Below are 144,179 nucleotides of genomic sequence, written 5' to 3' on the forward strand. Positions count from 1 at the left end.
CCGCACTTGTGCTCTTTCGCCGGAGTTTGCGGGAGTTGGAGAGCGCGGCGAGGCGCGAGAGGAGAACCCGGCGCTCGATCGGCTTCATTGCAGCAGCAGCGGCAGAGGCAGTAGCAGCGGGAGCAGCAGCAGCGGGAGCAGCAACAAGGGCTGCAAGGCACCCCGTCCTGCGTGGATCCGGCCACGGGTACACAGCCATTTCCTTGGGCCAGAAGATGGAGAGGGTGGGGTGGGGGTGCATGCACACTTGGCAGAGAAGGATCCAGAGAGCAGTAGGATCTGGGGTGGGGATGGTGGTGGTCGTGATGGTAGGAAAAGGGGGTGAGGCTGTTTGCGCGGGTCTGCGTGAATCCCCGGGCAAGAGATCAGTGGCAGAGAGGCTTTGCTGGGAGGTAAGGGACTGCTGCGGCTCTGCAGTGCCCTCTTTCTCTGGCCAAGCGAGGGAGGTGAAGCGGGAGAGACATCCGCTGGTCCAGATCTGGACCAGTTCGAAGGAGGAGGCAAGGAACCCTCTTTTCCACCGGGAGGATTAAAATAAAAAAAATAAAAAAAAATCATTTGCACTTAGGGCCAGGTCGTATCTCCACTCCTTGTGTCTTTCGCTGGTCACCTGAATTCTGCTTAGGGCTCGGTGGTCGCCACAAAGCACTTTGAAAAACGGAGGAGAACCTCCTTTCGCTGCTTCCATTGCATGGCTCGATGGAGTGCAGGGTTATTTTAGTCTCAGGTGCGGGGGGTGGGGGTGGGGGTGGGGGAGGAAAGGAGCCCAGAGTTGAAAGACTGCTTTGTTTTGTCACCTCTGTATCCTCATTAGACAAATCAGGAAGAGGGAGAGATGCTGCCCTCGCATACAGTCATAAGGAGATTTTTTAGTATTTGGGGGGACTGGACGACAGGCAGGTATGCAGGCAGGCAAATAAAGGAATACCAGTCAATCCCGCAAGCAGGTATTTTGTTGCCATGCCAGCCCCCCTCCCCATTTCCCCAACTCCTTAGTGTGTCGTTAAGGGGCTTCAAAGCAAATGAGGCCTTTGCTTGCTATATACCGTTCTTTATGTGTGTACTCTGACTTCCACTGGATGTATTAGCTAGCTTCTTGCGGTTAAGAAAATAGCCAGGTGAGACAAAGGGCATCTGAGGGAAGTGTGTCTGTGTGTAGACATGCACACACACGCTAGCATATCATAATAATTAAAAATAGGAAAGGTTAAGTGCCTATTTTGTAGTTTTTACACATTTGTTTTGCAATGGATGTTCCATTGTGAGCAGGGCAAGTACTTCCTTGCCTGATTTGCGACTCATGGATCAGATCTATCGCTATATCAATACATCTATGGAAAGGCACTTAATTATAAGAACTGGTTGCAACCTCAAAAGATCCCCAATACACTGGGGTACTCATTATCCAAGCAGCTGAGGGTAACCGAATACACTTGGACATCCTTCATGTAGCGAGAGATGCTCGCACAACCTTTATGTAAATTCCACTTCTCAACGAATTTGGGGTCTTTGAGGAATGTTTCGAATATCTCCCCAATGGGTTAGACAAATGATGTGCGGTGTATTGCTTGATATCTGACCTAGTTGCTGTCTTTAAGTTAACACTTATGTGCATTTCTGCCTCTCTTGTCCTCTGCAGTTTCAGAACAAAGGTGGCGAAAGGTACACCCCTGCAAAATCAGCTGCTTCTATTAATAATTTCACTGGGAATGGACAATGGGATGTTCTCTGGTTTTATCATGATCAAAAACTGCTTTCTGCTCAGCATTTCTATGAGTTTAGTCAGTCATTTTGGGTAAGTTACCATATGTGTGTGTGTTCTTTAAAAATAATAAAATTTTACATGATGATGATGATGATGATGATTTAAATGAATGGAAACCATTAGTTCTAAGGAGTTAAGAGAAAGCATCCTAATGCAACTTGATACCAAGCAATGGATGACAGAATGCTGGATTTGGAGTGATCAGGATTGTGGTTTGCCAGCCTCAATTCCCCTGTCTGTAAAATAGCAACAATATGGACCTAATATATAAGGATACCAGACACACAACATGCAGAGTGTTTTACTGTCGCCATAGTCGTTATTTCTCCTTCAATATATGTAGTTGTAAGGGACAGGGATGTGAGCCAGTCAGTTCACTGTGTGCCTTAAAACACGACAAAGCAAGCAAAATCATTGCATGAGTAACTTGCTCATTAGCTTTCCCTGTTACTGCTTGTACCCTCCAGAAAGGGGAATTAAAGCATTAGTGAAATGCACATGCTCCATGTGTATTCAAAACTTGTGCATCACACCGAAAGGCAGCAAGGCAGATGTACAAGTCCCTCCTTCGTGCATTAGCTTGAAGGGGGCATCACTTACACATCTGCTTTCTGTCCCTTCTGGAAATGGGCAAAGCAACCTTCAGTTCCCCATTATATCATGCCCAAGCACATTGTTTAACTCTTTTGAGCATGTTTCATGGCCTGAGTTTACAGTGATCACGTTAGGAAGAGGGATGGGGCAAGTAGGCAATATGGGAGGGGAAGGCTCGAAAATGTCAGCCCTCCCCCTACTCAAATAGATCACCCTTTCTGGACTTGGGTCTAGTCCTCCTACACGCAGGGCCAGACTCAAATGCCCTGGGCCCTCCTCCCTCCTCTGTTCCCTTCCCTCCCTACAAAAGGTGGTGAATCAGAGAGCAAGTCCCCTCGTCACTGGCAAATGACACTCTCAGTGGGTTATGGGGCTTGTCTGAAAGACCCATTGATCCCTGGTTTCCTGACCTCTGCCAGAGGACACCTTCTACACTTCCCCTTGGAGAAAGGCGTTGGTGGCTGATGGAAAGAGTAAGATGCTTGGGAGAAGGAGGTTTGGGAGAACAACCATCAAGGGCAGCCCCAGACTTTTTTTCTTCCTGAGCAGCAGCAAATGGCACTCTTCCAAGTCAAGGTCCACAGTACTCCTGGACATGGCTTTTTTTCAGCCACAACTCACTTCCCGCACCTCTCAGATGGGTGCCATTGCCATTCTAAGAGAACAAGGTTCATGGTGAGCTCTGGCAACTCTTTTTCTAGAAAAATAGCACTGCTCCTGGACATATGCAGAATTAGCTTTAAAGGAATGTTTTATTTCAGATCAGTAAATGCAGCAAACAGCTAGTGCAACTCTGCTGCTTGCCCTTCCCACAGGTACAGAAGTCTGCCTCCTCTGGGGGCAGAGATAAGTAGTTTGTCATAAGCTGCAATATATCCTATGTTTATGAACAATTCCACCCCTCCCCCATAATTTTGTTGTCTTTATCCATAGAGGATTACTAGTGTAGCCTTATCCTCTTCATGCTTTTATTATTTTTGGTGGGGTTGGCGGAGGGGGGGGGGGAGAGAATGAAGATTAATTATTTGTGTAGGTGGGGCTGCTGCTACTGCCCCCACCCACCCAGCCAGCAATTGCTGCCTGCAGTAGACACTTTCCTCTGCCTAATGCTGAGGGCTGGCCCTGTTCAGGGTAAAAAAGAGAGAAACCCAAGCTTCAGGATTGTTTGATTCATATAGCCAAGCAGCCGATCTGATTTATGAGCTGAGCAGCCGGGGTCTTGCCCTCTTCTCCATAAGAAGTGCCAGGCTTGTGTTCTAGCATTCAGCACTCTGGGATCACAAAAGTCAGCATCGCTGTAAATCAACAGAAAGGAAGTGTGCCCATAGGTTGCAAGCTCCTGGTTAGCTGAAGGAAGCGGGACTACCGTTAGGGCAATGGCTTGCTATCTTTGCTATATTTGCTTAACTCTTTCCTGTGTGCTTCTGGAAATATGAATTTGCTAGGGTGGCCTTAGGCAAGCCACTCTCTGCCAGACTCAGGGCCAAACTAGGTGTGCACAGCAATTGGGGGGGGGTGTTGTTGTTTTCTTAGGCAGTGGAGAGACCTGATCTCCATTCATTTCTTGGTAGGAGAGTGAAAGCTGTCTTCATAGCTTGGAATCAGACTCCTCTCCCTCGATGATTAGTTAAAGAAAAGCAAGGTACACAGCTGCCTTCTACAAACTAAATGCACATCTATTTTGACCCTCCCTCTTCTCTGTTTGAAATATTGAAATATACTGGCCCACCCTATAAAATGGTTGCAAAGATCAGAAAGAAAGAAAAACCACTCAAAAGTGCTATATAAATGCTGAATAATTACTACTGAACGAATTTGAAGGTTGCATTTGAGAAATGAGGGGGGGGGAATCAAATCAAGACTTTTGTTGAACCCATTGGGGGAATGCTTTAGTAATGTGCTATACAGGCAAGCATTGGGGTTAAATCCAGAGTTGCTACATTCTTACTTGATTGTTGTAGGGAAAGGAGAAAACTCTCATGTTTTTGCAATTAACAATGCAACCCCAGTAGATTTTAGTGGAACATCAATTTTAACCAGAAATGTACTGAGATGTTTTTTTGGAGGTGGTTTTTTTCTTTTAATGTACCCTTGTCCTTTCCTCAGAGCTTTGTAGAAATCTTATTTTACAAAAACAATGTAATATAGGTTAGTCAAGTTTCATGTTTTAGATAACAACCAAGCCAGATGTTGCAAACACTTGGACCTCAGGGCCTTGGCTAGAATGAGAACAACAAAAAGTTTTCCTTGTATTCAATTCATCCTCCCCAGATTTTTGTTTGATGAAGTCACAAAAGAAATGGAAAAACAAAAGGGGTTGGGATGAGCTATGCTGGATCACTGGTTTCAGTGGGAAGTGACATATTGTTCTGGTTGCCTGGGCAGTTGGGACACTGATCTCTGCTTACTTGGTAGTTTAAGAAGCAGGGTGGTGAATAAATAATAAGGGTTGTTGTCGGAGCAGAAATGTGAAATGAAGATAGGAGCTGTCCAAGGAAGCCCTCTTCAATAGCTTCCAAGATCACAGCATACAAGAGTGAAAGGGAAATTGAGTAAGGGTGAAGCCAACCTCTAGCACTCTTGCTTGGGGTTGTTTGTACTGATACACCATCAATAAAAAGGACAGAAGTTTGTGCATGAAGTTTAAATGCATGTGATTCCTATAGTTTAAAGAGAAATGCACATTGCCATTGTGAGGATGACTGACAAGGTGACCTGGGTGCTGTCCAAGTGCTGATTGTGGGTGGGCAATTTCAAGGTCCTTCTTCTCCCAGCTTATGGTTCTTGAACCCAGACAGGGCTTTAAAAATCACAGGATGCTTTCAAATAGAGGTTTGTCCTCTGACAGCTCTTTAAAAGGAGACTGTCCTCTGTAAAGTATGGTGCATGAACACCCTAAGACTAGGCTAAGTAAGCTTATCTGCCCAGCACACTCATAGAGTTGTAGTTCTGTGTAGAAAGTTAGGGATATCTAGCAGGGGCTTCCATCTTAGCACCTTCATTACAGTCTTGCAAGCAGGACCTAAGAGCAACAACCCCTTCTCCACTTGTGATGCCCAGCAATTGGCGGTCAGAGTCATACTGCCTCCAGTTGTGGAGGCAGAACATAGCAGTGCAATTCCCTGGACTCTTGGTAGGAAGTCAGGCCAGACAAAACAGGCCTAAAACTGATTTGTGTGTGTCACATGAGTTGTAAATCGGCCCTCTGTCTTTTCATTTACTGTATATAAGGTTCCAGAGATGTGAGGACACAGGTTCTGCTGCTTGGCAGTTCATGCACCTGTCAGTATTTGTGTTGTTTAGCTTCATTATTATATTGAACAGAGTAGTGAGCAAATGATTGCTAGGGGCTTATTTAGCCAAGAGGGCTGGGAAAAAAAGAAAGGGAGATTTGCCTGAAGTTTCCAACTCTTAAAAAAGAACAGCAGAAAGTAGAGGGAATAGTTGCTTACCTTGACCATTGGACTTTGGACAAGGCACATTTAGTGTTGAAGTGCTGGACTGCAAATATAATTAGATATTAAGGCATAAATTTGGTAGTGCCCTGCCTGTGGAAGTGCCCTTACAAGTATGACAAGCACTGATGCTGTTAGCATTTCTGTGCCAAGTTAAGATTTATTTGCCCAGGTATTTGAAGTTTTGTAAATTGATGCATATTTCATCTGTTCTCTCTGCGTGTGTGGTAGTTTTTTGTTTCTTTTTAAGATTCTTCTTTTGTTGGATGGTTCATTTTAGTATCTGTTAACTGCTATTTTATGATTTAGTAGGTGGTTTTAATGGTTGTCCTGTATACCACCCTGGCATGTTGATGAAGAGAAGGTTCATGATAAAAAAATTTTTTTAAAAAGAGAAGTAAATAAGAACTCACTAAGCCAAATAGCAGGGAGGGGGATGAGGAAGAAGAAGAAGAAGAAGAAGAAGAAGAAGAAGAAGAAGAAGAAGAAGAAGAAGAAGAAGAAGAAGAAGAAGAAGAAGAAGAAGAAGAAACCATGGAGAGGATGAATAAGAGGGATGAGAAAAAGTCAACATATCTGCTTATTTGTTTCTCCATCCCACTTAGAATAGAAGGTCCACATCTTGCCCATATAAGAGAAATGTAGGCTGCTGTGCCACTGGAGAACATGAGAAAAGATTGCTGCTGCAAGGCAGGGAAAGTGCAGAAAAGGGAAATATGAAATACTCACACACACCCTGCTCTGCATATATCACAGCCATGTGCAAATCAGTGGTCACTGGTGCCCATTTGGACTGGCAGGGCAGAAGGCGGAGAGACCAACAGCAGGTAGAGCCAAGCCAATGACAGGCAAGGCCATGAAGGCATGCATGTGGAGACTAGCTGAGGGAAGACAGAGGCTGGAGGTGCAGTGCTTCATTTTCCCCAATGGACCAAGCTCTGCTGATTCAAATACCCTTTAAAGTTACTTCAGGAATAGAATCAGCTTTCTCGAGACAGGGAGCTTGCATCTCTCCATGTGCTTTTTAAGAATGAGCATCATTAGGCACTCAAGTTCTTAAGATCTGACAAGGAGCTGGGGTGGATTGGTGTGCTGCCCTCAGCAGCAAGTTTCCCAAAGAGAAGGAACACAACAGATCTGGAGCTTTAGAACATGCAGTGGCAAATGATTGGCTTTCTGAGATCACCTGAGACCACGAGCACGCTCAGTAAGGGTGCTAGACTGTCCACCTTGAATTGCCTGTGGTTTCTGATTCTGGCTAGCAGTCAGAACACCACTACCCAGAATCCTCAGGTGATCCCAGAGAGGCTGTCCCATTTGCAAAGCTCTTGGTGGCTCATCTGCAAAGCTCCCAGTTGGAGCCTCCTCCTTCAGAATAGCTCGTCCTATTTTAAAGCTGGAGAATGGACTAAATTATCTATCTGCATCCTTTCAGCTATTATGAGTCTTAAATGCAAGCCAACATTTTCTAGATGAAATTTGGCCTTGTATCTTATTTGATTCTCTGATTCTATTAAAACACACACACACACACACACACACACACACACACACACAATCAGATGCAGACGCCAGAGCCAGGAAAATTAGCCCTCTTGTATAATTCAGGATAAAGCTTTCCCAATGAACGGTAACAAAACCAGGCATTTTAGTACAAGACCAACTCGGCAGGGATAGGCAGCCTTTCTGCATTCTGCCATTTATCCTTGCAGTAAAGCAGTTCTTAAAATTGGTAAAACTTGCCGAACAAATTCCTGTAACCAACTGCAGGGGTAAAGTTCCTAATTCACTGCAATGTTGGCTGTAGACTGTCCTGATGCTCAATTCTCTCAGCAATGCAGGGATGTGTGGGAAACGTGCATAATAAAGCCCAGAAATTCTGTCCTCGTTTAGCTGCGGTTTAGTAACCAGCTTGTGAAATGTTTGGGGATTCCTCAGAAAGGCCCTATAGATCTTCATAAGGCTGGGTCCCATAATTTAAAGCAGCATTTTCAGCAAAGCCATTTGACACCTAGAGTTGTTCTTTGTCACAACCAGGCACTTCTGTAATTACTTTTTGTTTTACGGTGCATTTTTGTAAAAGCAGTAAACTAAAATCCAATGTACTTTAAGAGATTCAATATATGGCCTTCCTAGTCACTGTAGAATTCAGAGAGGCCTCTTTTATTCATAGGCTACTATGCAGCTAAAGTATTTGCCAGCCACTTGGATAGCATTTATTGGCCAAGAAGTACAATATGAATCCTGGGGGGAAATAAACGTTTAGGAAGTAGGGCCAAAACAAAGGTTTTTTTTTGTAAATTTGCAGCATAGTGATATGCTTCAAAAGGCTTTTTTTAATATATAAAAAAATTGCAACATTCCATCCAAAGCTGTAACAATGGAGAAAGTTCCTCCCAAATTAATTTCAGCTTTGGTTTTAATACTGTAGCAAAACATACGCAAATGTATCTTGTTATCAGGACAGAAGCCTCAAAATGCTACTAAATATATAGCTTGAAAATTCTTAATTTTGAAGAAGAGAAATTTACTAGGTGACACACTGGCTATGCTTGAAACCCGCACCTAACTATCCAAATTTAAGCAGGTGTGGTGGTCACTTCCCCTCCCCTTTTCTGTACACCCTGATACATTCAATAAATGTTTTAAGTGGTGAATATCCATACACACATGAAAATGGGGTGGCAACTGCACCTACATTGTTTGAGAATTGGGAAGAGGGGGGGGAACTCCCCTGCCACCATTCATCTCTGCTAGAAAAGTTCAAGGAAACCCAATATCTGTTTTCCAAAGTCAGACAGCCCCAGATACGCTGCAGAAAGATACTTTGCATATTCCCTCACTCACTTCAAGTATAGGAGACAGTTTTGCGAATGTATTATAATGTGTCAACTCAGATCACGGACTTTCCGCCCTGACATGAGCTGGACATTGTAGAGATGGGGAGGCTCTTAAGTGTGTGTTCTGCATTGATACGCAACAAATATTATTCTGGCATTCTAAAGAGATCGATTGCGATGGATAGCTGAAAGCATCTGCCATTCTTTAGCAAAGACAATATGCTGCAACAGGCCAATGCTCTGCCATTTTCCTCCATCAGTGGATGAGGTGAACAGCGTTCCCTAATATGCTGCCTTCCAGCTGTTTTGGACTACAACTCCCATAAGCCCCAGGTAGCATGACCAGTGGTCAAGAGTTATGGGAGCTGTAATTCAAACCAACTGGAAGGCAGTAGCTGAGTGAGTCATTCAAAGTGCTTCACATATAAGTGTCCCTCCCTCCTTACTGCACTCGTGCTTTATTTTGTCACTTTCACAAGCCGAACACACAGAACAGTTGCTGATGTTAATATTACATGTTATTGTGTTCTTCCTTCAAGGGGTTGAAGGAAATATACACAGTTCTCCCCTGCCACTTTGTATTTACAACAACCCTGTGAGGTAGCTTAAGCTGAGAGGCAGTGATTGGCTTCATAGCTCAGGGGAGGATTTTATCGTGAGTCTCCTTGTACCACTACTCCCCGCTGACTTCCCACAGTCATTTTCTTCAGAGTTTTTTAAAAAGTGATGCTGTGCTTGGTGTGTACAGCAGTACCTCGGTTTAAGTACACAATTGGTTCTGGAAGTCGGTACTTAATCTGAAGCGTACTAAACCTGAAGCGAACTTTCCCATTGAAAGTAATGGAAAGTGGATTAATCCGTTCCAGACGGGTCCATGGAGTACTTAAACTGAAAGTACTCAAACCGAAGCATACTTAAACCGAGGTATGACTGTACTGCACATTCCTCTTTGGCTCCTGATTAAGGGTTTTGGAGGGTTTTGTGTTGTTTAAAAACCAGCAAACACTATTTGACCTGAGGCAACGGGGGGCAAATGGAAGAGATGTCTGTACACCATGACAGCTAATGGTTCTCTCTGAAAGCACTTTCCGCTTTCTTTAAAATGGTTCTCTGCCTCATGCCATACCCTTTCTTTATGAAGATATTGTAAAGTATTCTCTCTGCCTCCGTGTTCATTAGATTTGCCTCTTTTCCAAGACCGGGAAACAAATTTACAAAGTGGCTGAATCATAAAAACTCAGTCTCCCTGTTGTGAAGAGACACTCTCAGAGATCTCCATTTCCACGGGTGAGACCCACACATCCCAGAGCCATCAATGATAAGGAGAATTTATATCAGGAGCTACATTTCACTTGATGTCAAAAGCAATCCATCGGTTTTAATTACAGAAATGGAAGGAGCTCATTAAGGGCAACCCTCGTTGACGTAAGATTCTTTCCCACAGAACATCACCAGTGGTTTTTTTTAATATTTCAAATGAAAAGCTCTACACTCTCCCAGAATCTAATAACTCCCAATATTTTGTTTCTGATCAAGCCACATAAATCATGCCTGCCATTAACTTTGGTGATTGCTTTCTATTTCAGTATTTCTGAAGTTGTGGAACATAGAAGTACTAAAGGAAAGAAGGAACTAGGGCACATACTTGACTGGTGCAGTACCTAGAGCGTTTGATTTGGCTGTGGGGAAGCTAGTTTTTAATACCCAATCAGCCCTGGAGGTCTCAACCCAACCTACCTTTTAGGGTCATGGTGCAGCAGAAAAGCCCCTCTGAGCTTCTTGGAGGATACAGATAAAATACATAGGCTGCTAGGCTCATTCGGAAAGATCCCATACGAGCAGAGACTCTGCTCCTGCCCGTTGGGGGAAGTAGGCAGCCCTGAACATCTTTTTTTTTTAGATGCCCTCTGTTCGATAAGGTACGTAGAGATACCATCGCCCCCATTCTGGAGAGCCTGGCCGACCTCCCAGATAAGGCCAAACTAAAGGCCCTACTATTAGGAAAGGAGCAAAAGTTAACTCGGATGGTATCCAGATTCTGCACCCAGATCTGCAGGACCAGTCTCCCCCCCCCCCCCCAGAACAAGACAGCCATTGGAATAGTAAACACGGGATTGGACTGTGGGAAGTAGTTCCTTCGCTCGGGTACGAAACTGAGAACTTTGAGCAGCACCAGGGGAAAGGCCAGCTGGACCCGCCTTCTGGAAACATAGCCCCTTCAAACTTATAGACTCTTATATCCACCCTGAATGACAACCCCCATAGCCCTGTAAAACATTTTTATTTTAATAGCTGGTATACGACCGTAATAAAGCTTGATTGATACATATCATTTTCTGTATTTTCACAAATCCAACATGCCAACATGCGGCCAGCATGAGTCAGACAAAGGCAAACACAAATTCTTGCTTGACTGAATACTGTCTCCCGTATCGGCCAGTCAGATGGGGTGCTCAAAAGCAGGATGCAAGCCCAATAGCCCCCTCCTGCAGTTGTTCCTCACCATGTTCAGAATCATAGTGCCTTTGATCACAGAGGCATTATATAGCCATCAAGACTGGGAGCCATGGTAGGTTCACTCTTCTTGTTTGGAACTACCGTATTAGCAGTGGGACCAAGGATGGAGAAGTACTGGGGAAGTGCTAAGCACTGAATCCTGAAGGTTCTAAGAAAGTCTTTAACCAGATCCTTGAGTTTTCAACTCTGGATGAGCCTTCCCTGTTCAGGGAGAGAGCTCTGGCATACAGTGTTGTCATAGTGCTCCCAAATTATGGAGACATCTGATTGCTTTGACACTATGTTATTGTGTGCAGTTTTGGAATCTGCTTTACCATATGTGCCTAATACTTTTTGGGGGGGAACAGTTGTATGACCGTTTTGCTAGAGATCAAACATTCATCACTAATCCACGCGTAATCTACTCTGGATTGATGTTTTAGTGTGGATATAGGCACCCAATTGGGATGGGGACCAATGTGGTGAAGCCACCGTAGTGTGACCTTTGAACATAGTTGCCAGATTTTGACACACCACAGATACAAACACATGGCATGATCAGAACATGCCGCTCGCTGGCTTCCCATGTGCTTGTGACACCAGAGTAATCTCCTGATTAATAACATGTCAAAGCACATCAGACTGTGATGGCTTCACTACAACAGTCACCATCTCAAGTGGTTTCCCAAATTCATGTTGTTGCTTTTAAATAACGTGCATGCATGCATTTCACTCCTTGTGCAAAAGGGGATGCCATACTTGGGGAAGCATAGCCGGTTGGGAGAGGGCATCTGTGAAAAAGACACCATTTTATGTAATCCTCTGCATGTGAGTTGCATCTTGTGTCTTACACAATAAGGCTTTCTGTAAAAGAATTAGGTAACAGTTAAAGTGGCCCAGAGTGGATTTTTCAAGTGGCGCACAATAAGAAAAATGTACTCTTTCATTTTATTGCCAACCAACATCACAAAGAGATGAGATTTCAGACGACCAATCAACACATTCCAGGGACTCACTCACAAATGGTGCTATGCTTTCCCCAGAGAAAACACATAATAGTAACGGAACATTGGAATCAGATTCTAGACAGAGCCAAGCTCTTTTCTTCTTCTGAGCTTGGAATTTTAATTTACTTATTTTTTTAAAAAATAATGCAAACAGCACATATTTCATGCAGGTAAACATATGCTGAATCAAGCAAATTGCATCTCTTGCCAAAACAATTTAATAGTCCAATCAGTTCAGCTTCACTGAGACCATCAAAAATGGCAGATGAAATGCCCAGCAAAATAAAATCTGATGTCAGGGTGGGAGGGAGGCTCACATCACTCACATGGAAGGCTAAATCATTCACAATTTTTCAGCATCACCATCTCTATTACTACGAGATTACACAAACAGGTGTGAGAGAGACAGGGAGGGAGGGGGAGAATGATAGACTGTGGTTACTTGTTGTCAAGGCTTGCATATCCATTTGGGCACTGGAAACCATTTTAGGCTTCCAGTTCTTCTCCCTATTCTGTTTCTCTCTCAAAGTTGTTTCCTTATAAGCAGCTTTAGACAGAATTAAAATTGCACTAAAGCTTTACAAACCACAAATAGTTTGTGTAATGAAAGAGAATTCACCGGCACACTTCCCAAGAAGTGTCAGCTAGCCAGGTACCAAACAATGCAGACTTTCCTTTCTAAAAAGCTCATTGGATTCCTTCCTTTTAGATAGTTTTTTTTCCAGTGCAGTCCTATATTATATTACATAACATAGGATGTAATTGCTTCCAGGAAATACCAGGAGCAGGAGAGTGTTGGATTAGACAAGAATCATAGGCTTTTGCTAGTCTTAATGTCTCCTTGAAGACAAACACAATTTCAGTTTTTTTAAAAAATCCATTGGGGAAATGCTTTATGGCATCCTTTTACTGCCCTTAGAGAAGAGAAATTGCACAAAGGGTTTCAGCTTTCCCCGTGCTTCAGCCTGGCCAGTAGAACAGTAAGTACATTAGTTGCTTTTGTCACTGGTCTGCATTCACTCTTTCCAAATTTCTAAGCAAATCCCTAGCTTTTACCATGACGGCCCAAAGAAATCTTGCAGACTCTTTTGACAACAGTTAGAATTTAAGAAGGCCATATGATCCATCGTTCTTGGTATTCAATGAGACTGTGAATGTTAATTTCCAGGCATGTATGAAGTTCCTTAACGGAGCAGAGAAAACCCAGTCAAGTGGAGAAAAAATGCTTATACCCAGGTGTAAGATTGCCAGAGCCAGAGAGAACATAAGGAAAGCTCTGTTGGATCAAACCAAACACCCATCTAGTCCAGCATCCTATTCTCACAGTGGCCACGGATATGGCTTTGTGAAGCCCACAAGCAGAACCTGAGTGCAAGCAGGATTTGTGTTGTCTACCTGCAGTGCCAGCGGGTAGCTTTCTTTCTTGCACCTCTACCCAGCTTTGGGAATAATAATAATAATAATAATAATAATAATAATAATAATAATAATAGTATTTATTATTTGTACCCTGCCCATCTGGCTGGGTTTCCCAGCCCCTCTGGGCGACTTCCAACAAAAATTTAAAATACATTAAAATATCACACATTAAAAACATCCCTGAACAGGGCTGCCTTTAGATGTCTTCTAAATGTCAGGTAGTTATTTACCTCTTTGACATCTGATGGGAGGGCGTTCCACAGAGTGGGTGCCACTACTGAGAAGGCCCTCTGCCTGGTTCCCTGTAACTTGGCTTCTTGCAGTGAGGGAACTGCCAGAAGGCCCTCGGCGCTGGACCTCACTGTCCGGGCAGAACAATGGGGGTGGAGACGCTCCTTCAGGTAAACTGGGCCAAGGCCGTTTAGGGCTTTGAAACACCAACACTTTGAATTGTGCTGCAGGATCTCTTAGACCCCCTCACAACTCCATCCCAAAGCCTGGGAAGCTTCTGCTCAGAGGCCAGTTTCTCAAAAACACACACAACCTTTTTCTCCTCCATGTAGGCAAGCAAGAGTAATGATCAGAGTTGAAGGACACATTCCAGCCTGGCAAAAATACTCCAGGAGGGTGTGAAGTGCGAGGGATGTGGCCTGGGGGAGAGAAGGAGGTGTGGCTGGAGAGGGCATGCGACCTTGGGAGAGTCCCAAGGGTCAGATAGGCCTGGAGGGTGGTATTTGGCCCTGGGCCTAAGGTTGCTCACCCCTAAGGTTCCTCTAAGGATTGCTGTAGTATTATATTATGTGTAACACTAGAGTGGGACTGATGAGCTTCATATCCTGTTACAGTCATACCTCGGTTTAAGTATGCTTCAGTTTGAGTACTTTCAGTTTAAGTACTCCACGGACCTGTCTGGAACGGATTAATCCATTACTTTCAATGGGAAAGTTCGCTTCAGGTTAAGTACACTTCAGGTTAAGTACAGACTTCCAGAACCAATTACACTCATACTTTGGGTTAAGTACGCTTCAGGTGGAGTACTCTGCGAACCCGTCTGGAACGGATTAATCCATGACTTTCAATGGGAAAGTTCGCTTCAGGTTAAGTACACTTCAGGTTAAGTACAGACTTCCGGACCAATTGTGTACTTAAATCGAGGTACCACTGTATTCCGAATCATTTGTAATTAAGAACACTAATTATGACAGGGTGGCAGTTCCATGCCTACAGTAGCTATGGGCAGTCATTGTTCTGTTCTCGATCCCAGTCGCATTTATTGTCCATGTTAAGTGAGAATGGCCATGGGACTGGATCCCCGAAGTTCTAGCTTGCATTATGGTTTTGCTCAGCATTACACAGCATTGTGGCCATCACTGCTCACAGTAACAATTTCATAGGATTAAAATGTTGCTAAAAACTCTGTGTAGCAGATGGCAGAATTCGATCCTCTGGCTGCAACTTAATTAAAGCGGCGCATTGACTATGATCAACTTAGGGAAGAACGCCTTTGACCCATTGGCTACTTATCTGCAAATGTTTTCCATTTACTCATCTCAGATTCTGGAGACTGTCCAGCAGTAGCAGAAGAGGAATGCAATGGGTGCAACAGAATGTCTAGGAATTTGGTGGAAAATGTAATGTTAAAGCAGAAAAAAATGACGGTTTTTAAAGTTGTTCTGAGTAGGGGTGAGAAAGAGACTTGTCATCACCTTACAGAGATTATAGAAAGACTGTTCCTGCCCTTTGGCTTAGAATTTGAGGCCTGGTGCTTACAAATATCATTTGTGCAAGATAAACCTGTCAGTGGACTGTACTATTTCAAACTGTGTATGTGGACTCATGTGATTGAAAGTATCTCTAATATTCCATGCACATAGAAAACCCTCTTATCAGGGAGAAGGGTTGGTTTATTCCAGTAGTCCTCAACATTTTCAGACCCAGGGCATACTTCTAATCCTAACCAGCATTTGGGGACCCATTTCTTAATCTTTTACCATACATTTGCATGGTGGTAATGCTCTTGTTGAGACCCACCTCAGATCAAGCTGTGTCCCACTAGTGGGTTCCAACCCATATATATAAACACCTTCAGCTGGCATTTAATGGTCTAAACCAGGCATGGACAAACTTGGCCCTCCAGCTGTTTTGGGACTACAACTCCCATCATCCCTAGCTAACAGAACCAGTGTTCAGAGATGATGGGAATTGTAGTCCCAAAGCATCTGGAGGGCCAAGTTTGGCCATGCCTGGTCTAAACAGAAGGTATCTGCTGAATTGCTGTTGGCATAACAATTCCACAGGACTGGGCTGATGACGCCATAGGCTCCATTTCTTGTTTTTGTCAAACGAGCCTCATCAGGTTGAGGAACAAGTTGTTAACCCAACCTCTGAATGCTGAAGGTCCCAGGTTCAATCCCTAGTATCCTCAGGAAGGGCTGGGCTGGAAAAGGCTCCTTCCCTGATGTCCTGGAATGTCACTGCCAGTCAGTGCAGAGTATTGAGCTAGATAGATGTACTGAGTATTAAGCTAGGTAGGTTAATGGTCTGACACAGCTTCCTACGTTCTCTCTCTCTCTATTTGTGAATGAAACATTCAATCCCATGAGCCGCCCTTCCAAGCCCCTGCAAAGCCCACCAGTAGTAAGAAGTGGTATAGTTCACAAGCCAGTTTCCCACACCATATGCATTTATGCAGTGCTTTTATTCTGGGGGGGACGCAAGGGGACACATACCCCTAAACATTTTGTGAATCTTTGTACTTTTGTCCATTTACTGTATTTATTTTCCCTGATTTGAACTATAAAACGGTGATTTTCTAGAGTCAAAATGAGAGTACCCCTAAACATATTTTAAGGGAAAAAAAGCACTGCATTTATGGAACTATTAGAGAAGCAAAGAAAGGGGACAAAAAGGCAAGGGATAAAGCAAGGGTGAACAAATCTCAGGTTCATGGTGTTTAGTTGTTGTTTTTACTAGAACCCCAAGAGGTACCAACCACGTAGAAAAGAATGGCTGAGTGGGGCAACACACTTTTAGAATTAAGGAGCAGGGTGCCTCTGAGCAAACTGAATTTGTTTCCAATACCAAAACAGAATGCACAGCCCTTTCACACAAAACCCCTCTCCAATTTTTCCCCAAACTTCCACCCCTGACAGTGCTGTCAACTCCCCCCCCCCTTTTTGCGGAAAATTCCCTTATTCAGTGCCCTTACTTTCATATCCAGGAGTTGACAGCCCCATAGGATTCCTTATCTTCAAATCTGGGGTTTGACAGCTATGCCCTGATATCACCAGCTCCATGTTAAACAATTGGGAGTCAGAAGCCTTGCTTATCTGCTGCAAATTACTCCTTGATCTATCCAGCAGAGGCTGGTCCATCTGAGCAAAGGCGACACTGCCCCAGCAATCTCAGTGCATCCTCAGCCAGCCCCCACCTGCCTGCCTTTGAACTTACAACCTGTCAGGGCATGGCTCTGTCTGTAATTGGCTCTGGCTTCACCTACTGTTGGCCTCCCTGCCTTCCACCCTATCGGTTCCAGTGGACACCAGGCACCACTGGACCTACCAGTAGATTCTGGTTCTCCTGGAAAAGAGGAAACAAATTGTACCTAGAAGCCCTGACGATAGGGTGAATCAATGTAGCTGCACATGTGTTATGCATGTTACGGGGCACCTGTGTACATAACACACGATTCTGGAACACAGTGGTAGAAATCCCCAACAAGCAAAGTCCAAGAGCAACCAAGCCATTGCATTTTTCTGCAGTCCTTGTTTAAGCTATCCAATCTCAGTTGCTTATGAGATCGACGACACAACCTTTAACTCTTTAGCTACCTCTCCCAGTTTTTATTGATGTGTCTTCTCCATTTCCCACCCCCACCCCTTTTCGCAGCTTCTCACAGATGCCAACAGCTTCAGGGAAATATGATACCAATGACAACATCACCATCTTCACTAGGATTCTGGACGGCCTGCTGGATGGATATGATAACAGGCTTCGGCCAGGCCTGGGAGGTACAACAGATGTTCCTACAAGCATGCCATTGTAGGGACAAACGCTTAAAACAGCATGCAGTCATGTCCCAGTAAGAAATGACCAAATATCTGTTTAGGGAGCAGTGGAAGATGGTTAAGAGATCTCCAGAAGGTGTGCTGATAGCAGCAGAAGAGTGCCACAAAAATCCCCTGGTGCTTTTGTTTTCTCACTGGTTCCATGTTAAAGATTTCCCCATTTTCAAGTTAGAAAAAGTATCCCCGACCCACAGAGTTTGTAATCTGTTGCATCATTCTCAGAGCAGTCCCAGAGAAGTCAGATCACCTCCTCAGCTTTGCAACCAGACAAGGAAGTTGGGAGGGTGGGAGGAGAACACTGATTTTACATTATAGTATGAAAGCCACTTGCTATACTGTTTATTATTTATATCCCACATTTTCAGAGATGCTTCAATATAGATTTAAAGCAATACGACAAAACAAAATGAGAACTGAACAATTAAACAACACCAGCCACAATGTAGTGGAGACCAAGTAATAGACTGACTTGTCAAAGGCTGCAAAATGACCCAGTAAATGAATGCTTTCAGTCACTTCCAAAAGTTCATTGGGCATTATTGGAACAGGAACAGGAAGTGAGTTCAGCTGTCATGGTCCCACTACTGTCAAGAACATGCCCCTCACAACCACCCACAACCCCTTCAATAGTTTGAGTACTCAGATACTCTGGACAGCTCCATACAGGCTCAGGCTGGAGACTCCATAAAAGCTCAGATGCTTCTTTAGCAGCAACCATAAACAGAATAAATCTTAACTAGGAAGCATTGATATATCCTCAATATTTAGCTCTGCTTTTGGTGAGAGATACCCTTCCATTTGAAGAGGATCCTCATCCACTGAAAAAGTGGAGTTTGACCCCAGGGTCATCACACCTACAAAGTAGGTTCTTCCTTTCAGTATCTGGATGGAAGTCATATAGAATATTCCCTATATCTGTTTTTGGTTAATTGCTAATCAGTTGCCTCTCAAATCTCAGAATGCTCTATCTTGTAAATCAATAACCTAAATATCTGATAGTGTTACTATAGCCCCAGGTTGTGATGTATATCACATTACCAAGAAAACATCACCAAGATTTCTAGGATTCCTAGGATTTGTCATGTAAAATCAATATACCATATCTAAATTACTAAGCTGAATAGTTGGCAAAACTCGCATTTGTCTTAATGACCTAGGCTTTGTTATGACGTTATCATTCCACGAAGCAAGCAAGAATAGAATAGAATCCTTAAGGGGAGAGAGAGAAAAACCCCAAATGAGCTTTAAGCAGTGTTGAAAAAGATCAGAGCATTAGTTTTTAGTACAACCACGTGAATACTAACAAATGCAGCCAGTTGTGAAATTTGACATTGTTAAATGTTATCATTTAATTTTACCAGTCCAGCTGTTTTTGAAGCTGTGCAGACATAATTAATGTCCTCTTTGTACCAGAGCTAAAGACCATTTATTTCATTCACTCTACTGATGGTTGTGGGGACTGGGCTGCTAATGCAGGCATGCAGCAACTTTGCGTGTAAAGGTTAAGGGACCCCTGACCATTAGGTCCAGTTGCAGACGGCTCTGGGGTTGTAGCACTCATCTCCCTTTACTGGCTGAGGGAGCCAGTGTACAGCTTCCAGGTCATGTGGCCAGCATGACTAAACTGCTTTTGGCAAACAGTGCACGGAAATGCTGTTTACCTTCCCGCTGGAGCGGTACCTATTTATCTACTTGCACTTTGTGCTTTAGAACTGCTAGGTTGGCAGGAGCAGGGACCGAGTAACGGGAGGTCACCCCGTCGCGGGGATTCGAACCGCCGACCTTCTGATCGGCAAGCCCTAGGCTCTGTGGTTTAACCCACAGCAACTTGGCGTGTACAGTGACCCATTTTCTTTCAATGCAAGGGCACCTCTGTGTCCGCACCTCTCTTTGCACATCTATTGAAGCAGCCCACACATTCAGGAGCTCCACATCATGTACTTAGGCCTGCTGAATTGCCAGACTTCCTCGCTTGCATTAGTCTTGTAGGCGGAGGTGATCTACTGCTGCTACTTACTTCTGCAATGTATCTTTAGCACCAACAAAGTGCTAAGTGCTGTCCTCAACACAGAAACAATATGGTAATTGCCCAGAAGCTGCATAGCATTATGTGGAAGAGTCAGGATGCCATGGAAGGGCAAAACCCTTCTTTGCTTTGCTATTGCTATAAGATTAGGTGCTCTTCCATGCAAATTGCCAGCTGATGGAGCAGTCTTAATTGTTTACATTTCTTTGTTGTAGAGAGAATAACAGAGGTGAAAACAGACATCTTTGTCACCAGTTTTGGTCCTGTGTCAGACACCGAAATGGTAGGTTGCAATGCTGTGATTCTAAATGTCCCCTGCTTCTATTGCTAGATAGAATAATCTGGAGAATTGGTTCATTCTTATGAGCTATAGCACTTATACAATGGTCTCTGTTTTACGCCAGGAATATACTATCGATGTTTTCTTCCGGCAAAGTTGGAAAGACGAAAGGCTTCAATTTAAAGGTCCCATGCAACGCCTGCCTCTGAACAACCTCCTTGCCAGTAAGATCTGGACTCCAGACACCTTTTTCCACAATGGTAAAAAATCTATCGCCCACAACATGACCACTCCTAACAAGCTTCTGCGCCTTGAGGATGACGGGACCCTCCTCTACACAATGAGGTGAGGATGAAGCTTGTGGGTTTCTTTTGATGCTTGTTCTATGATAGGTCCCCATTTGTGCTGCCCTGTGTTCTTCACAGGAGAGTCAAGGGAAAAAAGTCTCTTGAATATATTGATGAGAACATCAAAAGAAAGCAGAAGGCATAATCGTGCCTTACAACTAGCAATTAACATACAGTTTCTGAACAATGCTGATCTTTTAAAAAAATTATCTGAAAAGTAGATGATGCAGACCTTTCTTTCTTTCTTTCTTTCTTTCTTTCTTTCTTTCTTTCTTTCTTTCTTTCTTTCTTTCCCAAAGACTAGTACTTTCCCATTGTATTTGGAGCTGTGATTTTGATCTAAGCCAGAAAGTTGAATCTGTCACTGGTTTGGTACTTACTGAACAATCAAAGACTAGGTTTTTCTTTTCTTTTCTTCCTCGACTTTTACTAATCCTAATTAACAGACCATGATGTTAAAGCCTTGGCGAGAGCATGCAAGAGGCTTCATTTTAGCAGGTGCCCTTTTTCAGATCAAGCGAGTGCTTTTTAAAAGTCTTTGTGAGTTAGATCAATATCCATGTCTTTCATAGCTCTGGTCGTTTCTGATCTAGTGATATTGGAAAGACATACTTTTGCAATGCAATTTGTAAATGTGGTGGAATGGATTATAAGCCCCTCTATGGCCTGATTTTTTTGTTTTTATTCTCATTGCAAATAAATAGGATGGAATGTAAGCCCCTCTGTTGCCTGACTGTTGTTGTTGTTCTAATTGCAAATAAATGTTCTGTAATAGTTACTTAGGAGCAACAATTGCATCACAAGTGTGGTCACACAGACAAAAATCTAAAGGAAAATTAATGCATTGCATATCACGTACAGCTCCCTGTAAAATATGATTAATGACAAATGATAGTGGCAAACTTTGGAATTGCCTGGACTTGTAATAATGAACTTATTATGAGTTCTTCTCCTGAACTCTATACGTCACCAAGATGGCCACCGCCATGCGGCCACCACCAAGATGGCCGCCGGGCATGCCTAGAAGCGACTTCCGGTGCCACTCTGCCCGATTTCCGGTGCCCACACCTGGGCGGAACGGCCCCGGAAGTTGCTTCTAGGCAACTTCCGGTGCCGCGCCACTGCTGATCCCGCATCTTTCAGTGGGAGACTTGGCAGGTATGGGCATCATGCGCACACGACGTGCCTTTCCCCCACCCCCCATGTCAGGCAGAACTCAGCGTTTCTGTTTGAATTCTTTTGTTATTGTCTGCTGCCATAATGTGGCCTTGAAAGACATCCCTCCTCAAAGCTGAAGCTCTGCAGCCATGAAACTTCAAGTGCTCTTTACAATGAGAAAAGTGTCATAGTTGCGAGGACTCAGTACAGGGCACAGAGTAAGCAGCAACAGCAGCAGTCAGATGAAAAAGGGCTGCCACTTAGCAGCAAGATACAATGCCGCAAGATACAATGCTAGGTGCTGGAGGAGACTCTTGAGAGTCCCATGGACTGCAAGAAGATCAAACCTATCCATTCTTCAGGAAATCAGCCCTGGGTGCTCACTGGAAGGACAGATCGTGAAGCTGAGGCTCCAATACTTTGGCCACCTCGTGAGAAGAGAAGACTCCCTGGAAAAGACTCTGATGTTGGGAAAGATTGAGGGCACTAGGAGAAGGGGACGACAGAGGACGAGATGGTTGGACAGTGTTCTCGAAGCTACGAACATGAGTTTGACCAAACTGCGGGAGGCAGTGCAAGACAGGAGTGCCTGGCGTGCTCTGGTCCATGGGGTCATGAAGAGTCGGACACGACTAAACGACTAAACAACAACAACATTCTGTGCCTGTGCAGCTAAGCCACAGAGTGCAGGCCTAGAGCAGAGTTCTAGAAGGCCGCTTTAGCCATTGCACTGTGTCTGGTCCATGCTGCTGGCCATTCCTATAGATACTCGTCGACAGTGGCTGTAGGAAGAGGCTCCTTTTCAGCATCCTGCTGCTGTGGCACCTTTAGTTGCTGGGTTTGTTGTGAGTCCTCCTGGGTAGCTTTGTGGGACGCGGTGATTGAAGCTTTGTAGAGGAAGAGGGATCAGTGGTGGTAGCAGACCACAGAGGGAAGACGCAGCAGGGGAATTGGGAAGCCATGGTTTTCCATCCATTACCTAAACCACTGCCCAAAGCTTGTCGAAAACTTCTGTAAATCCTTCAATGCAATGATAGATTTGTTGTAAACATTCAGTTTTGTAGTGCAGAAAATTGCCCTAATACAAAGGGCTCTGCCATTCACAGAGCTTCTGTGGGAGTGAGAGTCTAGCCTATTCATTTCAGTCTTACTTTGTCTTATCTGTATCCCCAGATGATGGGGATCCAAAGAGCTCCCCCCCCAGCTTCTAACTTATTTTCACAACAACCCTGCGAGGTAGGATAGCCCGAGAAACCAGAAATGTTGGGAGTAGGTATCTTGGGTGCTGAAATGAATGTGGCAGATTTTGGTTTTGAGGACAAACCAATATGTGCTAGATGTATCAGGCTGCCATTTGTGTAATTGCTTCCATTTTTGGTTGGGAAATCCCTGAGTAATACATAATCATATCAAAATGCCTCTGCAGAGCTGTGCTGCATTTAGAACATCACTTCTTTCATCATGAGTGTTCCTGTGATATTTTTCACTGGCAAAAAAAATAATGATAACATTATTTGTCCTTAGAGAAATAGCTGCTAGCTGTAAAATGTCAGGTTTCAAAGTGTGATGTCTCTCTGTGTGTGTATATTAGCAAGTCGCTTTCCCTCACATTTAGTAACCATGGTGCAAATTGAGAAAGCCCTTGTTATGCTTGAGAATTGTTCCATTGTTTTTAAATTGAGGCTGTTCCATAATAAAGCTTGGTGTGACCCCCCCAAAACCTGTTTGGGGCTTGACCAACCACATGGTTTAGCAGCCCTGGAGTTTATTTCTATGAGATCGTTACAATTCAGAATTGAAATTCCAGCTCCTGTGGATGCAAGTACGTACACATTTCATTTTAAAATGTACATAAAAATTAAAATGCATATAGAAATATATGAGTGGGGGTATTAAAATCATTCAGTAAATTTTAAAGCCTAGATAATGTTGGACACCAGTCAGTAAGGATACTGAAAATTTAGATTTAATGTAAGTGAACTGAACTGAGTTCATTCAATTAAATTTAGCACTCCTCTTCTAACATCTATTCCAGTAGCATATGCAAGTAGTGCAGACTTGTAACAAGGTTAGCACTTAAATTTTCCATTCCATAATGCACAATTGCTGTAAGTTTCTCTGTAACCATTATGGTCACTTGAAAGAAAGAAAGAAAGAAAGAAAGAAAGAAAGAAAGAAAGAAAGAAAGAAAGAAAGAAAGAAAGAAAGAAAAGAAAGCCACATCCACAAAGTTGGAGTTTTAATAGACTCTCTGTTTTGTGTATTGAATTTGAGCTGGAAATACCCTTCTGCTGGGGATGTGAGCACCAAATTAGACACAACATTACTCACCTATTTAACCCTTGTGTGCCTGATCTCTTAAAAAATTAATGCAAGGGGGACTGGATCAATGGGGCTTTCCTCCCATTAAAAATAGCCAGTACAGTGGGGCCTTGGTTGTCAAATGGCTTGGCTCCCGAACAAATCGGCTTCCGAACGCTGCAAACCTGGAAGTGAGTGTTCCAGTTTGCAAACGTTTTTTGGAAGCCGAATGTCTGATGCGGTTTCCACAGCTTCCGCTTGAGTGCAGGAAGCTCCTGCAGCCAATCGGAAGCCGTACCTTGGTTTTCAACTGGTTCCGGAAGTCAAACGGATTCCCAGAACGGATTAAGTTTGACAACCAAGATACCACTGTATGGGTATCTGGATTAGGACCATGGTGGAGGTAAAGGCTAAAGGGTATCTCTACAGAACACATTTTAAGCACATCCAGTGCACATTTAGAGCAATCGTTTTCCCAAAAGAATCCTGGGAACTGTAGTTTGCTAAGTGTAATGGGAGTTATAGGAGGAAACTACACTTCCTAGGATTCTTTGAAGCCATGTGCTTTAAATGTGTGTGGTGGATCTGCCCGTGGTCTCCCTCCTGAGCTGGCTTCAACCATCACCCCCTCCCCAAACTCAGAAGATGATTCAGGTGAGGTGGAACTGCTGCTCAAGGAGTCACAATCCACTGCTCTGGGATCTTCCAGGTCAGAAGACATTGTCTGCTGTAGTCATTGGACTCAGAAGACCTACAGTGGTACCTTCATTCTTGGCTCAGACTGGGCTGGGAGGCTGGCAGCAGGACCAGGCTGGCTAGCCTTCTGGCCACCTCAGAAGGCTTCTGTGCCTTGCTGAGGCAAGGAGTTTTCTTTCTGGGAGAATCCTCCAGCTAGCAGGGTGCTGTCCATGGTGCTGACAACCGCAGCCTCGCCTGTTGTGACCCCACTCTACTTTATGTAACATGACTGTACCCAAAGAGTGAGTGCCCCTATACAGCAGGCTTCCCTTGAGCTGAGACAGGACAGGACACCTCCCTGTTCGTGTGCCAATCTGGGGCCCCCACTTTTTTAAACAAAACAAAACAAAACACATGCACACAAGAGCTAAAGGCACATTATCTTGGTTGGCCCCGAGAGGCTGCTTTGGAATGATCTGCTGTGTTGAGCAGACAAAAGGGCAGGAAAAGACATGTGCCAACTCTGAATTGATATCAAGTTCCCTAATCCTTCCCGTCCCAAGTTAAACATCAGATTGGGCTGCACTGCCTTTAGAGACACACAGTTGCCCATGAGAGCTGGCTCCATGGGAAAGTGTTGGGTGAGAGGTTATCACAGTTCTGTTGTTGTTGTTGTTGTTGTTGTTGTTGTTGTTAAAAATACACTTATTAAAAAGTTACACTTCAGCTTTGCCCACTGCCATAATACCACAGAATGATCACTCCTATCCTCAATCCCTCATCCCTGTCATGTTGGTTCTCCAAATACTCTCAGTAGGAACCCAACTACCAATCTGGTTTAGTAGACATTTTCAATCAATATATCCCCTCCACAGATACCTCTGTGATGATTATGGTATTAAAATATCTTGTTCTTCAATAAAAGAGGGAGGGGGGAAGGAGACCAAATTGTGTTAAATGTATTTTTTTTTTACGTGCCTTTGATTATTTGCTGATTGTATGTGGGGAGTTCCGATAGAGCAATACACCAGATATTATTAACCCAATCATTTAGACTTTAAATTGGGGGACTTTAATGGGGTCCCATCAATCCAGATAAAATATGTTCTTTAAAATAAAATGTAGATGTAGTAAAATAAATTTTAAAAATGCAATCTAAGTATTAGTTTGACTACTGGGAAATAAGCAAATATATTTAGAATTGAGCCACACATCTGATTTAGCTGGACAAATGGACGGTAAAAATACTAAGCTGATTGTAAAACAATGTGACCAGCATGTTCACTTGCGTAGTAATTTGATTTCTAATAAGTGTTTGGAAACTGGCAACATGAATTTAAGATTGTATGTTTCTTTTCAGCCCCTAGAGGGGAGCATTGTCCGTTTCTAAATTTGGAACAAGCGGCTTTCACAAAGAGGAAAATCTATACAAAATGCTAACAGGAACAGCTCTGGTTTTTGCGGCATCCAAAAGGTTCGCACATAGAGAAAGGAAGAGTACCAGCAATGAGCTTTTATTAATATTTCTGTCCAATATTGCTAATTTGAATAGCATATCAGAAATGAAACCAGAATGTGAGTGGGGCATGGGAATATCGATACAAACACAACTTTCTATTGATATGTAAGTGGGAAGCAAATAAGCAGGATTCTTTTCTTTCAGAGAAAACCACTATGATTGTTGAATTGCAGAACAAAGATGCAAACCTATGCTCCGATGAGCTTTAAATGTTCATTTTGCAAAACTACCTGGTTATTTATTTGCCATTGAATATGGTTGTAGGGAAGCTGACTTTATTAACCATAACCATGCAGTCAGTGCCATTTGCACATGGGAATATTTGACCTGCCTTAATTGCACATTTCAAAATAAAATAAAATAAAATGTGGGCCAGCTGAAACTTAGTGCAATATGTACAATGGCCACTTGATGGCACCACAGCCATATCTTTGCTCACAAAGTCCTGGCCCGGTAGCTAAGCTTATTAATGGAGAAGAACGTTTTCAAGGCTTGCGTCCTGTGCATCATTCATGTATGTGCGCATGATGTTCAGAATCAGGTGCACTTCGGTTCTAGGCTCCCATAAATACATTTAACAGAAACTTTATAGACACCGTAATGTTTACTGGGTATTAGAACGAATTAGTGTGGAATTAAGGAGCTATTTTTAGTGCTGCTGCAGCAGAGCTGATTTTTTTTTCTTGCTTTAAAAAACAAACAAAACTTACCTTAATTTTTAAATCTGTTTGGTTCTCTGCAGAGACAAACTAGCATGCCAGATGTTTTCCCAGCCCGGCTGTGTAATCCCTTGTAGGGTATAACAGCGGCTACCCCAGCTGCCCTTCAATAAGTACGGACATTACTCCCATCAATAGCTGCTTCTAGAGAAGCTTTTTCATTTTAATGTACGGGGGTGAGTTAGCCTTTTCTTTTTCTCATCTTTGTTATTAGTGTTTCGGTAGCACCTGATGTAATCGCATAAACACGAGCATGAGAAGGCCTGCAAGGCAGTAAAAACCTAGCGTGAGATAAAGATTTGTCCCATTAACATGTTAGGTACTGAACTCTCACTCTCTGAGACAATATTCGGGGCTCACGAGGAAGGCGAGATGGACTTGAGCCTACTGGGAAGTAAAAGATGGGCTAGATAGAATCTGCCGATCTCTCTTACCCCAAAATATGACTTTTGGCTCATGTTGCTTAATATTTTGTGTGGCAGCAAAGGATTAAGAGATTATGTGAAAATCGGCCAGTATTTTTTATTCTGCTGTTACAGACACACACACACACACACAACAACAACAACAACAACAACCCAATGTGACTTGTTTTATGTATCAGCTGGATTTCTTATAAGGATTTAAAAGCTAGTAGCATGAATTTAAGATCGTGAGTGTGCGTGGAGAGCGAGGGGTGGGGGAGGGAGGGAGGGAGGGAGGGAGGGAGGGAGGGAGGGAAGGAAGGAAGGAAGGAAGGAAGGAAGGAAGGAAGGAAGGAAGGAAGGAAGGAAGGAAGGAAGGAAGGAAGGGTATTTTGCATGCAGGCTAATGACCCAGTGCCAATTGTTTCTATATGGAAGCAGATCCATTATGTTTCTCACTCAGGCTTTTCCATGAAATTTTCAAGGTCCTACATTGTTTGATTGAATATATGTCAAATGTATGACTGACTTTTATGTAGTAAAAACAAACTTCAAAATGCACAGCGTGTTAGATACTTCTAAGGTTTTTACAGTAGCTAAAAGATGTGGGGAAAACAGATTTTAAATTATATTTGATTAGGTGGTAGAGGGGGAAATCAATAAAACAAACAATGTGGTTCCAGTGTTCTATTGCAACAAACTGAAAGCTTAAGTTAGAAATAATTTCCATAGGAACAACTGGATGTTTCAGGATGTGGCAATCATAGCTGCCAAGTTTTCCCTTTTCTCGCAAGGAAGCCTATTCAGCATAAGGGAAAATCCCTTTAAAAAAGGGATAACTTGGCAGCTATGGTGGCAATCCAGTACCATATACCCTTAGAATCATAGGATCATAGAATTACAGAGTTGGAAGGGACCTCGAGGGTCATCTAGTCCAACCCCCTGCAATGCAGGAATCTCAACTAGATCATACAAGACAGATGCCATCCAACTTCTGCTTAAAAACTTCCAAGGAAGGAGAGTCCACCACCTTCCAAGAGAATTTATTCCACTGATTAACAGCTCTTACTATTTGAAAGTTCTTCCTGATCTTTAGTCAGAATCTCATTTCTTGTAAATTGAATCCATTGGTTCAAGTCCTAGCCTCTGGAGCCAGAGAATACAAACTTGCTCCCTCCTCCATGTGGCTCTCAGTCTCCTCTTTTTCAGGCAAATTACATGCCCAACTCCCTCAACCATTCCTCATAAGGCTTGGTTTCCAGACCCTTGATCATTTTGGTTGCCCTCCGCTGCACACATTCCACCTTGCTAACATCCTTCTTAAACTGTGGTGCCCAGAATTGGACACAGTATTCCAAGTGTGGTCTGACCAAGGCAGAATAGAGCAACATTATAACTTCCTTTGATTGGGATACTAGAGTACTGTTGATGCACCCTAAAATAGCAATAGCTTTTTTTTCTTTCTTTCTTTTTTTTGGTCCTCTGGTTAATTTTTTAAGGAAAAACTGAAGAGTCTGAAACCTGTTAGCAGTTCAGCATGCCCCAAACACTCAGGATTAGCACAATGAAACAACCTATTTTGACTGGTCCTGTATCCTTTAATTATCTTAGTAATGGGCAAAGCAATCCTAGATGGGGGAGATCTGTGGCTGAGCCCTGCTGACTTGCCCTGATCAGAACAAAATATGGGGGTGGCTATCTATCTATCTCTGGGGACACAGGTGGTGCTGTGGTCTAAACCATAGAGCCTAGGGCTTGCTGATCAGAAAGTTGGCGGTTCGAATCCCTGCGATGGGGTGAACTCCCGTTGTTCGGTCCCAGCTCCTGCCAACCTAGCAGTTCAAAAGCACGCCAAAAGTGCAAGTAGATAAATAGGTACCACTCCAGCAGGAAGGTAAACTGCATTTCTGTGCACTGCTCTGGCTCGCCAGAAGCGGCTTAATCATGCTGGCCACATGACCCAGAAGCTGTCTGCGGACAAACGCCTGCTCCCTCTGCCTATATCTTGCCCAAGCAACCCAAAGCAACTTGCAACCAAACACAAAAAAGCAAACAGCAACACCCCACATAGATACATTAAAACCAAGGTGGTGGGAAGGGGGAAATACACACATTAAAAACATCCCACCCACTTCTAAAAGGCCATAGACAGTTGATGGCCAAAGGCCTAGGTCTAGAGGAAAGTTATTGTCTGGCGCCTAAAGTTATATGAACCGTGTAAGGCTTTATAGGTCAAAACCAGCACTTTGAATTAGGCCTGGAAACTAATTGGTAGCCAATTAGTAACCAGAATCGGTGTCATATGCTCAAACTGTCTTGCCGCAGTGAGCAACCTGGCCACTGAATTCTGTAGTAGCTGAAGTTTCCAAACCATCTTCAGAGGCATTACCACATATAATGTGTTGCAGTAATCTAACCTAGAGGTTACCAGAGCATAGACAACAAAAGTTAGGCTATGCCTGTCCAGATAGGGACACAGCTGGGCCACCAGCCAAAGCTGATGGAAGGCACTCCATGCCTCTTGGCCACCTGAGCCTCAAGTGATAGCAATGGATCCAGGAGTTACCTCCAAGCTGCGCACATGCTCCTTCAGAGGGTTTGTAGCCCCATCAAGAGCAGGCAACCTCCCATCCATCCGGTCTAGGAAACCACCCACTCACAGTTCCTCAGTCTTATCTGGATTGATCTTCAGTTTATTGGCACCAATTCCTAGCCTTGTTATGAGAAATGAAGAAAAGCTTCTCCCTATCCATTTTCTCCAAACTCTGCATGTCATGATTTTAAACATTTGATCATGTTCCTTCTTACTTGCCTTTTCCCCAAACCAAAAAGCTCCACCTTTCCTCATAAGGAAGTCACTCAAAGCCCAATCATTTCGGTTATCATTTTCTGAACCTTTTCCAGACCAACAATATTGTTTTCGATAGACCACAACTATACATCGTCTCCAAGTGTGGTCTCACTATGAATTTGTATAACAGCATTTGGATATTGGTAGTTTTATTTAAAACCCCTTTCCTAATGATCCCTAACATGGAATTCACATTTTTCACAGCGGCCGCACACTGGGTCAACATCTACAGTGAGCAGTCCATTATGATCTCCACATTTCTTTTCTTTCATTCAGTTGTTGTTGTTGTTGTTGTTGTTGTTGTTGTTGTTGTTGTTGTTGTTGTTGTTGTTTAGCTAGGGTCTGGAGGGGGCCTCTGCTCCCCTTCTGCATTGATTATGTAAAGGCAGTAATAAAGTTTCTCTGTTACGCCAAGGCTTAAATTATCCACTGTGCCGAAGAAGGCACCTTCTATCAATAATAAGGACAATACTTATGCCCTTCCGCAGCCCTCGCCCTTTGAAGTTTTGAAAGCACTTCACACACAAAAACATACATATAGTAATCAAGCTTCATCACAGCTCTGCAACAGCAAAGTAGTGGCGATCGTGTTTTTTTCTAAGCATGGAAATTGGCACAGACTGTGACCGTGAGTAGGAAATGAACAAGGGCTCCAGATTTTCTGAATCACAAATTCATTGGTGGGCTGCGATCGTGCATGCCCAGCAACAGCAGGGAATAGAAAGGAACTGCAGGGTATGAGAAACAGAAAGCTAGAAGACAGGCAGGGTGGGTGGGTCAATATAGTCCAGTGGGTGGCATGCACTTCCTTATAGATGGTCTCTGCACAGCTGAAATCCTCCAAGGTTTAAGAAGTACTTAACACTGACAGAGATCAAACCAGGATTTTTTTTTCTTTTTAAAATAAGATTAGAGGAAAGTGACTCACTTGAGGTACACACAAAATAACTGAACAGTGAACAAAAAGAAAAACAAATGACAATCAATTTGGCTACATACTAATCGTTCAGTATTTCGTTTGTCTTAAGGAAAATGTGCATGGTTTTCTCTTTATTTTTTTAAGTTAAATTTAGTTGTTGTTGTTTTAAAAATATCCTGGCCTCATTTGTTTCTGAACTTCATTGTGTACAACTTCGTTGGCCAATTGCCAACTTTGGGGTTTTCTTCTCTTTGACATACTGGTAGTTGTACGGCAGCCAAATCTTTAGTCGCATCTTAAGCCTTCTTTGTAGTGCTAAATCATATGCTGTCCTTTGCGTGGATAGATAAGGTATGATGAAAATCCCTGGCCTACAGAAAGGCAGCAAAAATTATGCAACTATCCCTTGGTGGCACTATGGGGCACTATGGTTTCCATAAATTTCGCAACCCGTATTAAGCCCTAGGCTTGCTTGCTTCCTCCCTCTAACCTTCTTGCCTGGTTGGGAAGAGGAGTTCTGAAGCTTCCGTTTTCTCTAACATCAAACCATGGTTTCTGAACCTGGGTTGAAATTAACTGTTGTTTGTGTTAACCATGCTTCACAGTTTTGATGACATGGGGAGCCATGGTAGACTAAAAACAGAAATGAAAGCTTCCCAATTTTTTTATGCGGCACAGGAAGAGGAGATGAGAGGCTTGTTGTAACTTATGCATGTTTCACTAAACCGTGGTTTCTCATAATACAGCCACAGAGCCACCATAGGTTATTCTGTTGCATTTCTTTTCTACGTACAGTTTCTCTAGATTGTTTAGAAATGAATGGGAAGCAAATGAATGAGGCTTCAGTGTACAAACCCTTAAAAAGAAAGGACCACTAAACTTTGTCATGAAATTTCCCCAAAGGCTAGAAGCACCTCATTCACTCACATGCTGAGACTTTATAGAAAAGATGTGACTGCCATTTCTCCATGGCTGGTTCATATGCATCTTAGAAGCAATTTAGAAAACATCAAGCAGAAAGACATATCATTCATCACTAGACACACAGTGGAAAACTCCCCTAAACGGCAGGGGCGTAGCCAGGATCAAAATTAGGGGGGGCAAGGGGCAAGGGGCAGGGGCAAGGCACGGGAGGGGAGGGGCCACAGTGGGGCAAGGAAAGCCATGGTTGTTCAGGGGCAAGGGGGCACCAGGATCAGCCCACCCCAAAATCGGGCTGCTCCAACCCCCTCCTCCCCCTCCGCGATCGGCAGGGGCGAGGGGGCGCCAGGATAAGCCCGAAATCGGGCTGTTCCGACCCCCTCCTCCCCCTCCAAAATCGGCAGAGGCGAGGGGGTGCCAGGATCAGCCCGAAATCGGGCTGTTCCGATCCCTTCCTCCCCCTCCGCGATTCCCGGGGCGGGTGGAGGGAAAGCTGGCTTTCCCTCCACCCACCCCACAGCCAGCGAGAAGGGAGACGTCCTCTAGCCAGCTGGCTGTGGGGTGGGCGGAGGGAAAGCCAGCCAAACGCTTTGCGCGGCTCTGGGGCTTTCCCTCCACCCGCCCCACAGCCAGCCAGGGAGAAGGGAGATGGCACCAGGCAGCGGGGCAGGCTGGCCAGTGGCCCTGCTTCTAGGGAGGGCAACTGCCCCCTCCTGCCCCCCTGCCTACGCCCATGCTAAACGGTGATGGCAGCTTGATACTGAGTCACAATAATGACCGAGTGACATGAAGTTAAGGTGACAGAAGTCCCATTCAGGTGTTCACAGGTGAGGGGGGAAAGTGTGCAGGGAGTACATTCACCACTCCATGTCCCCAATGTTCTGTTTCTGCTGCCCCCACCCTCCACTTGTGCTTTGTGCAATGCGGTCAAAGATCTAACAGTGGATTCTTTGCATGGTTATCTGAACATGCTTAGAACGCTCTTCAAGATCACTGCACAATCAAGGTTTCTTCAGATCTTCCAGCTCCACAGGAAGGTCAAAGGTGAAGACACCAGATACATCTCCTCTACCGGGGTGCTATCTTGAATAAATATGGGGGGGCAGGTAAGCCCCACCCCACATAATTGATCACAGGATGCGGCACACACAAACCATTTGAATGGCAAGGCCCATCAACTTGGGGCTGGTGGCCCCCTCAAATATTTTATTGGGGGGCGAAGGGAACCTGGCATTTAGGAGCTGGCTCCTATGTCCTCAAAACATTATGCTCCTATATATTCTTTGAACTCCTGTTTAGAGTTGATGAGGAAAGAACAACACAGATTTGTTAGTTGAGTGCTTTGGGAATCTGATCGTGATCCTTTTTAACACATTCTTGGTTACTCTGGGTTCATTCTGGGTTATATTCTGGGTCTTTTTAACAGAGATATTTTACAGCCGTGCATCTTTTTAAGAGTATTATACACATTTGGAGAAAAGTGATTGGATTAGGGAATATAGAATTCTTCCATGGATTTTTTTTAAAAAAAACCAATAAAAATAAAAAACAGTTTTCATGTGGCATACCATGTTTTGTGTGAAAGCTCGGGGGACGACTGTTCCTTTCTGCAGATTAATGCTGTTTTTACAAGGCTATGCTTTTATAACTTTTCAGAAATAGGTGTTTCTGCCAATGGTATATTGATTAGTTGTGAGATAAAGCTACCAATTCACCTAGAATGGATAGATTGTGGACAAGTAAGAGGAGTGAGGGGGACACAGTAGGAAGCTGATTTTGGGTTCCATGAACGAGCAGCAAATGGCTAGTTATCTAATCTATTACCATTATATTTTTTACTGCCAAGGAGGAGGAGAAGGGCTTGTGGGATTTTATGCCATGGGTTGGTGCTATGTATGTTGACTTGAGGGCTGGGCTATTTGCTGCTATGCCTCAGGAAGCAACATGTCTTGGGCTGTCTCTGAATAGATGGATGGAGGAAACAGAGATGAGGACAGCTGTATAGATGGGTGGGCAACTGATTAAGAGGGAGGGGAGAGGGTCCAAGGAAATGGTTGTAGAATGGCACGTGGGCTTCAGAAATGTTATTTCCACCCTTTACAGCAGGCATAGGCAAACTCTGGCCCTCCAGATGTTTGGGACTACAATTCCCATCATCCCTGACCTCTGGTCCTGTTAGCTAGGGATGATGGGAATTGTAGTCTGAAACATCTGGAGGGCCGGCGTTTGCCTATGCCTGCTTTACAGACTCACAGTCAACGCGCCACTGAGACTACACTGAGACTACACTAGAGCCGGGCCTGGTTTTGGAACTACCCTGAGATGATGGGACCTAACTAATATAGGCACCACAAGAATCTGTTCTTTTGATTGTAGTGGATAGCTGTTAACCGGGCCTGGATCAGAAAGTCAATTCTTCAACTAATAGATTTGGGAGGAAATAACCCGAGACTATAGTTTAGATCAGGCATCCCCAAACTTCAGCCCTCCAGATGTTTTGGACTACAATTCCCATCATCCCTGACCTCTGGTCCTCTTAGCTAGGGAACATGGGAGTTGTAGGCCAAAACATCTGGAGGGCCGCAGATTGGGGGTGCCTGGTTTAGATGTTGCCATTATGGTGTGGTTTAGACCAGCACAGGGAACAACAGAGAGAATATTTTTAGTGTGACAGTGAAGCATTAAACTTGTTGGCTTTTTAAGTTTGCTCACATGTGTACCTGGATGTACAGGCAAGCCCAGATTTGCATGGGAGTTGCATTCTGGGTCATCATGCACAATGGTGGAGCACACATAACCTTGTTCCACCCCCTTTTCTGCCCCGTTCCACCCCCTTTTCTGCCCACTTCTGGGTCGCCGTGATGCATGTGTGCATGACCACACATCAACTGAACACACATAAATCAGTCTAAAAGTAACAACCCATCCTGTTAGATATATACGAAAAAATCTTCTCTCCCTCCCCATTAGTTAAAGTACCACCAGAGTGTCTGATCACCCAACACTGATTCAGCTTGCAATTTTATTGCAACACCCCACGCAGCCCTAGGAAATCCTCCTTAGGGCATATTTCTCTAGTTATCACTGACTTCCACTTGCATGACTGTCTCTCAGAGTCCCATTGCCTGATAGCTTCCCAGCTAAGTCTTTAAAATCAATGCAATTTTTAAAGTCTCTTAGCAGCATTTGAATAGCATTCACGATTCCATACCTTCAAGTGTTCATTTGACGTTGTCATTATCAACATTGCCTCTACTGGGAAATGGTGCAGCCACTATAAAAATGGAGGGAGTCTTACGGATTAGCAGGACAGCTACTTTGCCAAAAGAGCAGCCTTTAGCAAAAGCATTGGGGGATGGGGGATGGAATGAACTATCCACCCTTTATTGCCCCAAGTTTGTTAGAAACTGGTTAAAATTTAAGGTGGTAAGGAAACAATTATTGCATCATCACTACATTATTAAAGCTTCTATGTGTGACTTAGAAATCGTTTAATTCCCATGAGAAGGTGTGGAAAATATGGTTGTGTTTGCAGTACCTCTCACACACATCATTTGTAAGGGGTTCGTACAACCCATGTGTCGAAAGAATGATTGGAGGCGGGACCATGTGGTCTAGCGCTGCCACATGCCAGCACATCATGCTCCCCTGACTTCTGCACATGGAAGGTTCACCAGAAGGAGGTCTCCCCACATACAAATGAATGAATGGACATTGGAGGAGCATGGCAGTGAGGGACGTTGGGTGACATGGCCCTGCCAATCCTCCTGCATGATCTATCAAACGTGTAATGGTCCATGTGGATCCCTGTTTATCTGGTATAGCTATATTTCTCTGTGGATCAAACCAACAAACCCTGAATTGTCTATCTTTCTCTCTTTCCATCAGATTGACCATCTCTGCTGAATGCCCCATGCAACTGGAAGACTTCCCCATGGATGCACATGCTTGCCCGTTAAAATTTGGAAGTTGTAAGTGTCTAATAATAATAATAATAATAATAATAATAATAATAATAATAATAATTTATACCACACTCATCTTGGGGCAGCTTCCAGAAAAACATATAAACATGATAAAATGTCAATTGTTGAAAACTTCCTGATACAGGGCTGCCTTTAGATGTCTTGTAAAAGTTGGGTAGTTCTTTATCTCCTTGACATCTGATGGGAGGGTGTTACACAAGGGAGGGCGCCACTGCCAAGAAGGCCCTCTTCCTGGTTCCCTGTAACTTCATGCAGTGAGGGAACCGCCAGAAGACCCCTGGGGGTGGACCTCAGTGTCCCTTGAGCAAGATGAAGGAAGGGAGCCTATTTTAATGGGGTTTCTGTGTGCCTTGAGGGTATAACTTAGCTAAATGTGAAGGATCTGACACTGCTTTTCCTTTCCTACATCTGTTCTTTATAATTGTACATTTGATCTAGTCAGTGCTGGGGGTTTTTAAAGGGGGGGGAGGTGCTAGTACTCACCATGAATTTATTCCACATTTTAAACATTTCTTTTTAAAAGGTGATGGTACCCTTGAGTACCCCCAGGGTTGGAAAGCACTGGATCTAGCAAGGACTTTTTTTTCTTGCTCAGACCAGCTTCCACAGTTAACTCCCTATAATCCCCAGAGGCAATCATCCCAATGGCAAACCACACTCACTTAATATACTGTGATAACTTTGGCTTTTGCAGTCAGGGGGGCAAATTTATCTCACAGAAAGTGACCACAGTCAACAGTAGTTGTGCTGTGAGCCACAAGCAAAGTTTGCTGAGGGTCTTAGCCACTATCATTGGGACATTTTTGCAGATGGTATAAAAATAGGTTAATAGACTGCCTTTGGCAAGTGTGCCACACATTGGCAAGATATCTGTGCTTTGGCATGCATGTTACGAGTATGAGAAAGGGGACCTGGGATGCATTTTATTTCATAAATGAGAGAACAGCCATGTGGCACAGTTATTTATAAGGAGCTGCAAGCAGAGCAGCTAGTCACTGTGAGGCAGGTGCCTGGGGATTTTATATTTATGTGAAAATGATCATTCCATTAAGTCTCAGATTGTATTAGTACAGTATTTACATGTGCACTATTAGGGAATGCTCTGAACAAGTTGTATAGTTTTTTTCCAGCAGAGACACAAAACATTCAAAGAATTATCTCTCCGGAGAACCATAATGCGCCTTTTCCGTCCAATATGGTATGCGCAGGTCCAGAAAGAAAGGGCTGGGATTAAGGAGAATCTATGCTGTGCATTATGTTCCAGAGCACAATATTTTGGGCATATGGTCTTTACGTTCTCATTTGACAGCATCCAGAATGATGGGTACCACAGACAAATAAAACGAGAGAGAGAGAGAGAGAGAGAGAGAGAGAGAGAGAGAGAGAGAGAGAGAGAGAGAGAGAGAAGGAAAGAGAGAGAGAGGGAGGGAGAGAGAGAGGGAGAGGGAGAGAGAGGGAGAATGTGAAGAAAATGCATAGCCCTTGAACAACCCCCTAGCAGCAATAGAAGGTGACATATTTGAAGATTATCCTGACCTGCTCACCCCCTAGATTTGACACCCACCTTCACTTCCTGCCAGTTGTACAGCAAAACGAGAGCTTTGCTTGCTAAAGCAGGCAGAAAGAACAGAAAGAGCAAACTGACCAGATAAGGATAAGAGCAGGAAAAACTAATGCCAAAGCACCCCATCTTCCCTGGGTCCTGTACCATGATGCTTCCCAGGTCTTTCCCTTTAGAACTTCACTGCCACCAGGTAAAATACGAGGCTGCTTTTAACTGATCGTTATTTGGCAAACTACCCAAGCACATACTGATTTTTGGCTGCTTTTGGCTATGCTTTCCACATTGCAGTACAAAGGCATGTCCTTCTCATCAGTTGCAAATGGCAGCCCCCCAATCAGATGGGCAGCCAATCAGATTGGCAGCCACTGTCTGCTCAGCGTACTTCACCCAGAAAGGCGGCAGTGTGTACACAATCGCAGCCGTTTTGTCAGTGCAATGAAGCAGAAGATGTGCACCCATTTGTTCTGCTCTTGATTGTGCGGCAGGTCTGAATTTCGCATCTTATTCCAAAACAAACTTGGTTTGGGGTGGATCCAGGCAGAAACTTGGGCCTCACCTAGCAACTGCGTCGAGGGCTCCTACCTTTAAAAGCTAACTATGGAAATGTCCACTGCACAAATATCACCTGTTAACATTTCGACAGGCCACTAAATGCTTCTGCAGGGGCCTGGGGCTCAAAAAGCATGACTAGGGACCTGTTGTCTCCCTTCTTCAGCAACCCTCTGTCATGGTTGCAGGGGTGAAAACTTGAATAAAATATTGGGGGGGCAGGTAAGCTCTGCCCCACATAATCAATCACAAGATGAGCTGTACGCACATAATATGAATGGCAATCCTCATCAACTTGGAGGGATGCCCCCTCAAACATATATTTGGGGGGGGGGCTGAAGGGACCTCGGCTCCTAGGAAACAGTTCAATGTGTGCTTTTACAACAGTGGAGGAGCTGTGCATACACTCCTACACTCCTCAGAGGAAAATAGGGACATTTATCACTTCCCACCAACTGACCCTCCTCGAAACCCCCATCCTCTCCTCCCGGCGCAACTGCAGAGTATTTCCTATCTGACGAAGGGTGAGTTCCACCACCATGTCACCAATGGGACACAGCATAGCGAGCAGGCCAGCTCATCCTTCTCCCTAAACTCGGTGGTGGTGGGGGAAATAGGGACATTCCGGGATCAACTCAAAAGCTGGGGTGGCTTTCATAATTCTGGGACTGTCCCTGGAATATGGGGACACTTACAGGGTATGGCTTTGCTTTTGAAAGTCAGAGGCTTGGCTCCACTGCAGCAGCCTTATTCTTTGGGTAGACTATCTCATACTTGGGGGTCCTCCAGATGTACTATTTATTGGACTTTCATCCTAATTTGTTTGGACAAAGCATACAGGAAGGTTTGATTATATCCAGTATTTATTGAGCATCTGTTTTGATTTATGTTCAGAGAGCTTATACAGCAGTGGACCTACATCAGACATCTATCCTGATTGGCTTGTGCAGTGTTGATACATCTTTCTGTTAGTCATTTGTTCGTGCCACACTTTTCTTTTTCTTTAATGCCCAAAAGTCCTTTTTTCACATAGTGGGTTTGTTGCACTAGGGAGACAGAGCACTTGGATCCACCTTAATTGCACAAACCTAAATTTCCTAGCAGGCACTTGAATCCCTTCCACAAAACACTCACAGTCTGGTGGTGCCCTTGGATAGCCCCGCAGTAAAGAGTCTTAGAATGCCAATATAAACTCTAAGTGCTGTTTCTTAGAACCCATTCGGATGCAGGATTGTGTTTTGAAAGCATCAAATGGTGTGGGTTAGAGCTCATAAGGAGCTTTCAGTTTGTCAAACAAAATCAAAGGTGACAATAAAATTACTCATGCGCTCAGTGATCCTCCAACTCTGAGCTGCTGATGAGTTCAGCCTTAGCCGTATAATTTGTTTCCTTTTCAACCAGTGCAGGCCATCTTTCAATATGTGTGTGTGTGTGTGCGCGCACACACACACACACGTCTAAGCTTTGACTGAGCAACTTTGTATTTAGGACTGTTTTCCTTTGGGCGACCTTGGCCCTTAAAAATGCAGATGACAGAAACTCCCACTGCCTTGCAGATTTCTGGGTTGGTCAAATATAAAGTGCAATAGCCCAAGTGGGGTCTCTGCATGTTAACGTGATGGGACAGCCAAAAGCTTAACCTTTGCTTTGTTAATCAGGCAGCTTGAAAACAAAAACACAGAAATGTCTCATTCACAACCACAGCATGATACACTTGGATTTAATTAGCCCATTCAAGAGGTATCATGCTCTCATATAAAATCTTTTATCTGAGCTTGCTAAAACAGAGGGTTACCTCTTTGGCCCTTTTTCCCCCACCTTCATTTTCTTTACAATGACTTTCCTAGTGAAAGTCTCTTTTCCATATGTGTGAGTGTGTGTGTGTGTGTACACACACACACACACACACACACACACACACACACACACAAACACACACACACACACACCAGAGGGGCATGTTGTGGAAGTCAGGTTTATAGTTAAACAGCAGAGCAGTTTGTGGGGAGATGGAGTCTAGAAAGTCCATGGGTAGGTAAATAGCAGGAGGACAACGCAAGGTAATGGGTTGTATCTATCTCAATTTTACTCAAAGTAGACCTATTGAAATTAAGAACCCTAAATTATTTATATTTGTCAGTTTCAGTGGGTCTGCTCTGAAGAGGAACAACATTGCATATAACCCAAAATATGTAAGGAAGACTAGATGGAAACATGGTGTACAGCATCAGACCAGTGGGTCACCATGAACAACATAGTATTCTTTAGAAAGTGTACTATTGATAGCCACAAATGTTGCCTTTCATATTAGAATGTCTGGGGCAGGGATAGGGAAATAAATACTACCACCCACCTCTGAAGTTATGCATATGTCCTAGATAGCAGACAAGCAGTGCAGGGACAAGCAGATGCTACTAAGTTGATGGAACAGGATGTGGGTGGTGCTGTGGTCTAAAGCAGTGGTCCTCAACCTTGGGCCTCCAGATGTTTTTGGCCTACAACTCCCATGATCTCTAGCTATCAGGACCAGTGGTCAGGGATGATGGGAATTGTAGTCTCAAAACATCTGGAGGCCCAAGGTTGAGGACCACTGGTCTAAAGCACTGAGCCTCTTGGGCTTGCCAATTGGAAGGTTGGCAGTTTTTGAATCCCCGTAACCGAGTGAGCTCCCGTTGCTCTGTCCCAGCTTCTGCCTGCCTAGCAGTTCGAAAGCATGCCATTGCAAGGAGATATATTGGTACCGCTGTGGCGGGAAGGTAAACGCCATTTCCGTGCACTCTGGTTTCCATCACAGTGTTCTGTTGCACCAGAAGTGGTTTAGTCCTGCTGGCCACATGACCCAGAAAGCTGTCTGTCGGCCTGAAGCGAGATGAGTGCCACACCCCATAGTTGCCTTTGACTGGACTTAACCATCCAGGGGTCCTTTGCCTTTACTTTTCTTTTTCTTTTCTTTTTTACTAAGTTGATGTTAGCAAACAACCAATGCAAAAAGAAAGAAGATGGTATCTTTTCTTGGTTCATCTCCATCATCTTTGCACATTGCCTACCAAAGATTTAGAAGGCTCATTCCAGATTTAGCTGTTTCCCTATGAGGAATTATATGCAACTTGCAAGTTTATATACTCACTACAGCATAAGTGGGGAACCTCTGCCCCATGGGCCTAATTATACCCATAGGTCACCCCCATTTGGCCTGCAAGACCCTTTTGGCCCAGCCATGCCCACCTGCCCTACACATCCTGTCACACATGACATCAAATGTGGGACCGGTAAAGACATTGCTGCGTGGGCATAAACTGGTGGTCTGATATCATTGTGATGTCAAGTGACTGACAAGTGGTCAGCCATGCACACCTGTCAAACTTTGTCCACAGGACTTGGGGTAGATTTAGGTCTGGGCAACATCTGGTTTTCAACATTGTGGTAATCAGCTAAACATTGCAATATGTATCACGAGGTCTGAAATAAGGATGGAGCGACGTAGAGGCTGACTCACATTTTCCCCCACATTGTGATTTTTGCATAGATTGCCAGGTCAAAAATTATGAAACTGATTATCACAATATGGACTTCAAACCAGTTTTGGGTGATCTATTGATATATTGCCCAGCCCTAATAAGGATCTAGTTTCCCATCTCTGCCATACACCAACAGAAGTTTAGCTGGTCTCCTCTACGTATAATATTTGGCCATACTTTTTTGCCAGTCTGGTGAAATTCCAACAAGATTATCTTTCAGTCTGCTGTAGCAATCTTCAGCTCCTTCACTGGCCCAATAGGTATTCTGTAGCTATTGAGTGAGGCTTTCCAGCAGCTCAATAGAAGCAGGTAAATATGATTATGATTTTGTACAAACAAGATATTTGGAGCAGAAAGAGGTTAATTGACTTTCCTTCAAGGTCATGCCAGCAAAGCAATGTCAGAATGAGAATTTCACCGCAGTTCTTTGGTCTACTGAGCAAATGTCTAATCCAGACAAAGGAGCCCCCCTGCCCAGACAATTGACTTAGCTCCTAAATCACATTTTGCACATAGTGTTAATGATATTGCATTCACCTCACTCAAAGATGAATTTGTTAATGTGTGCCACTCTTTTGACAGTGTGATAATTCTACACTTGATGTGGTAAAGTTGTTACTGTAAAGTTTTTTTCAGTTTTCTATACTCTTGATTGAGTACCAAAAATCTCTAGTAGGCCATTTAAAAAAATAAAATAAAAATTGTCCCATAAACTTCTCATTCGAAAGTGTATATAATCTGGACAAATTTTCTGGATGAAAAAACAATTTTGAAATAGAAACACATGTTGCTATGTCAGCCAGAAGGAATAAGTAGTGTTGAAATCTGGGTTTGAATTGTTTTCTTTTTTAAAAAAAATTGTAAGCCATCCAGAGGACATTTTCCTATATGGTAATCTTTCAAATAAATAAATGTTGTTAGATCTGCCATTGCTTATAAAGGCTTTCTAAATCTGACAACAGTATTTTGTGAATCAATTAAAAAATCCATTGCTTTCTTAGTGACACTAATCAGCCTTAAGTGTAGTGATACTAGGTGATTAACCTAACTTTTCAGTTGATGTTGACCTACGTACAGGCAGGAAGCTTAGGACAAGGGTGCGTGTACTAAGTCCTCTATTAGATCAGAGTTTGAAAGTTTAAGTAGGTCTTAATTAAGTTAGTGCACCAACTTTAGGTTGGTGTTCAGCTCAAGAATGAAATTCACCCTTATACCTTTCTCTCTTTATTTCTAACGTAGTTTTTATTCCTTTTCATCTTTAAACTGTTCAACATGGCTGCCCTGAGAAATATTTTTTAAAAAACACATTTGAATTATTAACTTAAAAACCTTTAAAACGTAGAGCATGGTATGGGTCCTCTTTCAATGTTAGAGGGTTCTCAAGTACCACTAAGGGTATAGAATAAACCACAAGCATAAAAATCAAACATAAAAATCAAAGTAAATGATAGGATGTTTTAAAGTGGGCATTTTCTTTTAAATCTCATGTCCCAACACGCTGGTACTTTTAAGATGTTTATGTTTTCAGATCATTCCAGTCTGAATGCTTTAGCTTCTATAAAAAACACCACCACCCCTTTTGAAACCACATTTTCGCCTTGCAATAGTCCTGCCTTAAAGGTAAAGGTGAAGGTACCCCTGACCGTTAGGTCCAGTCGCGAACATCTCTGGGGTTGCAGCGCTCATCTCACTTTACTGGCCGAGGGAGCCGAAGTTTGTCCGCAGAGAGTTTTTCCGGGTCATGTGGCCAGCATGACTAAGCTGCCTCTGGCGAATCAGAGCAGCACATGGAAACACTGTTTACCTTCCCACCGGAGCAGTTCCTATTTATCTACTTGCACTTTGACATGCTTTTGAACTGCTAGGTTGGCAGGAGCAGGGACCGAGCAACGGGAGCTCACCCCGTCGCGGGGATTCGAACCGCCAACCTTCTAATCGGCAAGCTCAAGGCTCAGTGCTTTAGACCACAGCGCCACCCACGTCCCTTAGTTCTGCCTTAGTTCTTGCTTATTTTCTAGACATTTGTAACCTTTCTGAAATATGTGCAACAATTCCTTGTCCCGGTCTTCTCTTCGGTGGTCTTTTGGCTTTGCTGTCGCTCTCCCACCTGGGCTCCTGAACAGGGTCGTTTTTACCAATGGGTTCACTATCCTGCTGCTGCAACAAATCAATAACCTCAAGTGGGAGAGTCCAGTTCTAGTGTTGTTAATAGCTCTGTGGCTTCCTTGTGGTTGGTGGTTGAGAGTTTGGTGTTTCCTTTAGGGACTAACTAAACCAAAGTGAAAAGCCCAACAGTATCTTTTTCCTGCGTCTTGCAGTTATCAAGTGTTGTGGAGCGCAACTCTGTGCTTCGTGGTTTTTTTCAAAGTATCTGAGAGTAAATCCTGCAAGATCATGACTCGATTATTGCCGTGTATTATTGCTGCAACATTTCTCAAAACTGTACAGATCTTGTCATTCTTTTTAAAACTGTGGAAGCACATAACAATATTGTTTGTGGGGGCCTGCATCACATAGGTATACTGACAGTGCTCTATGTACTCTCTTCATATCTTCTGGGGACACTTCCAGAGAAATTCTGTAATATTATCAACAACAACAATCTTTATTACGGTCCATAGACCCATCAATTCGTTACAAAGTGATACCCAATAAGGACATCCTGCTTTCAGGTTTCAGAAACATTTTGTTCAAACTTAGAGTTGGGATCATTGATTCTTGCAAACACCGATAGAAACTTCGCCACTGCTAATGTTCTAGCATTTGACCGGTCTCCCAATAGGAACTTGATATAATACTCCTCCGATTTTCCTGGGATCAGGGCTAGCAAGGGTGAAATCAATTCAGCCCTAGCTTGCTTGAACTTCACACAGTGCAGCATAATATGTTTTGGGCACAGGAGCACAGTCTTTCCTGGTAGGGGACTCCTCTCATCCTACCCTCCAGCACTGCAGAGGGGAAAACATTTAATCTGGCTTTTGTGAATAACCTTCGGTAGTTTGGGACAGTCAGGTTTTTAACGTAAGCCTTCTAACTTTAAAACATGCCCATATTGTACTCCTACTGCCAACGGACTACAGACTGCATGTGATGTCGCAGGTCACTGTGTGTATTATCCCAAAGTTTTTGCTTTAAGGTCTTTAGGGCACCATCATAGACCAGGTAACAGAGTTGGGTGGGTGACAGGCCAATAGCAGTGGCTTTTCTAGACATCATTTTCTGCCGATTGCTGACATATTCCTCATTGGTCAGGTTTTTAGTCCAAATACTGCAATCTTAAGCCAATGTTTTAGTGCAGCCCACCATGCTTTTGTTGAAATTGGGCATTCACCCGTTTCTAGCAGGAGTATGGAATTTCGGACACAATTGGGCACCTGAAGCAAAGATCGTAAATTTTTTGCTAATATTATCTCATTCAGCCCCTTCTTTAAACCTGCACACATGTAAATTAACATTTTATTAAATGTTTTCAACTTCCTCAGGCTTAGACTTAATGCCTTTATTTTCCTGAAGCAGCCTTTTATTTTTTTTGTTCTGGCTGCACACTTAAATCCATGATTACAGAAGCCGTTTCAGTGGCTCCATCCAGCTTTTCTGCTATTACACTTGCCTTTGCTTCAGGAGCTGCCATTCCTTCCTTCCAGGTTTCCATGATCATGGCTTATAAGGCATGTGTTGTGCTTCAAACTCCTCCTGAGTATGGCATCCATGCTTTCCTTCCTTTTGAAGCTGCATTTTCTGCTATTTTAGAAGGGATAGCTGCCATTTTGTATCCTTCTCCAATTATCGTTTGAGCCTCACATGGAGGGAAACCAGCTGTAGAGAATAGTGGGAACAAAAGTGTTCGCAGGGAAGTGTTTGGAAGGAGGCAGATGTTTATTCTTAGAAGAGGGATGCAGGTGGTGCTGTGGTCTAAAGCACTGAGCCTCTTAGGCTTGCCAATCGGAAGGTTGGCGGTTCAAATCCCTGTGACTGGGTGAGCTCCTGTTGCTCTCTCCCAACTCCTGCCCACCTAGCAGTTCAAAAGCACGCCAGTGCAAGTAGATAAATAGGTACCGCTGTGGCAGGAAGCTAAACGGTGTTTCCGTGCACTTTGGCTTCCATCACGGTGTCCCGTTGTGCCAGAAGCGGTTTAGTCATGCTGACCACATGACCTGGAAAGCTGTGGACAAACGCTGACTCCCTCGGCCTGAAAGCGAGATGAGCGCCGCAACCCCATAGTCGCCTTTGACTGGACTTAACCACCCAGGGGTCCTTTACCTTTTTACCTTTACCTTTATTCTTAGAGAACTTTTGGAAGAAGCTTGAACTTTTCCTGATAACTTTTTGAAAATGCTTCAAGAATTAGTGTATGTGTGTGTGTGTGTGTGTGTGTGTGTGGAGAGTTCAACACTCTAGCTAGAAGAAAATAGGATTGTTGGCCTGGATTCCGCATTCTCTGACCACCAATGCAAGGGGCTGTTGTGCCGGCATAAGGGTGAGATAAAGGTTGTGCAATACAAAATCCAGTGCAAAAGTTGTGCTAGGGGAAGCTGGTTGTGCAACAGGAAGTGTTGGTGCTACAGAAATTGGTTGTGCAACAGCTACGAGAACCATGCTGGCTTTTTGCACAAGTCACTCCACCAACACAACTGGTCAACTGCTGAAGAACTTGGTGCAACATTGAATTTCTTGCATTCTTTCCTATAGTTACTATATACAGTAAAGCTAAAAAAACAAACAGAAGAGAAAATAATTTTTTTAATGGAAATATGAACCTTGACAGGAAGAACTAATAATGGTCATTATAATTTACTTGAAACCCTTTTCCAGACTGAACTGCAAATTCAATATATTTTTCAAAAAGGGTTTTTTTTAAAAGCATTTTCACGTTTTTATGTATATGTAGATTTCACCTAAGACTAGTCAGAGGGGATGTTATATTTCTGGGCTGAAAGCCACAAAGAAGATGCAGCAAGGAAAAAGCAGGAATGACTTTTAAAGGGCATAAGGAACAATTAATGTTTTTCTTCTTCTTATATTTATTTCCTGTCTTTTATCCAAAAAGCTCAAGGTTGCTTTTATGGTTCTCCCCTTCCCTATTGGACCCTCAAAACAACTCTGTGAAGTAAATTGGGCTGAGAAATGGTGACTGGCCCAAGGTTCCCCTATGATATCATAAGTTAGATTCAGAAGAAAATGATAAGAGCCCTCTTTTGGCATGAATATGTGGAGGACAAAAACTGGGGGCAGAGGCACTTGTGCAGCTCCTCCCCCCCCCACCGCCGCCGCCTCCCCACATGTACTGAGCATACACCCTCCTGCTTTAGTCTTCCAGCTTTGAGAGGGAAGGTCTGAAGAGCATATTTAGCTGAACATATGTAAAAGCTTTCTTGGAATCAGGGAGCCTGATAGTGGCTGGGTTCCCAGCCATGAGGAAACTTCTGAGTGTATCCAGCCAAATGTGCTTAGAAGTTCCCTTCAAACCATCATAGTCTGATGTGAAGCTGGCATAGCTGTCGGGGGCAAGGTTTGCCTCTGTCCAATGACCTTCTTCTACAATTTTAGCCTCTGCATCTTCAGACTGAACTCCTGAAGAGGATTTTTCTGTTTGTGTTGTTAACGGATATCAGGTACCTGCTTGTTCTTGTACCTGTATCCTCTGAAATTCTAAACAACGAATCTGTTTTATCATATTATCTCCCATCCTGTCTCTGTGGCTCCTCTCATCTGCTTGTTTGCTTGACTGAATATCCTCTGATTCAAAAAAATATACTTCTTTAATCTCATGCCACTGAAAAGCCAACAGAAATGTTTGTACTGGGTTCCAGTTTGAATGCGCTCACATTGATGGTAGACTTTCCCTTTAATCAAAAGCCCATAATCTTAGTTGAGAGATGACTATTAGAGTTACCGGAATGACAGAAATTTCTGAGAAACAGACCTGTATGCAGGGCCAGCTCTAGGTAGAGCCCCGGTGGTGCGGGGCGCCAGGGCGCCGGGCCGGTAGGCGGGGCGCTGCGCGACGAAGCCGTGCGGAAGCCATGTTGCGCGCTGCGAGGGCGGGGGGCGCTGGAGCGATCTCCGCCCCTCAGCGCCAGCGCGCCCAAAGTGCTCGAGACTGCCCTGCCTGTATGCCTTTGCTTTAGTAGGAGACACAATAGAAGGCATGGCTTTATGTGCTGTTAGTATAAACTTGCAATAACACTTAAGAAGAAAAAGAAGAAGAGTTTGGATTTGATATCCTGCTTTATCACTACTTGAAGGAGTCTCAAGGTGGCTCACATTCTCCTTTCCCTTCCTCCCCCACAACAAACATTCTGTGAGGTGAGTGGGGCTGAGAGACTTCAAAGAAGTGTGACTAGCCCAAGGTCACCCAGCAGCTGCATGTGGAAGAGCGGAGACTTGAACCCGGTTCACCAGACTATGATTCTACCGCTCTTAACCACTACACCACACTGAATCACTGAAGAAAAGAAGCAATACAAGACACAGAAAACTGTAAGCTGTTGTCAGGCTCCTGAAAACAAATGCTGAGACAGGTCTAAAGCTTCCGTCTGAAAGCCAGACCTACACAAAGCATGCTATAATGATCCACTCCCAAAATGTGGAACACATAAAAGTCTTGCCCACCGAAGCAAGAAACTGTCACAAAGCTCTCTTGTAAAGCATTGTTTCCATGAGAATACATGTTGGGCCTTGAGTGAAACGTCCTTGGACAGGAGTTTTGTCTCCTACTTATGAATCTTTCTTGCAAAATCCTCATGGATATTTCATTCCACTTGAATATCTCCATGGGTGAAATAAAAAAATGCACTGAAATTAGAATTTGAAATGCAAGTCTTTATTGTTGATGCTTCAGTAAGGATAGTATTGTTGATCTGGGGTTGTCATATTTCACAAGAGAAAATCTTGACAAAAAGTTGTCAAGCTTTTTTTTTTTTGCCAAAGTTGTTGAACTTTTTAATAGGAAATTCGCCAAAAAATTCAACACTTCCAAAATGGGCTGCTATACGCCTGAATTCTGAAAAATCTGCCCAGATGCCATTTTTGAAGGATGAATCCTGCCAATGTCTGGAAAATTCCGGATGTATGGCAGCCCTGGTTGATCTGTTGCAGCAAAGACAAAGAAGTGTCTTGTGTCAGCTTAAAAATTATCTGTGTTATTAAAGCATAAAAGTCTGTGATCATCAGATGCATGAAGTGTAATTCTGAGTTAAAGAGACAGGTATGGCTTTGGAGTGACAGCTGACAGTGAGGTACAGAGGGATGCAGGAAGTAAAGTGACAGTGATTATTACATAACTAACAGTGGGGAAAACTGCAAATCAAAACTTGAATATTTGACTTTGCACATGTGCATTGTACTCAGTGTACTGCACTGCATAGCTGCCAAGTTATCCCTTTTTTACAGGGATTTTCCCTTATGCTGAATAGGCTTTCTCGCGAGAAAAGTGAAAACTTGGCAGCTATGCTGCACTGTATTGTTTTATACCAATCCCCATCTTTCACTCCTCTTAAAAAAGTATCATTTTGTTACATTGAAAATATTTCCATTATTAACGACAAAGTGTTTGGAATTTGCAAACTCCAAACATTACATTAGCCCTCTGTCTGAAAGGCATTTTATAGTATCATGCATTCCAAGTACTCCATACTGAGATAACAGTGGCCCCAGCATTTTGCCTGCAGACTCGAAACTATTTCCTTCTACTACTGCAGCATATGTTAAGAAGCTGTTGCAGCTGCATTACTGGTTACTTAGCAGTCACCCACATTCTATAATGAGTAGCCTTTTACTTCCATCTAGACAGGAATTTAGGCCATTTAAAACCTTGTCTTCTTGAATGCCTTAGTGCCTCTTTGGTATTGTGCAGGGCCATAGTCAGAGAGGAGAAAGCTACTGACCCTCAGCCTTGGGGGAGAGATAAAGCTTTTAAATCTAATTAAGTAAGCTCTCAAGATGTGTTAGCATGACATGGCACAGCATCTGCCACTTCTAAAGCCCACAACATTGAGCATCCTGCTGCGGAGTGGGGGCAGAAGTCAAACACTCTTGCAAGAACAACAGAACTTCTGCCGACTCTACCCAGAACATCTTTAGCATGGTTGATAAGAGATGTGCCATTTTTTTGCCACAAACACATAGTGGGGAAAGTGAGGCAATTGGGTTTGTAGAGTGCTCCCCTCCAACAGTACCTTTCCCCTCTGCTTTTCAGAGGTGTGCATTCATTGGTTTCCTTTTAAGATAAGATAGATAAGATAAGATAAGATAAGATATAAGATACTTTATTGTCATTGTCATAGTACAACGAAATTGAATGTCATCCTATAAAAAACTAAGCAAGAACACAGTTACAGACACACACACACACACATCACAGCTCCCAGGATCATATTATTTAGTTATGGCATTTAAGATGGTTATAGCTCTCGGATAGAAACTGTTTTTTAATCTATTCGTTCTTGATTTAATTGTTCTGTATCTCTTACCCAAAGGCAACGGTGCAAAAAGACTAGTATATCCAGGATGAGATGAATCTTGTAAAATAGTATTTGCTTTTTTAAGGCAACAGGAATTATATAGTTCTTCCAGAGATGGGAGAGGATGACTGATAACCTTTTGGGCTGTGGTTATGACCTTCTGGAGCACTTTCCTATCCATGACTGTTTTCTGGTTCTACTTAGTGCTTTCCCCCTTCCTCTGGGGTCTCTTCTTCCCTGAGTGATCCTAGACAATCAGGGATCACACAGGGAATGTGATGACATTATGAATTAGTGTGGGGAGGAAACACACATATGCCAAGGGAACCATGCTGCATTGGAAAGACAGAGAGCATGGGCCTTGACAACAGAAATGCGCTTTGCAGGTGTTTTCACTCACTTTTGAGGGACCTGAATGATTGGGTAAAGGGAGAAGCACTTTTTCCATTGGATGAAAAAATAATAATGATGTGTCTCTCCCCTCCCAGTTTCAGCTCAGCTTTTAGGTACAACTGCTGCAGGTAAATCAGTGTTTCCCACAACAACAAAAATATAAAGTATGCATTGCATACACACCTGTGTAGTGGGAACTTGACCTGAACTGGGTACACATACATGGATGTTCAAAAATGCGGGTACATTGTTCACACTTGATATATTTGATATGAGAAACACTGTTGTGCTAGCAGTGTGAAAGCCGCAATAGCATAAACTGTGCTGCCCTTGCAAGAAACAGGGGGCAATCCATTGGGACTGCTAGGATGACAGACAGACAGACAGACAGACAGACAGACAGACAAACAAACAAACAAACAAACAAACAAACAAACAGTAAGTGGAGCCAGAGCAAATGATAGGCAGAAGCATCTCCTGAGAAGTTGTAAGTAAGAAGACAGCCAAGAGAGAGTTGGTTGAAGGCAGAAAGGGCAAGTAGGTTGCCGTCCCACTAAACTCAAATGAATCAGCCTCCACTGATCAATCATTTGTTTTCCAAACACCACTTTGTCCCTAGCAGAAGATATTGTCTTCTAGAAAGGGAAACTGAACCCCTTCGTAGGTGAATAGCAAACCAATAATTTGTAAAACAAAGAAAACAGTCAAGGGCTATAGACATTCTTTTAAAGTACGATCCTTGCACATACGAGGCCTTATGCCACCATCGTAAGCACATGTGAGAGTAATCTTCGTTTCTTATTTATTTATTTAAGAATTATATTTCGCCTTTCAATGTAAAACCTCCCAAGGCGCACAATGGAAAAAAGTGAAAAACATTGATCTACATCAGAATGGCTGGTGGGGTGGCTATTCCCTACATAATACAAATGACATGCTCTACTGGCAATGTTTGGATTTCACGGCTCTGACTGCATACAATATTTGGGTAATGACACCATTTTCCTTCAGCCCACATTGGGCTGGAGATCATAAGATTGATTTGCTTATTTTGCCTTCTTCTAGAAGCTGGAGCTTGGTCCTCCAGCTGAACTATCAGAAGCTGTCTACTATGCTGTGCTTTTTCTTGTTTATCCCCAGTCACTGACTGTGCCACACTGGTTTACGGGGGTTTACTATCACTGCTGGAAACCCCAGCTTTGAATAGGATTGATAGTCATAGCTGCCAAGTTATCCCTTTTTTTAAGGGATTTTCCCTTATGCTGAATAGGCTTCCTCGCGAGAAAAGGGAAAACTTGGCAGCTATGTTGATAGTGTGTACCTGTCATATTTCAACATGGATGCTGTTCCACAGAATGGGGGCAGCCATTATGCATGGTAAAAGGTAAAGGGACCCCTGACCGTTAGGTCCAGTCGCAGATGACCCTTGGGTTGCGGCGCTCATCTCGCTTTATTGGCCAAGGGAGCCGGCGTACAGCTTCCAGGTCATGTGGCCAGCATGACAAAGCCACTTCTGGTGAACCAGAGCAGCGCATGGAAATGCCATTTACTTTCCCGCCAGAGCGGTACCTATTTATCTACTTGCACTTTGACGTGCTTTCGAACTGCCAGGTTGGCAGGAGCAGGGACTGAGCAATGGGAGCTCACCCTGTCGCAGGGATTCGAACCGCCGACCTTCTCAATCGGCAAGCCCTAAGCTCAGTGGTTTAGACCACAGTGCCACCCACATGCCATTATATTATGTATATTTTGTAGTATACAAAATAACTTGATAACATTTATTTTTATAAATCTCTTATATTTTAATTTGATACTTAAATTTACATATTTGATAGAAAGTGTATGCAACCTTTAGTTCCCTCCCACCCAACCCTGATTTACAGCTTTTTTAGAATGAGGGTTGCCACCCACCCCTAAAAAATGGGACTGCCCTGTTTTGGGACAAAAATGTCTCCTGTCCCATTTGGATTTCAAACGGGATACCTTTCCCCTCCATATTTGAGTTCGGCCAACCAAAAATGGTGGCTGCATCACTGTTGGTGCAGCTGACAAGGAGCCCAGCCTGGCACGAGTGACAATAGAAAGAAGGGGAAAGGAGAGACCTCCTCAGCCACCAGCCACTGATTTAACACTGTGCAGCTCCGCTCTCACTTGACTCCCTCTGTCACTCTAATCTGAGCTCTCCTCCTCCCTCCTCCACGCTCGAGCCTCTTCTGACACCAGCATGGGCAAGAGGCTAGAGCTGTGGCTCAAGTCTCCCATGGGAGCTGGCCCCTGCCTGTCTATGTGAGTTAAGGGGTGGGCACCCCAATCCCTCCCCCTACCTGTCCCATATTTTGCCTGACCAAAGGTGGCAACCCTATTTGGAACCAACACTTGTGGTTAAAGCTGCAACAAAGTAACATGATTTTGGATGCTGGACTCCACCCAATTGGGCTCCCATACTTTATTGTTCTTTGGAAGTCACTGCCTTGTTGTCATGCTTACAAGAGCTCCAGTCTATTTAGAACTGCCCTGTATAGTTTCAGTTTCTAAAGAGATGGCTTCAAAATCACCCTCTTTCAATGCTCAGCCATTAGGGCCCTTTTAAAAAGCGAGATTTATAGTGACAATAAGTCGGCAAGCGTAGCAGGAGAGCGCACAAAGGAAAAAAACAATAGCAGCCGAAATAACCGATTCTGGCTGCTTCCCCTAGAGAGATAATTATGCAGCCACTGTCAACGCGCAGTTCAGAATCAATTTTCAGATTCATTCCAGATCAAATGTTGCATCCAAAAATAAATATTCCACTATAAATATTAACATCAATGAGCAAGAGGAAGGAAAGAAGGGGGACAGAAAATACTGGAGATCCAAGAAAACTGAGGAGGGGGCTACTCTTGCAATCCAACCCTGCATTGTAAAAGTCACATTGGATGTGCAAATCGCACCAATAGTGGTACTCTGGCCAAAATATGTCAAATTGGAATATTGTTCCAATTTGGCAATGTTATTACCATTTGAAATGCTTATTCCTCCCCTCCCCGCAGGCAACTTCAAATCCATCCAGTAAGTGTTCCATGTTACAAGAGTAGGAATAATGTATTCTTCTCCCCCAATGTTTGTTTCCCTATAATGGTTTAAAACAGGAATTGTTCATTTGTGAATAAGTTAGACATTTGGGAACATTGTTGCATCCTCATTTTGCCTCATAGTCATTGTAGACCAGCAGCTAGGAAGTTGGGCTAAAGGACCTGGGCTGAGATCCTGAGACTGTTTTCAGTATTGCAAAATTCCTACACGGAAGACACTTGAATTAGAATGTAGCCCTCAGAGCATGTAATCTGTTCACCTTAAGGCACTCACTTCATTTATTTATTATGGGGGGGGGGAATAGCATGAAAGCAAAAACCAAGGGATTTGGCTGTTATATATTGTGGCTATTACACATTGCATCCCCCTCTTTATGTCCCTTGAGTATCCTTTAAAGTAAAATAAAAATTGCAGCTGGTAGGAATAACTCTTTCGAGAAATATCAAATTAGTACCAAAGACATATTTTCCTGAATTACAGTTGCACTATTATTACTGTAGTTATATGGATGTCAAATCATAAGGCAGCTAAGAGAGTATTGAGAGACACTGATGAAGTTTGAACATCCTCTCTCTTTTCCTTACATTGTGCAAGGTAACGCAGTCTGCATTGTTAAAATACTTTAAAATCACATAATGAAACAGTAACTACTAGGCTGAAAACAGCACCATCCCCCCCCCCTAGTGATTCTGCGCTGCTTATTTAGGAGTAATGCAATTACCTTCCTACAGCTTGAAGTTTTATACAGCTCTTGTAACAATTAATTCTCCTAATTTGCTCAATAAGGCTCTTCTTGATATATATCCTCCTTCCAGCATTTAAATCAGGCTTCTACAATGTTTGCTCCCACCCTGTCCTAGGCCAAATATAGCCTCCAGCCATATATTTTGACAATGCCTTTGCCTTCACAACCCCAGGCAGACAGAAAACCCAAGAGGCTTACTGGCTTTGGGTGGACTACTGAATATGACTGGTGGGGGCAGCAGCTAGCTTGGCATCCTATCAGCAGTGAGGTTGGAGCAGTAAGGCCACCATTGCTTGTAGGGAACAACTTGCCATCTTTGGTCTTTCTTGTGCACAGGCTCAGATAAAGCTATGAAAGTCACGCAGTCACTCTCAGGTGGGCACAGCAGTGGTGCCATGACCAGAGTGATGGGAGGAGGAGGAGAAGGAGAAGGAGAAGGAGAAGGAGGAGGAGGAGGAGGAGGAGGAGAAGGAGAAGGAGAAGGAGAAGGAGAAGGAGAAGGAGAAGGAGAAGGAGAAGGAGAAGGAGAAGGAGAATCCCTAGGCCAACCAACCTGGCTGGTTCTGAAGCAGCAGTAGTCGTCACCCATCAGCACCAGGCTCCAAATCCTGCCCTCCACAGCTGCTCTTCCCCCACAGAAAGCTAGTTGCAGCCCATCTGCTGCAGATCTCAAGTTGGCATGTCAGCAGCATACAGGGGGCAGGGGGGACATGATATCCCAGGCACCTGGTCCCTTTCTTCAGAAGCCACCCTGCTCATTTGCTTGTGTCATTATATGGCAGAGTAGGAACCTACAGAAGATAGAACTCATTGAGCTACCTGATAGCGAGTCAAACCATTGGTCCATCAAGGTCAGTATTGTGTACAGTAGAATCCAAACTTGTGGCCCTGCAGATATTGTTGGACTCCAACCCTCATGAGAACCATCCATCATGGTCAATGGTCAGGAATAATAGGGCCCTACTCCTTCTCAGCAGCTTCCCAAGATTGTAGACAGGAGTCTTTCCTAGTTCTACCTGGAGATGCCTGGGATTGAGCCTAAGACCTTCTGCATTCAAAGCAAATACTCTATGGTCAAGCTACTGCCTGGGGCCTACAAAAAACGGAGCCAGCTCTGGTCACAATCCATGGATGCTTGACATATATATTTCTCTATGCTATATTGAAAGCTACACGGATTATTACAATCAATTTTCTAACAGGCATGCAAGTCTCATATAGGCAACCTCACATGACAACTGCACGCACCGCTGTTTTGTCATATAAATAGGGTGCACACAAGCTCAGAAGTAGCAGCCTGTTGTGCAATTTGGAGAAGACATGTGCTGATCTGCTCACCATTTGAATGTTAATGGAATTGCCTTCTGCACAGGAATTTCGAAATGCTTGGAGGCTCATCACAGCCATCCGCTGATGAATGGCTCTGTGAAATTGACTGTTTCCCGGTCTCTGCTTTCCATCTATAATATATAGTAGTCACCTACCTTGCAGGCTAAATGAGTAATGAAATATGGAAACATTATGATAGATCCCGAGGCCTAGGAATAAGAAAGGGTATACATTTACAAGAGCATTTTCCATTACATTTTAAAACTGGTGCTGAATTTCCATAAAGGGAGAGATTTGTGTCTAAACACTCTGCCCGAAAACCTTCTCTCTCTATCTCCCACTATACAAGATCCTCTTTTGGTCACCATGCATATCCTCAGTCTTTGGATGTATGCGCACTAACCCATTTGTACCACAAATATGTAGTTTCCCTCAGCCGGGAATCTTTCATATTTGTCTTTAATAAGCTGCTTTCATTTGATTGATTCTAAATTCTGCTGTCCACAAAGGTGGGGGCAGTTACTTGATATGCATTTAGAAACCCTCCCCGGTTAGGATATCCACACATTTTCCTCCCTGCACATGTTCCAGGTGAATGAAGTGGTGCTTGCAATCCACCCACAATGTCATTGGGCAGGTGCAGATACAGCCCCCATTGCTGGGCTTGCCTACACCTGTTTTCACCTGTTTTCGAATGGACACACTATGGGGCTGTCTAGAATAAGCCTACAATGAGCTTTTATTTTCAGAAAGAAACCAGTTGCTCAAAAAATGTTTTTCAGAGCAAAAATATGCAACAGATCTAGAATGTGTGCGGACTAGGTGGGGGGGGGAATACCAATCTCTCTGTCTCCATTGATGTTAGAATAAAATGTGTGCAGGACTGAATCCTGACACTAGCAAGAGATTCCGGAGCTGAGCTTTGGAATTAAGCCCTGCTTATCGTGTACAATTTCAAGTCTATGAATATTAATCTCCAGGCGCAATTTCTCACATGCTCTTTTGCCAGATGCTTATCCCAATTCCGAAGTGATCTATGTGTGGACTCACAGCCCAGCGGCATCCGTGGTAGTAGCAGAAGACGGTTCAAGGCTCAACCAGTATCACTTGATGGGGCAAACTGTCGGTTCTGAGAACATCACTACCAGTACAGGTGAGGAGGGAGAAGGGACACTGTTTTTGACAACTCATGTGTTTATTTTTGCAAAAGGTTTAGATTCCTGAACATCAAAACATCTAAGTAACACATCACAGAAACATTAGAATATCAGGATGAAACAAGAGTCAGGCAGATTCAAAATGCTGATTGTGAACAAATTCAAAAACAATACCAAGCTATAAAAAAATCAGGTTTTTTTCCCTAGCTTGGTATTGCACCATTTTTTAAAAAAAACATGGTGGAATGGCACTGAAAGCCAACTGACCCACTTAGCCATGGGATACTGTCAGCAGTTGTGGACTGCTGTGGTCCAGCAGTGGTGTGCAGGGAGAACAAACATGGTGGAGCTGTTCTCTCAGGTTACCTGTTCTTGAGATGTAGAGGATGTTACTGGTACTGTATATACCAACAATAAAACATTGAGCTTGGCCTTGTAGCATATTGGCAGCCACTGCAATTCCCTGAGCAAAGGTGTTACATGATAATAGTAGCCTTCTTCACATAGCAATCTAACAGCTGCATTCAGCACCAGCTGCAGCTTGAGGATCAACCTCAAGGGCAGACTGAAGTGCATTGAAATAATCAAGTATTGAGGATACCAATGCATGAACCACTGTACCTAAATTATATGAATGGCTGTGGGTGGCACCTCAGCCCAAGCTGGTAGAAAGCACTCCTAGCACTGAAGCCACCTGGACCTGCAATGTTTTAGTCAATGTGGAAAATGAGAGATTCACTTCTGGAAATTTCAGGTCATTTACCACCAGTTGGTTATATTTTCACTTCCCTATTTTGTTCTCACAGTGAGTGTGGATAAATAATTGGTGCTCCCTTGCCCGTCTTATTTATGTATCGTTGCATCTGTATTCCAGCGTTGCTCCAAGGAGCTAAAGCATTCTCCCCCTCTCCATTATTTTCTCATAACAACCCTGTGAGATAGGTTAGGCTGAGAGGATGTGATGGGCCCCCAAGGTCATTCAGCAAGCTTCATGGCTAACTGGGCATTAGAACCCAGCATTCCAACCACTGCTCACTGCTGTCTTGTTTGGGTGTGGGTTGGAAAAGGAGGCAATACCTGCTCAAGCATGCATATATACCACTTGCTTGAGCAGAACCCACTGAATAGCCTTGTGGCAGGAATGGGGAACTGCAGCTCTTCCCATTTTGGTGGACAACAGCTTCCATCATCCCAGATGGCTCCTTCCCCCATGGCAAGTCATGACTGGATACTGCAGTGCTCCAGTGAGAATATTGCATGTGTGTGCCACCAGTTTGGTGGCTTTGATGACTGTGAGCATGCAGTCAGGTATGGTATGACTGATTCGTCCTCGGGCAGTGTCCAGGATCCAAAACACCACATGCATTTTCAGTCTTTCTCTACCATATATGTGTGACACAAATGTGTCATGCAAAGACTCCCTGATTTTGCATGCTTTTTCTCATGTTCGATTTGGGCCACCACACATCTAGGCTGATGTATGTGCCACTTGGCCTACATCACACACTCTTTTAGGTACGTGGAGGAGGATTCCAATCTCCCGTCTGTGCCTGGCTACATGTGTGCATGAGACCGTAGTGATTCTCATTCAATTAATACAGAGTGAAAAGGTAGAAACTTGGGTATGTACCCAAAGGCAGCTATAGGTATTGTGGTGAAAAGGGAGCTTAGTCTTTGGGACTATGTTTGGGGTGGGGGTGGGGGACACAATCTGTAAAACATAGATAGGGAACCTGTAGCCTGCCAGATACTGTTGAACTACAGTTCCCACATGGGCCCCATCAGCTGAAGCTGATGAGAGTTGGGGTTCAGCAACATCCAAAGGGCCCCACAGTTCCCCACTCCTGCTCTAAAAGTGACAGAAACCTAGCAACCCAAAGGAAATACTATTCTTTGTCCATGTCCTGAATACAAGACACACCTAGCAAGCAGCATAAATCAATCCTTGAATAGGCTACCTCTTGAACTTGCCGTATTTCCCTCCCTGTCTCTTTAACAGCTGCATGAGCACAAATCCAAGAGGCGCAGCATTCCCTCGCCGGTGCACCTCTACAACCCGGGGAAAGCTGCGCCTGTTGGATGGCTGCCTTCGTGTAGCTGCTCCACCAAAGCCCAAATCCTCTGTGGCGGCGGCAGCAGCAGCATCATAGTCCGACACTTTGGCGCTAAGGAAAGGAAGGCCCGCTTGCCTGAGCCCTTGAGGGGAACCGGGGACAAGGCCCCCGCGTTTTGCAGAGGCTGCTTTCGCTCGTGCCGGCTTATTCCCCTCCTGCAGGAGGCGAACAACCGCCTACGCGTTTTGATCTCTCCCTCCCTCTCGAGCTTTAAAATGATTTGTTTGATGAAACGCATTTGGAGGCGGGCGGGGGAGGGGGGAAGTGGGTGGGTGGGGGGAAGTGGCAGCTGTTGCCTAGCTTTGCAGCGTGTCCGAAGGACCACGTGGCTGCAAAGGAGGCGCTAACCCGAAGGATTCTCCCATTTCCTCCCTAACTGGAAGTGGAGGCGCCAGATGTGGCAGCATTAGGGAACTAAAGAAGCTTTAATCCCGGGGCCAGCCACCCACGTGAGACCCCCCCTCCCCCGCTCCCGGCCTGGCTCGGGGTTCTATGTCAGGGCAATCCTGACCGGCGATTGGCTGCGGCGCGTTCGGAGGGTGCGGAGGAGGGCAGCGGCCCCGGACCAAGGCCCGGGAGTCACATGGGGACGGCAGACAGAGGGGCTGCAACAGGTTACATAACGGCCTCGCATTCGCTGCTGAGAACGAGGCGGGATTGGCGTTGTGCGGTAATTAGAAACTAAGCACCTCGCCCGGGGCGGAGGGACCAGAAGAGAGAGCAAGGGGGCCTCATGCTGCGCCCATCGGGGGAGACGCCGCCGAAGGAAACGCGGAGCTCCTTTGTCACCGGGGTGGTGGCGCACACCTCCGGAGGAAAACCAGCAGGGTCCCCCGGGGCTGATTCAGGAGACTTATCCGGGGTGGGGCGGAGGAGCTGCCTGTTCGATCAGGGGAAGGGCTATTTTTAAGGGATCCCTTAATGGAGACAAAGGCAGACACTGGGCTAATGGGAAGGAGAAGCGATGGCACAGCTCCAAGCTGCCTCGTTCGCATCAGCAAAGGCGCCCGCAGCTCTTCCCAAAGCGGCGACCCGCCGAGAGCCCAGCGGGCTGCTTTTGAAATCCAAAGGGCGACAATAAGGGGGTGGGTGGGCGAGGAGGAAGGGGCGGCGGCGGCAGAAGGGAACTTCGCACGGAGCGCCACAAACCTGGCAATTGTCTGATCAAAGCTCAGATCGCACCGATTATCCCCCCCCCAACCTCACATCCAGGGCTACACAAAACAAGCGCGCACCGATCCACAAGTCAAAAGCTTTCGGGGTTTTTGGGGGGAGGGGGAGGGGAGGAGGGATGGTGGAAGTTAGAGGAGCACCTGTACGATGAAACCAGGGCAGGCAGGCAGCAGCAGCAGGCGACCGAGTTTCTTACCAGTTCACCATCATCGCGGCATTGTTCTCTGCGATGAAAGGCAGCTCCCCTTTCGCCTTCAGAATCGCCAAGAGGAAGACCCAGAGCGCGTGTCGAGGCATCTCCTAGGGTCGTGCGCGGCTCCTCGGAGCAAAACCACAATCCCAAGCGAGCAGTGGGCGCTCCAGGGTGCCAGGGGACTCAACTCGGCCAGTACTCTGCAGGGCACTTGCGAAGGGGGTGGGGGAAGCTGCAGCCTCAAGGAAGCAGCAGGATTCGTAACAGAAATCAGAATATTAGTGCCCGGGGGCACCGCCTCCCTTAAGGCTTGCAAAGATTTAAGCAAATAAAATGTTGGTTTTCAACATCAATAGGTTTGCTTCCCCCCCTTTCATTCTCCCCCTCCCAGTCTTCTGCTTTCTTTCCCCCCTTGCTAACGTCCCAGGTTACATCTGGGCAGGCTGGGTTCTGATTGCAGGGTGGATCACAAAGAGCAGGACACAGATTGTAACCAGGGATTAGCAAAATACAAAAATCCGATTTTACACAGGGGAAGCATCAGTCAGCTATGGATTTTCTGGGCTTCATCAAGCTCGCAGGAGGCCTGTAATCGGGGTTACTTGTGAACGGATTTCCAAGATGTTCTGTCCTTCCACAGAGCTGCAGGATCTGAAAATAACAAGCATAGACCTGTGAAAGATTTCCACAGTTTGCGTATTCTTCTCCTTCCTCATTTCCCCCCTTTGCAATTGCTTCTTTTTTAAAAAAGAAGAAACCACACACACAGCACCAAACAACCTATAAATAATATGCCATTTTTATTTTAAACCATGCAACAATTGGTGGGGAGGTGGAAGGTTCAGGATGATACGAAGTAGATGCTCTCACAGCGAGGGCTGCTTCTGCTCTTCACTGGGAAATGAAATCAAATTGGTCCAAAATCCAAAACCACATCATGCATGGATACTGCCTGCAATAAGCTTGTTGGAAATCAAAGGAGCCAGTGTGATGTGGTGGGGTCAGTGTTTGATTAAGACTTGGGAGATGGGGATTCGAATCCCCATGCAGCCATGAAGTTCGTTGGGTGATTTTAGGCAATTGCTCACTCTCAGTTTAACCTGCATTGCAGGGTTGTTGTGAGGATAAAATGGGGGTGGCAAGAACTATGTATGCCACCTTGGAGAAAAGGTAGGATATAAATAGCAATAAAGAAATGATTAATGTGTTGCTTTCAGTGGGGTGAGCATGATGCAGAGGGCTGCTTCTGCCATGTGGGTCACCTTACTTGGGATAGAGTGCCAGGATCCATGGAACCAACATTTGGGACAGCCACTGCAGGTCTTTGCTAAGAAGCACTAATCTCAAGAAGAGATTTTGCGGTGGATCTCAGATTGAAAGACCTGGACTCAAAGGATGTAGAACTTTAGGGCCTTGCCAATTTTGAGGAGCCAAATGCCTTTTGAGAAAAAGGACGGCACTTTCCTATATATTTCTTGCTCTCACTTGGACCCGTTTGGTGCCTGCTTGCCCCTAAATGAGACACTAAGTTTTTGTGGGGGACTTGATTCATTTATTTTAAATCAGACTACGTTATAGATCCAGCATATTCAGCTTTTAGTCTAGGTTCCTCCTCACAGCAAATACGCATCTTGCCTTGAGTTAATCCTGTTGCAAGATCCGAACCATGCACAATCTCTACTGTCTGGAGCTCCTGAAGTCTGCTTGGTAGGAAGAATTATGTTCTCTGAATGTTGAACATCTCTTCATGCATTCAGTAGATGCAAAAATTGGTAGCACATTAGTCCTTGATAGTTTGCTATGGCATCACCTTGCCACTGGTGCAAATAGATCCACATATTTATGGATTATTAGGATCAAAGGAAAATTCTCGTTTAAGGTGTGCACAGGATTGCATAAAGTAAATTTGCATTGAGTTCAGCCCTGGTGATGTCATATCTAAAGCTACAAGGAGACAAGCTACAATAATTCAGGACACAGTAATTGCCTGCTGTACAATTATAAGAGGTAGGAACTCTCTGTGGAAATGATACAGACCTTCCACCATGAGATGGGGGGGGGCCTCCAGTGGAAGCCACAGAAATGTGTCCATGTGGCAGTAACTATACTGCAGCCTTTGCCAACCTGGCGCCCTCCAGATGTTTTGGATCACAATCATAGGAGCCAACTCCTAGGTCCCTTCAGCAGCGCCAATAAAATATTTGAGGGGGTCAAGCCCACCCCACCCCCAGTTGATGGGCATTGTAATTCAAATTGTGTGCATGTGGCATATCTTGTGATTGATTATGCTGGGTGGCGCTTACCTGCCCCCCCCATATTTTATTCAAGTTGGCACCTCTAATGGGCATTGTAATCTAAAATTTATTGAGGGCACTAGAAGGACAAAGACTAATTGATCCTCCACAACAAGGGGAGAGAATCCTTGGCAGTGCTAATTGTCACTGAAAATGTGTGGTAGAAGCATGAGGATTCCCCCATAAGTCATGCAGTGTTCCAGAATAAATACTCTACATAACAGCTGCTCCATAAAAAAAACTCTTATGGGGAAGCATTTTCCAGCATCCAAGTTGAGGCCTCAACATGGATTGAATGGGACCATGGGAGCTCACTCTTCTTCGCCAACAACTGGGTAGATGGGCAGGGTGCTAGCCCAAGTTGAAACACTATGAATGAAGTCTATGAAGCATGGGTACCAGAGAGCATCTCAGCTTAGAAATAAGCTTCAAGTGGATGGGTCTTGCTTGGCTCTAATTGTGTCCACACCTTACTTTATAGCACACCGTGCCCTGCACAAAGATCTGGGAATTGTGGTTAAGGGTGCTGAGGATTGTTACTCTCCAAGGGGTAAATATTTCTGAGGATTCTTTGGAGTGGAGCGTTTAAAATGTATGGTGTGTATGCTTTTGTTCCCAGCCAGTGGCTTATGGGTACAAAAAGAAGTCCTCCGTTCATTTCTTTTGTTTGAACCATCCAAGATTGTCATATGGGAGAACTGTTAGACAGAAGACAGCTGTTTGTGAACTGGTGGCGCTCTGGCTTTTGTTGATAACTTATGTGTGTCGTTCTCTCCTCTTCTGCCACCTTAGGTGAATATACCATCATGAGAGCACACTTTCACCTGAAAAGAAAGATTGGCTATTTCGTCATCCAGACATACCTTCCTTGTATTATGACGGTGATCTTATCCCAAGTATCGTTTTGGTTAAACAGAGAATCTGTCCCTGCTAGAACAGTCTTTGGCAAGTATTTCACTTCTCTCTGGTGCTTCTTTTCAAGTGACCTTTACTCTAAGGCAGGGGAATGAGAACCCTAACCAGGGGTCCTGGTGACCTAACCACCATTGGGTAGGAGGCAATGCTTCACTCTTCCCCCGCCAACCAGTTTTCCTCTTTGCATGCCTCTGTCTCAGACAGTTCGTTGCCTTTTCTCTCCACCCCTCAGCCCCACCAGCAGGGAAGGAAGCAGGGGCCACAGCCCCTACACGCAGCTTCAATCACAGAAGCAAGGAAATGTAACATTAGAGTCCGCCATCGGACAGGAAGCTGCATTCCGACATCTCAGCCAGCTTGCAGCCTGATTTGTGTTGCTTGGGCAGAAGGCGCAGTTATTCCTGAAGCCAAACCACAGCGGCCTGCTTGATTGAAGTAGTGGCCACTCACTTTGTATGGATTTTGACCCTGCCAGGGGAACCTCACTGCCAGAACCACCCAGATCATGTAGGTCAATGATTGCCAACTCCTTTGGACTTGTAGGCATATATGCAAAACGGAGAAACTCTTGTTAACATCACACACACACCCTGCTGCCAAGCACACATCACAACCTGTTCTACAGGCTGCAATTGAATGCTTCCTTCAATCCTACTTTCAGCATGGGGAGGTCACCCTGGAAGGTCTCTGCAGGCATATGTCTTCCCCTGATCCACATGCTGTTAATATCCAGTTTGGGGTCTTCATCCCACATTATGACTTCTGTTTTCCTCCCTCAGTATTGCACATCTCTAGATTTGATATATTGGGGCGCTCGCACTGCATCAGGCTTTGCAATTTCCGAGGAGCCGATCAATGCTTAATAGCAAGCGCCATCTTTAGAAGTATTAATTATTCCTTTTATTTCTTTGTCCCCTAATTGCAAATGTGGCTCTAGGTGACATACAAAGTCAGGGTGTACATTTATCTATGTTTTTAGGCCTGTGCTAATAGGCATTTTACTGCATTTGCCATCGCCTGCAGCTACAGGCAATAAATATTTATTGGATAAAACACAATCAAACCGCAATTCCTGCAATTCAACAATTTGCTTTTGAGCAGAACACCCCTCCAAGGCAAAAACTCATCAATTGCCATCAACCCACAGCAACTAAAGCCAACCGTGTGTTTATATAAAATGTCAGTGAGGTTGGTAGATGCTAAAAGATGTTCAGTATTTAAGATGTTGAAAGGTTTGGGAGAAGATGGAAAGTCTAAAGTGTAGTTACCAGGAAAACCTCTTTACAGAGAGCATTCCGCAGATGGGAAGCTACTGATGAGGAGGTCCTTTCCCTTGGAGCCACTCGCCTTACTTCATGATAAGAGGACACTTAGAGAAGGACCTGCCAAGATGATCTGAGGGCATGCTTGGGAATAGGTGTTCCTCCTCGGTATCAGGGTCCCGGGCCTTATAGGTCAAAACCCAGCACTGTTCATCTAATCCAGACGTGGCCAAACTTGGCCCTCCAGCTGTTTTGGGACTACAACTCCCATCATCCCTAGCTGACAGGACCAGTGGTCAGGGATGATGGGAATTGTAGTCCCAAAATAGCTGGAGGGCCAAGTTTGGCCATGCCTGATCGACTCGAACCTTCCTCAAACTGACACCCTTGAGTAGGAGCACCATTGGGGGGGGGGAGGCGCCTGGGCCCCCCTCAGTATTCCCTGATGGTACATGTGGTACTGCACCATGCATGTGTGATGTGCAGCATGGTCACATCACAAGCCATGTGGCATACGTGTGACACGTCAGCACGCCATGCAGTGTGTGCAAGTGCCATGAGCATGCACGAGCAATGTCAGCACATCATGCAGTGTGCATAGCATGTGTGTATGGTGCTGCCCCCCTCAGTCACGGGGGCAAGCCGGTGTGCCTGCTGTTGAGATGTTTTGGATTGCAGCAGAGGTGGTTTTAAGGCACCAAAATAAATAAGGAATTATTTCCAGTAGCACCTTATATATAGTGAGAGGGTGGGGAGGGGTATTACTCAGACTGTCTCGCCAGAGTGGTGCATGCTGTGGTTATCTCCCGCTTGGACCATTGCAATGCGCTCTACGTGGCGCTACCTTTGAAGGTGACCCGGAAACTGCAATTAATCCAGAATGCGGCAGCTCGACTAGTGACTGGGAGTGGACGCCGGGACCACATAACACCGGTCCTGAGAGATCTACACTGGCTCCCAGTACGTTTCCAAGCACAATTCAAAGTGTTGGTACTGACCTTTAAAGCCCTAAATGGCCTCGGTCCTGTATACCTGAAGGAGCGTCTCCATCCCCACCATTCAGCCCAGACACTGAGATCCAGCACCAAGGGCCTTCTGGCGGTTCCCTCGTTGCGAGAAGCCAAGTTGCAGGGAACCAGACAGAGGGCCTTCTCGGTAGTGGCACGCGCCCTGTGGAACGCCCTCCCAGCAGATGTCAAGGCAATAAGTAACTATTTTACTTTTAGAAGACAACTGAAGGCGCCCCTGTTTAGGGAAGTTTTTAATGTTTGATGCTATACTGTTTTTAATATTCGGTTGGAAGCCACCCAGAGTGGCTGGGGAAACCCAGGCAGATGGGTGGGGTAATAATAATAATAATAATAATAATAATAATAATAATAATAATAATAAATTATTATTATTATTATTATTATTATTACTCAGAAGGGTGGTGGGAATGGGTGATTGGCTGATAGGTGTGGTAAACCTGTTACGACTGTTAACGACTGCAATTGGTCTTACAGGAAAAAGTAAGGGGTGAGATGGCTAAAAATAGCTTTATAATGAGATACTACCAATGACAAACTTAGTTGGTCACTAAGGTGCTACTGGAAGGAATTTTTTTATTTTGTTTCGACTACGGCAGACGAACATGGCTACCTACCTGTAACTAGATTTAGGGCACCAGTTTGCCCGCAGTGGGCGTGCAGCCGAGAAGGGCACTTCAAAACCCAGTAAGGGCTTGTCTGGCTTTGGGAAGGAGGTGTGAGGGCTCTGACAGTCCCAGAGTCCTCCTGCCACCTTCCCAAAGCTGGGCAAGCACTTTGAGGAGGAGGAGGAAGGAGGGCTCTAGGACCCTACCAGAGCCCTTCTGCCTTCTTCCCAAAGCTCAATACCTCTTATGCAGTTTTGGGAAAGTGGGGTGAGGGCCGGAGAGGGCATCAAATTTTGGCCTTGCACAGGGCGCCATATTACCAAGGTCCACCCCTGATTGCAACTCCCATTGTTCCTGATTGTTGACCATGCTGGCTGGGGTTGATGGGAGTCTGAAACATATGGAAGGCACCCGGCTGGAGAAGGCTAATTCTAAAAGATGCTCCTTCTTTTCTTTTCAAGGGGTGACTACAGTCCTTACCATGACAACTTTAAGCATCAGCGCCCGCAACTCTCTACCAAAAGTGGCCTACGCTACCGCAATGGACTGGTTCATAGCCGTGTGCTACGCCTTTGTGTTTTCTGCACTGATTGAATTCGCCACAGTCAACTATTTCACAAAAAGAAGCTGGGCCTGGGATGGCAAGAAGGCATTAGAGGCTGCCAAAAAGAAGGTAGCCTGGATTGCTCGGTTGGTTAGAACATGGTGCTGATAACGCCAAGGTTGCAGGTTTGATCCCCATATGGGACAGTTGCATATTCCTGCAAATCGAGCGAACATCATCTACAGGGAGTGTCCTTGTTGCTGTGATCTTCCACAGTGCCATTCCACTGGATCACCCTCCTAACATTTCACAATGTTACATAAGCAAAGAAACTATCTTTTTGACTTCAGTGAGATAATGGAAGTCATAGGGCCAGTTCTACCATTTGATAGAGTAAGGTGGCTGCCTCAAGCAGCTGATTCCGAGCATCAATAAAGGGCAGCAAATGGTTACTGTTTGATTTACTGATTTACTGTTATTGTATGTTACAGCTAGAGAGGGATAGACACCCATGGGAATTTCTACCAAAATAACACGACCTTCCTTGCATGCTTATACTGGCATGAGATGGCCAAGTGCATTGGGGTTGGGGGAGATACTTGCTGCTCTACTTCAGGCCTAAATATCTGAGATCAAGACTGTTTTTTGCTATACTTTTTTGGCCTGGACCAAGAGAGAAAGAGAGAGAGAGAGAGAGAGAGAGAGAGAGAGAGAGAGAGAGAGAGAGAGAGAGAGAGAGAGAGAGAGATATTTTGGTCCAGGCCAAAAAAGTATAGCAAAAAACAGACTTGATTTCAGATATTTAGGCCTGAAGTAGAGCACCAGTTCCAAGCCTAAGGGGTGGTAAAGGAGAAAACCCTTTTTCATTCTCTCTGCATCCTCTTGCTAAAATAAATTCTGTACACACCCAACCAGAGGATGCATTCTCAAACTGAATTAAGATTAATTGGTTGTGTTTGCCGTACAATCAGATTGATGTGGTGAAACACTACCCCCCCCATGTTTTCAAATGTGTATTTGTGAAAGCATTCTTAGAATCTGGGTTTATTTTGCTTGCAGGTTTATAAATCTGAAGTGCCCTTACAGTTTTAGCGAGGATAAGAATCCACTAGAAGAATATAAAGCAGACACCCATTTAGTTCTCAATTGCTTTTAAGGCATAAATAATCTCTGCATACAAACCTCATCTTTCTTCATGTCCTAAGTGTGCATTTCTCTCTTTTTTTTACCAGTGTTCTGGTTTTTCTGTTGTTTTGCAGAAAAAAGAGCGTGAATTGTTGGCAAGCAGAGCCATGAACACTTACCCTGCCGGACGGATGACCCCCACCTTAAACTTACCAAAGGACTCTTCCCCTGCAGTAATCTCCAATGCCGCTCCCATTCCGGTCAAGCCCGCCGAAAAACCAGCCGAAAACAAAAAGACCTACAACAGCATCAGTAAGATTGACAAGATGTCCCGGATAGTATTTCCGGTCCTGTTTGGAACTTTTAACTTAGTCTATTGGGCTACGTATTTGAACAGGGAACCTGTGATCAAAGATGCTTCTTCAAAATAGATGGAAGGACCTTTTGAATCAAGTGTTAGCCATACTTGCAAAAACAAACTCTGCCAAGGAGAATTCGAGGTTCCAAAAGACTTTCTACCTTTGGGCAATATTCTTCAGGAAGTTTTTGCATGTTTAACAATATGTACAAAAAGAAAAAAAAGAAAAAAATATCATTGCCTCGATTGTTTCTACATGTAACCTCAGATATTTCCGGCAATTACATTAATGGCAGCAGACACAAATCTTTATAGGACAATGGAAGACATGGGACATGGCTTCTACGGCTGCTGAGTAACTTGCATTGATAGTTTACAAATGAAATAGGGTATATTTTTTAAACTGTTTGGGCATACTGTATTGCATATCTGCAGTTTTTTATACTTTGAATGTAAATATCGGTGGCAACTGTGGATTCTGCCATTGCAGAAAAGTTCATACAAGTTATTTTGGAGTTTGTCAGTTCTGGAGTATTCTGGCTAGGATCCAGAACCCTGCAGGCCCATAGTTTGGCTGTGCACATGCAAGTGGATGTTCACCATCTCTCGTGTTGTGCTCCTCCTGGCAGGTTTTTGGATTAGTGGCGATCCACATATGTACACTTGGGTTGCGTGTGCATGGTTGAGTGGGACACCTATCGCAGATCAGAGACCACAGGCTTCACCTGGCCTCACATCGCTTCATGGTAAGGCAGACATTTTCAGCGAAAGCAGTTCACACATTCAGCTGCAAATCTGAGAGACGGGCCACACATTCGATTATGAGGGCTGCGGTGACTGGCAGCCCAGTGGCAAGCTTCCCCTCACCCCAGCCATAATAGGTAACACTCCTGACCATAGCTGCCAAGTACCCCGTTTTCCCCGGGAAACCCCCCGTTTTTACTTACCTTTTCCTGGTGGTCCCCGTATCACTTTGTCTCCCGTTTTTCTCCGTTGTTTTCTCCTGCTGGCGGCCATTTTTTTTTTCTGATTTGCCCTTCTATGGGCACCAAAAATGGCTGCCGCCAGCTTCAAAAGTCGCATCTACACATGTCCGGAAGTGCATAGACGCGACTTCTGGTGTTGGCGGCAGCCATTTTTGGTGCCCATAGATGGGCAGAGCGACACCGGAAGTTGCGTTGACGCACTTCCTGACATGCGTAGAAGCAACTTTCGAAGCCGGCGGCGGCCATTTTGGTGCCCATAGAAGGGCAAAGCGACACCGGAAGTTATGTCGACACAACGTCCGGTGTCACACGGCTGCCGGTCCCGGATTCTGCAGTCCTGGACTTGGAAGGTAAGCTCCTGACATAAGCGCAGTACTTTTTGAGCGAAGCTCACGATGTGATTCCTCTGCCTACCTCAGGGATGGGGAACAATAGCAGAGCAGATGTTGTCATCATCCAACTCCCATCAGGCCCATCCAGCATGACCAGTGGTCAAGATGATGGGAGTTGGTGTCCACCAATAACATCTGAGGAACCACAGGTTCCCCATGCCTGGACCTCATGATTAACAGTGCCAAATATTATTGGTGCCTCTGGAAAAATAACCATGGGTCTATTGAGCCCTGCAGTGAGCAGCCCAGTTCTAGATTATGTCATTAAATCAGTGTTTCTCATACTTGGGTCTCCAGTTGTCATTGGACTACAACTCCCACCATGACTAGCTAGCAGGAAAAGCGGTCAGGGATTATGGGAGTTGTAGTCCAGCAACAGCTGGAGACTCAAGTTTGAGAAACACTGCATTAAATGATTAGTTATTGAGAAGAGTGAATGGATCTTGATTGGGTCTTCATTTTTCTCATATAGTGGAGAGGTGCAGGTTTTAGAGACCTAGGTCTAGATTCTTTTCATACATAGGTAATAACCTCTTGATTATAGCCTATGACCATGACTTCAAACTATTTATCTGGAAGAATGAGGGCACACTAACTATCTAGTGCAGGAGTCAGCAAACTTTTTCAGCAGGGGGCCGAGTCCACTGTCCCTCGGACCTTGTGGGGGGCGGGACTTTTTGGGGGGGGAAGGGAAATGAACAAATTTCTATGCCCCACAAATAACCCAGAGATGAATTTTAAATAAAAGCACACATTCTACTCATGTAAAAACACCAGGCAGGCCCCACAAATAACCCAGAGATGCATTTTAAGTAAAAGGACACATCCTACTCATGTAAAAACATTCTGATTCTTGGACTGTCCGCAGGCCAGATTTAGAAGGTGATTGAGCCAGATCCAGCCCCCGGGCCTTAGCTTGCCTACCCATGATCTAGTGGCTGCCTCCTAGCTTCAGAAGACTTAGGCAGCTTCAAATGCTGGGACATAGAATACTTGGTAGCCTTAATACACCTTTTCAGTGAAAATAAGGCCACCACCCAATTCTTCATTGAAAGCAGGAAAGTTGTGCCCATCAGGAATGTGTCACCTAAAGCAGATGGCTTCCCATCGCTTCCATCGCTTCCCTGCAGGAGGAATGGGGAAGAATTTGATTCAGTTCGTTTTTAAAGGCAAACTTACCTAATTCACACTTTCAGAAACACAATAAGAACACAGCCAGCTTTCAAAATCCACACTTCTCTAAATTTTGCACTGCAGTTCTCCAGTCAAATAAAGTGTACCAAAATGCATATACTACAGTAAAACGTGCATATAACTGCACATATTAGTGAAAATGAGGGTTGTTCTGCTCAGAGTAGACACAGTGAAATTAATGGACCTAAATTAATCGTGTCTATACCCAGCCACATGCACATGGGTGGGGTATAAATAATAAAAGTATTACTACTACTATTATTATTGTATTAGGGAAATTGCTTTGCAGAGGATGTATATGTTAGGCAAAATTGCATTCAAAACTGTATATTAAGAAAAATAAGCACTAAAATGCAGGTGGTTTTAATTCAAACTGATGTGAAAATGGGGGAGAATGGAACTTAAGGCTGGGGGGGAAACAAGAAACAGAAAAACTGAAACTGACAGATTCACCTATCACTACCTGCCAGAAAGAACTTTGCGTTATGGTTATTACCTTTTCCAAATGTCTAGTCCATGACCACAGGCCATGCTGGCTGGAGATTATGGGAGTTGAAGTCCAACATGCCCTGGAGAAACATAGGTTTTCCATCTCTAGTTTCTAATGTGGCTCCCCCACTTGCAAGATTCACTTTTTTCCACTCCTACGGTGTGTCCAGAACTGTCTTGCCACCATTCCACGAAATTCCAGATTCTACAACAAGATCAAGCAGTGCTCTTATCAGGGAAGTAAACCCTAATCTAATTCAATTAGCTAGTTTCCTTAATGTATATCTCGTTTGACTTTTGATCCCAGCACTATTGGGGACCACAATGTATTTATTGTGCTATTTATTAGTACTGTTTATAAATTTGTTTTCTCTGCCCCTTACTTGCAAATGCTCCAACTGAAATGCCTCCCCCAAACCCCACAACAACCCACAATCCACAACCAGTTCAACAACTTTAAAACTGGTATTATATTTAAAGAACATTATAGTAGCACAGAACATAAGAACAGATGTAACTATATTCAGCAACTGAATGAAACTCAAGAACCTGGGCGGATTTACACTCATGGTTTTTAATGTTAAGAAAGGGGTAAGGAATGGTTTCAATAACCATATGGACACATGGTGTCCAAACTATTAACATTCATAATGCATTAATTATTACAATGTGACAAGAGAGCAATCGGCAGTGGAGGGACAGCATTTTGTCCAAACAAAAAACAAAGGTAAGAAGTGCTTTGTTTTACAAATATGCCCTGTGACATTTTAGAACGATATATCTAATATCGTTCTAATAACATTAAACAGCTGAGTGTAGATCAGGCATCCCCAAACTGCGGCCCTCCAGATGTTTTGGCCTACAACTCCCATGATCCCTAGCTAACAGGACCAGTGGTCAGGGATGATGGGAATTGTAGTCCAAAACATCTGGAGGGCCGCAGTTTGGGGATGCCTGGTGTAGATCCAGCCCATGTTTATACTTAGTCTTAAGGCTTTGGGGCAGGAAAAAAAAGTATGGTTTACCAATATTCCAGCTTTCTAAAGGCTATTTAAAATTATAGATGAACTCTGACTTTAATCATGCACACACACACAAAAACATACTCCCTATAGGTAGACAGGAACGCTAAGCCCCCCAAAGTTCCACCCGTTTCCCAGTCTAGTAGCATGTTGACAACAAATCAGGCATTGAGCAATGATTTTGCCATATATACTCACACTGGTCACTCCAGCGACTTTTTCACATGGACCTGCAACTTGACAAACAGGAGATGTGCAAGAGCCATTCTCATTATCCCATTCCAGTGGAACCTATGCAGGAGCAAGTTCCTGGTGGAAGATCTCTCATTACACAGATGATGCCACTGACCCAGATTCTCATAGGAATTTTGAGACCCACGGAACAGTTTTAATATGCGCTTGCTGGGAGTCTGGTTCACTGATTACTTGAACAATCAAGCCACTACCTATGTGTTCATTAGAAGTGACAGGAATTTTGCCTTTCAGGGAAATAAATACTTTTGTTCAAATTCAAGCTACACCCCCCCCCCCAACCACCACTTAATTATCATTGTTGAGGAATCGGAACATGTATTGCATGAGATTACTTTTTTATTTTTTAAAGTAGGATAGAACCAACTGCGCCAGATATAACGTACTGTTCATTCGCTTAGTATTCATTTCCATTAGGGTGATATCAACATATTTAGAATGTCTTCTTGAGGGAAAAAAAAGAATGCTTTGTATAATGATGTCATGTTGTGATAAATAAAAGACAGAGAGGGAGAGAGAGAGAAATTATGTTTTTGGTTTTTTTATAAAAAAGCCAGCTGTTTCCAATAGCTATATCATTATTTTGTTGGGGATCATGCCTTTCGGAAACTTTTATTGCTTCCAGTATGTTTTGCTTCATTGGTGAATGATAAAGGCTGCAATCCTGTACACATTGATCTGGGAGAAAGTCCCACTCAAGTGCATGGGGCTTCCTTCCAAGTAGACATGTCTAGGATTTACACCATCAGGCTGCAGTCCTTTGCACACTTCCTTGAGAGTAGGTGCCAGACTGAATTCAAACAGGACCTACTCCTGCATTTCCATGCCTAGGCTCAGGATTGCATGCGTAATTTTGAGTTATTTTTACTTTCTTTTCCCTGCGTAGATCCATTGCTTCAGTAGCTTTTGTAATTTTATCTTAATGTTTAAATAAAAGAATACATTTGATAGTTGCAAAATGTCATCTTTTCCAAACTGATTGCTAATAGAGAGAATTAATGTTCCAGTTTTGTTTTGTGTTGGTTTTTTTTTTATAAAAAAAATACCAACTGAAAGCTTGAATTGTGATTGCCACCAGTAGGAACAAATGCTAGAAACATACAGCTTTGTGGAATTTAATTTGCCAAGGAAATAAGGCTCCATTTCCTGATGTGTATTTGAGGTTTGATCCTTTTGGCCACCTACCTGTGCCATTCAACATTCATGACTCTTCAGAGCTCAGCTCTGTGTTCCATAACTGCTACTGACCGGTGAAACTCACAAATACTCAGAGTAATGCTTACAGCAGTGGTTAGGAAGGATAAAAAGGGTGACTTATCATGCCCTTGGTACAAACTTTCATGACTATAGGCGGTCACAGCATCCTCAGAAAGGCATTCTAATTGTAAAAACACTACATTTCTTGGGGTTTCTGGTTACCTTATTCAAAGCTGGAGAAAGTATTGTCCTCCTGATGTTCATGGAGTCCAATTCCCATTAGTCCCAGGCACCATGGCCAATAGTCAGGGATGATGGGATTCGTAGTCCAACAACAGATTCACCAATGCTTCTGAATGCCAGTTGCTGGAAACCACAGGAGGGGAGAGTGCTCTTGTGATCAAGAGGCTGGACTAAATGGGCCATTGGGTTGATCCAACAGGCTACTCCTGTGTTCTTGTAGAGAGCTAGTTTCCCCATCCTTTACATATTAATTCCATCTGACCACTAGAGTGGTCAGAGGTCTACCAAGTGCGACTCACATCTGGGGGTTGCAGACCAAGCTTGCATGTGAGCAACTTAATGGAAGGTCTTTTCAAGTGAGTGCCCTTCTTTGTTCTCACAACTTGATGCCAATATATTCACAGGTTCCCCTCTACAGAGAGCAATGTCTAAAACATGACTGGGAAACCTGTAGCCCTCCAAATGTTAGTCTGCAACTGCATCCCTGGTTATTGACCATGCTGGCTGGGCTGGTGGAAGTTGGAGTCCACCAATACCTAGTGGACCACAGGTTCCCTATTCCTGGTATACAGCTTCAGCTCCTGTAGGGTCCCTGGCATACAATCTCAGTTCACCCTCATTTTGACATTTAGATGTGAGTTTCTAGAACAAAAATGTCAGTTGGATTCCCCTCCCCCCGAAAAAAAAATCTTATGCAAAGTAAGGTGTAAATTCCATTTGCATTGGATATATATATTTTTAATGTGCCAGAGAGTGATCTAATTTATCACCATTAATTTACTTGTATTTAGTAAGCAAAGCTTGAAAACTGCCAAGGTTGCCTAATAATTGATTTTGCACTTGGCATGCACTCATTGTTACCAAGGAACATATGAAATGGAAAATGTGCTGCACAAAAACAGAGCACAGAGAACTTTCCCACTCTATCACTGCCACTTGCTGAGGAGCTAGAGGATTTGGCAGGAGCCCAGGAGATGAGATACACCCCTGACAAGAAAGAGACGTCATTGAAATTCCACCCCACTGCCCCCACACAGCTGGAACAGCCAAACGTGTTGATTAATTGGTTGAGTTTCTTTGTATGTTGCATTTCCACAGTGAGCTGTACACCAAAGCAGCTTACAACACTCATCCACAAGACATTGAGAGGTGTGTGTGGAGGAAGTTGAGAGAAAAAGTGTTTGCAAGGCATGTCAACGAAGCGAGATAAGGGAAAAGGCCAACAACTTAGCAAATGCAATAAGTTCAATATTGCAAAAGAAATAATCTAGACTTAGACATAAGTACAGAGCAAAAAAGAGAAAAGGTTAACAGACAATTAAGTCCCAGCTGCTGTTGTTGGCCTTACTGTACACCAAGGAGCCTCTGTGAGGGATGTAATCCACTGAGAGCAGTCAAACACAACATTCCTTGTTTTCCTAGAGTGGACATGCAAGGGGATGTTTGGTCCAGCCAGTCAAAACTTCCTGTTTCCTCCTGGGCTGGAACATCCTTCCTTTTGCATGTGTCTAGAGGTGGGCGTGACCTTACCTGTCCAGGTAACAAAAGAACAAGGCATGCTGCCACACTCTCTTTTTCACTTCCTTCTTCAACGGACTAGCTTCTTAGCTAGAAATGCTCTGCTAGCTTCCCAGCCAGCAGAAGCACTGGGATGATTCCCCCATATGGGGTTGATCTAAATATACATATTTGTAACTAAGCCTGCCTTCAGGGATCCAACTGTGAACTGAATGTGAGTAAACTTCTTTTTTTGACTTTAAATAAGTTTGTCGTGTCTTTATTCTTTTAAGACTTACCAGGAACATACAATTCAATTCTGAATTGTATGGCAGTAAGAGGCTTACACAAGCCTGCAACCAGCTATCTGCTGTGCGTCAAAAGGGGAATGTAAACTCTGCTAAGAAAAGGAACTTGCTAGCACATGTTAGGAAGGATATTAATAAACAACATATCTTCTCCTGCGTCCCTGAACATTCCCACACTCTGTAGCATAACCTAAATACAGGTCAGAAAGGGCAAGGTCTTCTCTGCAGGCTAAATGATCCACAGCAGACTACCACAATCTTTCATCTAGGGGAGACTTAAGAACAGCAAGAGCTGTTCCCCAGCCTCTTGGAAGTCCCAGCTGCTAGCCCTTGTTTTATGACTCTTCTTATTTATATCTGCAGGTGTGGTGGTGATGTCTTAGACTGATGTCTTGCCTTGGTAATGGATTGGATGTGACTAAATAAAGTGACACTCAGTCCCAATAAAACTAAGGGACTGTTAGGGAGGGGTGGTTACCTAGACTGGGTGGATGAGAGGTGGCTTACTCTTCGTGGGGTTATACTCCCTCTGAAGGAGCAGGTATGTTGCTTAGAGGTACTTCGGGATCCTTCACTCTCATTTGAGGCTCAGGTGGCCTTGATGGTATAGAGGTGTCTTCCACCAGTTTGGCTGGTGGCCCAGCTGTGCCCGTATCTGGACAGGGATAGCCTAACTTCCATTGTCGATGCTCTGGTAACCAACCTCCCAGATTAGGCAACTATTAGACATGACAGCCATTCCACCATATCTAATGAGAGTTTGGGGTTTATTTGTGGCTGCTATTTTAAACCCATTTATTGGGAATAAGTCCCACATTAAAACAGCAGCAGTAAAACAATGCAAGAGTGCTACATATTAAAAAGAAGTTGCGAGTGAAAAATGTTTTCAGGGTCTACTTGAAAGCCAGTTCTCTATAATTTCCCTAGGGAGAGAATTCAACAAGCATGGGGCCAGTACCAAAAAGGCCCTGCCCTCCTGTGTCTGTAAATTCTGATTTCCACTCAACCTTTGGGGGTTGTTCCATAAATCATGACTACTAATCATCAATATCTTCCATTAAAAATAATCTGGTGCAATGAGAAATTGCTATCAAGGTTTATGCCATTGAAGAGTAACTGTGCAGAGAGCATCCTAAGACATTTAAGACCCAAACTTCCTTGCTGCAAACATTTCTCCACAATTCTGATTCAGTTAGCCTGTCCCTTCCTCCATCAAGAGGGCAACATTGTAAAACTGAGTTTCCAGCGCTGCTTTTCTCCTTCCCTTCCTTCCTCTCTCGATGGTGTTGCTAAGATATTGCCATAATGGTCTGTTTTCTATTACCTTCTATCTCATTTTGTGCCCTACAGGAGGAATTTAGGTTTTCTATGAAAGTGTTTGCTTCCTTACAAAAGTTGTTGCGTGCAGCAAAATACTGTGGACACAATTAATGGTTTCTATTTCAGGTTTCAGCCAAGAAAATGTATTGTACTGGAGTATTATGCTGCCGTACACAATCCTGGCACGATGCACCATCAATAACAGTACTTCCATTCTTATGGATATTGGAGAGCGGAGGATGGGAATAGCATTCAAAAAGGAAGGAGAGGGGGCAGGATCTGTGCATCAAACTTAGTAACCATTGTGGGGAGGCAGGGTATCTAGGTATGTGAGTGAGTGTGTGATTGCAATTGCTATGCTTCTTGGATGTGTGAGAATATAACTAACTAAAACTAATCAAGAATGCAGCACCTAGACTGGTGACTGGGAGCTGCCACCAGAACCATATAATACCAGTCCAAAAGGATCTACATTGGTTCCCAGTACATTTCCAAGCACAATTCAAAGTGTTGAAGCTGACCTTTAAAGCTCTAAACAGCCTCAGCCCTTGTACTTGAAGGAGTGTCTCCACCCCCATCATTCAGCCCAGACACCGAGGTCCAGCTCTGATGTTCCTCACTGCGAGAAGTGAGGTTACAGGGAACCAGGCAGAGGGCCTTCTCATTTTTATTGTTTTCTCAAACATAAGATTACTAATATACAGAAAAGAAAAATAGTCATCAATAAAGCAATTCATCTTTTACATTTCTATTATTGTTTACTATATACATTCCATTGTTCTGCCGAACACAACTTCCTCCTTTTACCTCCTCGGTTTTCTAAGTCATCATCATATATACAGTATTGCGCTTTATCATCTCCATATCTCTGTCATCTTCTTAATTACATTACCATATTTGAATATATCTATATTGTTTTTGTTGTAGGTTTTATGTCAATCCTGTTAGTGTCTTTATAGTTTTACAGTACTCCTTTAGATATTCTACAAACTTACTCCAATCTTTTTGGAACTTCTGGTCCTTTTGTTCCCTTATCCAGAGGGCCTTCTCAGTAGTGGCGCCCACCTTGTGGAATGCCCTCCCGTCAGATGTTGAGGTGATAAGAACTAAACAACTTTTAGAAGACATTTGAAAAGCCTGCCCTTTATCAGGAAATTTTTAATGTTTGATGTTATACTGGGTTTTTTTTTACATTCTATTGGAAGTTCCCGAGAGTGGCTGGGACAACCCAGCCAGATTGGTTGAAATCACTGATCATACATTTGCTATGGAACTTCCCAATTTTCCTGTACAACATTCTTTTTTTAAAAAAGCAATTTATTAAATTTTCCAAATAAACACACAAAAGATGATAAACAAAACAAACATTCAAAAAACAAATACCCACACACAATTATCTTTTTAACAATTCTTCTCAATTCTCTCATTCCCAATGCTCTGCCGAGCTTGACTTCCCTCCCTCCCCTCATTTGGTTTTCTTTTCAACTCTTATCTCGCAGTTCCTTTATTCCATCCATTTAAAGTCAGTTCGTAGGATTTATTTAAGTCCTGCAAGTGTCTTTAAGCTTCTACAGTTCTTTTCCATATAGTCCACAAATTTACTCCAGTCTTTTTGGAACCTTGTTTCCCCCTGGTTCCGGATCCTGCTAGTCAGTCTTGCTAATTCTGCATAGTCTATCATTTTTGTCTGCCACTCTTCAATCGTTGGTAATTCCTGAGTTTTCCATTTTGGGGCTAATAAAGTCCTAGCCGCGGTTGTCACATACAAAAATATTATATAATCCTCCTTTGCAATCTCTTGTCCAATAAGTCCTAATAAAAATGCCTCAGGCTTTTTGGGAAAGGTATACCTAAGAATCTTTTTCAGTTAATTATAAAGCATTTCCCAAAATCTTTTCACTTTTTCGCATTTCCACCACATATGATAAAACTCTCCCTCCTTCTCATTACATTTCCAGCACATTTTGTTACTCATCCTATACATTTTAGCTAGTTTTGCTGGTGTTAAATACCATCTATACATCATCTTCCACAAATTCTCTTTCAGGGCGGTACATGCAGTAAACTTCAATGTTTGATTCCATAATTTCAACCACGCATCATACTCAATATTATACCCAAAATCCTTTGCCCATTTTATCATCACATCCTTTGTCAATTCATCCTTTGTATACCATTCTAACAACAAATTATACATTTTTGACAACAATTTTGTTCTGCCTTCCAACAGTTCTATCTGGAATTTAGACCTTTTGTCTTCAAAGCCTATTTTTTTGTCATTTGACAACACATCATTTACTTGATGGTATTGCAACCACCCAGTCAATGAGTCTTTAACTTCGTCATAAGGTTTCAATTTCCAACCCTTTTCAGACATTCTTAGTAATTCCTCATAAGTAGGTCTCCTCCCTTCCATATTTATCTTTTTCACTGTCAACACCTCCACTGGTGAAATCCACCATGGGGTTTCATTTTCTAACAGCAATTTGTTTTCCTGTACAACATTCTTGGGGAAAGCTGATAGTTAGTTGCTGCAGAGCCACTGCAAGCTGACATGAAGTCTGCTTTCTGGCTTACATTTACTCTGTAGTAGACCTCACTATGTACAATTGGGGCTTATTCTAAAGTAGATGAGGAGAGACTTAGAGCACCTTATTCTTATACATATTTAGTAAAGGTAAAGGGACCCCTTTAGGTCCAGTCACGGATGACTCTGGGGTTGTGGTGCTCATCTCGCTTTACTGGCTGAGGGACTAAGTTCATGACTAACCAAAGCAGCGCACGGAAACGCCATTTACCTTCCTGCCAGAGCAGTACCTATTTATCTACTTGCACTTTGACGTGCTTTCAAACTGCTAGGTTGACAGGAGCAGGGACAACGGGAGCTCACCCCGTCACGGGGATTCGAACCACCGACCTTCTGATCGGCAAGCCCTAGGCTCTGTGGTTTAGACCACAGCACCACCCACGTCTTCAATAGGACACACTCTCCTGTAAGTGTGTTTTGGGTCACAGCCTAGGTCCTATATACACACCTACTTGGGAGTATTTTCTAGTGGGGTCAGTTGTGCATCTGAATTGGCATGCACTAGGAGCAAGGTGCCAGAATCATTGCAGTTTATTGCTCCATCTTTGAACAGAAAATCTGCTTCTAAAGGCTCCCTCAAACGTATGGCGTACCTCAGGGCATCATTCATCATAACCTACTTGGGAAAATGGGAGTTGGCAAAGAAAACAGAAGGACTCAGCTGGCAAACCCCAGGGACATAGTACTACTTCTGTGAAGAGAAACTACCTAGGGGCTGAAGCAGTATTCTCCTGCTCAGGGACACTCATATTTACAGTGTCCAGAGGCAGAGAGCAACAGCCACTGAGAGAATAGTAATTCACACAAGAACAGAACAATTCTCCCTAAGCTTCCTGCAGTGTAACTGTATCTTAGAAGGACCTTCAAACATCTTTTAAGGCAACTGCTGCAAGGAACTGCTGCAGTTGTAGGCTTGATTCTGCTTTGGCTCTTCCGTCCAAAACTTAGGAGTGACCTTAAGAGGGTTGGGCAACCTTCCTTTGTTAGGTGTATCTCTTCTGAATAACCCAGTGACTGACTGATGGCTGGGTGTTATGCAGAGATCTCTCTTGAGTGTCAGCCATCAGAACCAGGGGCCTCCTCTAGTGCATTTGCTCAGATGGAATGTATCATTGAACTGTGATGATGCCTCTCACTTGCCTGGGTAGAGGATGGCAAGATATGTAGCAGTGCTGGGGAGTAGAAAACTGGCTTTTAGGTGACTGTAATGCCACCTACTATACAGAGATAGGAGTCACATCTGTTCCGTTGTCAACTTTTGCTCCTGGCACCACCTGCTTTTAACCCCAGTACATAGCTACCAAGTTCCGGATTGAAAAATCTGGGACCAGCAGCACCGCGGCACCGGAAGTCGCTTCTACGCGACTTCCAGACATGCGCAGAAGCAACTTCTGGTGCCGCTCTGCCCATTTCCAAAATGGCTGCGGCGCCAGAAGTCATTTCTACACATATCTGGAAGTGCATAGAAGCGACTTCCGGCGCCGCTGTGCCCATTTCCAAAATGTCTGCAGAGCCAGAAGTCGCTTCTACGCACTTCCAGACATGCGTAGAAGCGACTTCTGGCGCCACGGCCATTTTGGAAATGGGCAGAGCGGCACCAGAAACATGGCCGTCGGCAGGAGCTGCTTTCTGGGAGATTTACGGGATATAAATCCATTCGGGAGACCAGCGGGAAACGGTAAGAAAATACAGGGGTTTCCCTGGAAAAATGGGGTCATTGGCAGCTATGCGCCAGTATCATAGAATCTTAAAATTGTGGAGCTGGAAGGGACACAAGGGCCATCTGGTCCAACCCCCTGCAATGCAGGAATCTTTTGCCCAACATGGGGCTCAAACCCACAACCTTGAGATTAAAAGTCTCATGCTCTATTGATGGAGCCATGTGTAGCTCCTGGAAAAATTGCTGATGAGGGAATGTGGCACTTGGGCTGAAGAATCCTCCTTCTGCCCCCACTCTAAAGGACACCCAAACTCAAGTAGCACTATTCATGGGACTATTCACCATACTGAGTATACAACAGTGAGTTAAAATGGCCCAGAGCATCACTCAGAGTAACATGGTCCTTTGGACCAGCATGAGCTATGCAAATGCTATCCTTTCTGTATGATTAAGCTGGTGTGTGAACTGTGCAAATGCTTTCACTTCTGAACTTCTGTGGGAATTAGATGGTGATAATGTCTCGGTACATACCCACAGAAGCCAGAAGACAAGAGCTGCTCCTGGTGGAAAGCACTGAATGGGAGGGCTATGCTTGAAACTTGAAAAAAAAGTTTACTTTCTTCAGCTCAGCAGAACATGTGCTGCAGGGCCCAATCTCATTCACTTATTTCCATTGCACATCATTTGAATAAAGCTAATCAGCACCAAGGCCATTGCAATTAAGGTTTATTATTTCTTTGCACTTCTGTACACTTGTGCAGTCTCCAGAGCCTTAAAGAGATCGTTTGTAAGCTGAGCCTATGCACACTGACCAGCAAGCAGTTCCATGATCACAGTGGGTCTGAACACCTGACTAAACACACTGTGAATATTTTGTAGATAGCCATGAGCTAAGAGGAAAGTTTATTCACTCCAGCTTATCCCAACACAGCATTCTTTGCATCTCTGCACATGAGTTCTGCCCCAGAATTTGGGGTGGTGTTGAGGAAACATATCTCAGTTGTCGAGGAGATGCTTTGGATACAGGAGGCCCCATGTTCAGTTCCTAGTATCTCCTGTTTCAAAGATCTCAGGTAAGCAGGGCTAGCAAATACCTTGCCGGAGAGTTGCTGTAGTAGGTGGTGCCCAAGAGACTGCAGTGATCTACCCCTTGTCATCGGAGGGGAGAGGAGCTTTTTTAAGGGGAGAGAGGCAAAAGTTGTTGAGCTTTTTTTTGGGGGGGGAATACTATCCATTTACTACGATGCTAACAATCACACAAAACAATAAAGCCCACTAACGTCGGCAGCATAATATAAAAGACCGCTCTTTTGACGCTACGTAGGTTGACCGGTTGGTCATCACTGCCCTACGACATACATCAAATAGGCACAACCTCTCAGTGGAGTGCCATCTCAAGAAGTGGTATGGCCCTAGCCTGGGCATCTGGACAGAAGCACCTCCTCATGGATCCCTTTAACGGAATACCTCTATTCCCATGGCTTGGTCAAAATGACTTCATGGGTCAAGTGGTGACGTGCTTCTGTTTGAATTTGGTACATGGATCTGTGGTGTCCCACTGCTGTGAGATGATCTGTATACTATCTATATAATAGAAATGCACTTTCAGAAAGACATATTCCTGGGAAGTGATATGGGCACCTGATCTATGCAGTAATGACTGTTGCTTTTCAAGGGTCTCAGCATGTGTTCTTCTGGAGTTCTGTCCAATGCATTGCATGAGAAACCAAGCTCTCATGTATGTTCCAAAAACTGACTGCTTTAAGACCTTTGCGTTCCTGCCTGCCCAATCAAAGTTGATTGGTTTGGCCCATGAGTTGTAACAAATGCCTTTTCTCTGTTCCCTGTTGAGATCTCTCCAGCATCCCACTGAGCAATACTTGTGGTCCCATCTCCATCCATGCTACATGGACTCCCACACTTTTTCTGCAGCCTCTTATGTTTCTGCCTAAGTCCACCCTTTGCCCTTAGACTGTGTCTCTCAATTAGATCCTGGATTTCAAATACAGTAGCTTGTCCTATCATTTCAGTCAAGCCTGGTCACTGGTACAAACCCTGATGTACCTTGCATTTGTTTTGACTGTGACTCGTGATTTACTCTCTGCACAATAATAATAATATAAAAAAACAGTAAAGGATGTTATCCTTCCCAGGTCATCTGGACCTTGTTTTCTATCAATGGATTGTGCACAGTCTGTGATCTCCATATTGCTTTGCCAGATTTCTTACTTTGTTCAAGAAAGGTGCACTGTTTGCATTTGCCAAGACCTTGACTAATCCCTGCTTTAGCTACAGTCATCCACTAGATGGTTTGCTTTTGTTTGTAATGGCATTTTCATAGTTCTTTCTGCGTCTGTATTTGCAGGCTTGATCTAAGATCACTGAAAAGCAACAGGGAGAATGTGCATCAATTTCAGTGAGGGTTTCTACAAGTCTTCCTTATTTATTTATTTTGGTTTTAATTTTTTAAATCAGTAAATCATAATAGAATCTGATGAAATTGTGGTTAACATTATAGCAGTTTGTGTCACTTCACTGCTAAATGTGGTAATTTGCTTGAAATACCACAGGAGGAGTCCATAAAAGCTAGATGGTTTAACAACTACCTTTTATAGCTTGACGGTAGTTGTTTAATACAGATAATCAAAATTCCCACTTAGTTTCTAGCTAATTATTGACTGCTGACAGAAGAGTTTTCTCGTGCACTTAGTAAAGGAAGCTCACATTCTCCAAAGTTTTTCCTATTTACAGCTTACAAAGAGATTTAAATTAGATAAAAAAGATTTTCGGTATTAGAACAAAAAAAGGACAAACTCTGAAATACAGTTGTGTACAGAGGATGAATATGTCATTGTGTAAATGTTCAAATTATGGGACCCAGGTGGCGCTGTGGTTAAACCACTGAGCCTAGGGCTTGCTGATCAGAAGGTCGGCGGTTCGAATCCCTGTGACGGGGTGAGCTCCCGTTGCTTGGTCCCAGCTCCTGCCAACCTAGCAGTTCGAAAGCACGTCAAAATGCAAGTAGATAAATAGGTACCGCTACAGTGGAAAGGTAAACGGCATTTCCATGTGCTGCTCTGGTTTGCCAGAAGCGGCTTTGTCATGCTGGCCACATGACCTGGAAGCTATACGCCGGCTCCCTCGGCCAATAATGCGAGATGAGCACGCAACCCCAGAGTCGGTCACGACTGGACCTGATGGTCAGGGGTCCCCTTTACCCTTTAAATGTTCAAATTAAGGTTTAAATTTGAAATGCAAAAAAGAACAAGTTAAATAATGTTTGATTAAATAGGCAAAATAACTGGGTATAATATACAGATGGAACAATGCAAGCATGTGGGATTATAGGGTTACATTATGATTTAAAGGAATTTTTTAATAAAACGATGTACCATTGGTATTTAACCCCTCAGAAGTTATTTAGAATGTATAAAAATATTCCAAATACTTGCTGGAAGTTTAAAGATGGATGTTTAATGGGTGGTGCTGTGGTCTAAACCACTGAGCCTTGGGATTGCTGATCAATAGGTCGGTGGTTTGAATCCCTGTGACGGGGTGAGCTCCCATTGTTCGGTTCCAGCTCCTGCCAACCTAGCAGTTACAAAGCACGTCAGTGCTAGTAGATAAATAGGTACTGCTCCAGCGGAAAGGTAAATGGCATTTCCGTGTGCTGCTCTGGTGTCAGTGTTCCGTTGCACCAGAAGCGGCTTAGTTCATGCTGGCCACATGACCTGGAAAAACTGTCTGCAGAGCGGACAAACTCCGGCTCCCTCGGCCTGTAAAGCAAGATGAGTGCTGCAACCCCAGATTCATTCACGACTGGACTTAATTGCCAGAGGTCCCTTTACCTTTTACCTTTAAAGAACATGAAGGGACATTCTATCATGCTTGGGGTGGGGATGTACAGCTATTTAAAAAATGGATACAAATTCAAACAATGATACGGAGAATCTTGAAGGTTAACTTCCAACTGAAACCAGAACTCTTCCTGCTGGGACTTATGGACAAACAATTAGAAAAAGGACTATGGAACTTTATTCCAAGACATGATTCTGGCGGTGAGATTTTTATTTTTAAGATGGAAAGACTCAAGTTTCCCAACAATGGAAGAATGGTTGTTAAAATTATTGGATGTAGCTGAGATGGCGAAATTGACATGTTTAATAAGGGAAACATTGACTAAAGACTGGGAATCTCTTATAGACTCTGTGTGTGAAAAAGAAAATGAACTACAGTCATACCTCGGTTTAAGTACGCTTCGGTTTGAGTACTTTCAGTTTTAGTACTCCACGGACCCGTCTGGAACGGATTAATCCACTTTCCATTACTTTCAATGAGAAAGTTCGCTTCAGTTTAAGTATGCTTCAGGTTAAATACGGACTTCCAGAACCAATTACACTCATAATTCGGGTTAAGTACGCTTCAGGTTGAGTACTCCGCGGACCCGTCTGGAATGGATTAATCCACTTTCCATTACTTTCAATGGGAAGGTTCGCTTCAGGTTAAGTACGCTTCAGTTTAAGTACTCCACGGACCGTCTGGAACGGATTAATCCACTTTCCGTTACTTTCAATGGAAAAGTTCTCTTCAGGTTAAGTATGCTTCAGGTTAAGTACAGACTTCCGGAACCAATTGTGTACTTAAACCAAGGTACCACTGTAATGACATTTCAGTTTGAAGACTGAAGATAATGTTGGTTTATAGAAAGTGGCTTTATTAGGTGTAATACTAGAATGGATGAGTTGAATAACATTTACAAATAGCTGATTGACGAGGAATAGGAAGTTCTTTATTTCATTTGTTTTTGTTGTGATTTGTGCTTTTATCTAGATTAACTTTTTACTTTGACAAAAAAAGATATTTGATAATAATTTCTGTATACCTTTTTCTATATTCCAATAAAATCTATGGAGGAGGAGGAGGAAAAGGGAAAAAAGTGTTTTCTTGTTCCTGCTCAGGAATGATTTGATAACTGAGTCAGGTGATCTGTTGACAAAAATAATTAAAATCCATATGTTCCCATACATATCCTAAGGAAGACTACTGAATAAACAGAAATGCTCAAAGGATGATTATTCTTTTCAAAGGTTTGCTTATAAGGATCCCCATCTGTTACTGCTACTTATGTGTTGTCTTGTGTTCTGCTCTCCAGAATGGCTAGTGCTGTCTTCTTACCCCAGTTATATTGAAAAGTCAGAGATGAAGGGAAAAGTTCCTCAGCATATCACTTTACCATCATTAATGTCACCATCTTCAGCAAAGCAAGCAGGGAAAGAAAAGACTCATGAGTTCTCTGTGACTTTCCACAGCAGCATCAATGGCCTGTAACTTTTGGCTTTTCATTTCCCCAGCTGTAATTAGCTTTGGTATTGAAATGAAATGTGACTTGAACTGAAGATCTTCTCTGTTGTGGTTGTTCTTAAAATTAGGAATTGGTTTCAGAAATTCGCCCTCGTGAACCCTTTTTCAAATCCTAGGTATTTTGAACTATGCAAATCACACTTTTTTTGCAACTTTCCCCCCCACTAAATTGACATTACGTAATTTGTATAAAGTCTTTTTGGTTATTTGTTCTAATAGATTTTTTTTTAAAAAAAATGTTAATCCTCTAAAGTACTTGTTGGCAAATCTGTATCTAACTAGAGTGGGCAGCTGCCTCTTGGGCTACACAATGGAGAATCAAGGATCTGTCGATATTAGGTTAAATAAAAACAGAATTTGCTGAATGCCTACATTCAAACACAGGGCTAAGTAAGAGAGAAGCCCCTGCAGAGCTTTAAAGTCACAAAAGTAGGGTAGCGGGAGAATAATAGGTTGTTAGACTTTTTAAATATCTCATTCTAGTTGCTACCAGAGCTTCCCCATTTCTACCCCTCTCACAGTGAAAAGTCCATACAGTTTTAGAAGTTTAAAACGGCTTTACTTACAAAACTTCCAAAGGTCAGATTCATGCATTTATCCATGCAACAGCAAGTAAACACAAGCAGAATTCCTGGAATAGAAAACATAGCAAAATAGTGGAATATAATTACGCAGTCTGAGCTTGTAGCAAACAAGCTCAGGCACATCCTATCTCAGTGAGTTCACTTGGTGAAAGAAGAACAAACAAAGGAGGAATCTTAACTTTCCTCTTTCCAGGTGAGGGGTGTGACCTAGCTGAGTCTAGGAATACAGATCTGTGGTCTTAACCCCATCATGCATTAACTAGCCTTAAGCTTGCTAGTTATATTTGACTGCAATTTCCCATAGGATCACTATGCTACCGTATCATTGTATTGGCATCACAGAGGTTAAACTGTTGAATCAAGTAAAATCAACCATCTCCTTTCACTTTCCATTGCCCTTAACAACTCCCTGCTGAGCAATTTGAAGAAAAAAAATCTACATTTTTTGAGAAGAGCTACAATACTAGCTCAATCGCTTTCTGAGGTAAACTATAAATTACTGCTGCTTCCTTCAATGAGTATTCTTTATGTCAGTATGAAACCAAAAGATTTCTTTCTCTTTTTCCTATGACCTCTTCCAGGTAGGTGCAAGATGGAAAACTGATGGCTGTGGTACCACCAAGTTGCTGATAAATATAAAAGATGCTCAGATACTCACCCCGATTCTTCCTATGCAACTCTATTTCACATGCTCTCACCTAGCTGAAAAGAACACAATCCTAACCTACGGCACTGGCTGGGTAACTACGAACTTTATTCCAAAATGTCAGGAAAGGTAGATAAAAGGTCAGGCTTGGAAACTCAGATATTCTTTTTGAAAACTAGGGGGACAGAGCGGGGGAACTGAGGAAGCTGAAAAGAGGCTTAACCTTCAGTAAATCTAGGAAAAAGCAAGCCTAAAATTATCATTCAAATTACTCTGATCACTTTATCAAGGCAGTTATAATGCTATTCTCATGGCATTCTTAATCCACATTATTTGCTATTATACTGCTGATTTTCCTTGATGTTCCTATGTCTTTCTTCAAAAGAAATAATGGGCTGAATCCAACGAAGTACTTCCATTTGTACCCAAGAGATGGAATTTCCCTTCCTTCTCCTCCCTTTATGTCCCCCCCCCCCTCCGGATCTGTTTTTAGGTTGCCCCAATCCTGCAAAGTAGATTGGAGAGGACATGGGAGCATTTGAGAAGAGGAGAGGAAGGGGAAGTTCTGTTGAGCAACCCAATGTTATTTTCTATATGAAAACAGCATTATATACTGAATTGTGTTTCAATTTGTTTCAGTAACAATCTGGAGTCTGTGGCCGTTATCTTTGGTTATGTTTTACTCCCTGACAGAGCGTAGTGTGTGTGTGTGTGGGGGGGGGACATAGGGGCAGTTGTCCCAGGCACAAAATTGTTAGGGGTGCAAAATTTCAACACCTGGTGCTGCCTCAAGACAGTTGTGTGCTTCTGTCACTGGGCTCCATTGAAAATGGCTTCTCCATGCAAACCAGGAAGTGACCTCTCCAGACAATGGAATTATTATTATTCTTTTCTTATCTCTGTGGCTGCAATCTCCTGGGTGATGTGGACTCCATTAGGCATATTGAATGTGTATGTGTATTCCATCTGTTTTCCTCCCACCCTTCCATACAGCCCCAGGCACTGGCAACCCAGGCTACACCACTGCTCCCTGGGCCCATGGGTCGCTAAGGTGCTATTAGAGCACCAGATTAACACACCAATGGGAGTGGCCATTGGGAGCAGCCAGTAGGTGCCATCTAGCAAAGAATGCAGTGGCTAGGTTACTTGAGGTGGCAAACTACCAGCAGCAGAGAACACCTTGGTTGTGGGATTTGCACCAGCTGCCAATCTGCTACCTGGACAAGTTTTGGTTCTAAAAATATGAATACCTCTATGCAGCAGAGTTTTTCCTTCAAGTCCCTCAAATATCAGAAGTCCATAGTAACTCAGAGCAGGACTTTCAGTGGGGCTGCGCCTGTTCTGTGGAACAGCCTTCCTTCTGAGATACAACAGGCACTCACTATCTTTTCCTTTCATAAACAACTGAAGACATTTCTGTTTTGACAACCTTTTCCAGATGGCTGAAAAGGTCTCTGCCTTGGGTGTTCATTGTCTTTAAACCTATCTTTTTTGTTCTATTTTTAAAAGCTACTTAAAACACTCTTCACGGTATGTTTGTTAATCCCTTTCAGACACACGTAAAAGGTAATTCAATAATAATTAGAGTAATCATCATCATCATAATTTTAATACTCCAGTGAAGGAAGTTGCATGCTCAGCCACAGTGATGGAGCACTGAGTAATAAAAAGTGGTCTTCTTCTTTGGTGATCAGTTGTGGCCAAGTAAGATTGTCTTCCATGAACACAGTTTTAATGGTGTGTCTGTAAGTGACTATGGAGGCCAATTCTGGATCCACACGTTCCTTCCACAGTGGAGACATAGGTTTCTGGGTGGGAGCAGTGAGTGGTGTGCCTGCTTGCAGAAAGCAGTACTCTAACTGCCTCACTTAATGGGATAGGTTTCAAACTCCTCTCTGCAACAACATATTTAAAAGAAGCCGATCATTTCTAAACCTACCTGACAGGCATTTCAGAATTTCTATTAAAGCACAATGGTCCAAACAGCAGCCCAAAGCAATAGCTGCTGTCTTAAGATCGATGGCAATTCCCCCATAAATAGAACTTCCTGTGGCTTCCTCCTAGCTTAATCTATAGGTGGGGAGGAATGGGCTCAGCTGGAAACAACACAGCAACAAAAAAAGGCTTTCTGAGTAGCATTTCTTGGATCAGCTGCAAGAGGATTCTGCAGCCAAAAAAAAGGACTGTTAAGGCAGCAGCTCCCTGTTGTCATTGGGCTGGAGCACAGTAACTTGTGGCATAGTTGGCAATTGAAGGGAGGACAGCTTCCCCGCCTCACAGGGTAGTCTATAGAGGAAAGGGAGAAGTGCAGCAACTACAAAGTTTCCCTGGCTGTTCATTCTGTGCTGATTGTGGGTATTGTGCTAGCTCTAACTTAACTCTTTGGAGCTGTCCGGAGTTCAAGTGCTGAAAGAGGATGGTTACTGGTTATATAAGGGAAGAGAGCCAGTGTGGTGTAGTGGTTAAGAGCGGGTCCGCTCCTCCACATGCAGCTGCTGGGTGTTTGTTGTGGGGGAGGAAGGGAAAGGAGAATGTTAGTCGCTTTGAGACTCCTTCGGGTAGTGATAAAGCGGGATATCAAATCCAAACTCTTCTCCTCTTCTCCTTCTCCTTCTCCTTCGTCCCCTACCCCGTATCTAGGCAGTTCCTTATGCTTCCCACCTCATTTCTGATTTAGCAGCCCAAAACCCACCACAGAGGAAGCTACCCTTTGCATACATTCTCCTGAAAAGCAACATATCGTGCAAAGCTACCGAATGCCTTCCTTCTGCAACAGATCTGTGAATCATGCCATCTCCTCTGCTACCTCCGTCCTGCACCTCACAAATAGTTATTGTTACAGAACAAGGCACTTACTGTCCAGGCAGCTTATCTAGCCAATGCAGAAGCCCGTGCTGCGTTTAAACAAACATTCCAAATATCAAATTAGCATGAAGCATATTGGTCACAGCACTGAAAACAAGCAGGAATAAGAACCCTCCAATTGTAGGAACTTCTGTGTTTGAACTAGATTTGCCCTTCTGGCAACAGACAAATGTAGCTTTTACAGCAGGTAATTATTAATTTGCATGAACTGTAGTGAGGTAATGTAACCATGGGAATAGCCTCCTACGTGGAAGTAGAGGTTTAAAGGCTCCATTTCCAAAGAGGCAGCAGGCTTTAGAAAATCCACGCCACCCAGGAGAACAGTTTCATGGGCAGAACGATGCTGCCAATGCGTTGGGGTCAGTGATGACAACAGACAATCTGAATTGCCAAGGCTAGATGCAGGATGGCTGCTGGGAAAGGTGAATGTGGTGGGGTTTGCATTTGTTCCATGCTTTTTAATTTCCAGAGGCAGTAAAAATTGATCTGCCAGCTCCTTCCAGTAATATGTCTTCCCCTATTTGGGGGACATGTCATTGGAGGGCAGGCTATGGAGCCATGTTTTCTCCCAATGTCCCGATCAACCCCAGAAAAGCTTCCCTTTTTTGCCTTTACCTATGGCATAGATTTTGCCTTTACTGAAGTTGGCAAGGGCTACTCAGATTTCTGCTGCAGTAGGCTAGACTCCAGGGACGCGGGTGGCGCTGTGGTCTAAACCACTAAGCCTCTTGCGCTTGCCAATCAGAAGGTCGGCAGTTTGAATCCCCACAGCGGGGTGAGCTCCTGTTGCTTGGTCCTAGCTCCTGCCAACATAGCAGTTCGAAAGCACGCTAAAAAAAGTGCAAGTAGATAAACAGGTACCGCTCTGGTGGGAAGGTAAATGGTTTCCGTGCACTGCTCTGGTTTCGGTGTTCCGTTGTGCCAGAAGCAGTTTAGTCATGCTGGCCGCATGGCCTGAAAAACTATCTGCGGACAAATGTCAGCTCCCTCGGCCTGTGAAGCAAGATAAGCGCCGCAAACCCAGAGTCGTCTACAATTGGACTTTACTGTCAGGGGTCCTTTACCTTTAGGCTAGACAGCACATAGTTGGATCTCACTTCACAAGGGTGAACATCTCTCTCTCTCTCTCTCTCTCTCTCTCTCTCTCTCTCTCTCTCTCTCTCTCTCTCTCAGAAAGTGAGATGTAAAACATTCTATTAAACTGCCCAATCCCAGAAATCCTCCCACCTACTGTAGGATTGCTGCCTAAGATAAATGAATAAGCACAAGTTATTTTGCATTTCACACTACTTTTAGAATCACCATCTACTTATGATGTTATAAAAATAAAAATATAGGTTGTGATTACTGAATGAGGCCTTTTCTGTCTGTCCTACCAATATCTGCAGCGCAGTTGGTGGGAACTCAAGAGAAGGACATCTTGGTGGCTGCTCCCAGTGAACTCTGTGATAGTGTAGGCCAAGCAGAGCTGCTTCTGTTGCTACATGAATACAATTGGCTTTGATGCACTGCTGTATTTTGAACGCTAAACACACGTGTGGCTTATTTGTATTTGTGAACTTGCTTGATTGCTTGTGGTTTTAGTATATAAACTGCTCCGGGATTCTTATGAAGAGCCGTGCAACAAATGAAATCAATCAATCAATATAAAAACAGACAACTTTAATTAAGAAAAGCTGTTGTTAAAAAAAGCAACTCATTTTCAAAGAAATGCATTTGAGTTCTCCTACCTTTCACTTCTCAATGGATCTGGGGCTAGTTCTGTGGTTCTGTATGGGAGAACAACCTACTGGCATCCAGTTAAAAGGGAGGAAGGCATGATCTGTCAAATTTGAGCTCATATATTACTGCTTAATTTTCCCCCTATTAAAACTGAGAGAGCTTAGGGTGAAATCCTATTGATCTCAGTGGGACTTAGAGCTCACCCACATTTCTGCTTCCCTGTGCCTAGAAAGCACATGTCCGAGTGGTTATCCGTTGGTCCCATACTTTCTGGGCATGAGTCAGAGTGGTTTTCTGTTTACTCCATTGCTTTCTCCTGGAAGGAAAACACACTCTTTACCACTGAATCAGAGCAAGCATCAATCTGAGGAAAACTTGATTGGTGTGGCTCCGATTCAGTGGTAAAGAGTGGGTTTCTCCAGGGGAAATTGGTGAGACAAGAGGAAGTGTGGAGGAGCCCTTACTCCTAAATAAGTAGAGGATTAATTAACAACAGCAACAAAAGTTTGATCTGTGGACATCAACAACAGATCTCCCATTCAGTAGTATGGGGGCTTCCCCAGTTAATTATTTCTGATGCAAATAATAGTAATAATCAGATAGCTGTGTTGGTACATGAGAGGGTGGCGGGAAACCAGGGATCTTTATTGTATCTTTATTTTGTGGGAACGTTCAGAGTGGCAGGAGAGGATATATTGTTTATTAATATCCTCCCTAACTTGTGCTAGCAAGTTCTTTTACTTAGCAGAGTTACATTACCCTTTTTACATGCACAGCAGATAGCTGGTTGCAGGCTTGTGTGAACCTCTCACTATTATACAATCCAGTCTGTCTCAGATTGAATTATACGTTCCTGGTAAATTCCCTTGAATCTCTCTTAAAAGAATAAAGATGCCACAATCTTATTCAAAGTCAATAGAAGAAGTTTACTCACATCAGTTCACAGCTGGATTCCTGAAGGCAGGCTTAGTTACAAATATGTGCATGTGGATTTACCCCATTATGGGGGAATAACCCCAGTGCTTCTGCTAGCAGAGCAGTCCTAGCTAAAAGCTGGTCAAATGAAGAAGGAATTCAAAAAGGAGGGGAGTGTGCTGCGTGACTTGTTCTTTTGTTACCTGGACAGGTTAGGTCACACCCACATTCTATCACATGCAAAAGGAAAGATGCTCCAGCCAGGAGGAACAGGAAGTTTCGACTGGCTGGACTAAACATTCCCTTGCATGTCTTCTCTAGCATTACAAGGAATGTTGTACTTGACTGCCTCTCGTGGATTATATCCCACACATTACAGGGATGGGGAAACATTTCCAACATACAGTGCAAGCGGTGCATGTAGCCAGAGCAACTAAGGTAAATTTTACATTTGTTCAGTAGGCTGGTTTGTGCACACACCCTTCCATCCAGACAAGCAAGATGTAGTCATCAGAGTTCAAGTACACATTTCAGCCAGGCCAAAATAACAATAATAATAATAAATGTGGGGGAGGGGATGAGGAAACGTCAGAGGGGTGTGGCCCAGAAGAGAGTTCAGTGGGTCAGATAGAAAGGCCTAGAGCAGGCACCCCCAATCTCGGCCCTCCAGCTGTTTTGGGACTACAACTCCCATCATCCCTAGCTAGCAGGACCAGTGGTCAGGGATGATGGGAATTTTAGTCCAAAAACATCTGGAGGGCCGAGTTTGGGGATGCCTGGCCTAGAGGTCTATAATTTGCCCCTACCCCACCCTGGGGGGGGGGCTGATGTTCTACACCTGAAAAGATGATGTTAGAGGGCATGGAAGAAGCCATGGCTTCATTATTACAGAAAAATGAGCTTGGTTTTGTAGCCAGTGAAAAAGATGGCACCAAAAGCAGAATGGAACAAAGAAGCAATGACTATTTCTTTGAGAAAGCTTTTATATCCCCTAAGAGAGCAGTGTGTGCATGTGTGGCTTTATTGGTCTCTGTACAGCTCGGAGCAATCTGTGATCTTATGAGCATCCTGAACATTCCACCCCCAGTTCTGACACCACATATTCCTTTTTGGGGAATTGTTTTCTTTTTAAAAATAAAGCCTAATGAAATGTTTTGCAGAACTCTAAAACTCTGATTTACAATTTTGAGTTGCTCCTAATAAACTTATGGTGTGTTGTGTTTTTATTCCATTATATCCCATTTAAATTTCCATGTGCACATAACTTTTTATCTGTTTGTTAGTGTGACTCCTGTATTTAAATGATAGGGTTTTTTATCTCCTTAGTTTTAACACTGTACTTTTTCCCTTGCAACTCACATTTCTCTCTGATCTACTAACTGCAATATGAAAAAAATAGAATGGCGAACACCTTATTTTCCCCAGGAATCCAACAATTTCTTTGGAGGGGGGGCAAATACCCTTTTTTCTAAAAATAGCATTTCCCCCCTTTTCATATATCAGTGATGGCTTATTGCAACAGCAGACAAAACCATTTTAAAATGAGGAGGCAGAGTACATCTCAGTGATGTGACCCTTTAAAGTGGTTAGATTGTCCTGACTCAACTAAAGCTATACTGATCTACAAATGAATCAGGAAGAGGTGGAAGGCTGAGCCTCTGAAAATGTCCTCCCATTTTGGAAAGCTTTCCCTACATTAAAAAAAAAAAAAAACAGCACCTCCTTGCAAATAGAAACCCAGCACAGCAGGCAAAGAACTGAATCTTTGTCTCTAGATTTCTATTTGCATGGGATTATAACACAAGGGAGCGTTCCAAACAATATTCAGTCTGCAGACTCTGAAAGGACATTGTTTGCTCTACCACTTCTGCATAATATATGATCACTAGGCCTTACGAGTCTGGGTTAAATCCCATGGAAGTCACCGAGACAAGTTATCAACAAATAATTAAAGCCATTGTAGGCCTAGTTGTTTGAGCATCAGACCAAGAGCTGCGAGACCAGGGTTCAGATCCCTGCTTGGTGAAGCAGCTCACTGGGTGACCTTGGGCCCGTCACTGCCCCTCATCCTAACCTTCCTCACAGGGTTGTGGTGGGGATGAAATGAGGAGGGAGAAAACCATCTATGCAGCCTCGAACTCCTTGGAGAAAAGGATGGGATGTGGATGCAATTAGAAAGGTAGGAGTACACATTGATTTCCATGTGAGTTAACTGCAGGTTCCATTGATGTACTGTACAGTCCTTATAATAGAGCTGTGTAGCTTTAAGGAGATCAGGGTCCTTTCCTTACTTACCCTGATAGGAGGGTTCAGACGTTACAAGAGCAAGACAGGTGAACAGGTTGCTGGTGCTTTTAGAATCTCCTTGGAGTTGGTGGCTACCAATCTCTTTTAGCCAAAGGAACCTAAATGATTTCTCCAAAGCTACCCAAGGCTGTCGAGGACAGGGTTAGTCCTCTTAAAGTCCACCGCAACAGCAAGCTCAGCACAGTTGCTCCAGAGAATCGTTTCAGCTATTGGCATTCTTTTCGTATTGTGACTTGGGGGCGCGGTGCCATTGTTTGTAGCCAAGGGGAATTGGATCAACTTTCCTCTTCCCTTCCTCAGGGAGCAAAGAATCGTTATTGCTGCGGGTTGGTTTGTTTTTTAAATGGGCGGGGAAGAGGGAAATGCTCGTTCCCTTTCGAAAGACCTGTTTTCATGCGGACTAGAAACCTGCGCAAACCTTCCTGAGCGCGAGCTACTAGCCCACCTCATTCCCTGCCTGGATATTCCTGCGCTCGCGAGTTCTATTTCGGATCAAGCAGTGGGCGGATGGCAGCAGCGGCGTTCGTGTTTACTCGTCTCCAGATCCAGAGAGGATCCTGCTTGGCCCACCAGATTCTGATTCAGGGTCCTCCTCCTCCACCTCCTCCTACTCATCGCCCATCCCTGGCTGCCAAGTCTTGCCAAAAGCTGCGGTGGGGTGGGGGGTGGGGATGTGACCGCCCTCTTTCGCGCTTGCCTGGCCATCCCTGCAGCTGGCAGGGACCTCCCCGCTCCTGCAAGGACATCCGAGGCAATGTTGACGAGGCTCAGCTCGGCTCGCTCCTCAATAACTGTCAGCGTGGGTCGCCTGGCGAGGAGTCAGCCAAACGCAGCAGCCTCCTCGCGAGGCGCGGGCGGCGCCGGGAGGTGCTGCTGTTGCTGCCGCTGCTGTTGCCGTCGCCTAGTCAAGCTGGGGAGAAACTAGACCCCCCCATCCCGCTCCTCCAACTGCCCCCCTCCATTTCTTCTGGAGCACCTTGACCCTCAAGGATGGAGAGGCACCGTCTAAGCTCCTAGTGGCTCCAGCTGCCCGGGAACAAGCCAGGGACCTCTTGGCCATCCGGGGAGGGAGGGAGTGGGGAAACCCACCGGGCGCTTCTCAGATGGTGAGGGACCCTACGCAGCCTCGGTGATCCAGGTCCGGAGGAAGCGTCCCACGTCGGGGATCGGAGCTTTCCTCCTGCCCAACGCCTGATGTGCTTTCTGCAGGCGCTGCTTCTTCTTCTCCTCCCCCTCCTCGGACGTGTCCCCACCAGCCGAGGGGCATGGCTGGCTGACGCGACCCTCCCGTGGACCAGGAGCTTGTTTGACCAGCTTAGACAATTGGGGGGAAAGTGGGGGAGGGGAAGGGGGTAAGAAGGAGGACTGTGGAGGACCTCGGACCACCTGTCAGACCCTCCTCGGATCCGGAGTCCCTCTGGGATCGAGGGAAAGCTCACTTTGCACTTGGGGGGGGGGTCGTGGGGGTTGCCTTATGGGAGACGTGGAGGAAAAGCGGGATATGCCTTGCAGCGCGCAGAACTGGGAATAAGGAACAGCCAAGAGGGGAAAAGAAGAGAATATCCGTGGTTTGCTCTCCCTCACCTCAGATACCTCCTCCTCCCCTTTGCCTGAACATCTCCTGCAACCTCTTCTTCTTCCTCCTCCTCCTCTGGGTCTGCTGCACTTTCTCCCCTCGCTTGGCTGCGCTGCTCGGATCATGTCCGCTAAGCTTCTGGTGGGCTTCTTCCTCCTGTCCGTTTTCCAAGCCTGGTAAGTTTCATCTGGAGCGCTTCTCCTAGCCTGCTTCTCTCTCTCTCTCTCTCTCTCTCTCTCTCTCTCTCTCTCTCTCTCTCTCTCTCTCTCTCCCTCCCCCTCCCCCTTTCTTGGAATGTCCGTGTCCGAAAAAACAACCATCTCCAGCTGCCCAAAATAACGTTATGATGACAACAATTTTGGGGGTGTGGGTCGCTCTCCTCCACAGCCGTGATTTTCTCCCCAGCTGGGAAGAGGCGCCGTGAAATGGACCAGCTGCAAGCAACTCGTAGTCACACACTGTCACTTTGTAAGCCCAGATGCTGCTCCCTTCCATCCAAGCATCCTCTTCTCCCTTTCCAGGGCTCCAGAAATCGCGGGTGGTCCTCCTCTGGAGTCTCTCTCAGTCCCAAGCCCCTTCTCTCTCGCCCCCACCCATTGCAAAAAAAAGGAAGTTTGCTCTGCACTTTGTAGGGGGATCTAAAGCGAGCCTTCCTCGCAAAGCCAGGCTTCTGACAGCCCAAAGCAGGCTCTGTCTGCAGGGGACGAGATTCCCCAAGTGGTTTGTGTCTTAAGTGGCACCCTCTTATTTCAAAATAAGATCCACTTGCGAGCGATTTGGGTGGCGCCGCGGTGAGATCGAAGGTTTGACGTTCACTCACCCGGGTCCAGATTTGGGGGCGAACGACGGCAGATCTTTAAACATGCGAGTCGAGGACCAAGACAGGAGGAAATTGATCAAGGCAATTAGCCTGATTAGCCCGCTTTTGTTTCTCCGCAGCTGATCTGGGGAATGTCTTGCGAGGCTCATTTCGTTAGACGGATCAAAGCGATTGCCTAAATATCTTGTCCGGGATTATCCAGAGAGATGGTTTCCTTTGATAATCATATTATACCGGGTTACGATAATGCCTCGGTAATAATCGTGTCACAATCCGTTCTGGAAAATGCCTGCACGGTCATTCAGAGAGCGATCTGCTTGCCCTACTCGGGGTGGTCTTAATGGGATCCCTTTTGCCGCTTCTTTGCCATCCCTCTCCTCGCAGAAATAATTCTGCTAAACTTCAGCTAACTGGCAGGATGTCAATCAAAGTTAACTCCTTTGCAGTTGCACCACGTTATTGGGGAAACCCACAATACACCTTCTGTTTTCCCTAACCAGTAACTTTACTGCATGGAGGTTCCATCATTCCTGAGTTATCCACACACCTCTAATGGTGGAGAAGTTCTGTTCCCCCTTTAAACTGCCCCCGAATATACATGGTCAGAGATGCCTGCAACCTCTCAATACAAAATGAGGTGAAAAGCCTTTTCATTCATCTAGAAAGGCATCCTGGAATAACTGGACAACACTTTTAAAAAGTTTAAGATTATGCAAATGGCAAGCTCCAGCTTCTCCCTTCATGGCCACCCATGCCTCCTCCAAGAGAACAACATCCAAAGATAGAGGCCTCTTGATCCGTTAAAGGAAGAAGGACCAAGTCTCTTGAGGCACCTTAAAGGGGGGGGACCTGGGGACCTCAGCTGGCGTTGCATTGCAGTTCCCAGAGAGTCCCAACCCACTTGAAGACTAACAAGGAAGTGATCAGGGTTGGCTCTAGTCAATGAAAGGGTATGGTGATATTTGTTGTCTTGAAGGTGCCACAAGACTCAGTTGCTCATCCAGTCTCTCTCTCTCTCTCTCTCTCTCTCTCTCTCTCTCTCTCTCTCTCTCTCTCTCTCTCTCTCTCACACACACACACACACACACACACACACACACACACACACACACAATGCAGATTTATTTATTTCACATCGTTGACTAAAATTGCTTTAATCAGGTGACAACTGTACACATTTTATTCTGTCATTTTGCCCGTTCTAACCCTTCCCATCTAATATGCAGTGATAAAATCACCCTGGTCTTATTGAATTGCTTTGGGGTTGGGGAAATGCTGATGACGTACCCTTTTAGGGGAGAAATTAGAGCGTGGTGCATCTGAAAAAGCTTCAGCCAAAGATTAGTGTCTAGACTGGAGCAGTTACTTAGTCTCAGATCCTTCCACAGTGTGTACAATGTCCATAGCTGCCAAGTTATCCCTTTTTTTAAGGGAAATTCCCTTATGCTGAATAGGCTTCCTCGTGAGAAAAGGGAAAACTTGGCAGCTATGACAATGTCTCCTGGGATGCTTACAATGTTGACTGGCTCTCAGAGCTTCCTAGCTTTGATTTAGGAACCTCCAAAACTGCCTTATATTGGCTCCATCTTGACTCACTATTGCCCACACTGATGGGCAGTGACTCTTCGGGGTTTCAGGTAGGGACTTTCCCTATCCTACTTGACAATAGGACCCTCTACATGCACCATTGCCTACTGAGCTAGGGCTGTCCCCTTCTTAGCAAGACCCAAGAGCCACTGGTGAGATGGAAACCCTATTGTGTCCTGCAGCAGATGTGCTAGCTCGATGAGTGAATATTGCTCCACTTTAATTCAATATTATTGCACAGAAATAACAACAGCAACAGCAACAACAACAACTTATTATTTAAACCCCGCCCAACTGGCTGGGTTTCCCCAGCCACTCTGGGCGGCTTCCAACAGAAAGATAAAATAAAAGAATCAATTAAACTTTAAAAGCATCCCTAAACAGGGCTGCCTTCAGATGTCTTCTAAAAATCTGGTAGCTGTTTTTCTCTTTGACATCTGATGGGAGGGCATTCCAAAGGGCGGGCGCCACTACCGAGAAGGCCCTCTGGCTGGTTCCCTGCAACTTGGCTTCTTGCAACGAGGGAACCGCCAGAAGGCCCTTGGCACTGGACCTCAGTGTCCGGGCAGAACGATGGGGGTGGAGACGATCCTTCAGGTATACTGGACCGAGGCCATTTAGGGCTTTAAAGGTCAGCACCAACACTTTGAACTGTGCTCGGAAACGTACTGGGAGCCAATGTAGATCTTTCAAGACCAGTGTTATGTGGTCTCGGCGGCCGCTCATCGGCAATGGTCGTACCATGCAAGCGACAATGGTGGCATGGTGGATGTTGCCTGATCAGCCCCATACAAATGGTTTTGTGCATTCCATACAGTTGCCAAAGGGAATGCTTTTATATATCATCCTCAAGGCACACATGAAGCTCTCTTGAGACAGACTCTTGGTCCATCTTATCGCAGGACTATTTCAACTGGTTGCAGCTCCTCTAGAGCCTTGGACAGAGATGGGCATTGCACTCATCCATTTAATTTGGGGATGGGGAACCCATTACCTTCATATGTTGCTAGACTCCAATTTCCATCACCCCTGACCTTTGGTCATGCTGGCTGCAGCTAATGGAACTTGAAGTCCAGCAGCCTCTGAAGGGCTACAGGGTCCCCCATCCCTACTAAACTGTAGCTCCCAGGGACTGAACCATTTGCATGCAAAGTGTGTCTTCTCTGCCATTCTGTACTCTCTTTTTTTTAAAGCAATAAACTCCCTGACATAAGGAACTTGCCACCTAAATTAACTTGATCATAGTTGTGTATTGCTTCAGGCTCAACTAAATTAGACACATGCTTTTTGTTTTTATTTTGTTTTCCTTCAAAGCAGCAGTCTTGTGGGAATGTGACTGGGGAAGAGGGACTGAGGGAAGAGGTGTTCAGGCATACTCCCATCCCATTTGCCCATCAAGAGGAACTCATACAGACACCATACTGCTACATTTGACATGGCTGGGCAAATAGCAGCTTCAGAAGGGTGACTCAGGTCAGCAGGTGGGAAAGGGTTAAACACCCCACCTTACAGCACCACTTTCTTAATCAGATTGGAAACCCAATGCAACTGGTTTAATTAAAGAAAACACACACATAAAATTCTGATGAAGGATATCCCAAAGTCAGCTGTGGTATAGCACTTACCTTCGGCTACTTTGTAAAGAAGAGGCTGAGACTGTTGCTAAGAATAATGATAGAGAACTACAACACACCACACACCATTTGATTTGGTACTCTAGCTCAAAAGTGGAAGCACACAAACAATTCAGCATTCTTCCCCTTCAGTCTCTGTTCCATCTCCTCACTCCACCCTTAGTTGGATTCTGCAAAATCTCTCTAGGTCTAAATTCTACCAGATCACACACCCTGCACAACTTATGTCAGCTTGGATTTTTAATAAATAAATAAATAAACCCAGCCCCAACTCATTCATAACGTAAGTGCCCTGCTGAATCCAGTCAAACATTCTGCTTCCTGCAAGCCCATATGAAGACAACTCTCCCCAGCAACTAAAATGCAGAGATCTATTGCCTTTGAACATAGAGGTTCCATTGCTAATTTGACATCCTCATGAGTTTGTCTACCTCCTAAGTCAGCAGACATCATCATTTTTTTTATTTTGTAGAAGTGAATTCTACAAATTCATTGTTCACTGCGTGGAAAAGACTCTCTTTGGTCTGTTCTCAACAGTGACTTTGGCCAGTCAATGGTATAAGTCAGTGGTTCTTAAACTTTTCCTCCCATGGACCACTTGCTGAGGGGCTCGGTGGATTTTTCTGCCAGGTGTAGCCATTGTACTGTGCTGTGCAAGATGTCAGAATAATTATAATTGCATTTTATTGCTTCTTTTATTTCTTAGAATTCCACTGTATTTCTGTTTGAATGCTATAGAAATACAAGAAATAAAAGAAACAACACAATAAGTATGCAATGTGCCACCTTCCATCTTCAATGGCAAATCCATAGACACCTGAATGAAGCTCATCCATCTCCTTGATCCCATTTTGTCTGTCCATTTCCAGCCCAGCTGTGATACTCTTTGTGAGCTAGGATGGCCAGAACTGTACACAATATTCCAAACTTGGCCACGCCATTCATGTATACCAAGACACTATGGTACCAGCCTGTTGCTTTTATACTCCTTTCTCAATAATTGGCTTTTCACCACTGCAGCATACTGAGTTAATGATTTCATTGAACTCTGTACTCATCACATTCCTGATATCTCTTACCTGGATTTTTTTTTTTTTGCTGCCATTTTAGTGCATAGGCATGACCGATTTTCTTGTCTAAGTATGGCTCACTTCCCACTTACATTGGAAAGTTTTACTCAGACAAGACCCATTGAAATGAATAGACTAAGCTTAGTCATGATCATTCATTTTAGTGAGTCTACTCTGAGTGAAATTTAGTTGCATACCACACATTGAATCTCATTTGCCATTTTGTTGTTCACTCACCCAGCCTAGAGTGGAATTTTAGAGTTATTCCCAATCTGCCTGGGGGTTCGATATATTGAGTAATTTGGTATAATCCACAAACTTGTCACCTCTCACTGCTTTTATCTGACTCCAACTCATTTATGAATACAGTGGTACCTCAGTTTAAGAACAGTCCTGTTTATGAACTATTCAGTTTATGAACTCCGCAAAACCAGAAGTAGTGTCCCAGTTTGCAAACTTTACCTCAGTCTAACAATGGAAGCCAAATGGTGGAAGGGCACTGGCAGTAGGAGGCCTCATTAGGGAAAGCGCACCTTGGTTTAAGAACGGTTTTGGTTTAAGAACGGACTTCTGGAATGGATTAAGTTTGTAAACCGAAGTACCACTGTACATTAAACAAAACAGGCTCCTCCTCCATATGAATTGGGGGGGGGGGATTCAATTGCTTACAATCAAAGTTATCCATTTACTCATACAATCCACCTCTTGTTCCTTATTTAGCTATTTACAATCCATAAAATGACCCATTCACTCACCCTGTTACTCAAGGATGTATGGTGAAGAACTTTGTTGATAACTTTTTGGGATAGTTACAAAGATAGCACCCTACCCAGCATTTTGGCTCAGCCCTAGGCGGTACAGAGAGCATATTGCTAGTAAGATAAATTGAGGGTGGCCCACATTCTCTGTAGCCTGCAATGTGGGCAAATGACCTGGGGATCAGGTGAGCTGTGGAAGGTTTTTGTTTCTTGAAATAGGGACTCTGGGGAAGCTATAGAAGAAACACCATTCTCAGTACAGGGCCATCGTACAGCCTGCATAATAACAAATGCTTTGAGGTTTCAAATCAAACACCTCTCCTTACATTTCCCATTCGGCAATTTCTTTCAAGCCATTCAATTTGCTACAAAAATAATGCCAATACAACCAGACGCTTCTCCTTTTTACAGGGGAAAAAAAAGTTACAAAATGAAATCTCCCCTCTGACCAATAACATATATGCATGCTGAGTTAATTCGTATTCTAGTCTCACCCACCCACATGTAATCTGGTTACTGTACATAGCCATTTTAAAAACTTGAAATGCTTGACATGAATGCAGATATAGCCAAGCTTCACTTTCTCTCCCCCCCCCCCCCAGTTCAAAGTATTATTTGGCAGCAAACATGTTCATTGTTAGTTTGCTATCAGTTCCTCAGGGGCACCGGTAGGAACATAAAAGATTTGAGGCTTGGTCCCGTAGAAACCAATTTTCATATGAAGACGTATATGTATAGATGCAGATTTTTATAATTTAAATGCCACAGAAGGCAGGACAACCATTTCCTCATCCAAATTGCTGCAAATAAATTCTTTGATTAATTTCACCCCACGACAAATCACCCCAGATCAGTTCTTCTTCCATTCGTTTACCCTCTATTAATTTTTCCATCAGCTCCTGCTCCAAATCAAGTTAATTCCTCTCCAACAAGCCCTGTCATTGCTCTTTAAATCCACCATGTCATAGCTGTGACACCCCACAGCACCCCCTAGGCTCGGCGCCCAGTGTGGTGGAACCCGTCACACTACCCTAAATCCACTTCCAGGAGCAGAAATGGGACTCGGGTTGGGTTGTGGTTTCACTGTGGAGAAACCTGCCCAAAAGAAAGCAGGAATCCAGCAGTTGATATGTACTCAAGGTGCGACTCAACCCAGAACTACTCTGCATGCAATGGAGTTGCACTGGCTGCAGCTGAATACAGATGGAATTTGCCTTGTAGTCTTTAATAACTCACCTCCGAAAGAAAATAATTCATTTAATGTACCTTGACAAATCATGAGTGTCATCACCGGAGAGAGAGAGAGAGAGAGAGAGAGAGAGAGAGGAAGTACAATAAGGCTTAGGAATAAGTGCCATGGGCAATGAAACACAGCTTCCTTCCACATTTTGGTGTGTGTGTGTGTGTGTGTGTGTGTGTGTGTGTGTGTGTATATATGTGTGTATATGTGTGTATATATATATATATATATATATATATATATATATATATATATATAATATCCCAGACGTATTAAACTGTAATTTAACTTAGGCTGTACTCATGTCCAATTGCTTGCTGGTGCATCATATAAATGAAAGGATGCTGCAGCAAACTCCCTAACGTAATGAGCAGGTTAACAAATATGGAAATCTACCATAACCCAACATCCCAGGAGAGTTACAAAGAGAGAGAGGGGGAGAGATGAACAAACTGGAAGGAAAGGAAATAAGCAAGATCAAAATTTTGTAACATTGTGCATGCATGGGCGTACCCAGGATCAAAACTAGGGGGGGGCAAGGGGAGGGGCCAAGGCACGGAAGGGGAGGGGCCACAAAGTGGGCAGGAACGGCGAACTCACGCTCCGCCGGGCTGTGCCCCTCCCTAGAAGCAGGGCTGGTGGGCGGAGGCGGAGCCCAGCCCAGCGGAGCGCGAGTTCAGCGTTCCCGCCCGCCGCGCCGCGCTCTCTGGTTCCCCGCCGCGCTTGGCCTTGCCAGAGGGCGCGACGGGGAGCTGGAGGGAGGGCGCAGCGTGGCGGGCGGGAACGGCGAACTCACACTCCGCCGGGCTGTGCCCCTCCCTAGAAGCAGGGCTGGTGGGCGGAGGCGGAGCCCAGCCCAGCGGAGCGCGAGTTCGGCGTTCCCGCCCACCGCGCCACGCTCCCTGGTTCCCCGCCGCGCTTGGCCTTGCCTGAGGGCGCGCTGGGGAGCTGGAGGGAGGGTGCGGCGCTCCGCCGGGCTGTGCTCCGCCTCTGCCCACCAGCCCTGCTTCTAGAGTAGGGCAGCTGCCCTAACTTGCCCCGTGGTGGGTACGCCCTTGCGTGCATGTAAAGAAAGAGGAGAGCTAGGAAAGCCTGCTTTGTCCGACAACTGCCTTGAGAAATAGGCCAATCACATCCCAAAGTATCCGGTAATTGCTGCAACCAACCTCCTCCTCTTAACTCCTACAGCCCCCAGACAGGAGGGAGTTCTGGGATTTTCAAGCAAACACCTAAACAGGGACTCAGAGATCGCATCCAGTTTACTTGACCCACCACAGGTTTATCCAGCAAGATCCCTCTCAGTTTACACCATGAGCAGAGCACCCAGATCTGGCTTTGCTTCCTGTGGGCCTCCTTGTCTTCTATCCTACCGGACCTAACAGCCACCAGCCATCACTGGCTACTCCATCATGCAAAGTGACATGGACATAGAGGAGAGAAACCACACATGCAAAGCATGGCTTTCTATCCCCTCAATGTGAGGTTACAGGGACCAGGCAGAGGGCCTTCTCAGTGGTGGCACCCACTCTGTGGAATGACCCTCCCATCAGATGTCAATGATATAAGTATCAATATAACCTTCAAAAGACATCTGAAGGCAACCCCGTATAGGTAAGTTTTTAATGTTTAATGATGCTTCTGTATATTCTGGAAGCCGCCCAGAGTGGCTGGAGCAACTCAGTCAGATGGGTGGGGTGCAATTATTATTATTATTATTATTATTATTATTATTATTATTATTATTATTAGTAGTAGTAGTAGTACTATTGTGAGGGGTATACACTATACATTTAAGTTGGTCCCTGGGAATACGTCCATCCATTTCACCTTTAAAATGTATCACTTTAATATGCTTCAAATGGAAATGAGATTCACCATGCTTTCAGTAAAGGACACAAGAAATTGTGTTATATGTAGTGAGAATATTTGTTCACCTAGTGCTGATTCTGACCCCCAAAAACACTCTTTGGAGTATTGGGGGCCAGAGGGAAAACTCCCAAATGATGTGGGGCTGCTGGAGCAGCAGGGAGAAGCACTCCAGTTCAGATGTGGATCCTAATATGAGTTAACTGAATGAGGTTCATGGTGGGGAAGTTCATACCCTACGCCCCATACCAGGAGGACCGCCCACCCAACAATTCAGAGCTGCAAGAAGACATGGGTGACTGGAAACGTTCCTTCCATGAAGCTCCTTCAGTTAACTTATCTTAGGATCCAAGGCAATGTGCCCAGGATACTTTTATCTTATTTTCAAACATGCTACATTAAATAACTGAAATCTGAAATGCTGAGAATATATAATAATGACTTTTTAACAGGGTGACATGATCAGGAAATATTAAAATAACCAATCCTCCCTCCTTCACTTTCTTCCTGGGCAAGAGATGTGTTAAAAAGAAGCCAGATTTGAAGTTCTGCAGGGTGTTCTTCCACCACCTCAGGCTGCTACCGCAAGTTAAAAGCTGCACAAAATAGCTCAAAAGACTGATATAGAAGAAAAGTGGCATTTGTCCCCAGATTCATGATCTAATGAGAAGTAATGATAAAATACTATTCAATTATTTTCCATTAGAGTGTCCTACTTAGACTTTCACCTGTGGCAGTTAGCACATCCTTTGAATTTTTTCTTCTTCTTTTAATGGGAAAAACAAATAACTCTGAATGCTCCCCCATGAAATGACTGAATTATGGAGGAAATAGAGACATTTCCACTGCCCTTCCTCATGTGACACTGTTCTATGGTTTATGTTTTGAATTGCAGCTCAAGAAAGGTTGACGAGGATGACTTTGAAGATTTCACGGCAAACCAAAAATGGGTAATGTCTCCAAAAACGCATGACACTGACGTGACACTGTTGTTAAACAAGTTGCTGAGAGAATATGATAAAAAGCTGCGGCCAGACATTGGAAGTGAGTGCTTTCTTTCCCTTTAATTTTCTGTAATGGATATATCCTATTGCAGATGGCTGTGTCCATATTTTCTTTTTGTTTTAGTAACCAATGTGCATGATCAGAGGCGTACATAGAGACCAATGTGTTTTGGTTCAGGCTGTCTACAACCTGCAGTAGAAATTGGATTGTATACGAGACACCGGGCAATCAGTAAATAGTACGAAAATAAAATGGTAAGGCTATAATTATATATAGTAGTGCATCATTGAACTCAGTAAGACTAACCTTTGAGGAGACATGCATAATAAGATTGTGCTGTTTGGTACATAATAAAAATATACACATTTTATAAAAATGGGTGCATTTAGACTTTTTAATAGTACACTTTGGCTTCCCTATCTCAAAAACTGTTGGAAAGTAGGGGAAGATACAGAAAAGGTCAACTGAAATGATCACAAGGCTAGACCATCTTCCCTTGCGTCAAAAGTTAAGATGTCCAAATGCTTTTTAGTTTGGGAAACAAGATGACTGATACTATGGAGATCTATAAAACTATGGAGTGAGAAGAGAGTGAATAGCTGAGACATTTTAATCCCTCTGTCATAGTACTAGAACTTGGGCACATAAGGAAGTTGATAGGTAGTTGTTTAAGGACAAGACGGATTGTATAGTTAATTAAATTCTGCAATTCACCATCACCAATGTGATAACATGCATTAATTTAGATGGATCTTAAAAGGGATTAGGATTAATTCACAGAAGATACATCTATAGCTATATATGTAGGTATAACCATGACATCCAAAAACAGAGGGTGGCATCCATTGGATGTCCATGACGCGCAGTGTAAATTAGTAATGCAGAGCCTTCTTCAGTAAAAGAATAAAAGCTTTACTGAGTTAAAATAAACTTGTTTGCAAATAACAGCATAGTGAACAGAAGATTAAACTAGCTTCAGAGCATACACAGTGTTTCCATTGAGCACAGGCTCCACCACACTCTGAGACTGAGACACAGAGACACACACAGACACTGAGTGAGACACTGAGTCTGCCTGCAAGCAGATACAATACTTATACAGAGAGTGAGTCACCCTCAAGATGAGTGACAGTGATTCAGCATGCTAAATGATTCTGCAGCTTTTCAGCATTTCACAACATTTCTAGACTCCTTTACTGCTTCCTTTACTGCTTCTGCTCTCAAATACCTTTGTCACATCACAGTCCACCCCACTGACAGAAGCATAGCTGTCAACTTTTCCCTTTTATGAAGGGAAATTCCCTTATTCCAAATAGGATTCCTTGCGAGAAAAGGGAAATGTTGACAGCTATGGACAGAAGGCATATGTTAGTGGAACTGAGCGGGTGGGGTAGTTGGGAAATTCCTGCTCCAACTGCAGCCCTCTGCCACCCCTGAAACTCTGCCAGGAAGAATCCCCAATCCTCCAGAGTAGACTTTCAGTGGACTAGGGTACAGGGTAGAAGCGAAAAATAGTCTTCCTCCTTGTTCGGCTGAGGGGTGCCTTTCATCAGCAGAGGGTACCATATGAAAACTTAGATGTTCAGAGATAGTGTATCTGCGACAGCAGGCTGCAGGGGGGAGATTTGCCACCATCACATTAATTTATGAATCTCCTTTTATATTTGTCTCAAGACAATTTACTAACTATTTAAAACCACTAAAAATAGTTTTATAAACCGTACAACCTCCTCTCCCAAGATGTTGTTTTTTTAAAAAAACAAAACAAAACAAAATGAACACCAAAGACTGAGACCTTTACATTCGGATAGAAAAGGTGGATGAACCCAAAAATTCAAAGCCACATAGTGGACACCTGTCTTATCTTGACAGGGATGCTGTTCCACACAAAAGGGGTATTCATACTGAAATCCCTGGTCTGAATTATTGCAGAGTGGGATTCTCATATTTTGGGGACTTTCAGGAGAAATTCATCTGCAGAACACAGTGACCTATAGGGTGATTTTTCAAGGATACACAAGAAGCAGTGTAGTAGGCCCTCTTCACTGCAACTTCTTGGAAGTTAAAAGCACATTTGTAAACAAAGTTGTAAACAAATAAGAGATGGGTCCCCAATCCATATCAGGAATGCATTCCAAATTGGAGTCTCCCAGCTGCATTTTCTTTCCAACAGAAAAGTGGCCAGGTTAAGAATCCTCCCCCCTATTTAAAGTATTATTCATATAATGTATTGAAAGGCGAATTCCTGCTACCCGGTTTTGGTTAGTTTCTCCCTCCCAATGCAACCTCCTAAGACATAGTATTTGGTAGCTTCCTTTCAATCCTCTGGAAAAAGTTTTCCTCTCTGTGTGTGTTGTGTGTGTGTGTGTGTGTGTGTCAGTGTGTGTATACGAACGTACAGGGGATCAGTGTCAGGGTGCTGTCAGCAGCTCCTGGCTGGTTGCCCAGGGATGTATAAAGACAAGGAAAAGTTTCTTAGTCCTTTTTTATTTCAAACTTTACAGAGAGAGGCTACAGAACCCAGCCTCTTGGATAATGGCTCTGTCCCGAGTGAATCTCCATCCCCTGTCTCTCCCACTTCCTCATTCGTCATCCTCATAATCTCCTCTGTGGGTGCCACTAAGTGGCCTGTGTCTTTGAGCTCTTTGCTCTCCTATTTTTAAGGCTCGCCAGGTTCTGGGAGATGGTGGGTATGGAATGCTGTCTAGTGACAACGTGTCAGTCAGCTGCTGCTCTGTCTCTGTCTGGAGCTCAACCTCCTCTCCCATTATTTCCCAACTTTCCCTCTCATGTGCCTCTGAGCTGTGACCTCCCACAAAGCACTGTTGTAAATCTATACTGTTTTCCTCTTCTTCCTCCTCCTCCTCTGCCCAGCCCCTGACGGTCAGAGGGAACAGAGGAAGGGAAAGATCCACTGTGCAGTAATTTTTGCAAAAAGCAGCACCTCTAGCCAGACAGAATGCTCCTTCTAGCAGCTTTGCAAATTGATCCACAAGTCCTTCTCAGATAACTGAATTAACACAGGGCCCATTTGCAGTGGCTTGGGCAGAGGAGCTCAGAACCCATTATTAAGCATGGATGAACAAATCGGGGACAGCCTTGTAGAATCCTACGAGATGGAAAAGGCTAAAAGACCATCAGGCCCAACTTCTGGGCTGCAAGCCAGAATAAACAAAATCCTCTAAACGGGTAGCAGGCAGAAAATGATTTGCCTTAACAAGCAGTTTGCATCCCTAAATTCACAGATCCCTGGTTCAAGGAATAGATCTGGTGTGCTGAAAGTCATCCAGGTGTGAGGAATGGGCTGTAATGCATTTACTTTTTAGCTGTTTGTTTTTGTTTGAAAACGCTCAAGTTTATTTTGTTAGAGAGGTGCTGTGCAACTGGAATTAATTTGTATTGAATCAGCCCAACGTATGCAGATAAAGAGCCAGGAAGTGATTTGTGGATGAGAACAGGCTCCAGGACACACCTAGGTTAGGCACCTGCAGGCAGTAATTCTGCCATTCTAAGCAATAACTCAGAGTTAGCACCACTAACTGCCTGGAGTGTAGAGTAGAAGAACAGTATAGGACATTTCTGATGGTTCAAGGGAAAAATAGGTATGAAAGGAGAATTCCTAGTTACAGGTAGGTAGGAGAATTCCTGTATGACAAGATCCTGGTTGGGGGAGAGTACTCTTTGGTGCGGGAACCCCAGCAAAGATTTTAAATCCACAACATATGCAGTAAAATCAGGGCTCTTTTTCAGCCAGAACTCAGTTCCGGCACCTCTCATTATAATTGCCATTATAAGAGAACATGGGAGGTGTTCATGTTGAGTTCCAGCACCCCCTTTTCTGGAAAAATAGCACTGGGTAAAGTTGTTGGCCTCCTTCTGTCTCAAGAGGCAATGGAGTGTGCCTCTGGGGGTGAAATCAAATCACTGTGTTTGCAGCGTTGAAGTGACCTCCCTGAGGCACGTCTGGGCAGTCCTGGGTTGCCCAAGATGTGGTCCAAAGCAAAGCAGAACAATACATTTGGCACCAGCTGAGCTGCAGGAATCGGTGGAAAGAGGTGTACAAGGCACCGCCCATTCTAGATTTGGGTAGGGTTTACTCCCTAGCCTTTTCTTTTCCTGAAGATATTCTGCAAGGCAGCAGAGGTTTAGGGTCTGATTTTTTTCTTTTCTTAGAAGCCACCTTCCCATGTTGGCAAGCCCCATTTGCCCCTCACTTCCCTCTACAGTATGTGCAGAAACCACCTTCTTGATTGCTGGATCCACTGTTGGTCTTGTCCGCTCAATCTTTGTATGCAGAGGAATTCCTTAACTCACTGAGGGTGTGATATCCATCAGCTACCCTCACCTGGTTTAGCCGGCCAGTCGAAGCCATTCTCTAACACCCCATGTACCACATGCAGCAAACTAAAGCGTGGAAATCTAGGCTGTTTAGACCTTTAATATATGCCCTTGTGATTTCCAAAACTTTCCTCTTCCCTTAACATAGAAAAAGACTACATGTTTGGCTTACTTGAAAACCTGTCCAGTTTAGCCGCTTCAGAGGCTGAGCTTCTCAGGTAGATTGAGAAATCAAAAGCCAGGGCCGGCCCTACAGCCAGGCTGGGTGGGGCAGGGCGCCCGCCCGCCGCACAGCTGCGCCCTCCCTCCCTCCGCGGAGCTGCGCTCACCCGCCCACCGCGGAGTTGTGCCCCTGGCAGCCACGCTGTGCGCTGCGCCCTCCCGCCCACCCACTGTGCAGCTCCGCCTGCCTGCTGTGCTGGGAAACGGGGCGGGGGCGCCGGAGGGATCCGTCGCACCAGGGCGCCAGGGCGCCAAATATACTTAAGACGGCCCTGTCAAAAGCTTGATTACTTGGTCCCTCCCAAGGTAAGCTAAGCCTGGCAGGACAGCTTACTCTATGGTATTAACCTTTTCATGCATCAAAATTATCAGAACGATTGTGTGCAACTAAGCCATTTCCCCCAAAGATCAGACGTTTTTCAAAAAGTGACACTTACAAGTGTGGGATAACACTTGATGCAGCATTATCTAACCTCCCCACAAACAAATCACAATGAATTCTCATCAAATAGCCAATGTCCTTTTATCCCTCTGCAAACAAATCAGGATGAATGTTCAATAAACAAGTAGTCTAGCAGTATCCATAGCCAATATGGTGTGGGTTTCTTTTTTTTAAGGGTTGGGTTTTATTTCCCTGCTTGTATAACCCAGCTGCTTCACGAATGGCAATTGGTTACTAATTGAACTCAGCCCGTCTTAGTTCACTGCTAACACAACCTTGCATAATAAAATCCAGTGTTAGAAGAAAAGCTGTTAATATTTCAATTTCATGGCTGCGTCATGCTAGGCATAAAGAGCTTTCAACACCTGATCAAATGGAGCTCTTAAAGTTTGAACAATAACATAGTTCACAGCCAATCGCAACACCTGCAGCTAAATTTTGGAAGTGCTACTTCATTTTATGCTGGGCAGCTTGTCCCCAGGTCACAAACTCTGGAAATAAATCATCTCTCCCACACAGGCCTGGAATGAGCAGAATAAATCACGTTATGATTCTACAGGGAACTACCTAATAATAAAGTCTGTTTCCATAATGTTAGCTGTGGTTACACATTTTCCCCAATGCTGAAAGATCCATTGGCAAAATAATTCCCATTATCTCTCAGTATGCAATCATAAATCCTGGCTTAGATCAAGGAGTCAAATTATTTGACATCTCATATATTCCAACAGACGGGGTAGGAAAGTCCATATAACTCTGGACCGTATTTTGAGATACTTAAATAACTCCAATAAACAGTAGCCTACTGTATATTCCTTTGTATAAGACTACTTTTTAACCAAGGAAAATCTTCTCAAAAGTCGGGGGTTGTCCTATACGCTGGGTCGTATTTCTTATACGACGAGTTTATCCCAAATTCTATATTTTAACTGGAAAAGTTGGGGGTCGTCTTATACACCCAGTCGTCTTGTACGCCAGAATATACGGTAGTTTTTGTGAAGCACTTATCCTTGCAAATGCCAGCATAATGGTAGGAAAGTGAATCATCCTTGTTGCTGTGGTTTAATGGGATTCCATCTTCTTCTCCATGTCTTCTATTGGAAAAGCCCAACTTTTGAGCTCATGCAACTGATACTTGGGTACCCAAGACAGGATGTGCTGTCATCCATTGGTATGCTGCCCATTAGGGCTGGGTGATGTCTGCCTTTCAACATCACAATATACCACCAGCTAAAAATCACTATATACTGATATATCACAATGTCTGAAATAGGGATGGACCTATGTAGAAGTGTTGGCTGGCTCCATGGTTTTCCCCGCATTGTGATTTTTGCATAGCAAGCTCACACATGCACAACATGATTCACAATATATCGCGAGGTCAAAAATTAAGAAACTGGCCTCACAATATGGACTGCAAACTGGTTTTGGATGATATATTGCCCAGCCCTACTGCCCATCATGCTGGCCAACAGATACCTTGTCTGAGCTGGCAGAGATAGTTTTGGACCTGGTGTGTGTGGGGGGGGGGGAATCCCTTGGAGTGTGGTACTGCAGTACTTCAACATCCATATTGAGCTCCTTTGTTAGGAATAGCTCAGGACTCCATGGCTACTATGAAAACAATGAGACTATACTAAAGTTAGTTGGGCTCTAGTGACATGATGGCCTATAACACTTGATTTAGTGTTCTCAGCCAGCTGAAATGCCAGTGGGGGGGGGGAACATATTCACAATTTCTTTTTCACTGATAAATTACTATTTGGTAAGATGGCTATAGGACCTTCAAACCTCTCCAGAAGAGGACCAGTTAGGCTACTCTTCTCCCAGAGGCAAATTGATAGTCTCTTGGTGACCTTTGGGAGAATTTCCAGCTGGGACAGTTGTCACTCCTGATGAAGTCCTGATTGATCAATGGGTTAAGGAAATGGTGATCAAAGGCCATCTCCCACTGACTAGATCCCAACCTGCTTCCAACGAGCTTGGCATGATAAAGCAGCTGGAATGGTACATAGATGGAGGAAAACTCAGGGGAAATCCAACTGAGCATGGGTTAGAACTCATTTTAAGGGCTACTAATTTTGCTGCCTTCTTACATTCTTTGGTAACCATTACAGTTATCTAACTCTTAGACATAGGACTGTCTTTGAAGCATTTGATGTAGAATCAAATGGCCAGATTATTAACTGAGACTTGCTATTCTGACCACAACATTCCAAGTGCTTAAAAATCTGGCGTCTAGGTCTTTTTCTGGGCTCGATTCAGAGTCCAGGCATTGACTTACAAAAGTCTTCAATGGTCGGGCTATCCAAAGATCCGCCTTTTCCCATATCAACCTGGCCATATGCTATAGTGTTCAACAGAAGCTTTCCTCTGTGCCATCAGGCACTAGGCAGATGGCAACAGGAGACTGGACCTTGCGGCAGTGACATTTAGGTTTTGGAACTCCTTCCTCAGAAAGATTTGTGCGCTGCCCTATCTTTTATATTTCTGGTGCCAAATAACATCAATATCATTCAGGTGAGAATTTGGGGAGGAAGGAGTTTGACATTTCATCATTTTATTGCTTCAGTTTAAACTTTAAGCTGTGTTTTATTTTTGATGTTTCAGTTTGATTTCTTGGGTAAGGGATAAAACATTAAATACATTGCATATTGGCAGAAAAGGCAAATGTCATACATAGACAAATCAAAACACACACACACACACACACACACACACACACACACACACACATATGCATGCAGTTTTCTTTGTCCGGTTACTTAATTTTATTTTTTTTTTACTTGTATCTTCTTTGAATTGGAATGCATGCTTCATTTCCCCACTCTGCCTGCTCCCTGGTTCTCTTTAGTTAGGATTAAAGAACCACACAACCATCGCCCAAACGTTTTTTTGACTTGTAATTGTCAAACAGCAACTATGACACCTCAAAACTTGTTCCATAGCAAACCAGTTAGCCTGGTTTCAGTGTATTCAGTTGTGCACATTTGCAAGATACTTGGAACGCCTTTGTTCTCTTACGTCATTTGATTCTGTATGTAACCAATCAAAATATGGCATAAAAGGAGCTGCGTTTTTAATTTATGGCATTCTTTTAGAACAATACGCAGGTGATACAGGTGGTCTCTGGATGGTATGGGAAAGAGACCTGGGGATCATAACTGCGGATAATAAATGGCAATCAATTTGGCACAACCTATCCCTACGAAGAATCTCTGCTTGTTTGCAGGAGGCTTCTCTTAAAACTATATTTTGCTGGCGCTGGAATCCATCACGTCTAGCCAAAATAAACACTACCGTCTCTCCCCTATGCTGGAACAGCTGCAGAGAGATAGGCTCATATTTTCATGCATGGTGGAGTTGCACATCGGTATACTCCTTTTGGGAAAAGGTGTTCCAGATTATTTCCAAAATTGCTCATCAAACCCTTCCACCCAATTCAGCTCTTGCCTCGTTATCCTTAGACTCAAATTTAAATAATAACCTTAAATGCAGAGAATCAGTATTTTTTCCATTATCAGCAGCCTGATTAAGAATAGCCCGATACTGGACACAACCGATAGAAATCCCCATTGAAACCTGCATAAATCATATTTGGAATGTGGTTCTATCAGAAGGCCTTACTCTCCATAGAAGGGTAATTAAAGGCACTTCAGAGATAGACACTTTTGGCTTCTATTCTTTTCCTTTATAAATGAGACAGAATATACTTTATTCTGCCCACAACACAAGAATCTCTGTGGAGAGGATACTTGAATTGACAATGCATAAATAAACGTATTGCTTGTGTACTGTGTACTGCATATGAAACTTAATAAGAATGCACCACTGGACATTCTCCAAGTTACTGTAGTTATATGTTGTTCTTGTATTTACATGAAAATCAATAAAAATTATTTGGATTACAAAAAAAACCACTTATGCATTTAAGGTGCATTTCAAAAACCAATTTGTGGGGAAACATTCCATTGGGTGTATGTAACACAAAACAGCCAGCTTTCAGAATGGTCCCATTCTTTTTTCTTTTTTCTTTTTCTCTGCTAATGATTGGTTGTACTGCTTGGTTAATGTCACTAGGTGTCAGTATAGTACTGAATGCACAGCTAAGAGCACACTCTCACTAAAGGTCAAAATACAAAGTGAGGCCCTTTGAAAACAACTGGATTTTAATTAATTTCCTGTTCCCTATGGCTGTAATCCTGTGTTTTCTTAAGTGTCTGTGTTCCCTTAAGTGTCCCATTATCCCTGTTGGACATAGTGAGATTTGCTTTTGAGTAAACAAACATCAGCTGGACTGTGCTGTAAGGGTTTGTTTTTTTCTGGCTCTGTGGAACAAGACTATATTTCTTTAATAAAAACAAGCAATTAGACTTATAGCCTTTTCCCTGAAAAAAGGAGAATATTTCCAAGTGTAGTAGGATTTTCAATGAGCCACGTTGTGTGAGTTTAATGCAAAGTATATCATGGTATAGAAAAGAGAAGCAAAATAAATGGAAGAGAAGATAAATATATGTCAACTAATATAGTTGTGGTTTTTTTAAAGAAGTCAGCAACCAGTCATGCATTTTAAATAGGGATTCAAATATGAATGCCAGCGAGGTGTATGGAAGTAGATAATCTATATTTTCAAATGCTCTTTGTGCTTAGAAGCGCCTGTGGAATACAGCACTTTTGATGAACTGAATTGCACCTGATTATTTTCTATTTATATCCCATTTTGATGCCTCAAGGCAGTAGCTATCAAAGGCACTCCAGAACAATGAAAAAGAACAACAAGGTGGTGTGTGGGTTGGGGGTGGACTTGAAGTAATTGGAAACCCAGTCAGTGGGTGCCCAGGTTTATTTTGGGGTGGAGTAAGATGGTTGAAGGCAAAAGCAAAAAGCCACTATGCACAAGAAAAACATCACCCACATTGCTTGGGACCCTGGTCTTTGACTTATGAGCTTAATGTATCAGGCATCCCAGACACTCCAAAAGCAACAAAATGGTTTATATAATGAAACGTAATGTGGTGTGAAGCTCAACATCAAAAAAACCAAGATCATGGCCACTGGTCCCATCACCTCCTGGCAAATAGAAGGGGAAGAAATGGAGGCAGTGAGAGATTTTACTTTCTTGGGCTCCTTGATCACTGCAGATGGTGACAACAGTCACAAAATTAAAAGACGCCTGCTTCTTGGGAGAAAAGCAATGACAAAGCTAGACAGCATCTTAAAAAGCAGAGACATCACCTTGCCTACAAAGGTCTGTATAGTTAAAGCTATGGTTTTCCCAGTAGTGATGTATGGAAGTGAGAGCTGGACCATAAAGAAGGCTGATTGCCGACAAATTGATGCTTTTGAATTATGGTGCTGGAGGAGACTCTTGAGAGTCCCATGTACTGCAAGAAGATCAAACCTATCCATTCTGAAGGAAATCAGCCCTGAGTGCTCACTGGAAGGACAGATCGTGAAGCTGAGGCTCCCATACTTTGGCCACCTCATGAGAAGAGAGGAATCCTTGGAAAAGACCTTGATGTTGGGAAAGATGGAGGGCACTAGGAGAAGGGGATGACAGAGGACGAGATGGTTGGACAGTGTTCTTGAAGCTACGAACATGAGTTTGACCAAACTGTGGGAGGCAGTGCAAGACAGGAGTGCCTGGCGTGCTATGGTCCATGGGGTCACGAAGAGTCGGACACGACTAAACGACTAAACAATGTGGTGTACACCATAGGAAGAATTTGAAATGCATTGTGTGACATGTGACAGTGTCAGAGTGTTGTGCAATGAACCTTCTAATGCAAGCAGGACCTCATTCTCTCCTCCTCCCTTGCATCTCTGCTGCATTTCCTCACACCCCCACAAATCTCCCCAATAGCAGAAGCAGGGGCTGCAGAAAAGAGAAGAAAGGGAAATCCTATCACGTCCATGTTAGATATTGCCCATTAAGAGTAATTTATCAGCGTAAGTTCATAAAATAAGATTCAAGTAATTGCAGAACGTGGAGAGCTCTAACAGCAAATTGTAAAGAAGAAGAAGAAGAAGAAGAAGAAGAAGAAGAAGAAGAAGAAGAAGAAGAAGAAGAAGAAACCATGTATATTTCAAAAGGGTGTTTTATTAGATTATACAGAAATTTCATGAGACAAAATTCATGAGGTAAGATTTGATTAATTGTAAAACGTGGAGACAAATGAAACAAAAATAAATTCATAAGGTGTTAGGAAAATTATCACATAACACACGAGAGAAGACTCGGTTAATGATTAATCCACAAGTAGGAAAAACGTAATTCAGCAGGGCATGATGAGGCAAGGTGCGATCGATTACTAAATCTAGGTACCAATGATACTTACAAAATAAAATTAAACCTCTTCTTACAGCCACATAATAGAATCAAATTGTAAAATTCACGTGGAAAAGGTTGGCCAATTTAGATAATTATTAATGTAGGTATTAAGCACATTTGGGAATATAAACAGAAATAGCTATTAAATAAGGCTATTAAGAGGAATTTATACTTTAAGAAAATGAATGAATTTCTGGTCATATAAACGGTAACTTTAATATTAACTTAATGTAGGTCAAGAGATCTGGGTGAGCAACAAGTGTGTTTGCATTCTGCCAATTGAAAAAGAACTATAGGGCAATCCAATTCCCCTTTTGTGTCTGCCTTGAAGGTGTGGGGGTTGGACGGGCTAAAGCTGTCCTGGTTAGCACCCCCCTGGTCACCTGCAGAAATATGTCAGCTGGTGCTCAGTTTCCCCTTCTGTCCACCCTAAATGGGCAGAAGGAAATATGGCTGGCGGTATTTTGATTGATTGATTGACCCATCCCTTGATTAACCCATTGATATCGGGGCCGTCTTCCCAATAGTGGGTCCTGAACCCCTGGCCTATCTGGCAGCAAGCCAGTATGTCAAGTCCAAAGTTCAAATCCACACAAGCAAAGTCCAAAGGGTCAGGAAACTAAGTCCAGGGTCAATCCAAGTAGTCTAGCAGTCAGGATACAGCCCAGAATCAAACCCAAAGCACAGTTCCACAGAGGTCCGGGAACATCCAAGCAAAGCTCAATCAACATGGGCAGCTGAGCAGACACAGCAAAGCCAGCTCTGCTTCCCTTGTGTACTTTGCAGTCTGATTGCAGCAGCTGGCCTTGATGAGGCAGGTGACCCTCCCCCTCCTCCCAGAGCTAGCGAGCCCCACCTGGCCAGCTAGGAGGCTGGGCTGTGGGCCCTGGCCTGCCTCAGCTTCCTAGAGCTCCCATCTTGCTGCTCCCTACACCTCAAAGCCCGCCATGTTTGTGGAGACAGGGGGCCCGCTGGCTCTGCTGATGGGTCCTGTGCATTGACCCCCCCCCAGCCCCTCGCTATCTTCCGTCGCCCTGTGAGTATTTCCTTCCCCATCGCCTGCTTGTCCTGGTGTTTCCCCGTTCCAGCTATACCCCTGGCTGGGATCCTCACCCACCTCCCTGTCGTCCTGCTGTGGTTGCTAACAGAAAGCCCTAAAAGAAGCCTTTCCATGGGCATTTGATCCTTAGCTGACCCAGCTGCTCTCATTGGGCCCAATGTGGGTCTGATTACTGTGCCAGAATAAAGCTGGTGCCATTTCAGTGGCTGTGAAGCCCCTGCAAATCGTGTGTGTATTGCTCCCTTATTTGTTTATTTATTTATTTACTTATCCATGTATTCATGGGCTTGTAGTACTTTTAATACCTGTTCTACTACTTTGTGGATGTTAGTTATATGTTTTTATTGAATTTTATTATGTATGTGGGTTGGGGTTTTTGTCTGAGTGCTGTTTGGTAGTGCGTCGCTTTGGGCAAGATAAAGTGACTATCAAATTCAATAAATAAATAAAAACATTACTCTTAGGGAGAACCACCTTATATGTTGGTTCAGTGCCCATTCTGCTGCCTGGATGCCATGAACCTGGCAGGCCCGACTTTTGATCTTCACTGGTCATTTGATTTCAGAACCATGTGGCTAAACTCACAAACGGGATGTCAGGTCACACATTGACCTGGTATGTGTGTTCTACATTTGATGTAGAAGCCTAGGTACTGGATCCAACCTGTAGGGAAAAAAATGAGGTCAGTGAGACCCCTTTCCTTCCCATGGACGGACTCAATGCACAGCCTGACCCATAGGATCCAAGTAGCCTTCCTTAATGTAGCAAATTCCAGCACTTCAATATACCATTCTTTTAATCGCATACGTGCTGGTAGTATTTCTTCTTCTTCTAATACTTTTAATGAGGTATCCATGCTACTGCAGTCATAAAGAACAATAGTTTCTTTTTGTCCTTTGGTACCTAAGCATCCCGGGAGGCGGGTGGTGCTGTGGGTTAAACCATAGAGCCTAGGGCTTGCCGATCAGAAGGTTGGCGATCTGAATCCATGCGACGGGGTGAGCTCCCGCTGCTCCTGCCAACCTAGCAGTTCGAAAGCATGTCAAAGTGCAAGTAGATAAATAGGTACCACTCCGGCGGGAAGGTAAACGGCATTTCTGTGCGCTGCTCTGGTTCTCCAGAAGTGGCTTTGTCATGCTGGCCACATGACATGGAAGCTGTACACCGGCTCCCTCGGCCAATAATGCGAGATGAGCGCCGCAACCCCAGAGTCGGTCACAACTTGACCTAATGGTCAGGGGTCCCTTTACCTTTACCTAAGCATCCCAAATATTCCAACATCATTTCTTGCTAGTACTTCTTCACCACCAGACACCCCTGTCCTTTTCACATTTCCAATAATTAGTGTTATATACTCTAGATCAGGCATCCCAAAACTTTGGCCCTCCAGATGTTTTGGACTACAATTCCCATCATCCCTGACCATTGGTCCTGTTAAATAAGGCTAGGGATCATGGGAGTTGTAGGCCAAAACATCTGGAGGGCCGCAGTTTGGGGATGCCTGCTCTAGATAGTTTTAAAGACTTGCATAGCATCTTACGCACAGTTTTAATGAATTACCCATTAGGACTAATGATGCTGTAGTGCTTGTTTGTATATGTCCAGGTGTATTTTCATACACTACCCGGAATTGGTTCTCCAATTAAAACAGAACAACAGCTTTTAGAGAAAGGCAGTACTGCTTTATTTGATGTCTAAAGGAGATTCATATGTGTGTGTTATACAGGAGGCATTTCAGGGAAGCCCTATTGACTTACATCTGAGTAAACAGGATCAGACTAATTGTTTACATCTGATTCTGGTTTAAAATCTGAAATAAAACTGATATAATTTAAATAATAGGCATTATAATGTGGTTTAGCTTTATTGCCATGTTTGTCATTCTAGTGCACACCAAATATCTACTCTATAAATGTGTTTATGCATACTCGTACATACCGTAGTATTCAGTATCACATCATCAGTATTGCTATATTCTACCTCTTCAACAACAACAGGACTGTGTAGAAATAGAAAGTGCATCCTTTTACAATATGGGGATTACGTTCAATTTAGCTGCTGCTAATAAATCCAATTTAAAATCTCCATCTGGTTTTTGAATTGCTTCTCTTAGATATCCTAGTAGGATGACCTTGATACATCTAAATCAGGCATGCCCCTAATGTGATTAAAGATTGTTTTCCATAATTTAATCTTGGGACAAGTCCAAAATCTCAGCCTTAATGATGTTACGTTTCCGATGAGAATCATGTCCCAAGTTAGATATATCTTTTTAACTGCGAGAGGTCGGGAGCTAGCAGGTTTTCTTCAGCTGTACCAAAATATGTGACCAGTAAGATATTTGAAGTGCCAACAACTCTCTCCCCCCCCTACCCCCTGAAGTATAATAATGCAATGTCTGAAGAAGGAAGAAATAACCTTTCACAAGGCCATAAAATTGGCTCAAAGTGGGTCATGCGCTGGACATTCTCTGACCATTAGTGAGTGTACAGAAGGAGCCCAAGGACAAAACTCTGAAAAGCCCTTGCAGACAGAACCGTCAACAGAAACACTAAAATTTCAGTAGGAAGATAAAAATGAATGCAATCCAGGAGAGGACCCCAGGATCCACGGCTAAAATGAGAAGAACAGGATGAGTGGCTGTCAAAGGAAGCAGAAAGGCTTAAAAAGAATAAGGATGGAATAAAACCCTTAATTCTTTTTGCCAAGGAAAAATAATTAGAAACTGTATTAAGCTTCCGCTTCATGGAGAAGAAGGCTAAAGCAGATTGAAAAGGGTCATGTTTAAGTTAAGTAAGAAATTTGTGATAGCAATGATTTATTATTGCTATGACTATTATTATTTAATATCATATAATTGTTTCAGGGCTTCTCTTCTAGATCAGATTCATTTTTATCTGTTTACTAGGGGCTGGATCGCCGCCCACTCCACTCAACCCCCCTAGAGTTCCCTCTTCCCACCCTATGCAACTACTAAGTTTTCTTTTCACCTCCCCAATCCCATTTCTGCAGCCACTTCTCTTTTCCGTTCCGCAGCCCCTCTTTGCATCAGTTTTCACCGTCTTCCCCATAACCTCCTGCATCTTCCTCCTTGCACCCATTCCACCCACTTATGAAGCTAACATCCCCTCCTCTTCTGCACACCCTTCTTAATGCACATTTTTGGAAAGTAATTTCCTGAATTGAATGCATTTCTGTATGTTATTTTCATTTATATGCACACTTTCCATTAGTATATGCACTTTTGTACATATTACTTGGCTGGAGAACTGCATTGCAAAATCCAGAGAAGTGTGAATATTGAAGGATGGCTGTGTTTTGCTTGAAGCATGGAATCAAAGCTTGGATCATTGAATCATGGAGTTGGAAGGGATCATGAGGAAGATCTTACCCAGGCATAGGAAAACTCGGCCCTCCAAATGTTTTGGAACTACAACTCCCATCATCCCTGACCACTGGTCCTGTTAGCTAGGGATCATGGGAGTTGTAGTCCCAAAACATCTGGAGGTCCGAGTTTGCCTTTGCCTGATCTAATCCAGGAACCAGGAAGCAATGCAGGAACCTTTCGTCCAACATGGGGATCAAACCCACAGCCTTGAGATTAAGAATTTCAAGCTCTGCCAACTGAGTTGTGTGTTTTCCTTCATGCTTTGTTCCAGAAATTGTGAACTTGGCAAGTTCTCATTTAAATGCTAACTGAATCAAATTTATCCCTCCTCTGTACATGGCGCATATAACGTTGCCTTATACCAGGCATCCCCAAACTGCCTACAACAGCACCTAGCTAACAGCACCAGTGGTCAGGGATTGTAGTCCAAAACATCTAGAGGGCAGAAGTTTGGGGATGCCTGCCTAATACTCAGTGCAGTCTCGAGCAGGTGGGGCGCCCTGGCGCTGAGGGGCGGAGATCGCTCCAGCGCCCCCGCCATCGCAGGGCGCAGCATGGCTTCCGCACGGCTTTGTCGCGTAGCCCCCCACGCCAACGGGACTCTACCTAGAGCCGGCCCTGCTAATACTGTTAGAACATTGGCTCATCTAGCTCAGCATTGTGTACTCTGACTGACAGCAGCTCCCTAGGATCTCCAGCAGATCTCTTTCTCATTACCCACTGAACCTCAGAGCTCCTTCATGCAAAGCATCTACTCTGTTGCTGAGCTAAGGCTCCCCTGCCTCCCGCCTAAGCAGTGCCTTTGAGACTAACATGTTACCATTGTGACTCTACTAACTCCTGGAAGTACTGCATAGTTAACTTCCCACCCCTTTCTTCTTCCCCATAGGCTTTCCAAGGAGCCCCCTGTCATTCATTGACTCCCAATGTGGCATTTGAATTGTCCCCTCTTATGCAGGCCACAGAGCATCCAAGGTGGGGAGGCAGGGAGATGTAAGGCACTCAACAGGCCAAGGCACCCAGTGGAGACCAATGGTTATGTTCATTGTTTTATGTGCTTTGGTGATCACAAATATGTGCATCATCGTATTGCAATTTTAGATGAAATCTCCCCTTTAAAAACCCCCATTAGGCATCTTTCTACCCCTGTGGGCTTTCCATTAAACAGAAGAGATATGCCAAAGTCTTTATCATTTTTGATATGTAATCTATTAAACGCGGTGCAAAAGAATTCAAACAGGAAAGCGAAATACTGTCAAATCCAGGGAGGCTGCTGTAGATTTGTGCTGGCACACATGGAGGCAGAATTTATCCCCTTGATTTACTGCTACAAGATTTGTGCTTAGTGGAAATTGTCAGATGTATTTTGCCAGCTCTCCAAATAACCAGGATAACCTTTATTCATGTTTTCATTAGTTTCATCAATGGCCTTCTTAATTAGAAACAGGATGCTTGGATATTACAACGTATGTGACAAACAACTAGACAGCTCTAAACATTTGTCATTTGGTGCTACCAGATGTCAGCCTGGCAGTGTTGAAATTTGGACACATTTCCTTCCCCCCTCTTCTTTCATAGAAAATAACCACCCTGCGTTAAGAACTGTTTCAAGGAGGTTGATTTGAGAAGGCTGATATCTCTGCTGACATCCTTTAATCATCCTTCCACCTATGATATACATGTAAATGTTATGGTTGCTGACAGCACTTTCAAAACTATTTTTGTCTGATCCCTCTGACAAAGAAACACCGGAGAGCTGGAGATCCATCTACAATCTGACTGACAGATTTGAGAAGAGTTAGCACGAACATTATTCTACCTGCTCACTAGGCAATATGACTGCGGGGAATGACCTTTTTCGCGTGACAGAAGGCTCCAGACCCATGACTAAAATAAAGCCCTTAAAAATATGCATTTTTTACTATTCTATTGTGTCGCCCGACTGAATGGATGGAGAATCTATGACCGTCCAGTTGTTGCTAGACTGCAATGCCCATTGTTCATGACCACTTGCCAAACTGGCAAGGGCTGATGGGTGTTGGTGCCAACAATATTTGGTAGACCACAAGTTCTCCACCTCTGCCCAGCTGGAACATTTGATAGATCTAATCATTTGTGTGTCTATTTTCCTTAAGTGTGGAAGTAATCACACACACCTTTCTTACACTATACTGTACTCTTTGTTTGGCACATGTGAAGCAGCTGAAGTTCTAATCGGGCTGGAGAACTGGTCTGTTGGAATCCAACTCCCAGCCGCCTTAGGAAGAGTGGTCAATGGCAAGGATGATGGGAGTTGTAGTTCAGCAACATCTGGGTGTTTGTGCCGCAAGTTAGCCACCCAGTTCTAGATCATTTCAATAGGACATGACTGTGGCCTTCCCATAGGCAACTAGGTAGAAACTCTGGAAAAACAGGATGCTTAACTAGATAGCTCTCTGTTCTGATCTAGCAGGGGGTTTCTTTTGTTTAAAGAATGTATCAAAACTGATTTTCCACTGTGGTACCTCTCTAGTACTGTCATACCTCAGGTTAAGTACACTTCAGGTTGAGTACTTTCAAGTTAAGTACTAGGCGGCCCTGTCTGGAACGGAGTAATCCACTTTCCATTACTTTCAATGGAAAAGTACGCTTCAGGTTAAGTACGGACTTCCAGAACCAATTAAGTACTTAACCTGAGGTACCACTGTACAGTACTCTGCAGGGGGATTCCACTAGTGCTACAGTGACATATGCAAGTGCCAGGGAAACTATGTATTACCTTGTATTGTCGTCTACAAGTTTCACTGATTGCATGTGTATAGGAGGGTCCTGGACCAAGAATCATGCTATACCATTGCATAGCTAAACCTTCCTAATAGGGAGGATTGGCAACGAGACAAGGAGCCAGTGTCAGGTGTAATCAAATGCATGGTTTATTGCAGAAATAGAAATGTCAACTAATAGCTTTCAAACTGGTCCAAAAGCTTTTGGTTAAATCCATAGAAGGCAGAGAGAACTGGGACAGATAGGTCGGGCAGGAGCAATGTGCTGAGCATAGAATCATAGAGCTGGAAGGGGCACCAAGGGCCATCTAGTCCAACTCCCCCCGCAAGGAATCAACAAAAAGGCAGATACCTAAAAAAAAGGGAGGGCAGAGCAGTAGGCACCAAGTTAGAAGGAGGGGGCTAAATTAGTGGTAGGGAACCTATGGCCTGTGGACCTCATTGGGCTTCCCTTTGGTCCATAATCCATTTAGTGCACCAGTCACTGTGTCCTCCAGAAGCTGTTGGACTACAGCTTGCACCAGTTGCAGCCAGCATGCCCAATGGTCAGGGCGGATGATGTAAGTTGAAGTCCAGCAACATCCGGAGAGCACCACATTGGCTACCTCTGCTCTCAAGCAGAAATCCCATGTTTTTCAGTTTTCCTCTAGCCTCTTTTCCTGGAGTTTGAGCCTGGGGCTCAATCCAAAGTTGAGAAGTAAGGCACAGTCATTTTCCCCTTCCCTTCTGAATAGTTTGAGGAGAAGAGGCAGGATTTTGTGCCGTGCCCATCCACTGGGAGAGTGATAGAGAACTCCAAGGACACAATCTGGGGGCCTTGTCTTTCCACTTTCAACACATGAAGAGAGCAGGGTTCATTGAGGCATGCCTTCTTTTGCATCCTATTGTAAGTTCTTCAAGATGTTCGAACTCTTGACAACACAACAGGTGTCATAAATTTCACACTGCCCCAGTTCAAGAGGAATGGATTCGGAGATTCACAGACCCTTTGATTGTGATCTGCCTACATTGTGCTGCTCTTTGCTTTTCCCCCCAGTCCGTGCAATACTTCTTAAAATTACACCTATTATGGATTTCTAGAGGTCCCTCAATTATTTCATTTTGCAACTTCTCTTAAGAGGAGCAGCAGGAAGATTGCCATTTGTTTTCAGTTGCGTTACAATCAGGGTTACATTGATGAATCAGTCGTATTTGTTCTGATTTCTGTTTTTGAGTGGTGAAGCCAGGGCTTCAGTTCATCTGAGGCTATTCTTTGGGTTCAGTGGTGTAAGTTTCTGGATTTAATTAACTCTCCCCAAATTGTCCCAGAACAGCCTTTATTCAACTCTACAGATGAGAACAACTTGAATCTGGCTACTGGGTTATTATTTTAAAACCCTTCAGTTAGTTTTTACTTATCTTCCCCCCCCCCCCAATATATGACTTGTCAGCAATTACATAAAGTTTTAGAAAGACTGAAAATCATCCATGTTACCCTACATTTAGTCTGAATTCAAATTTCTAACTTTTAATTAGATGGCCAAAAGGCTTGCATGGGAAAATATTTCTACACTGTATTGTATCATTATAAATTAAAGGATATTTCAGATTCTTGATTCCATTCTCTGCTTGCTATTTTTTAAACTGACCAGCAATGTCAAGTTTTAGGAATACGCACAAGTTCAAACTGCAGAAGACGGGAGAGAAACATCATACCCAATTGGCAGTGAAGGGAACCCTGGTCTATTTGTGTTTCTTCTGCCTCTCAGGAGCTCACTATTTTATGCTCACAGCAACCCTCCGGGATAGGTTAAGCTAAGAAATAGCAACCTGCCCAAGGCTATCCACTGATCTCTGTGACATGAATAAGCAGGAATCTGAACCTATGTCTTCACGGTTGAAATCCAACACTTTCCCACATTTGAGATTTTATATTTCGCTACTACAGTCCACATGAAATCATTTCATTCACTACTGTAATTAATGCTAGCCGTGTAAATCTAACCAATGGGATTTACAAACAGAAATATTTGAAAGCTCCCCCCCCCCATTTACATTTTATGTGCCTGCAATATCTTTAGTATTTTGAATTACGCAAGCTTTGTTCAAGCATCTTGGGATGTGTGTACATCATCACAGGTACAAATGGGGACTGCAAGAATTGCCATGCTGAATCAGACCTACAGCTCATCTAGCATCACCCCCCCCCAAAAAGGGCCAGCCAAGGAAGCTCACAAGCAGGGCAAGAGAGAGAAAACCGCCTGCTGTTTGTCCCTAGTCGCTGGTATTCAGAACATGTCCCATTCTGAAAATGGAGGCTCCTTGCATAGCCACTCTACCTAATCAAGAGGGAGGCGGGTGGCGCTGTGATCTAAACCACTGAGCCTTTTGGGCTTGCCAATCAGAAGCTTAGCGGTTTGAATCCCTGTGATGGGGTGAGCTCCCGTTGCTCTTTTCCAGCTCCTGCCAACCTAGCAGGTCGAAAGCATGCCAGTGCAAGTAGATAAATAGGTACCGCTGTGGCGGGAAGGTAAACGGTGTTTCCGTGCACTCTGGATTTTGTCACGGTTCTCCATTGTCCCAGAAGCAGTTTAGTCCTGCTGGCCACATGACCCAGAAAGCTGTCTGCGGACAAACGGCAGCTCCCTTGGCCTCAGGGGCGTAGAAAGATAGGGGCGGTGGGGGCAGGACGCCCCGAGCGGTGGGCTCCAAGGGGCGCCATCGCGGGCACCCACCCCGTCCCCAAAATGCCCACCCCGCCCCCGGAACGTGTGTTATGCCCTGGAATGCACCAGGGCTGGCGCCACAGCCCTGGAATGCGCACCCCACCCGTCCGAGATGCGTGCCCCGCCCCCAGAACGGGCACCAGCCCTGCCCTTGCCCCCTATGCCGGAGCATGAAGCTCCGCCACTGTTCGGCCTGAAACCGAGATGAGCACTGCAACCTCATAGTCACCTTTGACTGGACTTAACCATCCAGGGGTCCTTTACCTTTACCTACCTAAACAAGAACAGTGCTCCACCAATGCTAATGCAGCTTACAAGCCATGTACTGCTGCCAAGCTTCATGGACCAAGCAAAATTATTCAAGTGGATCGAGGCGTTTCTTGCACTATCATTATCACCAGTAGATTGATCAATAGTATTTGGCAGAATTCATGACCACATATATATATATCATGGCACAATATTTACTTCACCCTCACTTTCTTGTTGTAATATTTTAGTACAGCAATAAATTCTATTATCATTTTGTATTGTTGTGAGTCAATGGTGAATTATACCTACTGTGATGGCCACCTCCCAGCCATCCTGGTCTCATGCTGTCTGAGGGGAGGGTGATTCCAGGTAACAGAGGGCTGCCATCTGCTCAGTCCGCTTAAAAAAAACTGCACCAGATAAAGCAGTGCCGGTGGGGGTATTTCTACAAGGCTGCCCTTTTTCAATCAGCCTCTGCATTACCTTGGGGGGGGGGGGTCCTCCCTGAAGCCAATTGGTGGCTTCTAAAGTGGAGGGTGTTACTATAAGAAGAGACCATACCAGGTTTACGAAACAGGGACAAATAGACCAAGGGTCCACCCCATTTCCCAGCTCCAAAATACTATAGGAAAATTGGGGGGGGCATTCTGTTTTAGCCCTTATGTGGAGGTGTCCATGGTAGTCTATTTCTGTATAGGCACTCTACATTTAAAGCACATTTAAAAACGCCACACACACACACCCCCAAAAAATCATGGAAACTTTAATTTTTAAGGGTACTCGGAATTGTACAGCTGTGTGAGGTAAACTCCAGTCTGCAAAATTCTTGGGTTGTTTGTGTGCTTTAAATGAACTTTGAATGTATGGTGTATTCACAGCCTGTGTGGCTAGTGATATTATATATAGTTTAGTCACTAGGTGGCACTGGATTTAGTTGTGTCTAAACAGAGGAAGAAGTATCCAATTACTGTTCTTTTATAGGTATTTATTTCTTTTATTTCCAACATGTGCATAGTGTTGAATGATTGTGTAAAAGTGTCATTATTGTTTCACTGTACCTTTAAGAGTCAGGAAAGATTTAATGACTGGGGCTCTGCAGCTGTGGAGCAGCTCTACAGGTGTTGCTGTGAAGCTGATGATGCAGGGTATATCAGGGGTGTTGTGTGTTGCCTCTGTGCTGGGCGTTTTCCCAGTGTGCTCTTGGTGGGTGGTTTGGTAATGTGGGTATTTTGTGTAAGCCTAATTTAATTTTTGTAATTTTTCCTTTCTCCATTAAACCAAGCATTTGTTTAAGCCTTGGTCTCTATGTGTAAGTTCCTCAACCAGTTTCTGCTGATTTTGCTTTTAACCCCAACATCTTGGTTATGGGCCCAGTGGTTGAGCGTGGAACTGCACATGTTAGTTTTTGGAGAAAGGTTTAGAAAGGTTTTTTCCTTCTTTTTGCTGCAACGGTTTTGTGGGCTGGTGGTTGAAAAGTTCCAGCATGGCAGACCGTGTTGCTGAGGCTGAGAAGGCTTTAACATTCCCGCAACTAACGGCCGAGAACTACAGTCTATGGTCCTTTCGCATGGAAGCACTTCTAACTTCCCGTGATGTGTGGAAGTACGTGACTGAGGACCCTCCTGCTCCTATGACCGATGCCTGGTCAAAAGGTGATGCTAAAGCAAGGGCATTAATTAACTTGTCTGTTAGTGATCAGCAAGTTGTGTATATAAGAAATAAGAAAACTGCCAAAGAAATGTGGGACAGTCTTGCGGCAGTGCACGTTAGAAAGGAGTCAGCGTCTGCCATAGCTAGCCAGATATCTGCTGTACCTCCAGCAAAATTAACTGTGGAAGGGGTAACAGCAAGATTGATGGGCGAGCTGGACAGAAGGGAGGCTTGTGGGATTAGCACTCCTATTTCTAAAAATAATGAGGAACGCCGTATGCAAGTCTGTGGTGATTCATCTGCTTTCAAAACTTCTAAGCATTGCTGGTTTTGTAAAAAGCAGGGGCACCTTGCGAGGGACTGCAGATTTAAAAAGCAAAATGCTTCAGGGTCCGTTCCAGTTCGTAAATCACAGACAGCAACCCAGCAGTCGGCAGCACATCGTAAAGATGGACGTGAGCCGCGAGCGTTCCATGCTCGTGAATTAGGTCGTAAAGTAATTAAAGATGACACGTGGAAATCGTTTGTAGTAGATTCCGGGGCGTCAATTCATCTTTGTAACGACCGAAGTCTGTTTGTTTCTTTCGAAGAGGAAATTGGCACCATTCATCTGGCCAACTCCGATGTTCTACAGTCGCTTGGCAGAGGTACTGTGAAACTTGACTCCTTAAACATCACAATAGCAAATTGCACTTACTGCCCATCAGTGGACAATTTATTATCAGTAAGTTGCTTTGCACGCCAAGGAGTTACTGTGTGCTTCACAAAATCACTATGTGAGTTCTACAAAGGGGGAAAGCGTGTATTGTATGCCAGAGAGTCTGAAGGTTTATATAGACTATATTTTAAAAAGCATTCACAGCCACCTGTGAACTGTAGAGTAACCCAGCCAAGTCAAGGGTTGAGAAAAAGTCAGGGGCTGAGAAATGTAAAACCTCACTCCGGATGTATTCATGAGGCGCATAGACTTTTGGGACATTTAAATTTCACAGATGTGATAAAGACAGAGAAGATTGTTGATGGACTAAACTTGAAGCCATGTAAATACTATATGCAATGTGTATCTTGTTGTAAGAATAAGATAAAAGTTGCAAGAAAGGGTAAATGCTCAGGCAGGAAAGTAACAGAGCCATTTGAACGTGTGCATTGTGATTTAGTAGGGCCACTCCCTCCTTCCTTAGGAAATTCAAAATATTGGCTTACTCTTATTGATCAGTACAGCAGATATTGTTTTGTTTACACCATTGCTGAAAAGTCACAAGCACTTGAGAAGTACAAGATTTTTTGCAACTGGGTAAAAACCCACTTTAACAAACCTATAAAGCATTTGTTTTCTGACGGGGGGAGAATTTGTTTCTGAGGAATTTTCACATTTCCTGGAAGCGCAGGGGACTGTTCACGAGTTGTCCTGCCCTAGAAGTCCTTGGCAGAATGGGATTGTAGAAGTAGTGCAACGTGATTTGCAGGCAGGTGTTAAAACTTACTTGCATGATGCTAATTTGGGGAAAGAATATTGGGCGGAATCTCTTCATGCCTATCTTTTTGTTAAAAACAGATCCTATCATTCTAGTTTAAATGTTACACCCTATGAAATGTTGTTTAAAAAACGCCCTAATTTAAAATACCTGCGAATTTGGGGTTCAGACGTTATTATTCACTACCCTGCTAGACACAAGTTGGATGAGCGTAGTGTTCAAGGAAAGTTTATGGGCTACCAGCAGGGGGCGTACAGAGTTTATGTACCAGCAACTGGTAAATTTCATATTACCAGAAGCATGATTGAAACTGTAAATTGGAATAGAGTTGCTATTTTTCAAGATAGTGATGGTTTAGATAATGCTGATGAGGAGGAAGTAGAAGTAGAAGAGGGAGAAGCTGGAGCAGGGGATACTAGTGAATCTGAAGACGAAAAGCCTGTTGTGTCTGGTGATTTGTTTGAAAATTTAAAGACACAGACACCTAAAGAAAGGTTAAGTTCTTCTGAGTTTTCTGAAAGTAAGAAAAGCCCACAAGAGTCTCAACAGTCTGATGATAGCAATTTACAGTCTGAAGCTAGAAGTCCAAATAGTTCTACTGATTCTGAAGGGCCTAGCTCTTCTTCAGGACTAAGACGTTCAGACAGAAAGAGACAGGAACCAAGACGGTTTTCAAAAGAGCAGTTATATACTGTGTATGCCAATAAAGCAGTTTTTGAGCCAAAATGCTACAACGATGTTCAAAAATTACCTTTGCATGAAGCTGCAAATTGGTACAAAGCTATGGATGATGAAATAGCTTCTTTAAAAGAGCATAACACTTGGTCTCTTGTACCACAAACCCCAGACATGAGAGTTATTGATTCAAAATGGGTTTATAAAGTGAAAATGAATGATAAAAACGAAGTTGTAAGGTACAAGGCTAGGTTAGTAGCCAGAGGTTTCCAGCAAATCCCAGGTGAAGACTATGATTTGTGTTACTCACCGAGCGTAAAATATGAATCTGTTAAGCTTTTGTTAAAAGATGCATCCCAGCGTGGACATTCTGTCTATCATGTAGATATAAAAACTGCCTATTTGTTTGCAGATTTAGAAGAACAAATTTTTATGCGTGTTCCTGATGGCGTAATCGCCACTAAAGGAGTAGTGTGCAAACTAAATAAATCTCTTTATGGTTTGCATCAGAGTGGTAAAAACTGGCATCAGACTTTAGTGAAGGAATTGCTGAATTTTGGTTTTACACAAGGCAAGGCAGATAACTGTGTATTTACAAAAGAAAATGGAAATTCTGTGACCAAATTATGTGTGTTTGTAGATGATATATTAATTTCTACAAAAACTAAACATGAATATACAAAGATAGTGTCACTGTTACAAGAAAAATTTGATGTGGTAGAATTAGGCAAAGCTAAAAACTATATATCCATGCAAATTGAAGAAGGCAAAAATGGTTCTTATTTGATTCATCAAAATGCAAAAATAGATGATCTTGTTGAAATGTTATGTTTAAAGAATGCAAATGGGAAAGAAACGCCTATGGTATGTGGTTTCACTTTTACAGATGGCAATAACACGTTCTCTGACAAAACATTGTATCGCTCTGCCATAGGCAAGCTCAATTTTATTCAAAGAGTTTCAAGGCCAGATGTAACTTATGCTTTTCATTTTCTGGCAAAATTTGTAGAAAAACCCACTACCCAATGCTTCAAAGCTCTTAAGAGAGTGGTGATGTACCTCAAACACACAAAACATTATAGGTTGGAATTTACACCATCTATTGACAAAGGTTTTGAAATATATTGTGATGCATCTCATGCTGTAGAGCAAAATAATTACAAAGGTACATCTGGTATGGTTTATTTTTATAATGGGTGTCCTTTTGAATGGAAAGCACAGAATCAAACGATTAATTGTCTTTCTTCAACTGAAAGTGAGTTATATGCCTGTACTCAGGCCATTCGTGATATAGAGTGGTATTTACAAATATTTGAAGACTTAAAGATGCCAGCATCACTCCCAGTAAAAGTTTATCTCGATTCCCAGAGTGGACTTGCTATCCTGTGCTCAGAAACCAACACACAGCGCACTAGAGTGTTGAGATTACGTTTACAATTTGTAAAGAATTTGATTTCTGACAAAACAATTGTTTTTGAATATGTCCCCGGTGACAGACAAGTTGCAGACATCTTTACTAAAGCACTTCCAAAAGTTGCGCATGAAAGACATGTACAAAGTTTGTCTCTGTTTCACAATAATGAACTGCAGGGGATATGTTGAATGATTGTGTAAAAGTGTCATTATTGTTTCACTGTACCTTTAAGAGTCAGGAAAGATTTAATGACTGGGGCTCTGCAGCTGTGGAGCAGCTCTACAGGTGTTGCTGTGAAGCTGATGATGCAGGGTATATCAGGGGTGTTGTGTGTTGCCTCTGTGCTGGGCGTTTTCCCAGTGTGCTCTTGGTGGGTGGTTTGGTAATGTGGGTATTTTGTGTAAGCCTAATTTAATTTTTGTAATTTTTCCTTTCTCCATTAAACCAAGCATTTGTTTAAGCCTTGGTCTCTATGTGTAAGTTCCTCAACCAGTTTCTGCTGATTTTGCTTTTAACCCCAACACCGAATGGTCACAAAGCAGTTTCCAATTAGGCTCAGTCAAGCAAGCTATCAGTCAATGTTGCACGGTATTTTAAACTCTACAACGCAAATAAATTACCGGAGATTCCACAAATAGTCACAACATTTCAACACAGCAAAATAACAAAAAACAAAAAAACCCCAGAAACCTCTGAAAGAGAAACGATAAAGTTCATGTTTAGCTTTCCAATTGGTATGTCCTCTAAGCTTTCCATGATACAACGTCTCTTCTGATCTCTGGCAGATTGAGTCGGTTTCAGGGTCTTCCATCCAGAGGGTGGGATCAGGAGGAGCTGCAGATGGAATGAGGGACCGGCTGATGGTGAGGAGGCCAACCCACAAAAGCAGCCCCCTCCACTGAGTTATGGAGTTATTCGCTCCAAATGTAGCTCCAGAGAGGAAGAAAGGAGGACCACAGAGTATACACAATGTGAATTCATTCCCAAGCTGTTGCTTAAAAAGAGAGAGAGGATTTTAGAAGAATTCTTGGAGGGGGAGGGGATGTAATTGTCTGTGCTGTGCTGTTATTTCCAAACAGATTTGAGATGGGAAGGCTATAATTACAGAAATGTTAAACATGATGCCCTGTGTTGTCTCCAGGGCACTATTAAATGCTGCTTTTTTTCTTTCTTTCTTTCTTTCACAGTGAAACCAACTGTCATTGATGTTGACATTTATGTTAATAGCATTGGCCCCGTGTCATCAATAAATATGGTAAGTGTCTTCCAGTCAATGATTTTATTGGCATCGCTGCTCATGCCATCCGCATCTGATCCCTTTAATTTTTACTAAAACATGAGACGAGGTGAAGTGTTATGGTTGCTGTTGTCGCTGTATTTTCTGATCTGGTTCTGCTTTCCTGACAATTCTTTGTCCCTCTATTGAGGGAGGCCAGGGCAGTGCAGGCAGGGGAGAGCTGATGCTCAGCAGTATCATGCTGTGATTTGTCTGCCACAGAAAAAACACTCTTGAAAATGATGCATATTCCGTTTATCTCTGGGAAATATGCTTGCCCTGACGTTGCAAGCAACGGTGAAACAATGCTGGCTGCAGAAAATGTGGCCATGTAAACTAACGCTGCACTCCTATGCATGTGTCTACTCAGAAGTAAGTCCTGCTACTCTTGGCGGGGTTTACTACTGGGTAATTGTGTGTAAATAAATTGAAGTCATATGCTTTGCCATTGAAAGACTGGCCTGATATTTTCTGGAAGTCTGCATGTCAACATGGTGGACTCACGGCAACCAAATCATTGACTGCTGAACTGCCTTCAAGTTTGGGGGAGTTCAGGATATTGTAAGGGAACATCTGCTCCCCCATAAACCTTCCCAGAGGCCGTGACACAGATGGAAACTGGTGTTGTGTGACACACATCATCCATCAGTGGTAGGTAGTGGCCATTGGAACCGGTACTGAGGAAGGCAAAGGAGTCCAACAGTAGGTGTACCCAAAGCCTACAATAAATTTTGACACGGGTGGCGCTGTGGTCTAAACCACTGAGCCTCTTGGGCTTGCCAATCAGAAGGTCGGCAGTTTTAATCCCTGCGATGGGGTGAGCTCCCGTTGCTCTGTTCCAGCTCCTGCCAACCTAGCAGTTCGAAAGCACGCCAATGCAAGTAGGTAAATAGGTACCACTGTGGTGGGAAGGTAAATGGCGTTTCCCTGTGCTCTGGTTTCCATCACGGTGTTCTGTTATGCCAGAAGCAGTTTAGTTATGACTGGGAAAGCTGTCTGTGGACAAACTCAAGCTCCCTTGGCCTAAAAGCGAGGTGAGCGCTGCAACCTCATAGTTGCCTTTGACTGGACTTAACCATCCAAGGGTCCTTTACCTTACTACAATCAATGGAGCCAACTAATTCTCATTATGTCTCCATCTTCCTCCCTGTTGAGTGTCCAAAAGGCAATATGATAGGACGAAGGAGATTGTGGCTAGCACTGCCCCCTGGACAAGTTGTAAGAAGCAGGCTGGGGGGAGAGGGTTGGCTGGGGGGGGGCAAATTGAGGTTGGTGAGGCAGTGCCTCATTCACCCTTGAATATTAGCCTTCACTGCTCATCATACTGTAGTCATGATGCTGACTAGACACTAGAAGGACCAGGGACCTTTTCTCATGGCTTTGTAATTCCTGCCTCCTAAAGATTTTTCATGCTTGGCCCCCTCTTGGTCTTTTGGAGGTTTCTCAATAGTTATGACCTAGCTAAACAATCCTTCTGCTGCTGCTGTAACTTTGTAGAATTGTAGTTCGTTTATGAGCGCTTTCGTTGTTTTGAATCTAAGTGCATTGTAGATTGCTTTAATGTAAAGTATGCTACCTTGTTGTGAGTCTTCTAGAAATTCACAATTAAATGCACTAAAGATACTATCCTCTACGGCAGGGGTCGGCAAGGCTTAGCGGGCATGGGCTGGAAAACTTCCACAGAGATCCTCCATGGGCCAGGCCGGTCCAACACAATGCCAGAAATCGCATCTGTGCATGTCTGCGGTGCTGGAAATTGCTTCTGCACATGCCCAGATGCCCGAAATCGGGCCTGCACAGAAGTGATTTTCAATGTCTAGGCATGCGCAGAAGGGATTTCCGGCACCATGGACATGCACAGAAGCAATTTCCGGCATCTGGGCATGCAAAGAAGCGATTTCTGGAGCCATGGAAGAGAGTCCTCATGCCACGCTGTGCCAGTTTAGCACAGTGTGCGGGGACTCGCCGAGTGGGCAGCTCGGTTTGGGGGCAGCTCGTGGGCCAGTTAAATGGCCTCTGTGGGCCACTTCTGGCCCATGTGCCACAGGTTGGGTATCCCTGCTCTATGCACTTAGCCTGGGAGGAAGACAAATTGAAATTGGTGGGGCTCACTTCTAAGTAGACATGCACGATAATGGGTTGCTTTTTTTGGTCTTTTTCAAAGCACTTTTTAAATGCATAACTCTTATCAGCAAAGCAAAAATACGTTTGTACTTATAACCACATTTGTTCCCATCCAGTGAACTTGGCAGTGGCATTTTATAACACAATGAATATCTCTCTGAGCTATCTGTAGAGTGTATATGCACAGTTAACTAACACTTAATGGTTTGTGGTGCACAGGCAAAGCTTTAGTTGCAGGAGGATATGCAATTAATTATGTGAATGAATCTGCTGGACTACAGTGTACATGATTTAATTCCATTTTTAGCAGTGATTCTGGCCATAAAGGACATTTGGAGCTGAACTCAGAAGAAATTAGGGACGTAGTCTTGTACCTACTTATTTGGGAGTAATTATCACTGGGAGTAAATACCAGTCACAGCAGGGGTTACTTTGGGGGTAGGGTTGTGCTAGTAATTCTGCTTCCTTATTTTTATTAAGATACAGAATATCACGATGGTACAACAAATTGGTTTAAGCTAAATTACTCTTTCTCAAACTTATTTCTTCTTCCGTGTAACAATGCTCTTTGCTGTGATGTTCAGCTTTGTTGGAATGTTTGGCTTAATCTTACTCGCAACTGAAAGCTTTTAATGCCAATAATTTTATCGGGAAACAGCAGCTACCAAATTCTAAATAATGACCCTGAGCCAGAGAGAAATTTTGATGCTTAAATGCAATTGAAATTAATGAAACCGTACTTGCTACTGGCTTGTTCTGTTGATTTCTGTAGGACTTCAAGTAATTTCTTTTGAATCAAGGTTAATAAAAAACCTATTTTCTTTGCTTTTTGAAGGGTTGGGGTTTCCCCCCAAAGAATTTGGTGTCTGTGTGTGTATGAGAGAGACATTTTGCTTATCAAGGTGGCATCTCTGTGTGTCCATTAGTGGAGGGAAATTGGGGGGGGGGGTGAAGGCTAATCAATTCAAACACTCAGACATTGCCAGGATTCAGTGAGTGTTGCAATTGGGTCACTACAAGACCAGGAGTTCTTTCTTTAATTTCACGCTAGCTGGGGTAAACACAGAATAACATAATTTCACATCTCTTGTTACAGGTAGGTAGCCGTGTTGGTCTGGATCGAAGTAAAATAAAAAAAATTCCTTCAGTAGCACCTTAAAGACCAACTAAGTTTTTATTTTGGTATGAGCTTTCGTGTGCATGCACACGAAAGCTCATACCAAAATAAAAACTTAGTTGGTCTTTAAGGTGCTACTGAAGGAATTTTTTTTATTTTACATCTCTTGTGCTTGTGTAGAGGTGGGAAAGCACAGCTGACTGTAAGTTAGAAGCATTTTAGTAGAGCAGTACCACTGGATTCCTCACCCTGCAATTTTGATTATGATGCTTGCTGTATCATAATATTATGGTCAGTATGTTATGGCTGAACAGAGTATTAGAGCAGGGAGGTCGAGAGAGGAGTCTTGTTGTTTGGCAAACCAAGGCATCCATGCACACTGCCCTGGCTTGAGCTCAAGGAGGTCACTTCAGTGCTGCTAACATAGTGGTTTGACTTCACCCCTGGAGGCACACTCCATTGTCTCTCAAGACAGATGGATGCCAACAGATATGAGATACTTGCCATGTAGACCACCCTGAACAATTTGGTGGAGGAATAGGGTAAACCAGGGGTGTATACATTTATATAGTTGTAGCTGCTCCATTTTTTATTTTATTTTTTTACTTTGAAATTGGTTGGTTGGTTGGTTGGTTATTGCAATGGTGGGGGATTCTGCTGGGCAAAAATCAAGATACAAATATGAGAAAGAAATGGGTTTCACCCTCTGGATATAGGTGGTTACTCTGCAAAGTCCATAACATGGTTGCAATTTCTGAAATCAGGCTCTGCCTATCCTGGCATTTCATTTGAACTCTGGATAAATTTAAATTCCATCTACCATGTAAACGCATATGAGTGATCTGCATGACTCCACCCAGATTTGGTTGCACAAGACATGCACAGATACACACATTTCTTTTGCCTGTCTCTGCTCTGGCTTGGCACACCACATTTTGTCTCATTTGTTCGAAAGAGAACAAATGCTTAATATGCACCTATTAAGCAACATGAATCAGAGGAGTGCATGCTGTATGCAGGTTGCACAAGCCACCCCCGTTGATTTGTTGTTACGGGAGAAAAAGATAATTAGCTATTTGTCAATTCTAAGGCTGAAGCAGATGGTTCCCTTGCTCGGCAAACTTTGCTTTTACCTGAAGAAAAATGAATCAAATACATTACTTTGACTGAATACAGTATGCCAGTTGCCCCAGTGCTTTCTGCACACTCCATCTTTTGTTTGTTTGTTTCAGTCATTCATCAGGAAATGCACATTCCATATTTTCTTACCAAGATTCATCTTTCCACTGGAAGCTCAAGGTCTTAAGTTTTATCTGCATCTTCAGGAGACCATGTGATGGGTCATTTGCCCTGCAGTTTGGAATGGCTCCAAGGAACCATGTTAAACAGAGGTCCATAATTTTTTTTTAAATGATCAGTCAATCAATCATTTTATTTGCACGCTGCCTTTCCAAGGTTAAAACCATGCTGAAAGTAGCTGAGAACATATGAAAAATCACATAACTACAAACATATCATAACAAACGAAACATCAAAAGGTACGTACTAAATTGAACAATTTATACACCAATCATAAGATACAAAATGAAGATACAAAAAAGTAACTTCAGCAGCAGCAGCAACAACCAACCCAATAAAAACCCCTAATAATACATCAGCCTATTGAACTGTTGTCCAGCTGACATGTCTCTCTCATGTTCTGCGCTTGGATTCATAGAAGCACCGAACACTTCACTATGTAGGGAATCCTACTTTCTAATAAAATATGCAACCCAGTAGTTGTTGTTTTTTTATAAAGAACTGTTTGTCACTGGGTTATTATGACCAATTCAAATGGTTAAATGTTCTGCCTATTACAAATTCTACCTTACAGTAAAGTAGCTTTTATATGGAATGCAGGCAATATCCAACAGGTCTTGCTCAGGGTGAACCCATAGACCCAAGTATGACTGATGTTGGGTACCACTCTGTATATTTTAGCTTTTGTATGTTTTGATACTACCCTGTTTCCCCGAAAATAAGACATACCCATAAAATCAGCCGTAGCAGGACTTTTAAGCATTTGCGCAATGTAAGCCATACCCCGAAAATAAGACATAGTGATAGGTGTAGTTCTGGAGGGTGCCAAGGAAGAGGCGAGGCTGGACGCGTAATAAAAATAAGACATCCCCTGAAAATTAACCATAGTGTGTCTTCTTGAGGAAAAATAAATATAAGACAGTATCTTATTTTCGGGGAAACACGGTAGTAAAAAAGTTATGTATGTATCATCTGTCTATCTATCTATCTATCTATCTATCTATCTATCTATCTATCTATTATATTATAATTTATACCCTGCCCATCTTGTTGGGTTGTCCTAGCCACTCTGGGCAGCTTCCAACACATATAAAAACACAAAAAAATGTCAAACATTAAAACATTGAATATACAGTGGTACCTTGCAAGATGAATGCCTCGTCCAACGAAAAACTCGTCCAACGATTTTTTGGGAGACTCGCAGAATGAATTGTTCTATGGCCGTGTTTCGCAAGACGAAGTAGTGGCCTCACCACCCTGTGCTCCAGAGACTGCGCACGAATGGGAGAGTGAGCGCATAGACGGCAGGCAGGCTGTCTGTCTGGTTGGGCACAAGGGTCCGGCTGCTGGGGAAGGAGGGAGGAAGCCTCTCCCTGGCCTTCCTCCTGCTTCCCTCTCCCCGTCCGCACAGCCACCTGGGCCTGGGCCGGGCTTGGGCCAAGAGGCGCAGGCTCTCAGCAGAGCCATAAAACTTTCCGAAGCGGCTGTGTGGCTGCTGTGGCTGCTCCTGGGTTCGGAGGGTGAGTTGGCGCCGGACACGAGGCTGGAGGGCGAGCTGAGGGAAGGGGAAGCGAGCGCGCTGGACGCGAGGCTGGAGGGCGAGCTGAGGGAAGGGGAAGCGAGCGCGCTGGACGCGAGGCTGGAGGGCGAGCTGGGGGGAGGGGAAGCAAGGGACGGACCTTTTTTTTGCCCATAGGAACACATTAATTAAATTTCAATGCATTCCTATGGGAACCGCGCTTCGCAAGATGAAATTATCGCAACATGAAACAACTCGTGGAACGAATTAATTTCGTCTTGCGAGGTACCACTGTATTACAAACATTTAATATGAAAGGGTCAGGAGGGGAATAGAGATGCTGCCTCAGATAACAAAAGGTTCAAAGTAGAAAGGCTTTCCATGGGTACTAAGGAAAGAGGTGAGAAGTGACCATACAAAACAGGAAGTGTTTGAAATGTAGATTTCCCAAACATTCTGACACCTCTATAATAAGGAGAAAAAAACCACATTTGTGCCCACAGAAATGTTAGCTGTCTGACTGAGAACTATTACATGTCACTTAATGCAGAAAGTCAAATTTGAACTTTACATTGCTATATTAGTGTCCCTTTTAGTGTTGACTCTTTTTATAGGAGAGGGGAATGAACAGAACACCACAACTTGCCATTTCTTGACAAAATGCCATCCGGTGCTCTGTCTTGGGAGAACTGTGATTCGTGCCTATTGCGGGAATTTATTCACCTTTCCCCTGTTGCTTAAGATCATTTTTATGTCTATGACAACAATGGAGATCTAGCCTAGTCCAAGACTATTTGCTTTGGTTCTATAGAAGCCCTGCCACTTCACTCCCATGACATTTCAGAACTTCATTTCCAAATCCAACATTTTGCGCACACATTTAATCAGTGGCTATAGGTTATTTTCCAGGCTAGCATTTCAAAGTAAGGCAGTAGAGGTAAACCAATTCCATCCACTTAAGTAAGGAAGCCTGAAAGCAGGAAGTTTGGGTCATCTCACTAGCTGTTAACAGATGCATTAGGGTCCCTTTGTGACATTCAGGAGAAGCCACAAAAGAAGCTTTAACAACTTGTCCCTGGTTTCCAAGTCCCAGCTGGACAGATGTGTACTCTCTCCTGCTGAGTCTCTCCATCTCTCTCTCTCTCTCTCTCTCTCTCTCTCTCTCTCTCTCTCTCTCTCTCTCTCCACATCATCTTTAGTTTAAAGTTGAGGAAAGGGGGAAACAGTAATAAAGAAAGCATTTCTATAGTATGGACTAGAGGGAGTCAACATGGTGACTCCAAATGTTCATGGATTACAACTCTCATCAACCCCAATGCACATGGCCAATAATCAAGAGGTGATGGGAACTGTAATACAGCAATATCTGAGGTGCGATGGAGGCGGGGACCTCATTAGATACCAGTGTTGCGGACACTGTAATTGCAGTTTCATAGTTTCTAAAGTGGAACGCCATTTTTAAGCGGAAAGCCTCTATCCTAATTTCCATCCATTGACAAGGTAACATGCAAGTCTGGCTGATCCAAAATGTATTTTAATAAATAAATAAATAAATAAATAAATAAAAACCTCCCACAGCTTGGTTGTATATGACTGTGATCTATTCCAATTACAATCAGTTCCTCAAAATCAAATTTAAATAAACAACACACCGTTGATTTAAGGCTGTGTAAACACTCCTGTTTTCTCTGTATCCAGTGCATCCTCCCTTCTAGTTTGGAAGACATTATCCACAATCCATATCTATCCTGTAACTATCCTGCCATTTATTTTTATTTACCGTAATTCACAAAAATTTCTACGCTGCTCAACTGTAAACGAAAAATTAAAAAAGCAACTCAGACTCTAAGCTGTTTACAGGGAGGGGGGCTATAAAACTATTGGTTAAAACAGTTTAAAACAACAATTTTAACATTAAAAAAAAACATCAGTAAACTAAAAACATACTAAAGAACATAGCACTGTTGTGGTTTTCCCAGAACAGCTTTGATCCAATTTGAGAAAAACCACAACCTAGTTGCATTTTAAGCCAGTAATGCATACACAGCCTAGATCAGGAATATGACTGTTTTCTTTTTTCTTCATCTTTACAGTCACTTTCATGGTTCAAGGCTCTGATCCAATATGGATAAAAGAAAGTTTCCCTCTGCCTTTGATTCTGGTTCTGATTTGGGCATCTTTGTGGCTCATCCTCAGCCATGGCTGCTCCTTTAACTTCCCTGCAGATGTGTGAAATAATGGCGCCAGCACAGAGCAGGCAGGGAAATGTGTGTGCTGTCTCCAATCCCAGTGGGAGCAATGTTGTTGTGAGATTCCATGCCCACGCCATGCCTGCTGCTTTCTCAGTCATGGTGAAGAGTCAGTCTGTTTATATAGCACATTTTCCACAGATACCTTCTGCTCAAAACAGTTCACAGAAGTCAAGTGCATTAGCAACAGCAAATAAAACGGATGCGCTGTGACCTACCATTGACATTCCAACCATTACAATTCATTTACGACAGATATCAAAAGTCTGAGTGTGCATGAAATATACTGATGAGTCAATTAACAATACCCAATGCCAATAATATCAACATTGCACCGTTTTAAGCAATTTGTTTAGTACTTCCTATGAAGACACTTAATAATCAGATAGCTTTCCTACATTGCGGCATAGCATGGGGGGCTGGGGGGGGGCACATTTTTTGGGGGGGAGGTGCAACCAGGTGCAACCACGAGACTCCCTTTTTGAGGTAAGCCACACCAGGGCCTGGTCTTTGGAGCTGTGTGTGTGTGTGTGTGTGTGTGTGTGTGTGTGTCAGCAGTGGCTCCTTCTCCTTAGGGGCACCCCTGGGCCAGCCGAGAGGGAGGGGGAGGGTGCAGTCACCAG

General features: G+C 43.8%; 1 protein-coding gene across 1 annotated transcript; it reads left to right on the forward strand.

Moving 5' to 3' along the window:
* Positions 1–1,709: 1,709 nt before the first annotated feature.
* GABRA5 (gamma-aminobutyric acid type A receptor subunit alpha5) lies at positions 1,710–68,357 on the forward strand. The gene is made up of 9 exons (XM_035116194.3): positions 1,710–1,795; positions 17,465–17,586; positions 19,885–19,952; positions 20,074–20,294; positions 35,655–35,737; positions 56,394–56,537; positions 63,108–63,260; positions 66,590–66,801; positions 67,932–68,357. The coding sequence occupies exons 1-9, from the start codon at positions 1,710–1,712 to the stop codon at positions 68,226–68,228; spliced, it is 1,386 nt and encodes a 461-aa protein (XP_034972085.1). The 3' UTR covers positions 68,229–68,357.
* Positions 68,358–144,179: the final 75,822 nt, after the last annotated feature.

Source organism: Zootoca vivipara, chromosome 4 (assembly GCF_965207765.1).
Source record: "Zootoca vivipara chromosome 4, rZooViv2.hap1.1, whole genome shotgun sequence".
NCBI classification, from domain to species: Eukaryota; Metazoa; Chordata; class Lepidosauria; order Squamata; family Lacertidae; genus Zootoca; species Zootoca vivipara.

Excerpts from the sequence above, each read along its gene's own strand:
- GABRA5 (XM_035116194.3), top strand. The coding sequence starts at position 1,710 with ATGGACAATGGGATGTTCTCTGGTTTTATCATGATCAAAAACTGCTTT. Across the intron at positions 1,796-17,464 it reads AGTTTAGTCAGTCATTTTGG|CTTCTCACAGATGCCAACAG; the intron begins GTAAGTTACCAT and ends CCCTTTTCGCAG. Across the intron at positions 63,261-66,589 it reads CCCTGCTAGAACAGTCTTTG|GGGTGACTACAGTCCTTACC; the intron begins GCAAGTATTTCA and ends TTTCTTTTCAAG.